At 41.7% G+C, this 144,179-nt stretch overlaps 2 protein-coding genes and 1 pseudogene across 2 annotated transcripts in view; all 3 read right to left on the reverse strand.

Moving 5' to 3' along the window:
• Positions 1-1,825: 1,825 nt before the first annotated feature.
• On the reverse strand, positions 1,826-53,520 carry Gnptab (N-acetylglucosamine-1-phosphate transferase subunits alpha and beta). The gene is made up of 17 exons (XM_080272716.1): positions 53,386-53,520; positions 52,972-53,048; positions 51,923-52,072; positions 48,727-48,920; positions 48,139-48,260; positions 47,110-47,373; positions 42,469-42,668; positions 38,815-38,917; positions 36,839-37,072; positions 36,460-36,595; positions 34,720-34,931; positions 30,495-31,660; positions 30,132-30,284; positions 19,403-19,577; positions 9,612-9,793; positions 7,846-8,104; positions 1,826-1,976 (listed from the first exon to the last, which is right to left on the reverse strand). Exons 1-17 carry the CDS (start codon positions 53,518-53,520, stop codon positions 1,905-1,907), a joined length of 3,834 nt encoding a protein of 1,277 aa, XP_080128842.1. The 3' UTR covers positions 1,826-1,904.
• A 4,598-nt stretch (positions 53,521-58,118) lies between these two features.
• Positions 58,119-66,379, reverse strand: LOC145400202 (uncharacterized; annotated as a pseudogene).
• A 23,218-nt stretch (positions 66,380-89,597) lies between these two features.
• Positions 89,598-144,179, reverse strand: part of LOC145400203 (uncharacterized) — a 115,674-nt gene continuing 61,092 nt past the window's right edge. The window contains exons 4-12 of the mRNA XM_080272718.1: positions 137,873-138,036; positions 127,676-127,800; positions 116,760-116,912; positions 114,462-114,600; positions 96,960-97,131; positions 96,021-96,164; positions 95,367-95,496; positions 92,342-92,537; positions 89,598-90,734 (exon numbers count right to left, since the gene is read on the reverse strand). Coding sequence (XP_080128844.1) covers positions 90,501-90,734; positions 92,342-92,537; positions 95,367-95,496; positions 96,021-96,164; positions 96,960-97,131; positions 114,462-114,600; positions 116,760-116,912; positions 127,676-127,800; positions 137,873-138,036 — 1,457 coding nt within the window. The 3' untranslated portion in view covers positions 89,598-90,500. The remainder of the gene's footprint in view (positions 90,735-92,341; positions 92,538-95,366; positions 95,497-96,020; positions 96,165-96,959; positions 97,132-114,461; positions 114,601-116,759; positions 116,913-127,675; positions 127,801-137,872; positions 138,037-144,179) is intronic.

The raw sequence follows: 144,179 nt of genomic DNA on the forward strand, positions 1-144,179 counted from the left end.
CTCAATAAAACTCCTCATTCAACAACTGGCTATAATGCTCTCTCCATGCATCTTTAATATCCCCACTGTTCACCACTACCCTTCCTTCATCATTCTTCACACACTGCTCACCTATAATATCCTGATTATCCCTCTTCAACTGATTTGCCACCATAAATATCATGTTCTTCCTTTCCACACAATTTAGGTTATCAAGTAAAAGTTTCTGTGAATCAGACTTCGCCCTGTATACCTCTCCTCTAACCCTACACTTGGCAGCCAAGTATCCTCTTTGTTACCACCCTTCTTCCACTCCTGGAAAAGCCTTCTTTTCTCCTTAACTGCAGCTTCTACACCCTCCTGCCACCACCAAGTTACTTTGTCTTGGTATAAAGGGGTGAATCATTACTGTACAGTAGGTCCTTAGGAAACATATGTTTGTTGCCTGAAAGTCTTCTACAGCAAGTCAACATTATCTCAATGAAAGTTTGTCTCAAAAGGTACAGCATTTTTTTAACAATAATGTCAGCAATCACTGCTTGAAGCTACAATTAACCTGCAAACTGCAGCTTGGGGGAAACCTGCCATGCACCTGTAGCAATTAGCATCTCCAATTAAATATTTTTTCACTGTCTCCTAGAGAATGTGAGGAAGTAAGTGTCACTTTGTGTCACAGGTTATCTGCTACAGTGTCCATAAGGATCTTAAAATACATACCTACCTCTTAATCAAAGACCATTTATATGTTTTGGTTGTGAGATGCAAAAGGGCATGCTGAAACTGGGGAATGTGAATTTCCAGGTCGAGAGAGAGAGAGAGACAGAGACAGAGAGACAGACAGACAGACAGACAGACAGGGAATTATTATAGTACACTCCAGGTAATATGATGTATATAATAACATATACTGGGTGTATAAACCTGGATTGGCAAATCAAGATGACCATTAAACATAGGACTTAAAGAACTTTTCAAATTTAACACTCCATTCTTCCCCCAAATTACTGTGTTTTATACAGAATCTAATGTAATAGAAAAAAGTCATCTCTGTATTGAAGGGTTTAAGGGTCTATCATGTCATACGCTTACTATGTATACCTCACATAATTCATGTATGTATTAAAGAAATGGTAACCATACAGTCACAAAGGAAGAAATACTCACATACAAAAAACTAATTAAAGCAAACAATGAGACCTTCTGTATCTGACTAGACAGCAATAAAGTGTCAAATTACAGTATTTATGCACAGGTGATGTCAGATTCCAGAACATATCATGTAGAATAAATATAAATATAATATAACAGAGACACAATATCAGAGTGTGTGTGTGTGTGTGTGTGTGTGTGTGTGTGTGTGTGTGTGTGTGTGTGTGTGTGTGTGTAGATTCCTGAATAATGAAATCATGTAGAATAAATAAATACAGTACAATATAACGGTGACACAATATCAGTGTGTGTGTGTGTGTGTGTGTGTGTGTGTGTGTGTGCACATGCACATGCACTTTAATGGTGTAATATTAAATATCAACGTAATGAGGAAACCCATGTCCACAGGATGTTGTTAAGATTCATGGAAAGAGCATTACTTTACTGTAAAGAGATAGGGAGTTGTATATATACCCCTTCAAGATCTTTTGATTTGGTGAATGTCATTTTTTAAAGCTTGGTTTTTTTTTTTTTTTGCTGAATGGATTGTTGTTGTTGTTGTTGTTGCTGTTATTGCTGTTGTTGTTATTGCAACCCTAGGCTCATCTCACTGTGAACCCAGTTGACCATTATAAAGCTGCTGAAAGGATTAGAAGCAATATATACTGTCTTCCTGAGCTTGTGGACATTTTTTTTTTTTATAGCAACAGCCAGATATTTGATTTCAGTGAACACATGACCCCTCAGACTGAAGGGGATGTAAAATAATTTCCTTCTTAGACCCCTAATCCACCATATACCTTTCTCCGTCTCCTCCTTCCACACCATCGTCTGCTCAGAGCATCAATCTGGGGAAGTAAATTATAATATGATAAATGGAAAGTATGTAAATGAAGGAGATAAGTTATAATGAAGACACGATTTACAGTTGCAAAAGTAATGACAACAATAATGCCATTACAGCAATCATTATCCTTTTTTTTTTCTTCTTTTTTTTAATGCAAGCAAGTTGGAACCAAAGGCCAGGAGCTATTAACAGTGAAATATTCCTTCATTTCATTTATAAAGGCTCCAACATGTTTGCATGCTTCGGCCTTGGTCACCTAACAGTGGCTCTCCATGCAGCTCGATCTCTGGCAGCCTCCCTATTCAGTCCTTTATCCCTTAGGTCCCACTCTATGACCCTGTACCAGGTCTTTTTCAGTCTACCTCCCACAACCCTACAACCAACTTTCACATTTCTCACCTTCTGTAACCAACTGTCATCCTCCACCCTCTCAAATTGCCCAAACCATCTCAATCTACCCCTCCTCATCACAATAATACTTTCGAATCCCATCCTTAATCTCAACCCTTCAGTCAAAATCCTAGCCCCCAGGATCATGAATTCAAAGACACATAACACATCCAACTAATCACTGTCATTTCTCTATGTCTGAGCCTGCAAATATCCTCTTCCTTCAATGCCCAGGTCCAACTACCACACAGCATTACACTTCTAACATGCTGCATACAAAGATCCCTTGACTTGGAGGGACAGCCCTCTCAATGTTAGGAGAGGCAACAGCTCCTTGAACTTCCTCCAAACGACTCCTTACCTTAGTCACTGAGCTAGCTTCAGCTCCACCTCCAGCACACAACATGTCTCCCATATAACAAAACTCCTCCACACACTCAGGACAATTACTGGTATATATATATATATATATATATATATATATATATATATATATATATAACGTTCTCCCTACGTGTCAAGTGGGGTTGGTGGAGGAGTAGTGCCCTTTCCTGTAAAACAATTAACTCTAAGCCTTGGCCACCTCGTTTGGGATACATGGCGTCTGGCAATGATGATGATGATGATATATATATATATATATATATATATATATGAGGCCTCACGTGCAAGAGTATACCCATGCGCCACCTAGTCGAAAACTGAGATAATACTATCCGTAAGTCCCTCAGAGCATGTACTTTCATGTGAACTTGGTGGATGTGATGTATGACCCCAAGACATAAGGGCGAAAACCCATAGAAATAACACTGGGTTCACATCGTCATCCATTATCAAGCGCTTTTCGCCATTATGTTGTATTTTTTATTGCAGCAACCACTGTATTCTTTAATAAGATTATTAATGTAAAACATCATTATTCCTAGTATTAATGGTGTTATTTTGTTTGTTACTGCATTTAATAGATGTAAAGTGTCTATTGTTCACATAAAAACACAGAACAACAAGGACCAGGTGAAAAAAACATACTGCATATTGATAATTTTTTTGAAAAATTTAAAAAACTTACTTTTTATGAAAATAACCAGGCAAATTCATAACCAACCACTCTACAGACATTCAACTTCATCTTACAACATAAAGGAACTCACTAGCTATTGGCCTGCAGTTCTAGTTTATGCATAAAAGTAGCAGCATTGTATGCTAATGTCGATTGTTTTTTTGGGGGGGAGTAAAAACAACAGTACCTTTACTAACAAGTTTTTAGATAAAGTAGAGACAATCAGCTTTAAAATGATATAAACACCATTATCCTAGGTATAATAGTTTTTGTGGTATTCTTCAAAGTTGTAAAAACTTTAAACACGATTCCTGCCACTTTTAACCCTTTAACCGCGGATGTCATCCCAGAATGACATTGCAAAAACTGGACCAAACCGCGGGTGTCATTCTCGAATGTTTGTGAATATTTTGAATACCCCGCGTTTTTTCCGTGCGCCAATTGTTTCAAGGGAGAGTAGCTATTAAGTTCTTTCACTCCAGCCGAACCCCACCTCCCTCCTCCCACCCCCCGTGCCCCCACCTCCCACCCCCCGGGTCCCCCACCCCACCCCTGACCAACACGCATCAGTATCTGTCCAGCAGTGAGTGACAACACCGCTGATGTGGCAGTGAAGTGCGGGCAATTACAGTGCCTTTTATCTGCCTCAGTGAACACAGAGTGGGTGTTTATCGTATGTGCAGTGTTCATATATGTTTATAGTATTATTATCAGAATGAGGTTGGCATTTGGTAATGGTGTGTGAGCGAAAAATAGTGATTACAACACCGCTGATGTGGCAGTGAAGTGCGGGCAATTACAGTGCCTTTTACCTGCCTCAGTGAACACAGAGTGGGTGTTTATTGTATGTGCAGTGTTCAGATATGTTTACAGTATTATTATCAGAATGAGGTTGGCATTTGGTAATGGTGTGTGAGCGAAGGTAATGGTGTGTGAGCGAAAAATAGTGATTTTAGATCGCTCACTTCTAACGGCACTGCCCATCCAGTGATAGTCAACGAAATCATGAAACCTACATCATTGCAAAGCCAAAGGTTAGTACTTTCTAATGGTACCTTATTTTTTGCTCTAGATTTATTCTGTGCAGAGTTATAAAGGTTTAAAGTTTGTTTACATTTTGGCAGGAACCCACGCGGGAGAGGCCAGTTGGGGCAAAACAATGCCCGCGGTTAAAGGGTTAAAAAATGGTGCATGACTATACTCTTGCACACAGGGCCTCATAAACATATACAGTAAGACCTCGCTATAACGGACTAATTGGGGCCCAAACCATTCCAAAAAATGCAAAATTCCAATTAAAGCGACATCCGGACTTCCCCCCGCTAACCCGGACTTTTTCCGATATACAGTAAAATCTCGATTTAACAGCACCCTAGGGTGCCCTGAGCATTCCGAAAAAAACGAAATTCCGTTAGATTGGGGCCTACACCTATCGATACCCCCGGAACTCACGCTAACACATTTTAACACATTTTTAAGCATATAAACATGTGCAGACATACAAAATCAATAAAAAAAAAAAATTATATTTAGAACAAAAGAAAGCAGGTAGGTGTGGTGTTGTAGTAAAGTACTGTACAGTAATCCACATAAGTACAGTACAGTAATCCAGGTAAATACAGGACAGTACAGTTGAGTCTTCATACAACACGAGATAGATTATGCAGAACCTCATGCAAAATCAATACTGCGCTAAAACGTGACATATATTTACATGCAAAATAGGGGGTTAGGTTCTAGGAGCCTCATATTTTTCGTTAAAAATATATTTAAAGATACAGTACTATAAATACATCTGCCTTAAGTCACCGAAGACAGTGTGTTTACATATGACCTCACCGACTGGACACATCAGTGTCGAACCTAACCTAACCAATTAGTTTTTCCCCCTAATACTCCCCATAAAAATTTTAATCACCAAGGATTGCCACTAAGCCTCTTGAAAGTCCTCATTAGAAATCAAGCAAAAACTTGACCTAAACAAAACGTGAATAATGGCTGGCCAGCATCATGCATATTTCGTCATGAATCACTTTCGGTATTAACAAAAACAAATAAAAAAAATGCAGTGTGAAGCTATTTGAAAGCTGTTAGTCATCAACAATAAAGGAAAAAAAAATATAATGAAGTCATCAGCATGGAGTGATTGCGTATCTCACTTCTCAGATACACACAAACGCAGAAATCGTGAAAAATGAACAAGTCAGTCAAACAGTATAATTTGTATGACAGTATAATTCACAAGAACTGAACTCACATAATTATCTTGCCTAACTGTTTATGTCAACACGTAGTGTCTTCATGTATCGTAATATCCAAATTTACTTTACCAAAGATCGTCAGTTTATAACAAAAAGATCGAGCACAAAGCCTTTTATCTTCTTTTTTTCACACTCATTGCACTAAAGGCAAATACATGAATTTTACTGCTCCATCATTAACTTTTTTTTCCAACACGGAAAACTATCCACATCGTAAACCTCCTGACTCATTTTATCTATCTGCTCATTTGCATTTCTGCTGCAACGCTACACGCCACATCATCCAACAATTTTACATTTTCATTTAGAATAAATGCTTGTGTTCATAGCACTTTCAGGGTGCTTAGGCATAACTAAAGTTAGTTTGGAACCAGATGCTCAGTTCTGAGAGGAAACGAGAAGCAAGGAAATAAGCAAATAAACTTCTCATCACAGCAACCATTCACACAACACTGAGGTAGGCAGCAGAATGTGGCTGGTGGTATGGGGGTCATGTGGGTCGGGTAGGGTCAAGGAAACCAATCAGTGACCGACAAAAGCATAACACACAAGTTGTATCTGGAAATCCAGTACCAAAACACCCATTTCCCATAGTTTCTCTCACGCAATTGAGTGGTATTACTGTGCTATTATATAATTATGGGAGAAATTAAATGCTCGTGTTATTGTAAAATCGGTTTCGTTTGGTCTTAAATCGGGACTCTACTGTAATCCCGGCAAGTATTAGTTGGCGGGTTGGAGTAGAATAGATGGCACTACGTAAATAAGTTCATTAAGTTATGAAGCCTATAACACTAGTTCTAAAAATCTAACCTTACATGCTAATTTTTTTCACTCTGGGGTCAGGCTAGGTGGGAGGAAGACTGGGTGAGAATAAACATACCCAGTTGGCAGGAAACTGCAAACAGACGATCGAGATGCATGCGGCACCCACCACGTGAATTTCTTTCTAATTTTTACCCATTTGGGAGGAATGTTTTACAATTTTTTTGCATAAATATTCCTCGTGAGATTTGTCCCGTTAGTCTGAGGTTGCCGTTAGAATGAATGCCGTTGAATCGAGGTTTTACTGTATCAGACATTAGTCTGGAGAGCATGAACGGTTTTTAAACTGTTTTGACTACCTTTGCGGTACTGTACTGTGTTGTAACTCCACTACATTAATGAAATGGTATAATATATATAATAATACTGTACTGTACACTGATAAACATGTCTTTTATTTGCCTTATTGTGGTGAGCATAGCTGAAGTCGTCAGGCAGTCCGAACTGCTTCTGGCTTTATCAGACTTTTCCAATACATAAGAATTTAGTCTGGTAGCTCCTCGAGTCCAATAAAAGCGAATTCCTGACTATTGAAGTCCGTTATATCGATGTTTCTGTGCTACACACATATATATATATATATATATATATATATGTACACATATATAGATAGATAGATAGATAAATAGAGATATAGATAGATAGATTTATATATATATACATCTATATATCTATCTATTTATCTATCTATCTATCTATATATATATATATATATATATATACATATATATATATAGACAGATAGATAGAGATATATATATATATTGTATATAGATAGACAGATAGACAGATATGGATAAAGTAGAGACAATCAGCTTTAAAATGATATAAACGCCATTATTCTAGTTATAATAGTTTTTGCACTATCGTTCTTCAAAGTTGTAAAATCTTTAAATGAGATGGAGGGATGGGGTGGAGAGGTATATGAGAGAGGGGGGTGTGAGTTGGTAGCAGGGCAGTGACATGGCGGGGGACAGGGCGACTTGGAGGCGATTTGTTTGTGGCCACCCCAGATGGGATTGAGGCATCTGGCAATAGATAAATAGATAGATAGATCCTGGTTTGATGAATGGTGAGTAAATGAATGGCTGGTCAGTTTCACTGGGCATGCTGTTTATAGTTCTCCTCCTGGCTATCTCCTTCCTTACTTTTTTAATCCAAGCCTACCCTTAGGTGGGGAAAAAAGTGGTCATTGTCATGATGAATGACAATGATAATGATCATGTTATTAAATAATAACGGGGAAAATTTTATGTTTGTATTATAATAAACCTGCTGTAACTAATCATGTTATTTCACAACTCTACCATATCTGTTGCCTATTGCATATTCACCTCTGCACTGAAGAAAGTAGCCAAGGTGAGGCAGACCAAGGCGGCAAGGCAAGCATACACTCCTGCTCTCACTCCTGCCCGCCACCTTCGCCAGGCAGCCAGTTCTCCTGTTTCCAGGAAGCGGTTGCGGTAGTTGGGGGGGAGCTCAAAAGTTGATGGGAGTGGGAAAAGGGACTCATATGTATCTTGCATCAAAGCTCGCACTAGCTCATTATTCATTCCCCCAGGATCCAGATCACTGTTTAGGCATATGAATTTTCTGTGGATAGAAAAAGATTTGGTTGACATCCTTGCAACAATAGTGGAATTATGTTAAAAGGGTGAAGGAGACAAAGTGGAATAAGCCAAACTGTGAAAGCAAATGGTTATGTGCATGCAAATTGCTACTTCTAATGAAACAAGTGCCATATATATCTCATCTCTCACTCTTAGCTGAAATGCTGTAAGCATAAAAAATGCCATCATCACAGCAATTTAATGATGAATCATGAGAAACTTAACATGAAAATAAGAATTACCTTATGTGCTACTTAGTAATGAGAAAAATTTAAGAAGAACAACTTTTAGCTAGAGAAAACATTTATAAGCAAATACATGACATCTCCAAGGTCTACTTCTTTCAGTATAAATACTGTACATATCTATGTAGTGCTGCTTTGGGTCTGCCCTTTCCTCTCTTCCTTTCTTCCTCTTCTGTCTTTCTTTCCTTCATTCTTTCCTCTTCCAACTGTCTAATGGTGACTTTGCACTCTCTCTTCTGTCTTTTCTTCCTTCATTCTTTCCTCTTCCTTCTGCCAATGGGTGACTCTACACTGAGTGACAAGCCAAATGGTTTCCTGTACACCAGGAAACCATTTACTACGCTGGATGGTAACCATATACAAATTATGGCGCCTGGTTGTTTAGTGGGTAATGAAGGCGCTCCAATCGGACTGAGCCTGTGTAGGATTATATCCAAGGGGTGGTTGGGGTTTATTGCTCACATAATGCTGGACAGGGAAGAATGAGGCTGGTCACTCTCATCTTAAATGTCAGGATCAATTTGCCTAGCACCAGGCTCTTACGCTCCTCCTGGGGCAACATAGGATTGGATGGATGGATGGATATCTGCTTGTATTTCTTACCCCCCGACTCTTCCCCCCAGTACACACACTAGGAGACATTCAGATCGAATTTCCCCCATACTGTAACCTAGTATGACACTGGAGAGAACACATGTCTTTACTGGAATGGCTGCTTTAATGTCCACATGTTCCATATCCTTCTTTTGAAGATTTTGTGCCCATCTTTTTACATTTGGGGGAGTTATAAAATCATTTGAAAGGCCTAAATAAAACAAATCTGGAATACTAAAGCCCACCATCAATCATCTGGAAGATGGACTGGGAGTTGAAGACTATCGTAAACTCGGCAGCTCCAAGCATTTCTAATGTCTTTTATAACACAGCAGGAAAACCCATATCTTACATTTTCTGTCAAATATGTGGTATTTAAATAACCACAGATATGTTATGCAGTAACTGGAAAAAAAAGTGCAAGGCTTTGTTTAGTCAAAGCTGGTGTGCAGAACAAAAACAGGAAAGGAGTGAAGTGAGTAGAGTTAAAATCATCAAGAAAGAAGATAGATATTAATCAAAATTGCACCTCAATTAAGAACTGTGATACTGTAAATAAAATCACTGCTAATGCAAACTATGAATTTACAAAGTACTAATACACACTTCTTGTATATAACATTTATTACTTTAAGTGACAAATCAACTTACTTAGGAGCTCTCCGCACCTCATCCAAGAGCTGTATGACCGTGGAGACATTAGAGCGAACCATCTTGAACTGAACTTCTGAATCGCCCACTAAAGTGTGTTTATACTTGGCCACATCTCCAAGTTTTTCTAGCAACTCTCGCAGATCTCCACACTCCTCCACCAACTCCACACTTACTGTTGGCTAGAAAAAAATTTGATAATATATAATAAACTATATTCACGGGGGTTCATTAGGATTAGGCAGAGCACTGAAATAAAGAACATATCAATATACCCCGAGTGGTTTACTGTACAGTACTTTGTTACATATTCATGAATGAGATTTCACCTTAAGCTCTTATCAGTCTATTAATTTCAGTACAATATTTGATGTCAATTCTCAATTTTTCATGTCTAAAAACTTTATTAAAATACATACTCTATTTGTTCTTACCTGCTTTAGCATGGTGTTGTGAGGATGTATCAAATATTGAAATTTTTTTGCTAAAGCCACCTCAGATGAAGAAGCGAGATTTGGCATCAGATAACTAACTGAATTAGACTAGTACATTATCAATACCAGCAGAGTGGCATCCAAACACAGGAGAATGCCATCTCATTCACTCACATTGTCACTCTGCTGTTGTATATAATGGTCTACCAATGCAGTTTTAAATCACACATTATCAGGCCTTGCTGATTAATGGCTTACCATGCCTGGAAGTTGTTTCACATTTCGCCTCTTACAGATCACTGACATCAAGTTATCCCTTCATTAACTATTTCATACCAAGATGCTCTATTCTATACCTGTTCCTCACACTCCTGGATGCTCAGACTTTAGCATTCAAAATCTCCTTGGCATCCATCCCTTAACTTTAGATCTACACTTTCTCTATCAATCTCTCATCACCCATTCTCTCCACATGACCATACCACTTTAACATGCCCTGATATGCCCATTTCATTATACCATGTCTGTTTCCACGCCTAACTCTTCCAGTCATTTCTTCTCCTGTCAAACCATCTCACCTCACATACAGGCTTAGGCACTTAATTTCCAGTACTCCCACTCTTTTTCGATCCCAAGCATCCATGGCCCATGCCTCTCATCCAGGCAGCACAATCAGTGCCATTAGCCCTTCATATGTTGTATAACCATCTTCTTAACAGACACAGAACTTACTTTCCATACACTTCTCTATCTATCTATCTATTGCTAGATGCCTTAATCTCATACGGGATGGCCACAAACAAATAGCCTCCACATCGCCCTGTCCCCCGCCATTTCACTGCCCTGCTCCCAGCTCACACCCCCCTCCCTCATATATCTCTCCACTCCATCCCTCCATCTCATCCTTGGCCTCCCCCTCCCCCTCTCCCCCTCCACCTCACTCGCATACACTCTCCTCGTCAGTCTCTCACTCTCCAGCCTCTCCACATGGCCAAACCACACTTCTCAATGCCCCTAATGATTTTTAATCCTCATCTATTTCATAACTTACTTCGGTTTCCTGAGTTCCATTTGCTGCTATGTTCATTCCTACATACCTAAAACACTTTACTTTCTCCAAATTTTCCCCAATAAGCCTCACTCTCACATTATTCTGCTCTATTTATACCACATTTCATCACTTGCTCTTTCTTGTATTAAGAACAAAACTTCTGTCCTCCACAAACTCTTCCAACCCAGATACTATGAAATAGTTTACCTACTGTGTCTGCAACCAATACTGTACTATCTAATGACAAATGGTTCACCACTCAGTCTTCCTCCCTCGCTGCATCCCTTAAACTTGCACCTCTTCCTAGTACTCTTCTACCAGTATCTACCTTGCTCACCATTCCATCCACAAACATATTGAATAGCCATGGCAACATACAAGGGCTGTTCAAAATGTGTCCGACCTTTGACCAAGAAAAACAGAATTATTCACCCGGCGGTCTGAAACACTAATCCCCCTCAAAGTAGTTTCCTTGGGACTGCACACACTTCTCCCAGCGGTCCTGCCATTGTTGGAAGCATTTCTGGAATGCATTTTTGGGCATGGAGTACAGCTGGGTTGTCGCATTCCGGATAATGTCTTCTCGTGACTCAAATCGGATCCCTTTCAGTGCCATTTTCAGCTTGGGGAACAGCCAAAAATCGCAGTGAGCCATGTCGGGAGAGTAGGGAGCCTGACGAACCACAGGAGTGTTGTGTTTGGCCAAGAAAGTTTGAATCTGATGTAAGGAATGAGCCGGTGCACTGTCAGGATGCAGCTGCCAAGTTCCCGCTGCCCACAGGTCAGGTGTGTTGTGCCACTCATTCCTTGCATCTGATTCAAACTTTCTTGCCCAAACACAACACTCCTGTGGTTCGTCGGGCTCCCTACTCTCCCGACATGGCTCACTGTGATTTTTGGCTGTCCCCCAAGCTGAAAATGCTGCTGAAAGGAACCCGATTTGAGTCACGAGAAGACATGATCTGGAATGCAACGACCCAGTTGTACTCCATTCCCAAAAATGTGTTCCAGAAATGCTTCCAACAATGGCGGGACAGCTGGGAAAAGTGTGTGCAGTCCCAGGGAGACTACTTTGAAGGGGATTAGGGTTTCAGACCACCAAGTGAATAATTCTGTTTTTCCCAGCCAAAGGTCAGATACTTTCTGAACAGCCCTTGTAACTTCCCTGATGCAACCCCACCTTTACCTCAAACCATTCACCCTCATCTCTTCCCACACTTACCCCAATCCACTGGTAAGAGCTATTCACTTCTCCAAAAGTTCCCTTCCCAACCAAACATTTATAACACCTGCCACAAGGTACCCTATCAATTCCTGTCATAAGCCTTCTTCTGATCCATTAAAACTACATATAAATCAATGCCCATCCACAAATGTCCAGTCTTTCAATTATGCCAATGCACTGTGTATATACTAGTTACTTGAATTAGTTTCCTTGCACCTAATTCCAAATTATGGCAATTTCCTTAAACGTTATTAACTCTGTCCCTTCTCATTAAAATCGTAAATATATGATGTCTTTAAAATTTGGAGGGGCTGACTGGTCAAACTGGTGATCTGAGAAACTGCAGATTAGTTTGCAGTACTGTGGACTATTGCAAATCATTAAGAAATGAAAGTAATTTATGTTGTATTTGTGAAATTGGTCTCACAGTTAAACTTATATGGACTACTGTTCCAATGACAAAAACTGCAAATTTACGTGGTGTTACATAGGCAGCAATTCATCACAAAGGTTTAGCTTGCTGGAATGCAGAAGCTAAAATATCGGTGGAAGTAGAGAGAAAGAAGAGGCTAGAATGGATGCAAGAAATGACAGAAAACATTAGCAGTAAGAAACACCTGAAGATGAGAACAGTAATAAGAAAAAAGAATGGGGTAAATTGTAGGCTTGGGAGAAATATGAACATACAGTAATTCCTTGATTATTAGATGTAACAGAACGGACGAAATCCGGATACGGAGCAATATCCTCTAGTGTACCTATACCCAACCTACAAGTACAGTATCCCTTCTATTTGTGGCAGTGTTATCCAGTCTTACAGTTGTATTTAGACATCAAAACCACACAGGAATATCCAATATAATGATAAACACTAAGAGAGCAATAGATAACCAACAAAAATCCACTAATACCTTCCTATATGTACAGTACCCCTCCCAATTGTGGCAATCTTTTTCAGTTTTTCAGCTATGTAGACATCAAAACACACATGGGAATATTCAATATAATGCTAGACACTAAGAAAACAATGCATAAACAACAAATATCCACCAAAAAATCAGTGAAGACGATGGTCGTAAAAACAATGTTAATTCTCTTGGGAACTCCAAGTTTTCAATTTGTTTTGGGGAAACACACAGAGCTGAGAACCAAACAATGGTAATCCTCTCGGGAACTCCAAGATTTCAATTTGTTTTGGGGAAACACACAGAGCTGAGAACCAAACAATGGGTGCTTCCGAGCACACAAAGAAAAACATTTCCACGGTCAAATTTGTCCTCGGAAATTGGTTATATTAGTATAAATTGTATACCATCATCTTCGCTGGTGTTTATACTATAAGATAAGCTACTAAAAACACACAAAACTGATGAGTAAAAGTACAGAAATGCAGTGAGAATACACTTGTTCAAGAGTACAAAATAGCTTCAAATAACTTCCCAATATCATGTCTAGATGCAATTTTCACAACCTTCCTCATAATGTTTTCAGAATTTCAATATGACCAGTAGTACCTGATTAAATTGACAAAAACTAAACAACTCACTGGTGGCAATGCAGGGATGGTCGGAAAGGTCAGCGCACTAGCAGGGGCAGGGGAGGGAGGGTGAGGGGAAGGGAAGAGAGATGCGCCTGGCAACGCTGAGCTTGGAGGGGGATGGAGAAGGGACAGGGGGATGCGAAGTGAGAGCGGCGGGGGAACTTTCACCATGCAGTGAGGGAGCTGGACGGCCAAATTTGCTCATCTTGTAGGTTGAGGTCTGTATTACCGAACTAGCGTGCGGCCATTAGCATCCGAGTGATCCACGCTACCGGGGCACTTTGACCGTTCACTAGGGAGCTAGACAGCCATTATACTCATCTTGTGGGTTACAGGCCTGTATACTCGAGTGCTGGCGGAACTTTCCGAGTGATCTGGACTGCCGGGGGACTTTGACCATTCAGTACGGAGCGTGACAGCCATTTTCCTCTGCTTGTGGGTTACATGCCTGTATTACTCTCTAACTGGCTGAACTTTCCAAGTGATAGGGGCTGCTAGGGAATTTTGACCGTTTGGTAGGGAACCAGACAACCATTTTTGCTCAGCTTGTGGGTTCCGTCTAGTACCCGTGTGTGGTGGGAGAGGCTGGCCTGCCACCGAACTGATTTTTTTATTTTGTAGACCAGCCAGGTGCCGATGTAGGAGCTCTTACATTCGGATATAGACAAATAACTCCAGATATGGATTTAATACAGATTTAATAGAGCCAAAGCCTAATTTCCTGATACAGAGCATCCAGATAACTGAGTGATTGCTGTATTCTCTGAAAACAAGCAACTGTTTTGGAATGAGGTGAAAAATGTAGAAATTCTATCATCATTGACATCTCCCAACCTCTTTTCCCCATCTAAAGTTGGGATGTGGCAGGATCCAGAAAGCAAGAGAAAATGAGAGCAAGAGAACTAATCACCAATATGCTCTATAAAATGGGACATACACTCAACCACTCACTATTCATGCCCCTAGAATCCAGACTCCACCTCACACACATAACCTCAGTGGGTTAGAGCGCTCCGCTCTGACCGTAGGGTCGGAGGATCGAATCCACCCAAGGGTCATTGGTAGACATCAGGAAGGGCATCCGGTCATAAAATGCTACACGCTCCAAACCAAAGTCCTCTACCCAGGGGCAATGCCTTAGCCCTTATCCAAAAAAGGGGTACCTGGCGTAAAACTCACATACACACTCCATATAACCTATTATGTTACACGGTCAATCTGACAACATCCAAGAAGCAGTGCCAAGCCCATGTCATGCACTTCTCTGCACATAATTCCTCCAATCAGCTCAGAGTCCTGATAGTTCCCTTGTCTCATCAAACTCCATACCTCACTTTCTCATACATTATCTTTGGCCTACGTACCTCTTTCCACTTTTAACTTCAATCACATTTACAGTACTCTTTTCACCACCCTGTTCACACCTGTTCTCTCCATATAGGCATACCATCTATGCATACTGGTACTCTGATTCCATTCTCACACCTATGACTCAGAGTAGGCACTACAAAACCTTCACGTAATCCTTGTGCTGCCTCAACACTCGGGTCTCTGTTTTGCATCAAGACCACATCACCAGCCACTTTCCATCCCTATATTACTCTACTTTCTATATCCTTTACAAAGTTACCTACTACTGCACCTATGTATTTAATACCCTTACTGTTTCATGTCTTTCTCTTCACCAGCAAATCATGCCAAGAGTTACATCCTCTCTCAACAACCATCAGTAATGTATTCTTTACAACATTAACTTTCACAGCACAACATTCACAGACATAACAAAATTCTACACCAATCTTCAAAGCATAAACCCTCACAGATATCAACAAAACTCTGCACCAGTCTGTAAAGCTCTTGATCACAATTAGTAGCAACACAGCATCATCTGCATACATAGATTTGAGCTACTCCACCCATTATCATTCACTACCATTTTCATCCTTCTTTCTATAACTCAAGTTTTGACTTTCTCATAATCCTATCCACATACATACTGAACATCCATGGGGGTATTACATATCTTTATTTTACTCCATCATCAACATCTGGAGGGGCAATGTAGGATTGGATGATGGATGGATGGATCATCATCTGGACCTCCTTTTCCACCCAAGGGCAGGGTGAGGAGTAGCAATGTCCAGGCAGCCCAAATTTGCCCAGTCCAATGGGCCACGCTTCCATTCACTCATCATTTAAGCCCCCAGAATCCTGGCTCTGTTGGATACATCAAAAAACATTCACCATGTTCTGTAGCTTCACATAAATGTATCTGACTGAGTCAATCTGGATGCTGCCACGTTAAAAAGGGGTGCCAAAAGCCCTGATCATGCACTTCTCCTCACAACATTCATCCACCCAGCTCGATCTCTTGTCAGTTCCCTAGCCTCACCAACTTCCAAACCTCTCTTCCTCACACACTCATCCACCATATCTCTCCACCTTCTCCTTGGCCTGCCTCACCTCCTCCCTCCTTCAAATTCGTTCAGATATACCTTTTTCACCACTCTATTGTTATCCATTCTCTCCACATGACCATACGATCTCAGTACACACTCTTCAATTCTGGTGTCCACCAACTTCCTCACTCCATACCTTTCACGAATTACATTATTTTGTATCCTATCTACCCTCTGTACTCCACAAACATTCCTCAGCAGTTCCATCTCCACTGCTCTCACTCTTGACTTTTCATTTTCATGACACACCATAGTCTCACATCCATATGTTAAAGTTGGCACAAACACTCCCTCATGTAAGCCTTGTGCAGCTGCAACACTCAAGCCTCTGTTTCTTATCAAGGCCTTCATTGCACCAGCTACTTTTCTTCCTTGTGTCACTCTACTTTCCACTTCTTTTGCACATTTTCCTCTCTTTTCTATCACTGTACCCACGTATTTGAACTATCTCACCAATTCCAGTCTCTTTCCATTCACTGTATCATCACACTGGGAGTCACCTTCTCTCTCAATAACCATCACTTTACTCTTGTCCAGCACTTGCATGCAGTACTGCATCATCAGCATACAACAAATTTGAGATATTCCATCCATTACCATTCATTACCAATGCCATCCCTCTCTCCATTAATTGTGTTTTTACTTCTCTCATCACCCCATCCATATATATATATATATATATATATATATATATATAAACTCAACAACAACGGGGACATCACACAACCTTGTCGTAGGCCCACACCGATCGTGAACCCACTCACTTAGAAGCCCATTAACTCTTTCACATGCTTCACTACCATCATAAAAACTCTTGACAGCACCTAGCAGCTTACCATCTAAACCATACATGCTCAAAATTTTCCACAATCCCTCTCTGTCTACCCTGTTATATGCTTTTTCCAGATCTACGAATGCCATAAACACCTTATGGTCCTTCTCACAAGCCTTCTCTGCTATCTGTCTCACTGCAAATATTTGATCCACACATCCTCTGCCACTCCTAAAGCCACCCTGTTCTTCACCCACTAGGACTTCTGATATCTCTCTTACTTTATAATTCTTCCATATACCTTCCCTACCACATTCAATAAACTTATGCCATGATAATTCCTGCACTCACTTCACTCACCTTTATTTTTGTACAGGGGTACAATCACAGAATTTTTCCACTTTGCAGGCACAGTTTCACTCATCCATGCCTTCTTACATATCTCCAACAAGCACTTCATTTCACTCTCTCCAATACACTTGAGCATTTCTGCATACACCTCATCAACCCCAGCTGCTTTCCCATTTTTCAGCCGCTTCACAGCACTCTTCACCTGTGTGAGTGTCATATCTCCTGGCACCGCATTCCTTCTCTGCACACCCCCAAAACCAATCATGTTTACAGCCGCTCTGCTCTCTCTATTCCCATTCATCAGGCTTTCAAAATATTCTTTCCATCTGGTCCTTACTTCATCTCCATGGGTTAATAATCTACCACCTGCATCCTTCACACCATCACATTTCTTTCCGCTTTCACTTCTACATTTCCGCACCTCTTTCCAGAATAACTTCCTATTTTCAAAGTAGTTCGCATTCATTTTTCTTCCTAGATCATCACTTACCTCCTTCTTTTTCCTCTTCACTACTCACTTTACGTGCTTCTTGCTCTCAATATACTCAGTTCTTACATCAACTGAACCTCTATCCTGTAACCACTTTAGCCACTTCTTCCTCTTTTCCTCCACCGCTCTCTTAACCTCCTCATCCCACCATGCCGTACCTTTCTTCTTTATTGTTACTCTTGCCACACCACACACCACTTTAGCATTCCTAACTAAGCAATCCCTATATGCATTCCACAGGCTGTCCAGATCCATGACATTCCAGTTCACTGATTCTAACTCCTCCTCTACTTTGGTCCTGTAATCATCTGCCATTTCTTTGATCCTCAGCTTCTCAACTTTCAGTCTTTCTCCCTGACTGCTCCTCTCTCTCCTGATCCACCTCACTCCTCTCAGCTTGATCTTGCATATCACAATCATATGATTTGACAGACTTCTACAACGTCCACTCACGGCCCTCGTATCAGCAACCATTCCCATCATCGGCCTCTCTACGAACACTTAATCAATCAGGGTTCTTTCAACACGGTCCCCGTTGCCTCTATACCATGTATATTTATGGGCATCTTTGTGTTTGAAATACGAGTTAAAAATGCACAACCTCCTCTCCTGACACATATCCTTTAGTCGCTTCCCGTTATCATTTTCTCCTGGTACTCCATAACAGCCCATTATGTCATCCTCAAGACCAGTGCCTACTCTTCCATTCATATCCCCCATTACAATCACTTTATAGCTCCTGGGAATTTCTCCCCCTACTTCATCCAGCTCATCCCAAAATCTGTCTTTCTCTCTCTCACTGCCGTCCTCACATGGTGCATATGCTACAATCACTGCCATTTTCACCTTCTCAAACTTGAACTTGACATATATACACCTTGAGCTGACACATTTGTAGTCTCTCATTCCACTCTGCCACACCTCATTCATCAACTAAGCAACTCCTTCCTTGCACCTTCCTCACCCATTCATTCCCAAGTTTACACATTCCACACCCTCCCATTCCTCCACTTCGCACCCTTTCATCTTCGTTTCACACATTGCCATCATAGCACATCTCGCACTCTTGAACACATTCACCACTTCCAACCTCTTGCTCTCCTCATTCACACCTCTCACATTCCACATGGCCATGCGAATCTGCCCATTTGGTTGGGGCCCTGGGCAGGTATTGGGCCCTCCAAGGCTCTCCGAAACGACTGCCATGATTAAGTGATTTTGGATACGGGAATCTGGGGGACACTTAACCCTGCCAGAAACCCTGGTTATATGATTACCATCCAGCATAGCAAATTGTTTCCTGGGTACAGGAAACCATTTGGCTTGTCACTCTGTGTAGAGCTCATATGGCATCATTCTACATTGAATGAGTGGATGATGGGCACCCCCATCCGCCACTCCAACACTGATTAAAACCACTCACTCAGGCACCCAGACAAAAAGGCACTATAAACATGGCAAAAACTCACAAGGTCTGAATCTGCATATCTCTCATAGGGTGGGGTAGGGCGCTGATACTCTTGGACAGGCAGAACAGAGGAACAATTGCGTACAACTCGGTGGAAGGCTTGAACCGTGGAGTAAGGTAGAGGTAGGTCATACAAGCGAGTAAGCAAAGTACGTATCTCGCGATCTGAAAGGGTCCTGTGGGGGAAGGAAAAAAAAAAAAAAAAAGGGAGGTTAAAATGAAGACAGAAGAGGAAGAGCAAGGTACCATGCATGAGGTGCAGTAAGATGTAGTGAGTGAATAAATGTGAGGTGTAATGAGGGAATGTGCTGTAAAAACAATTTCAGCAGGTCAAGGGAAGATCTGGTAGTTTACGGTACACTTACAAGTGTGAATAAGATTAATTAAACACAGTTACCACTACTCAGTAATTTCATTCCAACATTGCTAACACGTACAGACAGGCTAACTAGCATGTTAATTATCTGATGCCTTGCTCCCTCATGGGAACCTCTGACAGGGGATGGCCATGACAGAATCATCTCCAGACTACTTTTTCTTCATGTATAACCCTCAATCTCTCAAATGCTCCTCTTACTCAACAATACTGTGCTGTACAGTATATCCATTCTACTCTTTTCTTACGGCACTCTTTAAATGTGATATCAAAACTGCCACTTTACTCCGTTTTTCAATTTATAAAACCTTAAATACTGTACTCTATCACAATAATGCTAATGAATCATGTTGTGGTACGTGGGGGCACTCACCATCCACTCACTCAATGTAGTGCTGTTCTAGGGTGACTGCCCTTTCTTCTCTTCCTTCCTTCTTTCCTGCCTTCCTCTTCTGTCTTCCTCTCCTTCTTTCTTTTCTCTTCCTTCTGTCTACAGGTGACTCTACACTGGCTGACAAGCCAAATGGTTTCCTGTACACCAGGAAACCATTTACTAAGCTAGGTGGTAACCATGTAACCAGACTATGGCAACTGGTGGTTTGGTGAGTAATTAAGGCACTCCTGCTGGACTGAGCCTGTGTAGGTTTATATCCAAGGGATGGTTGGGGTTTATTGCTCATGTAAGCCACTTAGCGATGAGTGAGGATGGTCACTCTCATCTTAAATGTCATATGTGCCTATCCCCGGGCTCCTACACGCCTCATGGGGCAACACAGGATTAGATGATGATGATGATGATGATGATGATGATGATGATGATGATGATGATGACACCCCTTTTACTTTGACTAATAGAAAACAGAAAGTTATGCATGAGAATAAAGTCTGTCACCAGCCAGAAGCTGTCACAGGTTTAGCTTACAGTAGATGTAACATACAGATCTCAAGCATTTGAGACTGGTGGTTCCAAAATTTTAGAGGTTTTTGACTACAAGCAAAAAAAACAGTAGTCTACAGGTTGATGTTGCCCCCTTTTTGCAATTCACCATCCCCCTTTCACAGATTAAGGACGAAGCTGAGGGGTGTTAGCATGATTAGGCAGTGAAGCCATGCAGCCACGTCAGTGCCACGACACAAAGACACCATTCTCCAGCACTCAGTGGGTGGAATATACTGGAACTGGAGGTTGATAAAGTCAGCTGTACAGGAAAAACTTACTACTTCTGAATCAGGTCAAATCGTAAGTTTCAAAAGCATCTGCTAAAAGAAAGTACAAAATTTTAATACCTACTGAAAGAGGAAAATATGGGAGGCAGTGAACATTATACATTATCTGTTGTCTCTATCAATATCTTTATGCATTGCATCATTAATGTACAGAGGGGTAATAATTCTTCTTGAGTGGATTGTGCTGGGAAGTTGCTGCCACCCTCCAGATATCTGTGACATACCAGCTGTTTGTAAAACAATGGTTACACTTATCTGATACGTGGTACAATGTCGTGATACATTATTATCTGCATTAAAAGATGCATCACTGAATGAGACTGACACAACAAGTGCATGCACAAAGTTCCACTGTTAGCTAGGTGCTGTAAACTTAAGGGCAGAGCTAATCAATATTGTTATCAATGTTTTTATATTCATGACCTGTTTGTTCAAATACTGTATCCAACTTCCAAAGATTTTAGGTGGCCTGAGCCTATCACCATAACAACGCAACAAATATCCAAACAAACTGAAATAGGACATTTTACATCTGTTTTACCAATCCAGAGCTGGACAAATAGTCAGTTCTGTGGATTTCCATTTTTTTTTTACAAAGCTGAACATAGTGCTGTAACCAAAATGATGTCTCACTGATTTCAGCATTTTTGCCAATAATAAACCAATATCAATATTTGCCTTCTGTTTTGACATACTGTACTGGATGTGAAAGTGTTGATGTACATTATTTTTCAGGACTATTGTAATTATTTACATCAACCTGCTGATGTGTGGTAATGCTGATTACTTGCACACTGCAGTGGTAGGTGGTGGCAACCATCATCCACTCACTCAATGTAATGCTGCCTACTTCTTGCTTCACGTTATCATTCTGTTTCTATGTCTGCCCTCCTCTCCTTCTACTTTTCCTTCCTGCCACTTTTATTACTCTTCTTTCCACCTCAGGTGGCTCTACACTGAGTGGCAAAGCTAATGGTTTCCTGTAAAACAGGAAACCATTTACTGTGATGGGTGGTAACCAACCAAATCATAGGGTGAAAAGGTGCCCACTACGGTGCCCCTGTTAACTGGAAGGACAGACATAAATGCAGCATCTAACCAGGTTGTTAACCTCAAGGGATCATCAGTTTTTTTTTTTTTTTATGCAAGGAAGAAGGAACCAAAGGCCAGTTCCAAGAAAAAACAAAAACAAGATAATTGAAACCCAAATACAAGATCCGTTCATTTTGAGATGCCTGGACACACTGCATTTGAAAGACTGGAGATCATAGGCAGTAGGAAATACAGACAGGGGGAGACAGTTCCAGAGATGACCCGTTTACATATATGAAGCACTGGAAGTAATGGTTAACTCTTGCAACAGAGTTGTACTGAAAAGGGATGAGAGTTTGTTGCTAGACGGGTGCTACACGGCTGCCGTAGTGGTGAAGGGATGCAAGCAGATAGTTCAGAGGAGCAGTGACCATTGAAGTAATGAGAGAAAAGAGATAAGAATGCAACAGTGTGGCAAAGAGATACAGGTTGAGGGGAGCCAGTACAAGGAGGAGATTTAATGAGGCAAAAAGCCTTTGATTCCACCTTATTGAAATGAGCTGTTTGTGGGGAGCCTCCCCACACGTGAGAGTTGTACTCAATTGAGGGGCGAAAAAAAACTGTATAAAGTCAACAACTGTGCAGAGGTAATGAAGGCACAGAGTTGGCTTAGCAAACCTAATCTCTTAGAAGCAGATTTTACAAGATGTAATATGTTCTTTTCCAAGATAAATCCCATGAGAATGAAACCCAAAGTAAGATGATGCAAGATTCAGCTGGATATTGTTAAAAGTTAGAGGGTACTCCTGTGGAAGATTGTGTCGGGTTGACAGATGTAAGAACTGAGTTTTTGATGCCTTAAAAACAACAAGATTACTTTTACCCCAATCAGAGATATGAGCCAAGTCAGACACTGGGTGTACCATTGCCTCATCCCTTGTTTGTTGATGTAACTGCTGAAATAGACACTGTGGGAAGCGAATGGAAAGGTGAAGGGTGGAGTCATCAGCATATGAGTGGATTGGGATGGATGTACGACTTATAGGGTCACTGATGAATAAAAGAAAGAAAGTTGGTGATAAGACAGAGCCCTGAGGAACACCACTACTGATAGCTCTAAATGAAAGGTGGCTGTCTACAACAGCAGCTATACAACGACCAGAAAGGAAGCTACAGAAGAGATAAAGACACACACAGAAGGATAGAAACCATCATAGCAGAACAAGTGTTTTACGACCACACAGGACAATATCAAACACGATGTTGTAGGGTGTAGATTGTAGATTATTGAAGTGGAACAACATAATGTATGTTACAAGGGCATGCTATGAGAAAGGGAAGTACTACGTCGTGTGGCCTAGTGAGCCACTGAGACTGCAGTGAGCTGCTGTAGTGATGAGGGCTGCTGGTGGCACTGGCAAGACATCACTGGAGAAGCTGGAGCTGCTGCTGCTGACATGACTGGAGCTGATGCTGGTGAACTGAGTTGACGCTCACCCTGGTCTGTCTTCCCCAGTATGGCTGCACAGTCACCCGCTCTGCTCCTGCTGGCAAGAAAGGCACACCAGCCAGGGGTCCCCTGTGCCATTGCTGCCCAGAGCTAGCATATATTGTCTCTGAGACCGCCATGGGAGGGAAACTATTGTAGTGGATGTTGGTGGTGGTCACTACAATATTCCCCTTCCCCCCTGGGAGCTGTGGGAAGAGGGCTCCTGGGTCCAAGGCTGCTGGGGCCGGGGCTGCTGGGGGGCCGGGCAGCTGGGGCCAGGGCTGCTAGGGTTGGGGCTGCTAGAGCCAGGGCTGCTGGGGCCCGGGCTACTGGACCCAGGACTGTTGGGGTGCTGGCTGCTGGGGTTGGCACTGCTGCAGTGGGAGTTGCCGAGGCCAGGCCAGCTGTGGTGGGAGGTGCTGGGACCCGGGCCACTGGGGCCAGGCCTGCTGTGGTGGGAGGTGCTGGGACCCGGGCCGCTGGGGCCAGGCCTGCTGTGGTGGGAGGTGCTGGGACCCGGGCAGCTGGGGCCAGGCTGCTGGAGGCCAGGCTGCTGAGGCCAACACTGCTGCGGCGGATGTTGCTGGGGCCCAGAACACAGGGGTCAGGGCTGCTGGGGCCAGGGCTGGGGCTGCTGAACCATGGCTGGGCCATGGCCAGGGCTGCTGGGGCCTGGGCTGGGGCTGCTGAACCATGGCTGGGCCAGGGCTGGGGCTGCTGAACCATGGCTGGGCCACGGCTAGGGCTGCTGAGGCCAGGGCTGGGGCTGCTGAACCATGGCTGGGCCATGGCTAGGGCTGCTGGGTTGCACCTGAGGCTGCTGGGCCACACCTGAGGCTGCTAGGCCATAGCTTGGGCTGCTGGGCCATGGCTTGGGCTGTTGAGGCAGGGCTGGAGCTGTTGGGCCAGGGCTGGTACTGCTGGGCCAGGGCTGGTACTGCTGGGCCAGGGCTGGGGCTACTGGGCCAGGGCTGGGGCCACTGGGCCAGGGCTGGGGCCACTGGGCCAGGGCTGGGGCCACTGGGCCAGGGCTGGGGCCACTGGGCCAGGGCTGAGGCTGCTGGACAATGACTGGGACTGCTGGGTCATGGCTGAGACTCCTGGGCCAGGGATGTGGCTGCTAGACCAGGGCTGGGACCAATGGGCCAGGGCTAGTGCTGCTGGGCCAAGGCTGGGAATGCTGGGGGCCAGGACCACAAGGGCCTGAGCAGCTGGGGCCAGGATGGCTGGGACCTGGACAGCTCGAGCCAGGCTGGGTAGGTCTGGTCTGCTTGGTGTTGTCCACTGTGTAAGCTAGGTCCTGGCAGCCTGGTGTTCTCCACTGTGCGTTATGGTTCTGGGAGTCACCAATGTAGCGGAACGAGTGTTTTACTATCACACAGGACAATACCAAACATGATCCTGTAGGGTTTAGATTGTATATCACTGAGGCAGTACAACATACCTTAATGTATGCTACAAGGGTATGTTGTGAGAGGGGGATGTACTAGTGTACGTTGTGTGGCCTAGTGAGCCACTGAGACCATGGTGAGCTGCTGTTGTAATGAAGGCTGCTGGTGGTGCTGGCAAGACATTGCTGAAGAAGTTGTATCTCCTGCTGCTAGGAGACTGGAGCCGGAGCCGCTGCTGCTGACGAGACTGGAGCTGGTGCAGGTGAGACTGCTGGACCAGGTGCTCGTGAACTGAGTTGATGCTCACCCTGGTCTGTCTTCCCCAGCATGGCTGCAGAGTCACCAGCTCTGCTCCTGCGGGCAAGAAGGGCACACCAACCAGTGGTTCCCTGTGCCATGGTTGCCCGTAGCACATATGGTCCCCAAGATCGCCAAGGGAAGTGGCTGCAGGGGAAGCTGTTGTAGTGGATGCTGGTGGTGGCCACTACACCATAAGAGAGCAGTATGGAAATTAAAGATTTACGCTAGATGTAATTAAAAACCTTTCAGATGTCAAGTGCAACAGCACAGCTTTCACCAAAGTCGCCAAAGTCCCAAAAGGTGGATGACTAGATGTATGAAAGGATAGGAGGGGATCGCCAGTGGAGCGTCCCTGGCAGAGCCCATACTGACGATCAGAAAGAAGGTTGTGATGGGAAAGATGCTTTAAAATTTTTTTGTTATGAATAGACTTGAAAACTTTTGAAACACATGATGTTAAAGCAATTGGGTAATTGTTACAGGGATGAGAATGGTCACCCTTCTTTGGGACAGGCTCAACGAGCGCAAACTTCCAGCAAGAAGGAAAGATACAAGTTGACAGACAAAGGCGAAAGAGTTTACCTAGGCAGGATGTAAGCACAGAAGCACAAATCTTGAGGACAACAGGAAGGACCCCATCAGGCCCATATGCCTTGTTAGTATTGAGGCTGGGGAAGGCTGAAAATACATCAACTGAAATGATGAAGTCAGAGGGCAGAAGTGATGGAGGAACAGCACTGGAATAGTCTAAGGTAGAATTGGAGGAGAAAGTCTGAGCGAAGAGTTCTGCTCTATCAGTAGAAGAAATAGCTACGAAGCCATCAAAGTGGAAAAGAGGCTGGATGGATGATGAGGTAAAGTTGTCAGAAAGGTTTTTGGCAAGGCACCAGAGGGAGCAGGAAGAATTCAAGTTCAAGAGTTCAGAGCATTTAGAAAGAATGAAATCATTTTTAGCAGAGTGAAGAACAGACTTAGCACAACTCCAAGCAGAAACATACAACAGATGAGATTCAGGGGTGAGTTGGCTCTGGTACCTTTTGTAGGGCTTCTCTTCGTTATGGACAGCATTAGAACAAGCATGATCAAACCAAGTTTTTTTTTTTGCATTAGTCAAAGGATATGAGAAAGGAAAATATGCTTCTACGCCCAAGAGAATAACCTCCGTAATACGCAAGGCACACTCAGATAGCTCTTGGCCTTGGATGATATAATCATTCCATGGAAAATCAAAGAAGTACTGCCTGAGAGTCTCCCAAGCAGCAACTCCAAAGTGCACAACCGATGCTTCTTGGGAGGGTCCACAGGCTTTACTGGAGTGATGGGACAGGTTAAGATGATACTGATAAGGCTGTGATCTGAGGAGCCCAATGGAGAAGAAAGCTTAAAAGTGTAAGCAAAAGGATTAGTTGTAAGGAAGAGGTCAATTGGAAGTCTCTCCATGGTGGTCAGGGATACGGGTAGTGTGCTGTACAAGTTCCTCTAGGTCATGACGAATAGAAATGATGCAGGCTTGTTCACTAGGTGGATCAGTGAAAGGAGAGGAGAGCCAAAGGTGGTGATTTTTTTTTTTTTTTCTTTTTTGAGTTTTATGCCGAGTTCCCTTTTTCTGATAAGGGCTAAGGCGTTGCCCTTGGGTAGAGGACTTAGGATTGGATTGTGTAGCACTTTATGACCAGATGCCCTTCCTGATGTCTACCAATGATCCTTGGGTGGACTCGACCCTCTGAACCTTCGGCCAGAGCAGAGCGCTCTAACCCACTGAACCTCGGCTCCAAGAATGGAGCTTTCAGAGAAAGGAGAAATTGAAAGGATGTGTTCCATCTCAGAAGTAAGACAGCTGAAGAATTTTTCATAGTCAGTAGAATTAAGGGATAAGCAAACAGCACAGATATATAGTAATTCCTCTACTATCCAACGTAATAGAGACAAAGGCATGTCCATGTAGTGATTCCATCCAGATAATGAACTTCTTCCCTGGCCCCCATTTGTACATAACCTAACTTTGAAACCCAGTGTAAAAGGCAACTACAGTGCTGTATACAACACTTGTTCTTGTTGTTTAACACTACTCTGGTCAAGCAGACCTATAAATCACAACCAAGCAATTACCATGATCAAGTAGACTCATAAACCACAGACTGCAGGGCTATACCCTGCAGTGACATGAAAACATGAAATAAATTGCTACACAAGAAAAATGCAGTGGGTATACAAAACATAATGGTAAAATGTAATGAAATCATGGTAAAATAAAACAAAATCATGGTACAGCAGAGTAAGCTATAATAAAATCAATGTCAACACACGATTCAACAATTCCGAGTCAATCTTACCCTGGATCTCCTACTTCAAAAGAGTCAGCACTACCCTCTTCCTTTTCCCTGGTGAAAGGGCCACAATCACACAACCTAGAAAGAGGCAAGTAAGGAATAGCAAGGCCAGAAGCAGGAAGAGAACAACCGCAAAAAAAACACCACGTGTGCCGCTATAACAACTGTTTACATCACCGCACAAGAACTGAATCTGATAGAGGGGAGATCTCTGGCAGACACAGGGTAAACTAACCAGCCAAACACGGAAGCAACACCAGGCTATTTCTGCCGGTCCAGGAGGAAATTTTTCACGCGACCATAATTTCGAAACAGACACAGGCATTTTGTCTGGATAGTGGGAAAAAATCTGCGAATAATGGCTTGGAACAGCCAGATCACAGCATTCAGATAATGGATTGTCCAGGTAGTGGTTGTCCAGATAATCGAGAGATTACTGTATTTAGTCAGAGAATGAGAGGAAAGCCAAAGCCAGAGAGTACAGAATTCAGAAGATTCAAGTTCAGGAACACGAGAGCAAGATAAGTTGTTGCGTACATATACACAACAGCCACTTTGACTTTGAAATGAGTATTGAGAAAGCAGGAGGATACAGAAAAAGGTTTGATATCAGTCGTCTCAGACAGCTGTGTCTCAGTTAGGAATAGAAGATGAGGTTCAGTATTAAAGAGAGGTAGTCAACAGAGAAAAAGTTAAAGGAAAGGCTGCAAATGTTGCAGAAATGAAGAAGTGTGTCAGACAGTGGTTCCATGCATCTCCCTTGGTCGTCACCGACAGAAGGGCAGATGGTGATGGCTTTGATGGTCTCCCCCCCCCCCCCAAGATTCATGGTGATATGACACGATTTTTAGTAAAATTTTGAATAGGAAGTGTGGTGTGTAATGTGCATGCAGTTTGGTATTGACAGTTTGAGGAACTTGTATTAGAGAGCATACTGGTCTACTCTCTGTGTTGCCGAAACACTGAAAAAGTTCGGCAAAGGGGGATGGTCAGAAGCTAGTCCTGAGGGCTGATGAAACAGGAGCTCCAGTTCTCCCTGACATCAACTTACCATTCACCTTGGGAGTACCACCCTTCTTGACTGGAGCTATAGTATACTGCATAGAATGGCTCTACAGGGGCAGCTGCTTGATTGTGGTTGATGGGTTTGCTTGGGCAGACAGACTGGAGTTGATTAACAACAACTTGCACACTGTAAGGTATATGGCCAGAGTGTGTGTCTGGCTCGGGGATGATGAACTCCCCTGCCCTGCACAGTGCCGGGTCACCCATGAGCAAGATGTAACACCCATTAGCTTGCCAACAGGTAGTAAGTGGATGGTTACCATTTCCCTGGGAGGTACCGTACTACCATGGGAGTGATGTGGGGCAATGGCCTTGTTGCTGACCTTGCATAATATTCCCTGGCAGGGAACTCCCCCACATATACCAAGTAGTCAAAGTCTGGTCTGAGATTACTACTCACACATACCTCCTATGCACAACTCACCCTCATGGGGGCTATGCTTCCTCTATTTTCCCAGCAATTCACCATATAGAAGGGCCCTAGTCTGAGCCTGGCAAGGCAGTCTGCCACTAGAAGACAGCTGCTTTATTGTAGTCCATGAATCTGCTCAACCAGACAGGCCAGGGCAGGGCAACAAGAACAACAACACTCACACTGTTGTGCAGCTTAACCCCTGCCAGGCTGATTCTTTTTAAGGCAAATTACCTCCCCTGAGTCACTGTTTTACATCCATCCATCCATCTTCCAATCCCATGTTGCCCCAAGACGAGCATACGAACCCGGGGCTAAGCAAGTTGGTCCTGACATTTAAGATAAAAGTGACCAGCCTCACTCATCCCTGAGTGGCACTATGTGAGCAATAAACTCCAACTATCCCTTAGATATAAACCTTCACTGGCTCAATTCGACTGGAGCACCATAATTACCCACTAAACCACCAGCGCCAAAATTTGGTTATATGGTTACCACCCAGCAGTGTAAATGGTTTCCTGGTGTACAGGAAACCATTTGGCTTGTCATTCATTGTAAACACCCACAGACAGAAGGACAAGGAAAGAATGAAGGAAAGAAAGACAGAAGAGGGAGTGTAAAGTAATCTGTAGGCAGAAGGATGAAAAAAGAATGAAGGAAAGAAAGACAGAAGTGGATGGAAGGAAAGAAGAATGGAGGAGAGGAAAGGGCAGACACCTGAGAGCAGCACAACATCGAGTGAGTGGATGGTGACCAAACTTGTGTAAATTGTACCTCGTATGAGGCTTGCAGTTTGGCCTGTGCAGACCTTCTTTGCCTCAAATGAGATCTGCGGCTCGGCATGAGTTGATGAATGACCAGCCTTAATGATACCCTTCTTGGGAGGGATTTGTGACACCACCTTCACACTGAAGCGCAAGGCAATGACTGGAAGCACAACAAAGTCACAGAGAAAAACTATTGTTATATAAATCATCAACTGCTCAATTTCAGAAACCAATATTAATTAGCCTTTGCTTGTAGAATTACAGCATTAGCTGAATAATTATTATGTTCTTGTACAGTTTATCATTATATCTAACAAAATACAAAGCAGACATTTACTCACCAAGAGCCATCTGTATCAAACTCAGAAAAAATCTCCCTAATGGACCTCCTCCTCCTTTCACTCATTAGGAAGAAGTAATAGGAGAAGGAGTACTGCATGTCATTAGCCTGGCGTATACGGTGGGATGACGTCAACTTAAACTCCTCTTTGAACCTGGCCCAAAATTTGGATACCAATATGTCACTTTTAATAATTAATAGGCAACATTTAACATAAATAAAACATCATCACAATATGCACACACACTGAAAACTGACACAGTCTAGTTCATTCTCTTATTACAGTAATATATTTGTTCATTACAGAGCAATAAGCTGGAATTACAAGTACTGTACTGGGATGGCTAATAAATTCTGTTCTCACTTGTCTTGAAGCCGCTGCATGATAGTCTTACTGATGAGGTGTGGCATGTGTGCAGGAACACGGCGAGCCTGATGGCCATATTCCAAGTTGTAGAGCCGGTTGACGTGAAGAAGGGAATCTGCATAAATGTCCAGAAGCCGTCGCCGTCCAGGAAAGTGTACTTGATAATCAACAGGGGACAATGTTACTAGTTCACTATGCTTGTTTTTAGCATCAATGTCCTGACAGGTAGATGGGAAAATTTTCTGTCGTTCCCAGGGTAAGTTTCCTTGGTATGTTCCCAAAGTACCATCTGTCAGACTGGAGGGCATTGGCTTGTTTACTTCTGTTAACAATATTTCTTTTCGATAAGGCAATATGTCTGAACTTAGTCTTAATCTCTCCCAGGGTGGGACAGCTTTACTTAATGATTCTAAGGATTTGATTTTAAATTCTCGCACAACTTGCTGGCTGTTTGTTACTTGTGAATTTACACTTTCTTTCTCCTGTGTTGATATATTTGCCTTTTGAGTTGCAGCATTTTTTATCAGATTTGCTTTAAAATATCTTAAACTAAAAAGCTTTTTAGGGCCTCTCTGGGAGAATTTATATTGCTGGTCTTTGTTCTGATTGTCTGCAAATGATGGCTGCAGACTACCAAGCCACAAGAGTGACCTAGACTGCTCTAACTTACTTAAATTTGCTGAACTATTATGAGCAATATGGGATGAATTGGAATTATTCTTGATTACGCTTTTAACTTGAGCAACATTATGAGACGAGTCTTTTTTATCTTTTTCACTGAAAGGCAATAAGTTTTTAATCTTAAGCCACTCTGCCTCAGTCTGATAATACATTAAGTTGTGACTAGGATTAAGTTTCATGTATTTTTCTATTATTAATGATTTCTTTCTCTTCAAACCATTTAAGGTAACTTCTCCTGCTCTGAACATGGCTTCTTGTTCTCTAAGTTCAGACAACACATGTTCAGGAAATCTTGATGAGTTTATATTTACCAGAATAAACTTCCATTCTCTCTCATCGGCTTTCTCATGTATCACTTTAGGAGACACTTGTTCAAAAGTAAAATTTTTAATGGTGAATGGGGGTTGAGTCTTTATCTGCTGGGCTGGCTTAATACGGTGAGTTTCCAATGGGAAAGTGTTGCACTTCACCATAAATGCATACTGGAAAAAATTACAATACATAAGTAAGTGATTACTGGCAGAAAACAGCAACTAATGTTCTCACCCAACCCAATCATTACTGGGAACAGTGTTACGATGATAATGATAACTGTACGAGAAAAATCAAATGCTTAAAAATAAATATACAGTCAGCACTCACATAACGTGCGATCCTATAGTACGAAACTCACATAACACAGAAGGCAAAATTTTATGTCCAAATTAAGCTACAACGCAAAAATGATAGACAATATGCGGGTGGAGAAAGCTGCCCAATTTTTTAAACACCATACTACATGGTGACAATACACATAACCCAGCCAGTGGCCTCAAATTATGATTCAAACAGTTATAACACAGCCAACTAAGGTCATAATGCGGTGGGAATGGACACAATGCAGCCAGTGATAGTCACAGCACGGGTTGCATCAACCTATGACATATGGCTGTCACGTGTCTACGCGAGGTGTCGTCATGGTCAACTGAGCATTCCTGCCCCAGTTGAACCCAACCCCTCCCAGCTCTCTGGCTGCACAAGTGCTCTGTGTGATCTTTGTGACCAGTAGTAGTCCTGCTCTGGCCTCAGAACCCCACTCCATCTCCCCCCTAGCAAGCCCACAACCTCTTCCATTCAAGATGAGGATCCTCCAATGTTTGTATGTAATGAAGTCTTTATTTGGTAGGTAAATGTCCTGGAAAAAAGCCTGAAAATTGCCCAAAAAGGTAAACTTGGAGCTGGCTTAGGTACCATGAAATCCTTTATCATGTAAACATATGGCCCTATAATGTGGAATTCTCATACAGTAGGACCTTTGGGGTACAATATTCCTGTGTTACGTGAGTGCTCACTGTATATATGTCATGCATACCCGGTACGTTATTTTTACCATACTGGTAAAGTGATAGATAATAAACATGACATACATGGTGCACATTCAGTACCTGTATTTATTGTTAAAAAAAAAAAAATCTTAAGTTTCCTTAAGTATAGATGGATAAAACTTTTGGATATGACAATGAAGGTAATGAGAGACCCAGAAGGCATTACAGGTATATGGGAAAGAGTGAATACTGATGAGATGTAGTTTGGGTTTATGCCTGGCACAGGGGTCACTGATGCAATATACACTGTCCAACAGTTTCAGGATAAATACATAGGAAACAGGAGGTTTATTTTTTCTTGCTTTGAAGGCTACTAATAGATTTCCATGGGAGGTGGTGAAGTAGGCAATGAGAAAAGCTGGGATTGAGGAGTGGCTGGATTGAGAGGTTATGGCACTGTGCATGGTCACACACACCTTGGTGAAAGTGATAAGAAGGTTGAGAGATGAATTTTCCACGAAAGATGACGTGCATCAGGGGTCAGTTATCAAGATGCTTTAAGTTCTCTCACTTCAGTTCAGAACTGACCTCCACTAGGAGATGTTGTATGCTGACGACTTGTGCTGACGGCTTAGAATGAAAGGAAGGCAAAGGAAAGATTTGGGAAGTGGATATATGTTGTGGGGTACAAGGGTTTGAGAGCAAATCAGAATAAAACAAGTAATATTTTGGGCTGGTGGTGGTATTGTCAAAACAGAGGGAGTGTGACCATGTGCAATTTGCACAGTGTTTATGATAAGTGGGTGAATAAGAAATATAGCAGTATTAGAGGTAGGCTGTGAAGTAATGCTGATCTTGTGCATGCAGTGTGGGGTGGAGAGCATGCAGAGATTGGGAGGCATGAAAGGATCGATCTTGCTGGAGAGTCTCTTGTGTGCTGAGGAGGAGTTTTGTCACTTGGTGGATTATAAGCTGGAGGTGGGGCTAGACCTATCTCTGCGGCTAGGGTATGGAGTGGTTTAAGAAAGTTCAGGGAGCTATTGCCTCCCATAGCATTAAGAGGGCTGTCCCTCCATGCTAAGGGGCCCTTGTATGGAACATGTGCTACAAGTGTGATGAGACCTGGGTCATAAATGAAGAGGATATTCGTAGGTTCAAACATAAAGAAATAAAATGATTAGATGGATGTGTAGTGCACCCTTGAATGTAAGGCCTTGGGGGTAAGGATTGCAAATGAAGAGTTAAGAAGACAGATGGGACTTAAATGTATTGGTGCGCAATGAGAAGGGGTAGACTGAGATGGTCTGGGCACGATAAGAGGGTGGATGATGACAGCTGCGTGCTGAAGGTGAAAGGTGCAAACACTGAGGGTAGGGCTGCTAGTGGTAGACCAAAAAAGACCTGGGATGAGGTCAAAGAGTGTGACCTCATGGATAAGGAACTGAACAGGGAAGCTACCAGAGATACAGCAGTGTGGAGAGCAGCCATTAGGTCAGCAAGTTGATACATGCAAGCATTTTGCAGCCTTTATAAATGAAATGAAAAATAAACTCCTTATACTCTTGACCCTTATGAGCTACATCTGGTTGAAGCAAAGGCATTTATTTACTGCTTATACAATTACCATACAATATAGGTTTCCCGGAGAATCTCGAAACCATTTGGCTTTAATTATCATCCATCCATCCATCATCCAATCCTATGTTGCCCCATGAGGAGCGCAGAAGCCCGGGGCTAGGCAGTTGGTCCTGACATTTAAGATGAGAGTGACCAACCTCACTCATCCCTGAGTGGCATTACGTGAGCAATAAACCCCAATCACCCCTTGGATATAAACCTTCACCGGCTCAATCCGACTGGAGCACAATAATTACCCACTACACCACCAGACGCCAAAATTTGGTTATATGGTTACCACCCAGCGTAGTAAATGGTTTCCTGGTGTAAAGGAAACCATTTGGCTTGTCACTCAGTGTAGAGTCACCCACAGGCAGAAGGAAGAGGAACGAATGAAGGAATGAAAGACAGAAGAGGGAGTGTAAAGTCACCCACAGGCATATGGAAGAGGAAAGAATGAAGGAAAGAAAGACAGAAGAAGATGGAAGGAAAGAAGAATGGAGGAGAGGACAGGGCAGACACCCGAGAGCAGCACTACACTGAGTGAGTGGATGGTGAGTGCCCCCACCTACCACATCACTTCATTAAAACTAAATTATCATTATCATTATATCACTAACATTAGTAACATGGTCGTGCTCCTTGTTGGTGACATTGAAATGAACAGTGATGGCGGCAGAGATGTTGGTTCTAAGGACGATGAAGAGGGCAGCCTGAGCAGTGTTGAGAGCCAAAGCACGCAGACCATTGTGGCTGCTGTGCCAACCCTCAGTCAGAATATTATGCCCACCACCCACAATGCCTGAGAGATTCATCCATGCTGACACCACTCCTGAGAAGATTTTACATCAAGTTTATAGTTCAGTAAGTTAGGTTAACATAAGGCTTACAGATATTATACAATCAATTCCATTAAAAATTGCTCCATCATAGTTAAATTATTGCTAAGAACTCAGTCAATCAGTGGCTAACCTGCAAGTTAATCAAGGAGGAAAAAGTCAAGGCCTGGGAAGTCCATAAGGCCTATCATGATAGGGAAAACTAAGACATTTTAACACAGAGGGCAAGTCTCTAATCCTGCTGCCCACTGGTACGGCAGAGAGGTGCATGTGACAGTGTTTAACATTCCCCTACCCCTCTTTTTTAAAATAACGTATCCAACTTTGGGAGCATTCAAAATGTTGATTTCCTGATGACTGGTGGTCCTCCTCTGTAAAACTGCTGGTACCAGCAACCAACACCATCATATGAAACCTATGCAAAATCATCACTATCATCACCCAGTTTTCCACTAATAAGAAAGGTGTGCCTAATTCAAAAACAGAATAAGTAGAGCATAAAAGGAAAAGATTTATCAAGAGACTTCCCACTGAAATGAGCTAACATCCACTCACTCATCTCTTAAACAGCAAAATTCTTGTCTCAACCCCAAAGACATGGAACTTCAACACAACGGTGCATTATAAATAATCAAATAACCCTTGAAATGATTGTCAAGCAAAGCATTCTGTGACACAGACAGCTTGACATGATTAAGAACAATATCAGATTTTCCCAACCTTACAAATCTTGTTACATCATCATCATCATCATCTAATCCTGTGCTGCCCCATGAGGAGTGTAGGCCAGGAGCTAAACACGTTGGTCCTGACATTTAAGATGAGAGTGACCAGCCATGCTCATCCCTGAGTGGCATTACGAGAGCAATAAACACCAACCACCCCTTGGATATAAATCTGCAGTGGCTCAATCCAACTAGAGTACCTAAATTACCCACTAAACCACTGGGCGCCATAATTTGGTTATATGGTTACCATCCAGCGTAGTAAGTGGTTTCCTGGTGTACAGGAAACCATCTGGCTTGTCACTCAGTGTGGAGTCACCCAAGGGCAGAAGGAAGAGGAAAGAATGAAGGAAAAAAAGACAGAGGAGGAAGTGTAGAGTCACCCACAGGCATATGGAAGAGGAAAGAATGAAGGAAAGAAAGACAGAAGAGGAGAGAAGGAAAGGAAAGTGGAAAGAGCAGTCACCCGAGATTAGCACTATATCGAGTGAGTAGATGGTGAGCGCCCCCACCTACCACTTCATATCTTAAACAGCTTTCAGCATCTGTTGTAAAGTAATTGGCTGGTTTTGGCATTTGGATTATGTTCCTGTCCATAAAAAGACATCAGCTTGTACCATGGCAAGCTCCGATGCAAAGATTCCTAGATAGGAAGCATGACATTTTTTCTTAAATTATTAAAAGATGTAGGGAAAAAAATAATGATGATGATGATGATGCAGAGATGGAATGACAGTGGTACAGCACTCTTCTGTTAATGTACACTAAAGACAATTATCAATGACCAATAACTAACCTTGGGGCAGAATATATGTGCTGGTATTCAGTGATGATGGTGGTTGTGGTTGAGGTGGTGGAAGCTGAAGGAGAGACGTAATACTCTCCATCCCACAGTCACCTCCATCATAGCCACATACTTCAGTATTGCATGACTGAAATACAGGAAGTGTCTTGGATACTGCTATATAAAGAAACACCTGGAAGATCTTTTAGTTGTCAAGGAATGTACATGGATCATTTAATACAGTACTGCCAAAACACCATAAGTTATCTATCACAACTCCTAATATATTCTGGAATATTAATCACTATTACTGTACTTTTCATAAACTGTGCCCTGGTCTGTAAACATATAATTACTTATTCAGTAAATTACTTACATCAGAACTACTTACTATATCACAAAATTTATCAGCAATCCAGAGATCAGAACATGAGGGAGCACAAAAATCCATTAATGGGTCATCAAGGTCTCGCATGTCATCCATGTCCCCGCTACCCCCACCCCTGCAGTCTCCACCATCCCATTCACAAGCTGACGTGTTGCAAGACCCATCACAGTAGCCATCCCCAAGCCATGACCCAGGGCACCCAGATGAGCATTCAGGTAGGGACCATGACAGATACATCTGACAGAAAGAGGTATTTGGGTCTACAAAGTCATGCATAAAACACAGTAAAGCATCATCCATATATAAAAAGCACATATTTTGACTGTGGAGCTGTGTCATGCTAGCAAAACAATTTGTCAGCATAATCATCAAAAGAAGTCATAATCACATAATCTCATTCAAGTGTAAAATACCAGTTATTTCCAGGAACTTGAATTTACACAGGACATAATGCACAGACCTGAATTCCTGAACTTTAAAATCAAAGATGATTTCCAGTTCATTTCTCAGTACAAATACAGTATGTCAGTGACAGCTGTTGTTGGTGTTGTTGAGTAACCCTGGTCTGCCTTGTCCAGCAGACCCTTCAACTGCAGGTAAACAACTGTATCTACAGTGCTACCCTGTGCAGTGAAATTATATTCCCTTGTGGCATTCTGTGCCTTTCCACTGTGAGGTGTCAGGAGGAATGTGGAGGTTTGGTTCTCAGATAAATGCCACTTTTGCATCTCTCCACCCGATCAACAAAGGCACCATAGTAGGCTCCATATCATTTCAAACTGTGGACATATGGTAACCATCCAGCTTTGTACATGGTTTCATGGGTTACAGGAAACCATACGCCTGTCACTCAGTGTAGAATCATGTAAAGTGGAAAAAAGAGCAGCTAATAAAACGTGACAGGAAGGAGAGGCGAAACAGGAAGAAAGGAGGTCAAACACAAAAAAATAATGACAAAAGTGAGGGAAAAGTAGGTAGCACTACATCATGGGAGTGGATGACAGTTGCTACCACCTACCACTAATCAGCAACAGTATATACCTATACTGATGTTTTCTATACATTTTAGTATCAGCAAGACATTGTTGGAAGGACATTGGACAGCTTGGACATTGTTGGAAGGACACAAGTCAAGAGTGAGAGCAGTGGAAATGAGTTATTTAAGAGGAGCCTGTGGAGTCACGTGGAGAGACAGGCTGACGAATGAGGATATAAAGGAGCGTTGTGATGTGGATGTGATAGGAAGCGTTATGAGGAACACACTGAGGTGGTTTGGCCATGTGGAGAGGATGGAGGGTGAAAGACTGACGAAGAGAGTGTATGTGAGTGAGGTGGAGGGGGGAAGAGGGAGGGGGAGGCCGAGGATGAGATGGAGGGATGGGGTGGAGAGGTATATGAGAGAGGGGGGTGTGAGTTGGAAGCAGGGCAGTGAAATGGCGGGGGACAGGGCGACTTGGAGGCGATTTGTTTGTGGCCACCCCAAACGGGACTGAGGCGTCTGGCAATAGATAGATAGATAGAAGACTAGAATGAGCATTATGAGTTCTGGTTTGTTATATACTTGGTGCCAAGTTGTCAGCAGAGGAGAGAAATGTCACAGATGGAGATCCTGATTATGTCACAGAGGAAAAGACTGATAAGGGTGGATGATAGGACTGAGCTCTGTGAGATATCACTGGTGAGTAAAAATTTTGATCCTTGGTTATAGTTGAATATTTGGACTTTTCAACCTGACAGAAAGTTGGTTACCCACTTCTTGTTCCTGATAATGAGGTTGTCCAACAACATTAACATGACAGTGACTTCAAAGGTGTGAACAACTGAAATACAAGGCCATGATCTTAAATAAAATTATGAGTATAATATATAGTAAAATCAAAAGCATTCTGTGGTTTCACAGAAAAAGTAGAACTTAAAATTAATATTATTTATCAATGAAACACATGCAACTCATTTAAAGTATACCTAAAGTACAGTACCTTGTATCCTGAACTGGCAGTATAAAAGTCCCCTGGCCACACCTCTTTGCCCAGCAACACATCATCATTCAAGTACAAGAAATGCTCAGATAAGCCACTTATCCTGGAACAAACAAAAAACAGAAACAAGAGATATTACTTCTGCAATACTTTCTTGTATACCTTTTACCAAAAAAGGCTGGCAACACCCAATTAATTTCCTATCACTCTATACTGATTGTCAGTAGCGGCATTATCAATCCACTAAACATTACTGAGAGATCTCTGTGAAGCTCAAATGCAGTAATCCATTCGTGGAAGGACATAACAGAGCAGTATGCACTCAGTGGCAATGCTGACCATGCTCAGTAAGGGTTCCCACTGTCACCAAGTGACAAGGAGAATTGCAAAATATACTGTGACCTCCCTTGTCCTCTAGCAAGACAAAGGTCCGAGGCGAAGTATCCCATGTACAGGCACTCAATTTAAGACTGGGTTGCATTTTGGAAGAGCCAATCAATGGCTGAAACACTGTAAATCAAAAACACTGCAGCATTACAGCATGGATTCATGGAGATACTTCAGGTAGATGGGCAGGGATACTCTTATGAGATGAGACTTTACATAACTCTTCATAAATCCAAAACCAACCTACCTAGCGTGCACAACTACATAAAACACCACAGTACACTTGCCTTAAATTACAATTCACAATCTCACGTCTTTCTCTGAATCCAAACAGCCACCCAACAATAGCCCTGAAACTATAATACTTCATTCATCTAGGTTTTCAAGGACTTTCAGTTCTCCTTGAAAAGACAGACACTTTTGTTTATAGTAGAAAATCATTCACTTTCAGCAGTTCAGCGATCAGGGGTCCAAAATATTCGATACTTTAATACTACTCCAGAGTATCCAGTACTTTAATACCAGTGAATATATATATACAGTATGCATATATCATCATCATCATCATCATCCAGACCTCCTTTCCCACCCTAGAGCAGGGTGAGGAGTAGCAATGTCCAGACAGCCCAAATTTGCCCAATCTAATGGGCCATGCTTCCATTCATTCATCATTCAAGCTCCCAGAATCCTGGCACTATCGGAGACGCCAAAAACATTCACCACGTTCTGTAGCTTCACATAAATGTATCTGATAGAGTCAATCCGGACGCTGCCACGTTAAAAAGGGGTGCCAAATCCCTGATCATGCACTTCTCACAACATTCATCCAGCCAGCTCGATCTCTTGTCAGTTCCCTAGCCTCACCGACTTCCAAACCTCTTTTCCTCACACACTCATCCACCATATCTCTCCACCCTCTCCTTGGTCTACCTCGCCTCCTCCCTCTTTCAAATTTACTCAGGTATACCTTTTTCACCACTCTATCATTATCCATTTCTCTCCACATGACCATACCATCTCAGTATACTCTCTTCAATTCTGGTGTCCACAGACTTCCTCACTCCACATCTTCCACAAATCACATTATCTCATATCCTATCCACCCTCTGTACTCCACACACCTTCATCAGCAGTCCCGTCTCCACCGCTCTTAACCTTTTAACTGCTCATGGCGGATTTTAGGAGGTGTCTGTGGTGCTCAAACATAGGGGTAACACTGAAATTTCCCAAAGGCCAAATGTTGTCTTAGGAACTGAGGGAACACATGCCAAAGTATATAGTAACAAAATGTTAGCTCAATATTTACCCTGGTTAAGTCGTGGAAGAACATCGAAGTGTCTGATACCCCATTTGAATGTATGGTTTTCATTTTCATTTTCATTTTTGGTTTCGGTTTTGAAGGCTCCAACATGCTTGCATGCGTCAGCCTTGGTCACCATGGCGCTATATTCAAAATGCACGTGCGCGGCCAGGGCTGTATTGAGCAGTCGCACTGGGAACAGCCCAGGCTGTATAGAGCAGTTAATGGGTTAATCTTGATTTTTCATTTTCATGCCACACCACTGTCTCACATCCATATGTAAAGTTGGCACTAACACTCCTTCATGTAAGCCTTGTGCAGCTGCAACACTCAGGCCTCTGTTTCTTATCAGGGCCTTCAGTGCACCAGCTACTTTTCTTCCTTGTGTCACTCTACTTTCCACTTCTTTCGCACATTTTCCTCTCTTTTCTATAACTGTACCCAGGTATTTGAACTCTCACCAATTCCAGTCTCTCTCTTCTTTCATTGTAACATTACACTGGGAGTCACCTCCTCTCTTGATTACCATCACTTTATTCTCTTTTACATTTACTCTCAAGGCATGACATTCACAGACATCAGCAAAACCCTACACTATTCTACATGTTCTTGTTCGGTATTTGAAAGTAGCACTGCACCATCAGCATACAACAATTCTGAGATATTCCATTCATCACCATTCATTACCAATGCCATCCATCTTTCCATTACTCGTGTTTTTACTTCTCTCATCATCCCATCCACGTATACATTGAACAACCATGGGGACATCACAAAACTTTGTCACAAGCCCACAGTGATCATGAACCATTCACTAAGATGCCCATTTACCCTTACACATGCCTCACCACCATCATAAAAACTCTTGACGGCACCTATCTACACCGCACATGCGCAAAACCTTCCACAAATCCCCCCTGCCTACCTTGTCGTATGCTTTTTTCAGATACGTAAATGCCATAAACACCTAGTCCTTTTCACTTGCCTTCACCACTATCTGTCTCACTGCAATGATTTGATCCACACATCCTCTGCCACCCTTAAAGCCACCCTTTTCATCGCTTAACAGGACCTCTGATATCTCTCTTACTTTCTCTCTCATAATTCTTCCATATACCTTTCCTACAACACTCAATAAACTTATGCCATGATAATTCTTGCATTCACTTCGCTCACCTTTATTTCCGTAAAAGGATACAATCACAGCCTTCTTCTACTCTGCTGACACGGTTTCAGTCTTCCAAGCCTTCTTACATATCTCCAACAAGCACTTCATTCCACTCTCTCCACTACACTTAATCATCTCTGCATTTACCTCTTCAACCCCAGCTGCTTTCCCATTTTTCAGCTGCTTTACAGCATTCTTCACCTGTGCAAGTGTCATGTTTCCTGGCACTACATTACTTCCCTGCACACCCCCAAAACCAACCATGTATACAGCGGCTCTGTTCTCTCTATTTTCATTCATCAGGCTTTTGAAATATTCCTTCCATCTGGACCTTACTTCATCCCCATGGGTTAATAATCTACCACTTACATCCTTCACACTTGCATTTCTTTCCACCGTCACTTCTACATTTCCGCACATCTTTCCAGAATAACTTCCTATTTTCAGAGCAATTTGCATTCATTTTTCTTCCTTGATCATCACTTACCTCCTCCTTTTTCCTCTTCACTAGTCTCCTTATGTGCTTCTTGCTCTCAATATATTCAGCTCCTATTTCAACTGAACCCCTGTTCTGTAACCAATCTAGCCACTTCTTCCTCTTTTCCTCCACTGCTCTCTTAACCTCTTCATCCCACCATGCCATTCCATTCTTCTGTGTTGTTACTCTTGCCACACCATACACTGCTTTAGCATTCCTAAATAAGCAATCCCTATATGCATTCTACAGGCTGTCCAGTACCACTTCATTCCAATTCACTGATTCCAATTCCTCCCCTAATATTTATCAATTAATACTAACCTGTGAATATGAGTTTCAATAGCAGGAGAGGAGAAAGTTGGAAGGTGTGAATGGTCAGGGAAAATGTCCTCATGTGTTACAATAGTGAGACGGGGATGATCTAAGTTCAGCCAATGTGGGATCTGCCCATTTGTCACCAGGAAGATGCGGCGTACCCAAGGTGCAAACTTTTCAACAGAACGCAGGGAGTACCGCAACTCCTAAAAGGCAAGAGAGAGGAAAATCTTTACAAAATTATTCTAATATTTTGTAAACAGTAGCCATCCATCATCCAATCCTATGCTGCTCCATGAGGAGTGTAGGAGCCAGGGGCTAGGCAAGTTGATCCTGACATTTAAGATGAGAGTGACCAGCCTCACTCATCCCTGTGTGGTATTATGTGAGCAATAAACCTCAACCATCTCTTGGATATAAACCTGCACTGACTCAATCCAATTAGTGGACTTTAATTACCCACTAAATCATCAGGTGCCATAATTTCGTTATATGGTTATCACCCAATGTAGTAAATGGTTTCCTGGTGTACAGGAAACCATTTGGCTTGTCACTCAGTGTAGAGACACCCACAGGCAGAAGGAAGAGGAAATAGTGAAGGAAAGAAAGAGAGAAGAGGGAGTGTAACGTTACCTGTAGGCAGAAGGGAGAGGAAAGGATGAAGGAAAGAAAGGAAGAAGAGGAAGGAAGGAAGAGATGAAAGGGCAAACACCCAAAGCAGCACTACATCGAGTGAGTGGATGGTGAGCGCCCCCACCTACTGTCATGTAAATGATAGAACGGTCGATAAAATCAACATCTGATCATTAATATGATCAAACATTGCCTTCAAATGGTTAGTATCAATTGCACAGTTGTGGGTTAAACCTTTTATGAGTGTTGGAACACTGAAATACAGTACTTTGGAATTTTCTTCCTGAAGTTATCAAACAGCCTTACTCAGCTGGGTAAGGCACCCCAGCCTTAAAACATTAAAAACCTCTCATTTAATTCCATGATAAGAGTGAGAACTGTTCAGAATTATATTCTGGCTGCCATCAAACAATTTTTTTCAGCTAAGGAAGGCATTCCACCCGACAGGGACTGAAGTTATGTTTTAAACAGGCAACTACTGATACTTATAAATAATACTTTAATTTACACTGCAAATTTAAATTTCACACATCACTTATTCCCAATGGAACACTATATAGTAAATCACTATGAGGTTTGCAACTATGCAACCTTGCCTTAAATGACTGAACTATGCAAATTAGCCTCTCAGGCCTCTACTTGACTGATGGGTCAATAACAGACCGAATGGTGGATGAATGGATGGAAATGAATATGCTAAAGCTCTTAACACTTTGATTAATTATGGGTGTGGGGATGAAAGGATGCGAAGATGTGTAATGGATGCAAGAGCCTATAGAGGTTGGGGGAGTGGACACTCTGACCACTACTTGGTGGTGGCCAGAATCAAGACCCCAATAAGATGGAGTAATAGAAGAAGGGAAGGACGGGAAGAAGGAGTAGTTGCAAGGAGAGTGGAAAGGTTACAAGAGGATGAGAAAAAGGCAGAATATAAGAGAGAAGTGGAGGAACGATTGGGCAAATATGAATTGGAGCAGATGGGGGACGTGGAAGGTGTGTGCAGGATATTCACAGGAGAAATATGTGCAGCATGTGATATGGTGCATGGGATGAAGAGAAGACGGAGGGGGGGTGCAAGGAACAGCATGGTGGAATGAAGAGGTGAGACAGGCTGTGGCACAAAAGAAGAAAGCATACAATGAATGGATGAGAAATGGGCGTGGAAGAAGTTGAGAGGCAGAAGAGAGAGTTATATGTAGAAAGAAAGAGACAAGTAAAAAGATTAGTAAGAGAGAGTAAGAAGAGAGTGGATAAGGAATTTGGAAGGAATTTGAGTGTAAAGTGGAGGGACTGTAAGAAAATGTTCTGGAAAGAGGTGAAGAGAGTAAGACAGGGTGGAAGTGAAGTTAGTAGGGGAGCGAAAGATAAAAATGGTAGATTACTAGTGGAGAAGGGAGAAAAAGTGAGCAGATGGAGAGAACACTTTAAGGAATTGTTGAACATAGAGGATGGAAGTGATGCGAGTATAAGTGGCTGGGGAATGGCTGGGAGAAGGAGGGAGGTGAGAAGACAGGAAGAAATCAGTAGGATAGAAGTTGAGGAAGCAATGAAGAAAGTTAAACTGGGGAAAGCCCCAGGAATTGATGGGGTGTGTGGTGAAATGTTGAAGCATGGGGGAGAGATAGTAGCAGAATGGATGTGGAAGATGTGCAGATTGGCCTGAGAGGAAGGTAGAGTTCTGGAGGATTGGAAGTCAGGTATAATTATTCCCTTGTACAAAGGACATGTGGAGAGAATGGAGAATGAAAGACTGACTAAGAGGGTGTATGCAGGTGAGGTGGAGGGAGGGAGAGGGAGGGGTAGACTGAGGATGAGGTGGAGGGATGGAGTTGAGAGGTATATGAGGGAGGGGGGGGGTGAGTTGGGGGGAGGGTAGTCAAATGGTGGGTGACAGAGTGACTTGGAGGCGTTTTGTCTGCGGCCACCCTTTGCGGGATTAGGGCGTCGGGCTATAGATAGATAGATAGATAGATAGACAAAGGAAAAGGGGAAAAAGAAGTGTGTGGTAATCATAGGGGCATTTGTCTTCTTAGTATAATAAGAAAAGAGTATGGTAGGATACTTATTGACAGAGTTAGAGAAATAGCAGAAGAATTAGTTGGAGAAGAACAGGGAGGCTTTAGGAAGGGAAGAGGTTGTGTAGATCAGATATTCATTCTTAGATCTTTAGTGGAAATGTTTCTAGAGAAGGGAAAGAAGTTGTATGTGGCTTTCATGGATTTGGAGAGAACATATGATGGGGTGGATAGACAGGGATTGTGGAAAGTATTAAGAATATATGGAGTAAATGGGAAGTTGCTGAATGCTGTGAAGAGTATATACGATGGTGCGAAGGCTGCAGTGTGTGTGGATGGTGAACTGAATGAATTTTTCTCTTTGAAGGTTGGGTTGAAACAGGGATGTGTCATGTCTCCATGGTTGTTCAATCTGTACATGGATGGGGTAATAAAACAATTGGGAGAAATGGAGTTCCCCCGAGCTAAGCCCTGCATTGGACTATATAGCCCCGCTAGGGTTACAGGAGGGAGCTACCCCTCCCGGCACGGCAGCCCGGGCGAGGCTCGAACTTGCAATCCCCCGATCACAAGTCCAGCGCGCTACCACTGTGCTACCGCGCCCCCCGATGGGGTAATAAAAGAGGTACAAGGTAGGGTAGTGGATGTTGGAGTGGCCTTGATGAGAGAGGGTAGTGTTTGGAAACTCCCTGTACTGTTGTTTGCAGATGATACTGTGTTGTTGAGTGCAGACGAAGGAGAGCTGCAAGGCTTGGTGGATGAGTTTGGGAGAGTGTGTAAGAAACGGAATCTAAATGTGAATGTAGGGAAGAGTAAAGTGATGGTCTTTGAGAGGGGTGAAGTCAGTGAATGTACACTGAGGTTGGATGGTGAGGAATTGGAAAATGTGAGTACGTTTAAGTACTTGGGTAGTGTGATGAGTAAAGATGGAGGTTTGGAGGGTGAAGTGCTTGAAAGGGTACAGCAAGGAAGAAAGGTTGCTGGTTCCTTGAAAGCAGTGATAAGAAACAGGGAAGTGAGCATGGAAGTAAAAAAGTTACTACATGACAGTATTGTGATACCAACTCTAACGTATGGAAGTGAAGCTTGCACGTTGTTGGAAGGGCACAAGTCAAGAGTGAGAGCAGTGGAAATTAGTTATTTATGAGGAGCCTGTGGAGTCACATGGAGAGACAGGCTGACAAATGAGGATATAAAGGAGCATTGTGGTGTGGATGTGGATGTGATAGGAAGCGTTAGGAGGAATACACTGAGGTGGTTTGGCCATGTGGAGAGGATGGAGGGTGAAAAACTGACGAAGAGGGTGTATGTGAGTGAGGTGGAGGCCGAGGATGAGATGAAGGGATGGGGTGGAGAGGTATATGAGAGAGGGGGGTGTGAGTTGGGAGCAGGGCAGTGAAATGGCAGGGGACAGGGCGACATGGAGGCGATTTGTTTGTGGCCACCCCGAACAGGATTGAGGCACCTGGCAATAGATAGATAGATCTTAACACTTTGTAAAGTGCAATGGAACTTTGCATAACATTCAGGCATACATAAGTTAAGTGAAGAAGATATGGAAAACTGGTCTGATTATAGATCATCAATCCGTCCATCCATCATCCAATCCTACACTGCCTCATGAGGAGCGCAGGAGCCCGGGGCTAGGCAAGTTGGTCCTGATATTTAAGATGAGTACCATCAACCACTCAATAAATCCAAATTAACCCATCAGAACAATGATGTATTTTTTTTCTTTCCTGGTTACAACTAGGATTAACTCAAAAGAAATCTTTTCCTGGTTACAACTAGGATTAACTCAAAAGAAATCTATCTGGGTAAAGCCATTAAAACTTACCGGTATTTAAGATTAACTTCTTCAGTATGATGTCCAACCTCATCAGTAGGAAGTCATCTATTCTATTTATTTCTCACTTTCATCAGGTATGCATCAGTGAAAATCTCACAGTAAAGGTTTGGAATGTAGCTCAATGCCTGGAAATGCTCATACTGCACTTACCTCATTATCCTGAAACCTGTTCACATCAATTTCCTTCAGATTATGCTCCTCTTCTTGCACGTCCCTTTCAAACATAAGCATAGCCTGGTACAGACGGATGGAAGAGGAAGTGTTGGAAGGAAACCTGATGTGGGTGCGAGAGCGAAGTAGTGAGCCCACCAGTCCTCCTCCTCCCTCACTGTCTCCTCCTCCATCTTGTTCCCTCTCCTCATCATCATTGCACTCAACAACTCGTACACTGCCTTCCGAAGCTTGAATCTGGCACTGCAGTTTGAGATAACTATGGAAATTAATAATCTGCAACAACTTTATGCTAGCTCTATGCTGCTTTATGCTTCATGCTAGAATGCAGGCACCATGTCCTTGAGCTAGTGATAGGTGCAGTATCAAAAAGACTTTTTGGAAGCACTACAAGTCCATTCGAATCAAAGTTCGAAGAACTGAAAAAGAGTTGGTCAACAAGAGATAAGGAGAAATACATAATACTTCCGGTCAACGACGAGTGGTTAATTGACATCTGAGGTGAAGTTATCGCTTACATTCAAGAGTTGAACCAAAACAAGAAATGCTTTTTGCAGGATGATTATGGGGAAGTAGTAGAACTGACACTGACAGTACTTGCAGTGACCGACATTTCACATTTCAGAAGCCAAGTTCTGTCATCTGGGTGCCTACCATCATGCACACTGGATGTCCAAGCTGAAATATTATACCAAAAAGTATTTTTTTGGCAACCAACTGAACCCTGATCAGGAACTGAAAGCGTCTCTGAAATGGATGGTACAATTGACCAGTCTAGTGTATGTGCAGCCCTGGCTCAGAGCTCCAGTTGCTGCAGAATTACCATCCTTTTGACATTTACAATACTTGAAAAAACATTCCTCTTTTGTGGTTTGGGGGGGGTGGGGAGCGAACTGGGGACTTTACGGGTTAAGAGATGCCCTCACCTGATTTGATTTTATCTCATCAGCACACTAATATATGACTCAGTGCATAACAAAACACTTACACATTGGCTTTATAACCTACCACAGTGGTAATATTAGGATGATTTGGAAAAAGAAGATGTAGCAGTTCACCATCTGAAATGTGTTCTGCTCCTGTTATCAGCACTGCCCCTTGTTGCTTCACACTCCATCCTCCACCCACATCTGAAGACAAAAAATTAGGTTACAAAGGCTGGCACTGATTTAACTGGTGTTCCTAAATTTTCATTAATTCCATTCACTACAAGTCTTTCCAAGGCTAAATAAAATAATTAAGTATTAAAAAGATGTCATATCTAAGCAGTCAACACAAGCAAAAATCAAACCAAGTAAAATAAAATTGTGCCATTCCTCTTCAGGAATTCCCTGATATTTTCTATGGACTGGACGCTACATCAAGTGCCAAAACCACATAATTATGGTGCTTCCCAGTAGTTTTTGGAAACTGCTGAGACAAAAGAAATCCAAGATGCCCAATGTGATCTGTAACACTGAAAGTTTCTGCTTAGAATTTAAGTCTATTTACTTCTGGCTACATGACTTGCCTGTGTGATAAGTGTGTGGATATTTACCTATTTATCATGATTCAAACAAATGTTAAAAAATATATATATATAAAAAATAACCCAACCTGAAGTCCAATATGCCTGGTGGGGAACAGTGGCATTGCCAGCAAGCTGTTCCAGTCTCTGAACCACCCCCTTAGCTGCTGTCACTCGTGCCACTGTGTAGTTGTTGCGACGGTTGGCATGTGTCACCACCACAGTCTTCACTTCTGTCACACCAGGCACCAATGACACTGCTGCTTTTGATACAGTTGCATTCCTGTCAATATCATAGAGTTTTAATGCAAGAAATATACTCTGCAAATAAATGACTCACTACAGTTTCATAATCACGAACCACTACCACATTGGGTGGAAAATTATCAAGGAACAGTGTAGCATTAAAATAGAAATATCCACAGTTTCTGATGAAATGAGCCACACATCAACAGGTCAATCATTCAAAACTAAACGTGATACATGCCCCCCTAATACACTACAATAGATCCATATAACAACACAGACAATGATGCACTGCACAAAACAGGTCACACTATGCAGCAGACACATCAACAGTGTAAGGAACCTATGGGATGACTTCACAGAGGCACTAGCTTACCTCCAGTTAACAGGTCTATTCGGCCAGGCGAGCATGAGTTAAGCAACAACAACATTCTCTATTACGTATAACCTGGTGTACTATATTATATAAAAGTCTTGTTTGTGACAAGAACACAAGATCATCTATTCTAGTTATTAGATGTTTCATCAAGGCAACAATAAAACACATTTTACTGATTACATAGCGTGTTGTCCTTTGTCCAACAATGAATCCACTTACGAGCTGACTTCCTTTAGTAAAACTCATCTTCTCAGGCAGCATCTACCACACCTGTCACCTTCAAATTCACTCACATACACCCTTTTCACCAGCCTATTTAGACACATTCTCTCCATATAACCAAACATCTAGGCACTCTCTCCAATTATTTGACCATATATATGGTAAATGAGCATGAGAAAGTTGGGTATAAAAGCAGATGAGGCTAAGGAACAGAGTAGGAATTCAGCTGGTGGAAGAATTTTGTATAGAGAAGGGAACGATAAGGGTTGGCATCCTTTTTTTTTTTTTTTTTTTTTTTTTTTTTTTAAATCTGACCGTTGTCAAATTACATCCATAAGTGTGGATAGTATGCCTGTGATGTGAAGCAGAGAGTGCATGGGTGTGTGTGGTCCATTTCACTGGGAATGTTATTTAGTCCTCACACTATAATACTTTTTTTTTCCTTGTTTTCTGGGCCTTATCTCATTCCATCAGCAGGTGGGGCAAAGAAGAATGATAACAATGATGATGATTAAATTATTATTATAATTTCAAACAAAAGGTATCAATATTCAGTACAGATACTGAACATACTGTAAGCAGGCCTACAGACAATACCCCAGGCCCATGCCATAAAATTATTCACAAGTGCTTCAAGAGTTCTGAGAGATCTGAAAGAGCGATATCTCACACCAACCTATTTCAACAGGCGTGAGCAACAGGTCATCAAAAGTAATACTGCAACTTTATCTAGCATTAGTAAGGCCACATTTAGACTACGCAGTACAATATTGGTGGTACTGGATATTAACTCATTACAAAATGTACAGAGAAGAATTACAAAAATGATATACGATGTTTGGAACCTGTCGTATGAAGACAAGCTGAAAAGACTAAGTCTACACTCTCTAGAGAGGCGTAGAGTAAGGGGAGACTTAACTGAGGTGTTTAAGTGGATGAAGGGTATAAATAAGGGAGATATTAGCAAGGTACTTAAAGTGAGCATACAGGATAGAACTAGAAGTAATGTTTTTAAACTAGAAAAATTCCGTTTCAATAAGGAACTAGGTAGAAATTGGTTTGGTAATAAAGTAGCAGAAGAATGGAATAAGCTACCTAGTAAAGTAGTTGCTGCCTCTTTCACCAAGAGTTTCAAGCATATGCTAGATAAGCATATGACAAATAAGGGGTGGATATAGAAAAAAAAAAAAAAAAAAAAATCTTATAACCAATACTGATTCATACTTTTTCCTTTCCTGGTTACACTACGACAGTCTCTATTCTCCTTTCACACTTTCCTATAAAATGTCCATGCCAGTTTTTCTATACTGCGTGGTGTTCTTTCTGACTTTTTCCTGCCGGCTTTCGCTGGAGGGTTTAGAGGGTGAGGGAGAGCATTCTTTGCTGTCCTCATCTCATTCTAATAGTTCAGTTACACTTCTAGGAGCTGCCTAGCATGGGCTAACCAGCCTACTGCAGTTATCCTCTCTTCTTATGTTCTCTCACTGTGGTTACAGGCTTACAGGACAAAGGGATGCCATGAGACAGTACCGTTAGAAAAGTGGGTATAACGGTTAGAGAGGCGGCTGATGAGGTTACTTTTCAAGTGTCCCTTAGGCAATGATCAGACATGATTCACTGAAGGAACATACTGTTTACACAATAAATAAGGTAATAAATGCCTACAGCACCAACACTTCCTTCATCTAATCCTTCTCATCCCATATACATTCCCTCTCCAACACTGTTACCAAAGAAAAGAATGTACTCCCCCTTTCCATGAGTCTCTGACTGCACAATAAACATCATCAGTTAAGATCAGAGCTGAGATTCACACTACTGTAATACAGTACAAGACTTCTTTACATAAATGATTTTTCTCAACAGTTTACAGCAACTACTAGGAAGCAATAACCAGCTGCACAAAAGTCAAACTCAGTATGAAGGTTCCTTACCATGAAGCATGGCATCAGAATGATTGATTGATTAACTGCATGATGATTATGTCTTATACCCAACTAATACAAACTGCCTTCAAAATATCAAAACCTTAAAGATTAACACAGAAGTGTCCCCTTTCACAGATCTCATGACGTGAAATGTACTATGCATTTTTATTGTTTGATCAGATTAAAATATATATTAATTGCATTTTAGATCATAATGATGATCATGACCATCATCATCCTCTTCTCATGTACAAATGAAGTGGGGAGATATAAAACAAGGCTACTCTGCTCTTATGGGACATCAGCAAGTCTCTGACTACAGTATAAAGCAATGGACTGTGCATTCTTAATGGTGAAGTGGCCCATACCATGTTGATTAAGACTGTGGGCAAGTACCATACAGTTTGAACATCAGTAGCTATCATTTATCATTGTGCAGTATCTCATGCTCTGAATGTTGCTTCACCATAAGCTATACCTGACCTACAAAGAAAACACCAGGGTACATACAGGAATGTGATGTATGGTGCAAGGAGACAATGGGAAAGTGGACAGGTGAGATTGGTACTCCTGGTCACTTCTCTCAAACTCTGCAGTAACTTGGGGTCTGTACCATTCACCCAGGTGTAAACAATATCAATGGGCAGTACACCTGTCAGCCTGCAGATGCAACATACCATATTACAAAATACAGTAAACAGTCTACAGTTCTTAAAATCGTTACAGACTTTGCTACTACTGTTTTTAATATCGGTGGTAATGTATTTAACTGTTCTTTACTCTTACTGTTCAAAAGCATCCAAACAAAATGTGTAGTACACTATTTTCTACTTAGATACCAGGATCTTGCCTTCACACTTGTCAAGTTTTCAATTCCCAATCTGAATTACCAGTATAAATTGTTCCCTCAACTTCCCTACATAGCTACAGGTTTATTTACGATTATCCTGAACTCTCTTTCCAACCTATGGATAACAACTGCAGTTATGCTATAGGTTCAACATTTTGAAAATTATTGCAGAAAACTGACAACTTTACTTATGATATTTGTATGTACTGTATATCTTTTTCCACCTTATCCCCAATTCACATCATCTGCGTCACTATTCTCTACGATATTGCACCAAACTTGTCCAAGTAGCCTAGTCCCTCCTATTACTCACACTAGCTAACATTTTACTCTCACACACTTTGTTATTACATGCACTTCTAACTATGCATTTCTTTTTACCTGAGAAAAGATATTGTATGACTACAGTACCGTACTAAATACCAGTATGGTATGTATAACAATTATGCAACCTTACAAAAACAACACTGCACTAACTGTCTTTACAGATTTTTTACTTGCTTCTATACCAATATATATAATACTTTTAGAAGTCTCTTAATATTTGGTGACCTCTCATACAACTTCTGACGACTTAGACAATAACAAAACTACCGCTGAACTACATGCACTTTGCACTATACAGTATTACAATATAGAATCATATCTCATATACCATATATACAACATTACAAACTATTTAACATGTATGAGCAAATAGGAAACATACTCTTCAAACAGATTATCGCCCTTTATATTGTCAGTGAATATATTTAGAGACCGCAAGGCTGCCAGATCCACCTGATCCTGGAAAAAGTTAGATAATATAAAAATACAGCAGTTACACTTCATTATCTACAGATAACAGTAATCACTATTTGGCCTTATCAACAACCGCAAGGATGCTGAAGATATGATGCAGCTTTTTCATCTCCCTACATTAAATACAAGCATGATGCATGTGTCTGAAGCCTTCACTGGACTAAAAGCTGAAGAAATAATTTTCTGCATTAACTACACAAAGCTGCAATATGCATAACAATTACTATACATACCCCAGTATTATACAAGGTCTGACAATGAAATCATAACTTGCAACAATATCCTGACCTCCTTTATCATGATTTTTAAGTATTATACTCACCAGCCAATGAGCAAACCAAAAACCCACGATGAACACAGTGATGAAGACAACAAGAATGACTGCCAGGAGGGGTGGAGGGTGAGTGAGCACTGCATCCAACACCCACCTCTGCCACCACTTGCCCAGTCGGCGCATCCTTACACACCCTAATTCACCCCACTTCAACCATCATCTCCTCCCCTCCAGCTGCAAGAGGGTGGTGAAAATGGGCTTAATCTATATTATGTTGTATTTTGTGTTTTTTTCATGTTTGGCTAGGTCTTCAGGAAATTACTGATAAATAAATTTGATGTTCCATCACTATCTGCAAAACCTGATAGGCAGCTTCCCACAATTTGCAGCACCAATTGTCTACACAAAGTCATGATACTTTGAAACACTTCCCTTAGCTACTTATGATGAAGACTGTCTGTGAAACTACTAAATGAATAAAACAGAAAACAATGAGATGGTATGGACATATATAAAGAGCGAAGGTAGATAATATACCAAAGAAAGTCTCTGATAATTGGATCTATGGTAGGGTAATGTAGGATGGGTATTTTTCTTTTCTTTGGCTCATCATAACTCCATGTTTTTTCTGTGTCTTCTATAACAGTTCTTCATCCAGACATGGGAGTCTTCCCATTAATTATGTACCATGTGACAGTGACGCAGTATTTCCAAATTTTCTATTGGAATGAAGTATTGAAATTACAGTACTAAATGAATAAAACAGAATACAACTGTACACCAAGATAGTTTGGACATAGCCTATACAAAGAGTGCAGGTACTGTAGATAATACACCAAAGAAAGTTTCTGATAATGGGATCTATGGTAGGCTAATGTGTTTTTTTTTTTTTTTTTTCCTTTGGCTCATCATAACTCCATGTTTCTTCCAGTGTCATCTATGACATTTCTTCATCCACACATGGGAGTCTTCCCATTAATTATGTATGACAGTGATGTAGTATTTCCAAATTTTCTACTGGAATGAAGTGCTGATGATCCTTTATTGTTTTTCATAGATTAGCATATACAGTGGGCTTTTTTAAATTTTTTTTTTTTTTTAAGTTCGTAAATGGGAGCATCCATTATTGTACGGAATACTTTACCTATCTCATATTTCACAGAATATAAAGTGATCTAATTTAATCACCGAGTGCTATTTTACTAACCTGTATCATATTTTAATGGATGTCTATCCATCCATCTATTGCCAGACACCATAATCCTGTAAGGGGTGGCCATTTGACTTTGAGTCTCCTGTGTAATGTATATAAAGTTTTGCTTTATGATTGCATCTACCTCCGTCATCACATGGCCATGTGACGACTGCGCCATGATTAACAAACACTCTTAATGCATGATACTGTTTTGGCACAAGTTTTACGTAATGTACCGTACATTTTAGTTTACACTCTGTAAGGTAGGTTATAATCACTGCAGGGTCTGGGGGTAAAGTCCCCCCTGTTAGGTTTCAGTGCATCCAGTTAGGCTTCCACTGCTATTTATGCTTTTCAACTGTATACATACGAGTTTGTTTTGGTGTGGCAATGTCATGCCCAGTCGGTGGGATCGACAATAAGCATGCTATCAGGGACGTTCAAGTGGCTTTCTGTAATATAGCTAAGTTAGGTGTATTTTGTTTGTTCTCCAATATTTTTTGATCGAAAATCAAATGATAATCACCCGAGATGTATCTAGTATTAGTACGATTTTTCCTTGAGATTATAGGTCTACCAGAAAAAAACTTGAATCCCTATGTCACTGTCATTTATATTTACCATCATCCCTATAAAATTTCCTTTGGCAACGTGCTTTTATGGGGGTGTTATGTTTCCTAAAAGTACCAGTATATCCTGTAATTATGACATGAAGGTTTAAGTGGCTTTCAAGGTTAGGTCCAGTGGCAGTCTGGACAGTTAACGTCAAGGGGAGTCCGGGGAGATAGTCTCCTTCCCCCCTTCCACTATTAGGTGTCCATTTTTTCTGATGGTTTTTAATATATTTTGGGTATTTTTGCAGTTCCAGAGTTGAGCTTCTGGTTGTTAGTAAGGTTAGGTTTGATCAGACTGGGACAGATTAGTTACAGAATATTGGAGAAGGTCTGTTTGGTTACATTAAGTAGACTGAATTTGCTGGGTTAGGTTGGGTAAAAAAAAAGAAACTCTGTCCAAAACTGCAAATTTACCATTTTTTTTTTTTTTTTAGGACCTTCTTTGTCACAAAAACGTTACTCCTGTGGTGGTGATGGGGGATGGGGAGAAATTTGTAAAATGAATTATGTATTGTATTTCCAACTGAATATAAACATCAGAAAACCGAAAAAGTTAACACAAAAATCGTGGGTTGCAATACACGACTGAGGGAGAAGGACAATAAAGAGAAGGGTGGTGTGTGGTAAGAACTAAATTTACAGTACCCCTAACTAAACTTGCAGTGTCAACCTTTTGATGACTAACCCTGAAGACTGCACGGTAGACCAGCGCCCATGTGGCTAAGTATTAAAGTTAAAAGCTCACATATGACATTAAAATACCTACTAATAACCATGTATCGCGTACAACTGGTGACGTGCTGCAGGTGTCAGCGTTTAATGCCGGCCTTGGTTGTACCCACACACCTGTCGGAGTGAGAGACGCTTACAGTTTTCATTTTAAGGCGACCTCATCCTTTTACTTATTTTTTTTAAACAGTACAATTAACTGAAGCATAAACTCTACAAAAGTATTTTATGTAAATATCTCATTACATGTATGCCAATAAAACCTTCAAAACTCGTATGGTTACCGTTTCATATTGGTAAACATTACAAACGAAGTTAAAATATGGAGTGAATAAATTCATTTTTGTTGACATACTGTATATTAAAGAAAACTAATTATTAAGGGTAACTGTGTTTTTTTCTACAATAACTGCGCATACATACATGTGTATACGTGTGATCTAAAAGTATGTGTCTGTACTGTATGTATCTATATACATGTGTACGTATATGGATATATTTCAAAGAAGAGCACTTTTGCATAAGTAAGTACATCTACCAATCTATCTATAGCCAGACACCATAACCTTATAATGCGTGGCCTTTTGAGTTAGTTGTTTTGCTGGGAGGGACACTAACCCTCCCGCCAACCCACTTGTTGACATGTGAGGAACACGTATGGGATGGTTATATGGTTACCACCCAGTGCTGTAAATGATTTCCTGGCTTACATGAAGCCATTATAGGCTTGTCACTCAATGTAAAGCCACCTGAAAAGGAAAGAAGAGTTATAAATTGACAGGAAAGGGTGATGTGGAAATGAACCCGGGAACCGCTGGAACCAGCATATTTTAAAGGAGCTGAACCCGGCACCGGAAGCGGTAGATCTGTGGCGGTTCCGGTTCCGGCAATTATTATTATTTTTTTTTTTTACATTACTGAGGAGCAGCTACAAAAAGCTAAAAACTGAAAATTGCTTCGTCAACTCGAAATAGAACCCCAGTATAATATTAATTCTCTCTCTCTCTCTCTCTCTCTCTCTCTCTCTCTCTCTCTCTCTCTCTCTCTCTCTCTCTCTCTCTCCAGGGTCTTCATTCCCCGCTGTCTGCTGCAGGCCCGTTCCCCTGCCTGTGGGTTCGCTAGACAGTAGATAGGGACAGTGGGAATCACGTTAATCCATGAGCGTCACTATAGATGACGAGGCATTTGGCTGCCTTAAGAGAGTCATAAAATAATCAATCAATCTGAATACATTGCTCAACCAAATAGGAAATAAAATCATCAGAATCGATCGAAATTAATTAAAAACCTAACCGAACCTGCCCTAACCTAACCAAACCTATCCTATCCTAACTGGGGGGGCTTTGCTCCCCGACCCCCAAATGACATTAGCCACCAGACCGCCACAAAACCTAATCTTGAAAGCCTCTCAAACTTTCCATGCGTAGCTATGAATACCGCTTGCAGTAGGAAGGTGTAGTTTTGGCTTCATCAGCCTTCTCCGCACCCCCAGGAATGGGAGCTGCCACAACTTTACGACCACGTGCACCCGACTGATGGGGATACTGTACAACAGCTTGGATGGGAAGGAGTGGATTTCATGCCCTGGTGCTCCGTGATGAACAAATACCTTGCAAGATATTGCCCTGAACGCCAGGGCGCCCTACAGCACGTCGCGCCCCTAATGCTGAATTATCTTGTGTGTGCAAGTGTTTGTCTCGGGGATCCACTATGTTTTCTTGGCGATTTATCACTATGTGTATGTCCTTCACATCTAGGATTTTAGGTGGCCCCCAGCTCTCACTGTGTAATAGTTCCTGGCTGAATAAAGAGTTTTATAAGGAGGATCAGTGTCTCGCAGTTCCGTCGCTCTCCCTCGTTGTCATCTCAATGGCATGATGAATCGCGGCCTGTACGCACGCACCATCTCCAGATGTGATTTACCCCTCGTCCTGTGCGTATTCTCATCGGGTAAGGAGACTCCCTTTCACCTCTTCCTTAACGATTTATTTTCCAAATTACTCATTAATATCCCATGGTTTGCTTCTTATGTCTTTTCAGTATCGACATAGCTTACATGAATAACATACAAGAATAATTATATAAACGGACCGAATCAGAAATAAATCGGTCAAGAATAGGTGTTAGTAAGCATTCTAACCTTACCAGAAGGCTGTCCTTGGTCGGTGCTACTTTGACTTGTTATCTACAAGGAAAAAATATCTACACCGTACTTTGGCTTGTTATCTACAAGGAAAAAGTATCTACACCGTACCTACCATTTGACCACGATTCTGGACTGAAACGATCGCTGTACAGACTTCTCTGCACATGTTGAACCAATCGCAAATTGCTTCGGTACCTCTACCAGTTAAACTTTGAACCAGATCATAAGAGAGGTCTTGTATAAAATAAAAGATCAATTCTAAAATTTGGCAAAGAGCGGGCTTGCAATTTAGTTTGTTATTTATATCTGTGAAGTGGAAGAATACATTGCCTCTGCGAACGGAACGAAAAGTTTGACATCCACGGTTTCTGCAACGAAGAACGGGCATAAATTCGCCATTTCGTCCTCTTTTCCGAGCGTCCTTCATCTCTCCGCCACATCGATGACATGGTGAAACACTTTGTTCTTCATCAAAAAGTCCATGTCTTCTTAAAAATGCCAGTGCCTTAGTTTCGTCGCTGATTTCGGTGTAGAATTCTTTTGCGAGCATCTTAAGGGCTGTGTCAATGACTGAAATATAAATGAGGATTTACGGAGGTTAGGAGGAATTAAGAAAGGTAAAGGACTGGCCTATCTTTGAAATCTAGGTAACAAACTTGCTTGTAGATAACATACCAAAGCTGTCGAGACTGATGTCAATGGCGGAATGAAGTGTGCTGTTGCCACATGTACCTTGTTAAGTCGGGACCGGAGATTCGACACTCGAACTGACATTCCACTCATGTTTCAGACTCTCTAACCATCTAGATCGCATACCAAAGTAGATTCATGACACGTAGATCGCAATATAAAGTGTAGATCTCATACCGAAGTAGATTCATGACACGTAGATAACAAGCCAAAGTAGCACCCCTTGGTCTTCCGTCACTTCTTTGCAGATGCTTCTCTAGTCGACATTCGCGCGTGCGCAAGTACCAAGGTTCCTCCTGCATACTGAAGAGTGCCTCCGTGACTTGTCCAGCCATAGGTTTACAAACAACAGGATTTGCCAGGACTGTAAGACTTTTTTTTTTTTTTCTTTAAAAAGTACCTTTAAAATCACTCGTATGATAATCGCACTTTCTTGTTTTCTTCTTGAGCTCGGGAGTCATATTCATACGTTACACCGCCATGCACAATTATCCTCTCTATACAAAGCAAGTCTGACACTTCCCCGTTTGGTAATACACCATGGCGACGGAAAAAGTCAAGGCTGGCGACGTTATTTTGATATGCAAGGTGGCTAACTTCGTACGGAGCTAGATCTAATGAGATACTAATGAGTTCTCATTAGACCTTGGTATGGAGAACTCTCACGACATGAGGGCATATTGGAACTGCGCGGCACTTTTCGACTGGGCAAACCATCAAGGTAGGGTAGGAGAAGTCATTCTCGGGATGACAGTCTGAAGCCATTACCTGACAACGCTGCCATCTTACTGTAGCTAAGCTAGACCCAGGTCGAGTAGTTAGGTATGTTTTCCCCTAAACTTCTAGTTATTGTTTACAGACTTCTAATACAAATACTCCATTGATTAGTGCCTTAACTTCTTTCTTAATAAAACCATGATAACATAATTCCAGAAAAGGAATCTGATGAACTGTCAGGGGTGGAAAATGAAAACTTTGTTTCAGCCAGTGCGATATCTCCTTGTGTGTGTGTGTGTATATATATATATATATATATATATATATATATATATATATATATATATATATATATATATATACTAGCAGGGGTACCCTGCGTTGCCGGGCCAATAAGGCGACCACTATAAACCTGTGCTAGTTCAATCTTTCTACTCCATAAAGACCATGTTCCTGTTATGTTTTTGAAGAGGGATTATAAAGGGTCCAGGAACTTTCTAATTCAGTTTTCGCAGACTAACGCACAGTATTTGTTTGTACTTGTTTACTATTACCGGTGACCTCAAATGACCTCTGACCAGTGACCTCAAATGACCTCGGAGGTCAACCTCACATACCCTATGTCCGAACTGGAGGTCATGTGAGTCTCCATCCCAACAATTTGTCTGTAGGGGTACCCGGCGTTGCCCGGGCCAAAAAGCCGAACACTACCGATGACCTCAAATGACCCAGAACTGAATTTTGACTCTCCTATAACCATCCTTGGGTCACCCTGATTCAGAATATATATGGGTCTGAGAGTCTCTGACCCTTGGTCTGGGTGTGATTGAAGGACAAACAAACAACGCGGCTATTTTATATACCGTATAGATAATATGACTGTAGAAGTAAAAAAACATATATACGGTAATTGGCTACCATGTTCCCATCAAGCTGATTCGATTATTACCTCTCCCCACCCCGGAGGAGCTCGGGGACGGGTATTATTTTCATTTGTTTTGTCTGTTTGTCTGTCTGTTAAAAACTTTACTCAAAAACTACTGGTGCGATTATGACTGAAATTGCAGGGATGATAGACTATGACCTTATGATCACCTGTTCAGATTTTTGGCCAAATTAGGCCAAGGCCCAGGCTGTAGGCCAAAAAAAAAAAAAAGTCAAAAAGCGAGGACGGTAAAAAAAATCGTTTTTATTTTTTCGCCATAACTCTTTCCAAATTCGCCATATCGACATGAAACCAAAACCTAAAGGTGCATCTTTCAACTCTGCATCCTATAACATGCCTCATTACATCAGGGAGGTCATCCCCAGTTAGCGGTAGGGAGGTCAATGTCAGGTGGGTCGGGCCTAAAATTTCAAATGGGCATAAAATCGTCAATATTTACCCGATTTAGTCCAAATTTGATATGTGATATTATTAATTAGATATCTTGTTGTTTTATACGTCAGCACCAACATGACTGTTGGGGTCTGGTTTGCTGTGCCTTGGCACTGCTCCTTGTTTCTAATTACTTCTAATCTTGGTTATCGGGGGCACTGCTAGCAACTGCAGTGTACGTGCACATCTCAGTTCGCCATAAAAAGTTATTCCTGTTAGAGCTATTTAGAGAGTTCTATATGCATCCCCCTCGATTTCCACAGAGGACAGAGACAGACTGACAGATATTCTCTGATATATATATATATATATATATATATATATATATATATATATATATATATATATATATATATATATATATATATATATATATATATTTTGTTTATTTATTTATATATTTATATATGCGGATGATACGACATTCGTTGCTGGGGATGTTATCCTACCTCGCTCATTGCAACATCCGGGAAAATGAAGCCTATACCAGCATCGGCAGAATAATGACGAAGGCATGTGAACACAAGTGAAAGATATTAGTTTCCAGTGTGGTAAAATCATAAATACAACTTATATAATTATAATAATACCGAAAATTGACAACGAAAAACGTAGGGCTAGCGTAAGCCTACATAGGATTACAGTAGCCCTTCATAGGAAAGAATGCCTGTTACCCCAGTTGTAAGATATACCATCATTTATATACTTTTGATGGCTTATTTTTGCAGAAAAATAAACTAATCTTATCTATCGACGAGTTACAGCTAGGCTGTCCAAATCTGGGACCAGTTTACCTTCAACTGATTACACTGGCACATTGAATGTCGGTCACAGTTTAAAGATATATGGACGAGTTCAAGAGGGTGCCTTACCTGGTTTCACATAAAAGCCTGTGCACTTGCTGTTCCCCAGTTTCTTGTTCTGCTTAGCTCATCGCCTTCTCTCCCTTATTGCGTTATATAGACCTCTCCATTATCCGTGACTTTTTGTACATTCCGTTAATAATGTATAGAGAAAAATTGTGCAAATTATTTTTCGTCTTAATAAAACCATCCTATCCAGTCAGTTATATTATAAATTGTCATTATCATCATCATCATCATCATCATCATCATCGTCATCCCCCTTTTTTTTCCAACCCACTGTTTGGGCGAGAGGGAGTCCAGAAAGCAGGGAAAAAAGCGTGATAGCAGGTGAGTTATTCAATAACCTGCCCAATGAAATGAGCCACACATTCATTCACCTTCACTCGCCATTTAAGTCTCCTGAATCCTGAACCCCTCCCTAACAGGCACACCTTTCTGTACATACTATGCACTTCATAATTATCCATCAGCAGTCAATCCAGGGGTGCCAAACTCTTACCATGCGCCCCTCTTAACTCATTTCATATAGCCATTCACCATCTTGATCTGCCACGCCTCCTTCCACTGTCAAACTCACTCAGTGCCTTTTATCATTATCCTGTTTATAACCATTCTTTCCATATGACCATACCATCAATGCACGCTCTCTCAAGCCCTGTTGTCCATAGACTTCCTTACTCCACATTTCTCACGCATCCACTCTCTGCACTCCACACACATTTCTGAAAAACCCCACCTCCAATGGACTAACCCTTGACATTTCGTTTTTTTTTTTTTGTCACACCAATGTCTTACACTTGTATGCGAATGTGTGAACTAAAATTCCTTCATACAATCCTCATACAGCTGCCATAGTAAGATTTCTGATTCTTATCAAGGCCTTCATAGCACCAGATACTTTTCATTTCCTTTGCACACCTACGTCTCTTTATCATTGCACCCAGGTACATACACTCTCTATACCATAAGATTGAAAATGTATAACTGATGTACAAAGTTTCTAACTCGCTTGTCTTTGAAATACGAGTCTTGTGGACTGCACTGGAGGCAACACAAACAGACGGAGTTGGAAATATTTATTTTCATACACCTTTCTTACTGCTCTATTTTCCCTTACAATATCGCACCTTAAAACAGCTAATCATGTAATAACATTCCATAACCTAATCAGACATGGTATTTGTCAAGCATTTGTACTTCTATCAGGCGTATGTAAAGCCGGCCGTTAATGAACAATGCTTAAGTCATAAGGGACGAGATATGTGAGCATCGTAACTTTCCTTTTACACCCTCGAATCGTGTCATCCTCAACATTTTATTCCTACCATCCTCAGACGACTGTATTCAGCTTAGATATACGACACTTTTCGCACTGGAGGGGTTATAGATATCGCACTGGAGGGGTTATAGATATCGCCTTCAATGACCCCTTCACTGTTAGAAATCCATCCCAAATTGAACTAAAAACCGTCTGGAGGCAGCAGGAATAACTAAAACGTCCTCGTAGTTAATTGGTTAAAGTCGAAAGTCTGACAATTTTGCCTTCACAAGAGTTATTCAGCATCATGGTAGTACACACCCTTTCAATTATATGTATACAGTATATACACAGTATATATATCTATATCTATATCTATCTATCTATATCTATCTATCTATCTATCTATCTATATATATCTATCTATCTATCTATATATATCTATATCTATCTATCTATCTATCTATCTATCTATCTATATATATATATATATATATATATATATATATATATATATAAAGCTGAGTGGAGACGTTTCGTAGAAAAAGCTATTAACAAAGACAAGATCTAACCCTTTAGCTATTGAAACTTACTCAGCCCCTTCGCTTTGGTGGCGTATTATATTTATTAGTTGCTGCCCTCAGACGATTTTATTCAGCTAAGGAGAGATTTCAAACAGATATGGTTCACTACAACCTTCATTAACCCCTCCAGTACAAAAGATCCTTCCTGGGTTGTATAAAATTGTTTGGTGGTGGGTTGCCCGCAGCCTCGTTCTACAGTATACCCTTCAGTCTGATTATGCATTTAAAATTTTATTAATGCTGCCTTTGGATGATTTTATTCAGCTTAGGAAAAGAAATTAGATTTTAAGTGGTTAATGGGAACTGTATAAAATCGTTACAGCTGGCTTTTCCAAAGAAAATCGATTGCTGGTAGCAAGAATTACATTTTAAAAAATCAGACTGAAGGCCGTATCCTATAAAAAAAAAAGAGAAATGATACTGTATCCAATGGCCGTACAAATAAAACTTCTTGCTCTTCAATTGCGTACAAGATCGTATTATTATACCTACAGATACCAGTTACATTACTTCACAACCAAGTAGAGTGAACAATAACGAAAATATTACATAAAAAAATTTTTATCGTAGGTAACTGATATGGAGAACTACACATAATACGAACTGGTTAAGGCCACTTATGAATATGGGCCCTGGCCTTTTTCTCCTCTGATTCACAGAAAATCGGGATTGGGATGACGATCATCATTGTCTTAACTTACATCACAGACTAGTGTACACTTGCTCCTAAAAAGTTTCGCGCAGAAGGGCTTCGATAATATCTGAAATGGTCAGTGCATCTTGTGAAGTCCCACAGTAATTAACATTTTATCATCTGAATATTGTGCGATAACAGTACTGGCTATGAAATGTCATAACCATGCGTCATAATTTATCCTCATTAAAGCAGGCTTAGCAACGTGGAATGGAACCATCGGGCATCTTGCATTAGCCATTGCCTGTGGTGTCAGATTGTGTCGCGTGAAATATGCACTGATACTTTTTTGAGCAATTGTACAGTCAGTAACAAAAGTCTTAGCGCCTCTCCTGCCTCTTTCTCCGCAGACTTTAAAAATCAGTGTGGTTGACCCACAGCAAATTATGTTTATGACATTAATCTGAAGCCACGCTGTCATCAGTTTCGGTTACTGCGGAATCACCACGTTGAATTTCAAAGGGCATGAAGAGAAAATTAAGCATGCTAGGAGACAGAATCGTTAGTGCCGGCAGTAAACAACTAAAGATAATCTACATGGTACTATACTAGTTTTAACGTGACGACTGTTTCTTGTCAGCTCCAAATATTTAAGAACAATGATTTTCTTGTGTTTAACAAACTTCACCAGCAAAACTCTATGTTATACTAGTGACAATCAAACAACTATGGTCGCAGAGATTATGACATGAATATGATAATGTAATGAAAGACTTCCGGGTTCTGATGGAGATAACAAATAATTGGCTCAGTTATGAGACAAGGGACACTTACCTGCTACAGATACAACTACGTTAAACTAGGCTAGGCTGGGTTAAGCTGACACTGATTCAAAAGGGATAAGTTAGGTTAGCTGGGTAACAGTTAGAAGAGGTGGTCTGGATAAGATTATAGGTTACATTAGGGCAGACTGCGTTGGTTTAGGTTACCGTCTGTTAAAGCATGCTTGGCTTCGTATGCCATGCTGGGTTGAGATTAGGTTGGACTGGGATAATAAAGACTGCGTGGGAAGGGAGGACTTCTGAGAGCTAATATAAAAATGTATATTAATTCTGGTCAGTATAGGGCAGTCAACGAAAAGGGGAACAGGACATCGAGCAAGGAGCCAAACTTACTAGAAGACATTAAATGAAAAAAAATAAAAAAAATAAAAAAAACTATTTTGGACAAAGGGATAATAATAATAATGGTGGGATAGATACTGGATGAAAGAACAAGTAGTATCCGAAAGGAAGAAGTCATATTAAAAGAAAATCAGGTTAAAATACAAGACAAAGGGATAATTGAGGTCAATAATAGGAGGTAACTGAGGTCAATAAAAGGAGGGATCTTACAGGCAAGGGTAAGGTAGCACTGTTTTCGATATGATATAAATATAGGGATTCTCTCTCTCTCTCTCTCTCTCTCTCTCAGTGGTAACGTAGAAGCTGTGTGGACATGACCAGCAAGCAGCACCACAGGACGCAGGTAACCGTGAAGGGGGGAGGCAGCAGGCACCACTTCCAGCGCTGCAAACAAAAGTGTACTGTAATCAGAAAACACGTACAGTACAATACTCGTCAGAAAAGCCTACGGTATCTACACATAGAGATTCATGGCCACAAGCTCGTACAAATATGTATTTTGTTAACCCTTTCTGTGCGAATCCTCTTAATGTATATATGTTACCACGTACTGTAATTTGAATATTAATTTTATCAATCCTGAGAAGCAGAATGATTGATGACAACGACCATCATCATCACAATAGCCCTGTTTCCCACATTTATGTAAGGTAGGTGCATTGTCCTCGCTGGTGAGGATTTAGAATAGTCATAAATTGCACCTGCTATAAGTCGACTTATGGAGAAATAATCGTTGAGTCAGAACATCTTGGGTGTTTTACCGATTTGATCTTACTAATACCTGATGATTAAGGTGAATGATGTACCGGGTACTGATCTCTCTGTAAACCCTATAACCGATTCCTTCCAGCCTCTATTCTCTCCAAAATCCTACATTTCCTTCGTTATCAGCATCTCACTTCCAGCAAGACGCACTCATTATATATATATATATATATATATGGTTTAGGAGAAGTGTAGAAACAGACTGACCTTCAAACGTGGACCATCCAAAAGCTCAGCCATATTCCTTAGTTCAGATCCGGTGCGTTTCCACTTGTCTTCCATTTCTCCCCTTCCTCTCCCTCTTTCTCTCAGCCCCTCACACCTCCCTCCACACCTTTCCCAGCTCTCCCTAGCATCTGCCCCAGTCATCCAGGGTATGGCCGGTGGGACGTGGTAAAATTTGGCAGGGATCTTATCTCTTAGTGTGTTTTTCGTGTGAAGGCCAATGCGAGGGGATGAGAAAAGGAAGAAATCTTCGGTGTGTGCGCAGTTAAGAGAGGGAGGGTAAATGGGAAGATGTGCATGAGAGATCCGTTTGACAAAGGCGAGGCGCGAGGAAAGGTTGTGAGTGTGACAGGCAAAGTGTGAGGAGGGGCTATGAGTATGAGATGCGATGTGTGAGGAAGGGCCATGAGCGTGTGAGATGGATCGCAAGTCGGAGCTTGAGGAGAGGTGAAGATGTGGATCAAGGCTGGTGCGTGTGTCAAGGTGTGTGAGAACGATGTCTGGGAGGGCAAGCCTGGATAACCCTGCAAAAGAACATATATATTTATATATTTTTTTTACAAGATTAGCTGTACAGCTAAATGCTACGCAAGAAAGAAAAAAAAACTCACGTAACGTGGAACTGTCATTAACAGAGATTTTAAACTTTAACATGACAAATGTAATACACTATGTCAGAAACAATATTAAGATGATGAGAATATAATGGACTGGGATAGAGTGGTTAGCACTCATCTGCATAACTTTCAGAATATTCTCTCGTAGTGTATTTTTGACAAGGCAACAGAGATAGCACCTTACCTCTCACAGTCCCATAATTAGTTCTGGCGGTGAAGTCAGCACTGTTATCCTCACATGTGCACCTCTCATCACAACCATCCATCCCGCCGAAGAAGGGCGCTGAAGCTAGGGCACTATCATGGCGCACTGAGCTGGTAGATGGACAAAGGTGGCTCCCGAAGATGAATTAAAACGTACGAGTAAAGCGAGAGAACAATCCAGGTGAACTTCCACCGCATGCGTCACCTGCAGAACTGCCCGCGCCGCTGAGCTGTCCCGGGCAAACACACTGGGGCTGACATAAAAATACGCACGCGCAACATGAGTTGGCAGCGTGTTTATAAAGGATCCTAACCAATATACAGTATAGGTCACGATAATAGCTAATATCACATATAGTTTTATTTTCAATTCTTCCCTTTAATATTCGCCCGAATTTTATTTTTAAGTGTCTGGTAGCTGGATGAGCGAAGGCAAACGTCTATAAAAGCAACTTTACACACAATCTTATGAGGGTTTATGAGTACAACTCCAAGGAAAGCACCAATGATCCGTATTCCTGATAATTTACGTTTTGTAATGCCTCTTTCTCAACGATAAACTCCCCATGTTACACCTATAAATCCTCATGCATATTACTAAATAACCGCAGTTGGTATCAACTGTGTCAGGCCGAGGAGTCTACACAACTTTTATTATTCTGCTGTAGTCTGTTTGATTGACCTGTGCACCTGAGATGTATGGGGCAAGTAGAGTGTGTTTGTTTCGCGGCTGCTGATTGGCCGCCGATGATATCATTGAAGTAAATGAAGGCATGTATTGTAGTGAAACATGCTGACGTAGGTGTACACCGTGAGTGGGTATTATAGTGCAACATGTGGACGTGAGTGTACACTGTGGGTGGATGCAGTGCAACATGCGGACGTGGGTGTACGCCATGTGGATAATTTGCTTCAAACATCACTCATCGTTTTATAAAACTTTATAATCAACATTAAATTATCTTTGATAACAGTAAACTTTTAAAGCTAATTTTGACCTCTTCCGCTTCGGAAATTATTCCATATTTAATCTGGCTGGGCAATTTAAAAATACAAATATACAGTATATGTGTTAAAATGAGATGTACATTTACATCATCGGTGGCCAATCAGCAGCCGCGATTCAAACACACCCTGCATACATCTCAGCTGCACAGGTCAATCAAATAGTCTTTAATACCAGGCGATTTTATTCAGCTTAGGCAACACCTTTACAGTCACTGAAGGAGTTAATGAAAGCTGTATTCAAATCCTTCAGTTCATAATTCTCTCCCAACCTGAATAAAATCGTCTGAACCTACCGCTAAGAGAGAGAGAGAGAGAGAGAGAGAGAGAGAGAGAGAGAGAGCACCGCATTGACGGAATTTAGAAGGCTTGACTAACGTGCAAAGGCGCAATATGCAATATAAATCGCTATGGATGAGGTTTACGAAGTCTCATACGCCACAGAGAATATTACTGTGGGCTGAGATTCACAAAAAAATTCAGTCAGTTGCCTTTCGTAACTAGGACTTGGTTCTGCAGAGGGACAAGGTGCAGGCACGAATTTTTGGCCCCCTATTTCATGCAGTCTAATGGTGACATAATGTTATTTACTAAAATATTTGCAATAAATATCCCTTCGCACTTGCGTTTGTCTATAATACTGTAGTCTTATTAACATTCTATTTTTTTTCATTAATATGCATCAAGTACCAGTTCTGCTAGGAATCAAGAACCCTCAACCCCACCTTTTCAAAGTGCTGGATTTGGCCCTGACGGTGAACGTAGAATTGTCCTTGTCTCCTGTTCTTTCGCAAAACATGAATCTTACTAACGAAAGGAAAACTGTCGTTGCTGTACTTAATCATCATCATCATCATCATTATCATCATCATTAACAATCATCCCAACCTCTTTTTTCCAACCAAATAATGGGATGAGGTAGTTTCCAGAGAACAAGAGAAACCTGGCAGATGGAGAACTAATCAACAGTACGCCAAGCCAAACGGACCACACTGTCATTCATGCACCAGTGAAGTTCACGGAATCCTGACTCTCTCAATGACATAACTATACACACACGCGCGTCACAGTACGGTACCCATCAGCTAAATTCAGTCAAGTAAAAACAGGGGTGCCAAACTTTTGTCATACACTCCATTTATTTATTCATTTATTTATTTATTTATTTTCAGAAAGGGCGAGGAAAGAAGGGTACATAAACTTGCCATGTATCTATACTTCGTTCACCTTAACATGCAGGATATTATCCTTCTTTTGCAGCCTATTTCCTGTAGTTCAGTGACAGAAAAAGACAATTCTATGGCTCTGCGTCCTTCTCATAGCAGTTTTTTGTGCCTAGCACCGTATTCTAATGTTCATCTCTTGTTATGGCTCAACATTCAAGATGGAGAGATGGCAATTTTACTCCTAGTTAAAATGAAGAGAGTACAGTAGGCCTATAGTAGTTCCCTTAAGGTAAAGTTACGCGAAAGAACTGATCATAAGCTTGTACATAAATCTGGGTCCTGTTTCTGGCAGGGAGGGAGATGAAGAACAATGGCAGTGGGGAATGAGTGTGGCAGGTAATGCAGTGGACGTTTATATTAGGGAAGCAGAGAGGACTGTGGCAAGAAGAGAAAATCGATAGTAATGAGAAAAACGGCAGGAATGGACTGAAGAAAAAAGAAGGGAAGGCAGGAAATGATGTCTGCGGGCTGCAGAAAAAAAAATGTCAGAGAGCGGGACTATAGGAAGGAGAATAATCTGTGGTGATGGAGGAGAAAAAATGATTGTGAGGGGAGTGATGATTATGGGATTACGAGAAAAGAAAGGACGGGGAGAGTGAGCTTGACATGAAGGAAGTGGTACTTATGGCAGGAAGTGCAAATGCCAGAAGAAAGTCGGCAGGGCTGAAATGAAGAATATGACCGAGAGAGGAAAAAAAGAAAATGAAGTGCTACTGGCAGGGAGGGAGGGATGACTATGGAGAAAGATAATGATGTTTAGGAATGATGTTTGTGAGAGGGAGATGAAAAACAGGAGGGAGAAAAACAAAAGCTGTCAAGAGAGTGATAAGTATAGTAAGAGGAGAGAGACATGACAGGAAGAGAAAATATTTTACCCAGTTCTATATGAGGGAGGGAGGGAGATCAATGACAGAGTGAGAGAGGGGAGGGAAGGAAAGGAGTTTTGTGAGCAGGAGTTAGGGAGGGGAGGGTGATTTGTGAGAGGGAGGGGGGGAGGGAGGGAGGAGGATCTGTGAGAGGAAGATATGTCAGAGAGAGGGAGGGGGGGGAGATCTGTCAGAGAGGGAGGAAGGGGAGGGAGATCTGTGAGAGGGAGGGAGGTCTGTGAGAGGGAGGGAGGGAGTGAGGGGTGGAGCATATGTGAGAGGAAGTGAGGGAGCAAAGTTTTTTTCTTTTTTCTTCTTTTTGAGAAGGACGGAGGGAATGAGGGATAGAAAGGCGATAGATCTGCAAGAGAGAGAGAGAGAGAGAGAGAGAGAGAGAGAGAGAGAGTGATGGAAGAGGTGGCGACAAGGAGGGACGGAAAGGAATTTTAAGAGGGGTGAAAGGAAAGGAAGTGGTGAGGGGCTTAGAAAGAGAGCAGAGTCCATGACATGTGTTGGGAGGGAGGCCTATGCAGGGAGACTGGGAGGGAGGGAGAATTATGGATGAAGGGGGAATGGGATTGGAGGGCGGAAGAGAAGAAGGGAGGGATGGGTATGTAGGAGAGAGAGAGAGAGAGTGAGAGAGAGAGAGAGAGAGAGAGAGAGAGAGAGAGAGAGAGAGAGAGAAAGAGGAGGGGGGAGGGAGAATGGCCATAGAAGGGAGGGAGGCCTATGTAAGGGAGGGAGGGAGGGAGGGAGGAAGGAATACTAGTATGAAAGAGACTGGGCCTACAAATGGGAGGGACACCTTAGGAGGAAAGGGGAGGAAGGAGGCCTATGGAGGGAGGGAAGAGAGAAAGGAAGGCCTGTGGAGGAACTGGGAGAAAGGAAGGAAGATAGGGAGGGAGGAGTAAGGAAAAAAAAAAACAGGCCTACAGATGGGACGGAGGGGGGTTTACCGAAGAGAATGCACCAAGATCATAGAAAAGAGGTAGGCCTATGGAAATTAGAGGGATATAATGGAAGGAAGAGAGAAGTATCGAAAATAAAGCAAAATCCTGGGGGAGAGACTAAGCCACTGAAGGGAATTGATGGAAAGGTAATGAGGAAGGCGAGTGGGATGGAAGGGAAAAGGTTTGTGTGAGGATGGGAAAGGAACTTGTGGAGGGGAGTTATGTATACTAGAGAGAAAAGAATACGTGTGGAAAGGTAGGAAATCTGCGGAGGTCATGGAAGTCTGTGAAAAGGAAGAACTACAATGAAATGAGGAAGGTCTGTGGAAGGAAAGGAAGTCTAAGAAGTCTATGAAAGCGAAAAAAGTCTATGGCAAGGAAAGAAGTCTGTGGAAAGGAAAGAAGTCGATGGGAGTGAAAAAGGTCATGGAACAAAAGGAAGTCTATGGAAGGGAGAGGAATCTGTGAGAAGGGAATGAAGTCTGTGGAAGGAAGGAAGGAAGTCTGTGGAAGGGAATGAAGTCTGTGGAAGGAAGGAAGGAAGTCTGTGGAAGGGAAGGAAGTCTGTGAAAGGAAGGGAAGGTTATTTTTAAAATGAAAGAGCGCTATGGACAGAATGGAAGGTTATAAATGAGATAGAGGACTAGAGATAGGAATGGAGGAAAAGAGGAATCTGGTTTCCGTGGAGAGAGAGAGAGAGAGTAATGTAAGGAATGAAGGAATGTGGAGAGGAAAGTAAGCAATAAAGGTTAGGGAAACCTTAGAAAAGGAAGGAATTATGTGTACGAGAAACGAGAGCTCAAGAAGTTATGAAGAGCAATATAAAGGAGAAAAACACAAAGAAAACTTATGGAACTGATGGAATGAAGCAAAAAAAAAAAAAAAAAAAGCCTGCGGGAAGGCTATGTTTAGGAGAGAGAGCTATGGATGGGAAGGACGGCTAAGGAAGAAGGAGGAATAGGTCATGTACAAAAGTGAGGAAAATAGACAGTGTACTCTTATAAAAAGGAGGGAGAGGAATAAACAACGTTTAAGAGAGAGAGAGAGAGAGAGAGAGGAAAGCCTACAGCAGCGTGAAGGAAAAAGACTGCATTTCGTTCTGTAATGGAAACTGCATAATTCACCCGAGTGTCAGTTAAGCACATATTTACCGTAAGGATTTTTTGTGTTTGTGATGCATGGGGGAGCAGTGGAACCCTCCCTCGCTCGGCCTACTCTTTGAAGTCTTCCAAAACGTTCCCGATTCTGTGTCGGAAACTATTATTTACATGTTCGAGTGGATGTTTACTCTGATGGAGAAGACTCATGCTGATACTGGTTTGCATTTTAATTGGCTCTTTTCAAATTCATCCCGTTTTACTCGGTCAGATTATATAATTATTTTCCGACAGTACTTAAAATTAAGGTAAATATTTGTATATTAGAAAATGCCATCTTTTTTTTTTCTTCATACGTTACAGTTTTATTTACCAACCATTTTCGTAAAGTTCTTCTACTCAAATCATAATTTTCAAACAATTATATAATTAAAATGCAATGCTATTTTCAGTGTGTCGTAAGCATTCGTTTGGAAAACTATTGATGGTAAAATACCGTAGAACATAGATATCTATGCCGTAGAAGCACTTCGTCAGCAGCAAATACCAGGGCCATGGACCATATAGCAAGCAAAAAGTCTTAAAGGATGGGCACCTAATACATGAAATTTTGGTATGTGTTAAACATTTTCTTTTTTATTGGTTACGTTAATTTTAAATGCATGAAGTTGCTGTAGCATCTGAAATGGAAGCATCATTTGCTACGATCAGTTACAGACAGTGCAAAAGATGCATGAGGATAAGCAAATATTAACATTCGTTATTATTCCTGAAAATAAGTATGAACGATGAGTTCCCATCAACAACTTTCACCTAGTCCTACTGAGCCCTGCAGGTGTGAGTATCATTCAAGTGACCAGACACATAAACTTTCCAGTGGTGCTCAGTCTCCATTTGAAAAATTATTCCTTAACCTCGAATCAGTTCATGCATCCAATATAACACTGAAGAACTTCGGGGTTTATATCCACTAAGTATCCTATACAATAAATATATATATATATATATATATATATATATATATATATATATATATATATATATATATATATATATATATATATATATACTGTACATTCAAAATTATGCATACTTGAATGCAAGTCAGTATCTGATCTACTGTAAAAACGTGCCGAGTGGCCACTCATCCACCTGAGCTTCAGTGCATTCTCCTGCAAACCTCTGATCATCCTGGGGGAAATTACAATGAAGAATACCTTAGGCCTAAATGATGTGATCCGTCCCCCTGAGGCCGCGGAAGCTTTCCTTGTATTAATTAGCCCAGCATTGTGGCCGCTCTACAAAAGGTGGGGGCCGTGTGGGGGGGAAGGGGAGGCTGAGTGTGTGTGATCGTCGTGGAGGAAATAATGTTTTCTGTTTGTCATTGTCGATGTCGCTTTCTTTGTTCCCTTCATTATCCCTTCGTAATCCAGCGTCACAGTTATCGTAAAACGCTGTGACTTGGAAGGGAATTTGCCATTGAGTTTACATATCATGCTGAAACAGGTTAATATGTTAAGCTGTACATCTGTGCAGACAAATAATTTCATTATCACATTAACAGCAGCACAATATAGCCACTGCTAATACTAAGCTACTTTTTCTATGGGGATACTGATGACTGGAACTGGATTCCCTGATCAAATATTTGTCCGAAATGTGCAGACAGCCTTAAACACTACCTTTCGCAACTTTTGTTTTTACAGGAACAAAAGATAATTTCAGATGCCACACTTTCCTCTCGTTGTCCTTTCTACAAAAACATATAGTTCGGACAGGAATTAGATCGTAAACCTGTATGTTAATCCGATCCCTTATATCCTTTCCTGCACTTGGGCGGAGCATGGTTTGTGAATACGTTCCCAGCTGAATATCGGTGACCAGCGGCCCAAGATTGTATATAACCAGCGCTCACCGAGATTATGATTACCGTAAAGCAACTCCCTTTCATTCCTGTGTGTGTGCTACGCCGCACTGCTGGGTAAAGATCAGGCTGCCGTCCCCAGGGAGGAGACAAGCCAAGGGAACCGAGGGTTTGAGAGAGACAATCCCTATTGTTTACCTTTGCTGCGTATGAGGGCAAGGGACGAGTGAGAGAGAGAAAAAAAATGGATTACTTTTCTGTTGCTTTGTCTCTATATGCATAAGCATACAGCAGGCCTTGGCCACACATACGAGTATACACATACCATATATACCTGTACATACTTCTCTATACATAAACAAATAGGCTATCGTGCAATTGCGTAAACAAGAAACTAGGTCAGATCACAAATTACTGAGTCCATTTATTGTGCTACATGCATCTAACCCTTTTTATTGCTAACTATCGACATGACGTGTAGTTGCAAAGTATTAGTAACAGACAGATCTTAGGTCTAATACATTACCAAAACTGATATATATGTTCTGTGAAACAATAATATTTTCAATAACAACGGAATGTGGAATAATTGATCGAACCCTCCTCCTTTCCTCTACAACAGCTACTAGAACTGCCGCGCTACGGGGGCGGGGGGTTGAGAAAGATAATTATGGCGATGATGAAGTGATTAAATAATCGTATAATCGTAGGCAGCATATGCCATGGTATCTTGGTTATGATACATATCTTTAAGCTATGAAGAAAAGATCAATACTCGGAATTTACACAGTGACCATACCGGTTTGAACATCCTAATACAGTTGCAGGAAATAGCTTACTAAATAAAAATGGCACATAACGAGGATCATTACTTTTTAATATCGTAGACAACGACTTCAGGACACCGGGGAATCAGGACACAAAAGCTAAGAGACGGCAGGAACAGTTGGAGGATGGTGAATGATTACACTGAGCGATGAGAGGAGCGGGACAATAGTCATCACACCTCACGCTATTCACACCCACCCGCCGCCAACACTTTGCCTTTGTTGTGGCCTTTTTGTATTAAGATATTAATATAACACGAGTGATCAACTGGTACACAACTATGGACGACATTTATAAACTCTGATTCACAGAGGCGGAGGAAAGAGGATGTCATGTTTGAGTATGTGACATTCGTAACTACGTCATCATAACTAATAAATCACTGAGAATCTTTACCTTAAATTCGCACTTGGTTTTGAGTAAAGTTATGCAAAATAGGCCTGATCCATGGTCACATTGAGCAGCCAAAAAGTGAATATTTAGCGTGATTGTACGCTGATCCTAATGTGAAAATGAAATTCATGAACCACTAACCTTATCACTAATGATCCCTTCTTTCTGTTTTAATGGAGTTAGGTAAGTCTAATGATTTCTTGCAAATCTCAGCAAGCACATCTCGCGAGAAGCAACGTCATAATTCAAAATTTCCAAGGTGTACTGATAACAAAAACTGTTGACAACTGAAGACAACGATAATACATGGTGGGGACCCATGACATTCCAGTGATTACAACGGTCGCTCCCCATTCTGAGTCTGAATCCAGCTGTGAAGGACATACTCCGTTCTAACGATTAGAGTAGCTAATATCAAGCTATTTTATTCATTTTAAGGGGGAGTGAGAAACATTGTTCATTAATTCCCTTAACACGAGGACGTTGTTGTTGTTGTTGTGTATTTTTTTTTTTTTTTTACTAGCGTTGGCTGAGAACAGACAATTACTGAGTTTAGGGGAGACACCTAGATAAAAGACTAAAGCTAGTGCTGGCAGTGTCGTTTCAGATGCCTGATTATACACGCACCTACAGTAGTCTGTTAATGCTGATACACTCATAAACAAACATACATAACCATAATAGCACATCAACTTTCACACGTTCTGCTTTCACTACAGATATTCCTTCCAATTCGTGCTTGCCCAGCATTAGAAAAGATTAATTCTGGTTATCACTCTCCCTCTGAGGAGAACGACAAGTCCTATATTGAATCTCATACGGTCGGATACACTAATACAGAATATTCAATGTGTGCATGTATGAACTATATGTATATACTGTATATATATAGATAGATAGATAGATAGATATAATGAGAGAGAGAGAGAGAGAGAGAGAGAGAGAGAGAGAGAGAGAGAGTCAATGTCCTCTGACTCACAGAATGAATACTGTAATCACCAAGTATTAGCTTTTTTGTTTGTTTGGAAGACAATGCAAGCTTACGAATTTTCAGCTCCTCCCTTCCTAAGGCTGGATAGAAAACAGAATAATTGCCTTTCATTTATCCGAAAACGTTAACAAATAGTCTGTAATCAGCCTGAAGTAGATATGGTGTTAGAGTATGATGAAGAGTGTGTATGGTAGGCAGAAAAGCAGCGAGAGTAGAGGAGTGGCTGTCAATGAGGAGGGAAATACTGTAGATGAGTATGTGGCTGCGGGAGACGTGGAAAAAAAAAAAAAAAAAAAAAAAACGCTGTGGCCTACTTTTCCCGCTCATCTATTCCGTCTTAGGATGGCTGCTTTTTAACGATTTGCGTCGTTCTGGCACAACTATTTTTAAGTTCTTGATATTCGTTAAAAGTTCGCCATTACCTGCTTTAGGTTTTCAGATCTACTTTTATTTTCACATAACCTGACTCTTCCGCACAGCAGTCACCCATTTTGCTCCCTCTCTCTCTCTAGACTCATAACTCTAACCATCTAGCTATCTATCTATCACATTCACCTACTATATTACACTTCTCTCTCTCTCTCTCTCTCTCTCTCTTACCTTTCTCCATTACATCTCACTTCCTCACCCCAGTCCTCCCCCAATTTTGCTCCCTCCCTAAATCATCCAGGTGGGGGTACTTGGCAGCAGTGTATGTGTTGATGGAATAACACGCTTCACTAAACTCCTTTGTTTTAACTGCAGAGGAAAAATGCAGATGGCGCGCACAGCCGTCGTCAGCCTGTGGGAGCTTGAACACACTATCACTAATGAATCAGTAAGGCTGAAAATCACACGGACACCAAAAGGATTTTGTTCTTTATGGATGCGTCGACTGTTGAGCACATTTGAACAGGAAGGGAGACGGAGCAAAATGATGTGCAATTGCAATAAAATGCACGATTGCTAACCGAGGAGAGGTTGCATTGTTTTACGTATTGATCGGGCTGCTAATTATACACCCAAAATTAATTTAGTCTACTATGTCTTTACGTTTTCCGCAGTGAATGCTCGTTATGAAACTTGATCAACACTCGTCCTCGACACTCCCCACCATTATTGCAAATTTTCAATGAGGCAAAGGTTCTTGCAATAATGTTTTATCAATAATCATTATTCAATTAACTCTGTGTGTGATCCATTTATTGCATGAGTTTTACTATTACATGAGTTTTACTGTGCATCATAAAATGTCCATCCACGTCTGTTGTGATATAAAGTCTTCCTTAATAAAAAATGCATTTAATTCAGTAACCTTTGCAGAAAGACTGCGGACATTTTCAAGTTTGTCAGGTAAAACAGAAAACATACTGATTTGCCTCACGGTACAGAAAAGACACTCTCCGGCACACGCAGCCGCTACAGCTGCCATTCACAGCAAACCTTTGATAGCCCATAAAGAAATTACCTCTTCATGAGATTCAAATAGCTGCTTTATTAAAAGGTAAACTGAAACGAGCTTTCAAACGGAAACGAGTCATAATACCGGGCATTACCTTGGGCATGATGACTTCATATATTCTTGCTACCATGTGACGATTTTATTCAGCTATGGGCAAACCTCTTATGTTATCCTTGCAATTACTGGATAGTTACATTCAGCTTGGAGGACCTCTGTAGTAGTGAAGGAATTAAGTATTCTATCGCCTGACACCGCCACCCTGTTACTGAGGAGCTTTCTATTTATTAATGTCCCCTAGTCCGACAATACCATGTCGTTTCTTGAACTCCTTATCTTACCTCTCTACTCTCCCTGACCTTCATACAGTCTTCTAAAGTGTGTTTGCTATAAGCTGGTAAAAATTCTTAACCTCTTTCAGCTCTGCTAATGGCCAAATCCTGGAGATCTGATTTAACTAATAAGCATGGAGACTCATTTCTGCCTCACAATTAAACTACTTTCATTGAAGATTCCGTTCACTGTTGAGCCTGATTCTGTATGAATGTCGTTACAGTACCTTGACACTGCTTTGCAGTCTAATAAAGAAAAGTCTTACTGAAATTCATAATACATGTGGGTGAATGGGAAAGAAAAAAATAATGAGAACCGAAAGCAGTTGTCTGTCTGTCTCACCACGTAACTCCACATCCACATAAACATCACAACGCTCCTTCACTTCCTAATTTGTCTGTCTCTTCACTTAGCTCCACACTCTTCTCAAATAACTTATTTCCACACCACTTTTCACGCTAATAAATGGGATTTGGTTCGGCGGAATGAACTAGTAGCTATCAAAGAAATGATGAACAATATCCTCGCTTACTTTTGTTTATCTTGGTAAGATGGGGAAGCTGTTTAAACACTGTAAACACTAACAAAATATGCACACAGCACCAAGATCTAGGGTGACTGACGGGATTCGAAGCTTTTATGATTCACCGAGCTCTAGTTCGAGACAAAATACTCATTTTTATAATGCTGAGTAAAAATTGTCTTTAACATCACCCCAGCACTACTTTTTCACCTTAACTTGGCCTAAAATTGACTTCTCTCTCTCTCTCTCTCTCTCTCTCTCTCTCTCTCTCTCTCTCTCTCTCTCTCTCTCTTTCTTAAATATGGAGCTGTAACAATGAACTGGAACATGATGCTGGTCACGAAGAAATGCTATGGAGTGGATATGAACAATCTTTTTTTTGTTTGTTTGTTTATTTATCTTTTTGTCACTGAATTATGAAAATTAAGTTACAGAAGACGAAAATCTGGACCAAGTTAAGGTTAAATGAATAGGATTCTGCTAACCTCATCTTCATCATGGTTTACCTCCTGGATATCAGATTTTCAACTTTGGCTAGATTTCTAAAAGTCACTCATTTCCATTTCAGTTTGATTATTAAACTCCAGCCCCTTCCCTACAATGTCATATTTTCGTCATTCTTGATGCTTCCAGACGATTTTATTTAGCTTAGGACAACCCCTCCCCCACACACACACTAGTGAAAGGGTTAATGTAGACTGTAGGTACCCTTCCAGTCTCGAAAAACCTATCTATCTATCTATCTATTGCTAGACACCTTAATCCCGTAAGGGGTGGCCACAAACAAATCGCCTACATGTCTCCCTCTCCCTCGCCATTTCACTGTCCTGCTCCCAGGTCACCCCCCCCCCCTCTCTCATATACCTCTCCATGCCATCCCTCCATCTCATCATTGGCCTCCCCCTCCCTCTCCCCCCCCTCCACCTCACTCACATACACTCTCCTTATCAGTCTCTCGCTCTCCATCCGCTCCACATGGCCAATCCACCTCAGTGTGTTTCTCCTAACGCTTCCTATCACATCCACATCCACACCACATCGCTCCTTCATTTCCTTATTTGTCAGTCTGTCTCTCCATGTGACTCCACATGCTCCTCTTAAATAACCCATATCCGCTGCTCTTACTCTTGACTTGTGTCCTTCCAACAAGGTCCAAGCTTCACTTCCGTACGTTAGAGTTGGTATCACAATACTGTCATGTAGTAACTTTTTCACTTCCATGCTCACTTCCCTGTTTCTTATCACTGCTTTCAAAGAACCAGCAACCTTTCTTCCCTGCTGTACCCTTTCAAGCACTCCACCCTCCAAACCTCCATCCTTACTCATCACACTACCCAAGTACTTAAACGTACTCACATTTTCCAATTCCTCACCATCCAACCTCGCTGTACATTCACTGACTTCACCTCTCTCAAAGACCATCACTTTACTCTTCCCTACATTCACCTTTAGATTCCGTTTCTTACACACTCTCCCAAACTCATCCACCAAGCCTTGCAGCTCCCCTTCGTCTTCACTCAACAACACAGTATCATCTCCAAACTACAGTACAGGGAGTTTCCAAACACTATCCTCTCTCACCAGGCCCACTCCAACATCCACTACCCTACCTTGTACCTCTTTTATTACCTCATCCATGTACAGATTGAACAACCATGGAGACATGACACATCCCTGTTTCAACCCAACTTTCAAAGAGAAAAATTCACTTAGTTCACCATCCACACGCAATGCAGCCTTCGCACCATCGTACATACTCTTCACAGCATTCAACAACTTCCCATCTACTCCATATATTCTTAACACTTTCCACAATCCTTGTCTATCCACCCTGTCATATGCTTTCTCCAAATCCATGAAAGCCGCATACAACGTCTTTCCCTTCTCTAGAAACTTTTCCACTAAAGATCTAAGAATGAATATCTGATCTACACAACCTCTTCCCTTCCTAAAGCCTCCCTGTTCTTCTCCAACTAATTTCTCTGTTCTTTCTCTAACTCTGTCAATAAGTATCCTACCATACACTTTTCCTATTATACTAAGAAGACAGATGCCCCTATGATTACCACACACTTCTTTTTCCCCTTTTCCTTTGTACAAGGGAATAATTATACCTGACTTCCAATCCTCCGGGACTCTACCTTCCTCCCAGGCCAATCTACACATCTTCCACATCCATTCTACTACTATCTCTCCCCCATGCTTCAGCATTTCACCACACACTCCATCAATTCCTGGGGCTTTCCCCGATTTAACTTTCTTCATTGCTTCCACAACTTCTATCCTACTGATTTCTTCCTGTCTTCTCACCTCCCTCCTTCTCCCAGCCACTCCCCAGCCACTTATACTCGCATTACTTCCATCCTCTACGTTCAACAAATCCTTAAAGTGTTCTCTCCATCTGCTCACTTTTTCTCCCTTCTCCACTAGTAATCTACCATTTTTATTTTTCACTCCCCTACTAACTTCACTTCCACCCTGTCTTACTCTTTTCACCTCTTTCCAGAACATTTTCTTACAGTCCCTCCACTTTACACTCAAATTCCTTCCAAATTCCTTATCCACTCTCTTCTTACTGTCTCTTACTAATCTTTTCACCTCTCTCTTTCTTTCTACATATAACTCTCTCTTCAGCCTCTCAACTTCTTCCACGCCCCTATTTCTCATCCATTCATTGTATGCTTTCTTCTTTTGTGCCACAGCCTGTTTCACCTCTTCAGTCCACCACGCTGTTCCTTGCACCCCCCTCCGTCTTCTCTTCCTTCCACACACCACATCACATGATGCACATATTTCTTCTTTAAATATCCTACACACACCTTCCACGTCTCCCATCTGCTCCAGTTCATATTTGCCCAATCGTTCCTCCACTTCTCTCTTATACTGTGCTATTTTCTCATCCTCTTGTAACCTTTCCACTCTCCTTGCAACTACTCCTTCCTCTCGTCTTTCCCTTCTTCTATTCCTCCATCTTACTTGAATTCTAATTCTGGCCACCACCAAGTAGTGGTCAGAAAGTCCACTCCCCCAACCTCTATAAACTCTTGCATCCATTACACATCTTCGCATCCTTTCATCCACACACACATAATCAATCATTGCCTTCCTTTCATTAAGTTCACCACCCACCCTTCTCATCACTCGCCATGTATACCTGTGGATCATTTTATGCGTGAAGAGGGTATTGGCTATCACCAACCCCCTCCCAGCACAAATGTCCACTAACGCACTCCCATTCTCATCTGTCTCAGCAGGCACACCCCACTCACCAACTATTCCATCCACCTTCACATTCCCAACTTTACCATTCATATCACCAATCAAAAACACTCTCTCATTCCTTCCAAACTTATCCATGCACACTTCTACATTTGTCCAGAACTCTTCTCTCACTCTTCTAGCACTATCTTGCGTTGGCGCATACACACACACAATCGCCCACATTTGTTTTCCAACTTTCAACTTTACCCACACAATCCTTGACCCAACTGATCCATACTGTCTTATGCTCCTCTTCCATCTTTTACTCACAACTATACATACTCCTTCCTTTGCCCTCTCATTCTCACCTGTCCTACTCCTGCACATATACCCCATCCATACTCCCATTCTCTCACATTTTCTCCTCTCCATTTTGTTTCAGTTATTCCACATACATCCACTTTCGCACCCTCAAGCACCTGGACAATCTCTCTCTCTTTCACCTCATCATTCGCTCCCCTTACATTCCAGGTTCCAATAACCATGTCCTTTGTCCGGTTCTTGGTCGTCATCGTTTGGTCAATCCTTGTCCGAGGCTTATTGTTTTTTTTTTTTAGTTAGTTGTTTTCCGGGGAGGGGCACTAACCCTCCGCCAACCCTTTTGTCGCCTTTTACGACAAACAGGGATACTGGGGGAGTATTCTTGAAAAAAACCCTACCCCCAGGGGTATATATATATATATACATAATATATATATATATATATATATATATATATATATATATATATATATATATATATATATATATATATATATATATATTTTCCATATAGCTAGATACAGTACATAGCCATATATATATATATATATATAAATATATATAGATAGATAGATAGATAGATATACTGTATATCTATTTATATATCTATCTATATATATATATATATATATATATATATATCTATATATATATATATATACAGTATATACAGGGTGTCAAACAAGAAAGAAAAGGGACGCCCTGTATATTAAGCCAGAAGGGAATCACTTCCTTATACCAAGGAAGTGAAAATGTGAAGAATAAATCGCTACAGAGAATGTGTTGCGAAACTTCCCTATGTCCGAAATCTCACTGTCTGACGGCTGGAACTCTCGTAGCTGCTTCTCAGGCCTTGGCGAGAAGGGAGAAGAGGTTGGAGAGGAGGGAGCAGGAGAGGGTGCACGGGTAAGTGAATGTGGCTCTGTGCTGGTGCAGGTGGGTGTGACAGGATGTGGTTGGTTATAACTAAGTATAGGTGGATATGGGTGAGTGTAGGTGTTTGTGGATGGGTATGAGTGGATGTAGTTGGTTGTGGGTGGGTGAGTGAGTGTAGGTGGTTGTGGGTGGGTGTAGGTGTTTGTAGGTGGGTGTTGATGGTTGAGGGTGGTATGAGTGGGTGTAAGTGGTTGTGGGTGGGTAGATGTGAGGAGTGCGGTTATGTCTGGTAGGGTGTAGCTTGGTTCAGATAGCTTTAATAGGTGTGGCAGGGTGTGTGTAGGTGTAGGTTAGTGCAGTTAGGTGTGGCTGGGTATGTGATGGTTAGCATGGGCATATGTGGGTGTGGGTGTATGTAGGTGTGTAATAACAGAACTGAAACTTAACAAATTAATCACTGGTCTGACCGAAATTCAATCTCAGGCCCTTGCGCTCCACACACGTGCGGACTTTTATAGACCCCATTACAGGTGGATGTCCCTGACTGTAGGTAGGAGTAGGTGCTTATAGGTGGGTGTGGGTAGGTGTGGATGGGTGTAGTTATGAGTAGATGAATTTTGGTGGGTGTGGCTTGGTGTGGGTGGGTGTAGGTGTGTGTGTGTGTGTCATGGTATGGTATGGGTGGGTGTGGGAGGGTGTAAGTTGATGTACGTGGGAGTGAGTGTGTGCTGGTGGGTGGGAATGGGTACAGATATTTGTAGGTGGGTATAGGTGAGAAAAGATGGGTGTGGGTGTGTGAGAGGAGGTATGGGTGGATGTAGATAAGTGGGTGTGGGTGGATGCTACATAAAACTACAGTTGTTGGTATGACTAACACAGGAAGGGAATTCAATTAAAAAAAAAAAAAAAATAGACTCCTTTCTTGGTGTAGACTCAAGGTTAGTACAGATGGGTAAATGATTGGCCTACACTCCTAATGGCATTATATGATTGAAAACCCTCTAGCTGCCTTTAAGTATTTAAGTATGTATGTAATACATGATTGTAAGCCCAACTAGGGCATCAAATAATTAAATAACCAGGTCTATATTCAATGCAGTTGTGATGCATCATATAATTCAGTACTTTCGCATCTGGACTATAGAGTCTGTGCTAGGCTACTCTGTCTAGATATTTTATGGGGTAAGCTGTAGCTCCTGGCAGCAGCTTGCATACTCTCCAAAACATGCTACCCTAACTGTCCACTGTGCACTACACTACAGAACCTGTACATGTACTTTACACACTACACATCATACCTTACTGCAACACAAGGGTTGGCACCAGCAAGGGCATGTGGCCAGAAAACTTTGTCTTCACTACATAGTAGCAGACATGATGGGAGGTGTGGGTCAGGCTCCATCAGGGTTGCTTTGGGTCAGGATGGGGCTGGGACTGTTCCCCTGTATGGGCTCGTGTCCTGCTAGTGGAGCCTGTCTCCATCTTTCATTTGCTCCAGCTATGGAACAGGGAGGCTTCAAGTGAGAATAATGTGTAGAGTCACTGTTATGTGGCCAAGGCCAACACATGCAAGCATACTGAAACCTTTATATACCAAATGAAACAGCAAGTGACCACTTGCTCATCCCTCAGTAGCATTATGGGAGCAAAACACTCAAGCCTTTCCTTGGACTTAAACCCTACTGAGCCACATCTGGTTGAAGTGAATTAGATCACTAAACCACCAACCATCTAAAAACTGCATGAGGACAACAGGGATCATGTACTACATCAGGCAACAGTGTCACAGCACAAAGGCCCACCCTTGATCTCCCTGAGTGTATCAGAGAACACAAAATGGGTAAAAGTACCCAAATGTGACAGGGGAATATACAATGAAAACTCTGATATATTTATCATGCAAATGGCATGTATGATTAGTCATGGAAAGGCAAAATCCCTTCATATTGCATCAGGGATCAAAATAAACCCCTGCCAATACTGCAGTAAGTACTGGTAAATAATAAGGTGAGAATATCAAACAAACATCAAACTTTAACATTATTTACTTTATGAGTCAGGGCGAATGTAATAGTAATAAATATACAGCGGGATGATACACTACAACACAGAGTCTGGGCCCCAGGGCAGGACGAGGGGCTATGGGACTAAAGTAAAACACAGCGCTGCATATTCCACCCTCCTGGGAGGACCAAAGGAGGTCGGGGGCAAATATTTATACAATGGCACCAGATGACTGTCCACTTTGATGAACAAATCATTGCCACTACCACTCCCCCACTTCAGCTCCTCATTTTCTTTCATCACTCTCATATTTCACCAATATTTCCAGACATGAATGACATTGCCTTCTTTCTTTTCTTTTTTTTTTAATCTCTGCTATCATGCACATGATAAATGTCCAAGCACTGGTTTCAATAACAGCTTAACCTTAGTCCTAACTGCATGAAACAATTAAACAAGGTGGTGATCAACTGGTGCTAAGTTATAATCATTGGCCCCACAACACTCAATCCTCTGGTGCTGACTGGGTAACTCTCAACTCCTTGCATTAAAAATAATCAGAACATATATTTTAAAGACATTTTGCAGTTGCATACCTGTAAACCAAAATTAATATTTAGTATGCAATGAGTTTTGAAAATACTGACAGCAGTACAAACTAAGTGATAATTTAGTTACTTAAATACATAGCAAAATTAAATTATTAAAAAAACTATTGAAATATTTTTGAAGTATAAACAATCCACCATAAAAACAAATAAATGATGTAAAAAAAAAAAATCTTACATTATGACAGATTATGCATAGTATACAAAATATACAGCAACATGGTACGTATTGGCAAGACTAAGCAATGTAGTAATTGGTGCCTGAGTTGATAATATACTAAATGTAAAATCAATAAGTAGAATAATTACAATTCTAGGCTATAATCAAAACATGGTATTCTCTTGTGGGGAAAAAAAAAAAAAAAAAAGCCTAAAATACCTCATAACTATTCATTTCCACTGCATCACATATACACGGCAGGGCAGCTATAACACAATCATTACATACACATATTAATGCTGACAAAGGACTGGTCATATTATGTTTACATATATGAGGAATCCTGAATCATTCTCACATGTCATCATGGCAGTTCACCTATATGTAATTTTCCACAACCATGTACCACTATATATTAGCTCCAGCATTTCAGTATTCCTTTTCATTAATGCTAATGTGTGTACTGTAGGTTATTATTGCTTCATCTAAAACAGTTGGAACTTCACTCTTCAACAATAAAAACTTATGCAATGTATATACTGATGGTACTGACTTTCCATATTGCACTCTAAGATTCTGGAATCTCTTTTCACTGGTAACTGGTGTTTGTGATAGCTTTTGGTATATGGCCACAAGCTTTATTCTGACAGTCCTGATAACATAAAATCATTCTAACTGCCATGCAAGCACCATCACTGGTTCCCATTCAAGTTCCTTATTTTGTATCACTAAATCTCAGGGGAAAGTGAAACATTACTGAACAGGACTCATTGATGTGATTCGCCCCAACAATTGATTATAGAGATGTACTAAGAGTTTTGTTTTATACATCTGTAGCTAAAATAGACTATGTAGTAAGATAAATAAATCAATGATTGCCTGTCTAGATAGACAACAATTTGACATCAGTTACATTATTAACTCTAGTACAGTAGAACCTCATTTATTAATAAATATGTCATGACAACATCTTTGTTGAAACTATCACAGTAAAAAGGACAGAAAACACAGTATGCAGTGGCAAAAAAAATTACAGCATAAAACTATGTAAGGTACTGAAAAGAGAAGTATAAGCCAGCAGACAAAACTGACTGAGATAAATGAAGACGCATACCTAGAAATAAGCAAAGGGAAATGGCTCTCATCTGAACACCAAACATTATGTTCAAAACATCAACTTAGAATCTAAAAAAGAAATGACAGATATTTATTATGGTTGCTGACATGATGGTAACTACTGTGCTCACAAAACTCTACAGATATGGTACAAGAAGATAAATCAATCAAGGGTAAAGTTCTCCTTTGATTCTAAGTGGGTATCAGCATGATAGCCAATATATATATATTTTTACAAGTTTAAATTTTCATATTACAGTATGAACAAATGAGGTTCTACCATATATACACCTACTATATCATCCACTGGAGTTGAATTTTTAGGATACCCTTGAGCACATCTTGACTCACTGACCCTACAGTATGGACGATCACCACACAGGAGTGACTGAAGGGATGGCCGGAGCCTCGACGAATTCTGCTCATGCCTTCAAACATTGTATGCAGTTTCTTAATTTACATAAACTATAGAACAAAACTATAATTAAACAACAAAATTTCTGTCCATGACACTTGAAGCTACGTATGGAACTTTTTTTTTTTTTTTTTTACTTACCTGAAAACAGCATGAAATATAGTATAAGCTTGGAGGAAAAATGTACAAGTTTAAGGAACTAAATCCATCACATGCTCAAATAATGTAACTTTTGATTTACTGTACTTCTGGATGCCTGTGTAATTTAATCTGAAGACAGGCCACATGCTGTGCAAACATATGACAGCATCATTGATGCTAAGCAAAACTGTAAGTATAGTGGATGACAAATCATGAGCAGGATGCATGATTTCACACATACATACATTCAGTAATCATATGGGTGGATGGGATAGCCAGACAAATGGTAAATAAAAATGTTCCCTTCAATCATGACTCTCAAAAAATGGTCAGTCCTACAAAAAATGGTAAATCACTAAGGGAGTTAAGGGAGCTTTTGATAAACGGACAGAATTATACTTCATCTCAAAAATTCATTGCTAATATTTATACACTGGCCAAAATGTCAAGAACCAGTGAGAGACTCAAAACATGAATTAAACACAAAACACTCACATTTAAAATCAATGTCCACCACTGCTCCATTTCTCAAATCTCATTTTCTTATCTCTCAACCCTTGTTTTGGGATTCTATGGAGGGAGCAAGGCTACAGAAATATTGATTAACTGACTGATTGTTTTATGACTATAACTCAGATAAATATTTATGCAAAAAGTACCCAGTAGATAATACAGGTAGTAAGCTCATTTTCTCTTGCAAAAGGGCCCATGCACTTCCCTGAACATCATAAAGAAACAATTTACTTTGGCTGTTAAACTGAGTCTTAGACTACTGTGCATTTATGATTATTAATGAGAAACAAAAAATTAAATAGCTCTTGAAACAGAGATGAACATGTACATTGCTGCTTGGATAACTGAAGGGATATGCAAGATACTTTGGCCAAACCTGCTGACCAGTGCTCTCAATGCAAACTATCTGTGCACAGTGATACTATTTTAGTATCAAAGCAGATACTGTATCTTGCTGAAAATATAAAGTATATTAAAGACCAAATGTTATTAATTTTATTTTTATTTGCCCTCATATGAGGTAAGGTAGCTGCAGCTTTTTCATGACACCTACTGACTTCCATTTTTATTTTAAGTGTTACTAAAGGACATTCATGAATAAAATACAAGGTCATACTGACATTACTGACAACTTATATCATCCTCCAAAGTTAAAAATTATCCTCAGATGAATATGCCATTACACTGGTAGCTAAGAAGTTATAATCAAACAGTAAAGATACTGCACTGTATTTATTTGATTTTTTAAAAAAGTAAGACATGGCAAATCACCTACAATCTTGGACAAAGAGTATTAAAGATGATTCAGGGAGGCACATGGGGAATCCCAAACCAGCGAGTCAAATGTTATAGCTTGGGAGAGAATAGTACAAATGGCCTACACAGACATGACAATAGGATACAAAAGATACATTTCTTTGGTGAATCTTTGGTAAGGCGTATTAAGAGATATGTTAAGGCTATCACAGAGCTGCGATAAGGCCGAGTCTCACAGGAGAAAAAGTCCGTCAACGTGTTTCATTTCTCTAAACAGGTTCAATTATGTTACAGGTTTTTGTTACCAAAGAAAATGGAGCTGTGTTAACTAAAATTTATTGAAGAAGAGCATTCTTAAGGTCTTGCTGAGTTGTACTTCAGAAAAACTAGTGTCCCCGCACTTGTAAAAAATGTGAGCTGAACGAGATGATTTATATTCAACCCATTCTTATGGTATTTTCCTGATGCTTCTCTCTTCCTTTGTATGTGAGGCCAGCCGACTTGGGTGGAGGGAGAGGGAAATCACGGTTAATACTATATTGCATAGACCTCGCTGATGCAAAGAAAATAGGAGAGTAAAAGAAGATAAGACACAAGGGAAAATTATTTACAAAGTGCCTATTGCTCTGCATCCCTTCAGTTAAAAAGTGAAAATTCTGACGAGATACATGGGAGCAGAGTTTTATACATGTACTGTATACATACTGTTTATAAACAGAAGAAGAGAGGTTAGGGATATAAAAGAGAGGTTAGGGATATAAACAAATGTAATAAAGGAATACGTAAAACATACAAGGAAACCAAGGTTTAAAACTGCATGAAAACTGGCAAGGACGAACTGGACCAGAAGGCAAACTGCAATATGCCAAAATTAATGGCCTTGAAATACCAATATTTAATTAAATATGAAATCAAAACAACTATTACAAAGAGACTGCAATCAGGATAAAAGCTGTAAACAGAGGGAGAACAGGGAGTTTAAAGTAAGGCAAAAGAGGAAATAACATAAAACTCACTGCAGATATACAAAAGTATGAAAGAATAATGTATGACAGAAAACTGAGTAAAAAACTAATTATACCATGTTCACATGGTATGATGAAAAGTAACAAAATACAAGAACCAAGGAAAGGAAACAATGAAAGAAAAAGAGATAACAGGAGAGACAGAGCGAGGGCCACACCTAACGTAACTGCAGCTAAAACTATACACAGCTTAGGGCACATCGGGTTACATTTTGTTCACAGTCAGTCAGTCAGTCAGCGCACACGGGACTAGCATGTGTGTGTGTGATTTTCCTGACCAGATGCAATATTACTAAATCACCACTTGGACATATGTTTCATAAACTCCAGGACCAGATGATGAATATCTAAATCACCTGCTCATATCACCACTCAGAATTTTCCTGGCCATGTCATGACAAAATATTCATATATTCATCACTTGAACTTGTGTAGAAGAAATAATTATATACTATCATCAATATCCATCACTCCAAAGTCTTTATGGCAATATAGTCCACTTCAGTCCACACACTTAAAAATATACCACCAAGGGCCAGGTATCACACAGGGAATGGCAGGAAAGGGCATGTCTCTAACAGGGCTCACCCTAACACTGCCAATTTCATGTTTTATCAACACTCCTGCCCCAAGTTTAGTTCTCTGAGCATTACTGTCTTGCCTAGCAAAGCCCGTCTGTGTTCTGCCTAAGCACTGCAGCATTAGTCTTAGAGAATTGGTGGCAAGAACGTCCCAGAATCATTCAGGGAATTCTCAGTGGAGGTGCTACCCTCGGGATTGCCGTTGGTGGTGGTGGAGGTAGTTGTGGTGGCTGCAGTGGCGGTAGTAATGGTAGTGGTAGTGGTGATGGTGGTGTTGGAGGAGGAATTGGTGGGGTCCTGCTTTGAACCAGCTTCAGTGACAGTGGTGCTGACCTCTCGGTGACGCTTACCCTTATACACCTGTATATACAACAGTACATTAAGTGTCAAGTTGCCATACCAAAGGAATGGGGGGGGGGGGAGGCAAATCATATACAGTACAGTATATATATATTTTTTTAATATTAGCAGTATAGCACAGTACAGTAATGTGGAGTTATGTCACCATCAAATTCCTGTTTCCAACACTCATATTCATGTACAGTATATTGTAATACTGTAGTAATCTACAGAGTATTGCTTTTTGCTCTCTTTCTGGATATCCTTCGGGGAAGCATTATGCACCAAAAGGCTACATTCTATAAACCTTCTCCCCACCCTCAATATCAGTCATATGTAGGCCAGCCCATTTCATACTCCAGCAGTTTGCTGTATCCATTCTCAGTTTAATATGAACATGCCATTCACCACAAGACCTCCCTCCTCTGCCATTTAATTACTAAGGTTTCCTTACCTCACTTCATTCATAAGTATTTACATTTTTTATCCAAGGCTATCTATGCAATCCATAGCTATACACTTTGTAAAGTACAAAATCTCAAGACCTCACTCTTGACAATTCAAAGTTGTGCCATACCAGTTTCATCTATCCATCCATCATCCAACCCTACATTGCCCCATGAGGAGCATAGGAGCCCAGGGCTAGGCAAGTTGGTACCTGGCATTTAAGATGAGAGTGACCAGCCTCACTCATCCCTGAGTGGTATTACATGAGCAATAAACCCCAACCACCCCTTGGATATAAACAAACACAGGCTCAATCCAATTGGGGCAACTTAATTGCCCACTAATCCACCAGGGGCCATAATTTGGTTATATGGTTATCACTCAGTCTAGCAAATGGTTTCCTGGTGTACAGGAAACCATTTGGCTTATTACTGTGTAGTCACCCATAGGCAAAAGAAGAGGAAAGAATGAAGGAAAGGAAGACAGAAGAGGGAGTGTAAAGTCACCTGTAGGCAGAAGGAAAAGGAAAGAATGAAGCAAAGACAGAAGAGGAAGGAAGGAAGAAAGGAAAGGACAGACACCCAAAGCAGCACTACATCGAGTGAGTGGATGGTGAGTGCCCACCTTACTGCCAACCAGTCTCACTTCCATACATAATTGTGGGCCCTTAACAGTTTTTTTGTGGTTTCTCAGTCTTCTGTTATATATCAAGGCCTCTGTAACATCAAACCCTTTACTTCCTTGAGCCATTATATTCATTACTACTTTACACATTTACCAGTCTTTACCATCACTACACTGAAGAACCTAACATTTCCACATGTACTCTACCTCAGATTAGAGTACAACTTTACCAAGATTTTCATTGCATGCAACAGTATCCTGAAACACAATTCTGCTCTTTTGTGATGGATTACTGTAATGTATTTATATTGTATATATATACAGGAAATATGTTATACAGCAGTTCAGCTTCACTAATCTCCGTAAAAATGAGAGCAGATTCTTCCCTGATGATATACCATAATTTTGCTCAAAGGAGACAAGTGACACTAAGGCCATTCAACAATGCACACTACATGCTTATGCTTATATGAAGGTATACAGTACTATATATAAAGCTTAGGCCACAGCCATTTGTGAAATGATTGGAAGGCAAAACCACTGTACCATAACTGTACCTTATATAGTGTATAATTTTCGTCTTCAGTTGACTCTTGGGTGATGGGTCCTGGCCTCCTGGGTCCGCCTCCATTAACCAGCCCCCCACCTCCCCCTGCAGAGGAAGAGACGGAGGAGGAGGAAGAGAAAGAGGAGGAGCGGAGCCAGTCATGTTGCAGAGCCTCCTCAGGGGTCATCCTGGTTGATGGATCCCACCTGCAGAAAATGTGAATTAATTATGGGAGGAAACTTATTAAAGAAAATTAGTTTGAAAGTTTTGTTATCTGTATCAGTCTATCTATCTCTATCTTCAACTATCTATCCATCCATCTATCTATCTATCTATCTATCTATCTGTCTATCTACATATCCATCCATCATCCAATCCTATGTTACCCCATGAGGAGCGTAGGAGCCCGGGGCTAGGCAAGTTGGTCCTGACATTTAAGATGAGAGTGACCAGCATCACTCATCCCTGAGTGGCATTATGTGAGTAATAAACCCCAACCATCCCTTGGATATAAACCTGCACCGGCTGAATCTGATTGGAGCGTCTTAATCCCACTAAACCACCAGGCACCATAATTTGGTTATATGGTACTGATTACCACATGGCATTGTAAATGGTTTCCTGGTGTACAAGAAACCATTTGGCTTGTCACTCAGTGTAGAGTCACCCATAGACAGAAGGAAGAGGAAAGAAAGAAGGAAAGAAAGACAAAAGAGGAAGGATGGAAAGAAGGAAGGAAGAGAGGAAAGGGCTATCACCTGAGAGCAGCACTACATTGAATGAGTGGATGGTAAGCACCTCCACCTACCACTGGTATAATATATATATATATATATATATATATATATATATATATTTATAAGAAGCACATAAAACTGAAGAGGTACCATACCCTATGAAAAAAATAAATAAATAACAACAGTAGTATGCAATGTAAACTGAGTCTTCGTGTTGCTTCAGTGAAGCTAACTGATTGATGTATTACTTCAGTCTGAAACTTCTGTACACACAATGTCACCCACTCTGTATTACTTTGTAACTATATTTCTACCTACTTAACAACTACAGTTTTAACTTCTTTATGGCAAATTTCATCATACCATGCTATCCTAACTCAATAAGAAAAAAAATGTCCATATGATCCACACATCGGGACTAGAAAACAAACTAGCAGGCGATCATGGCCAGCTCTAGGCGGACCAAGCTTGTCAGCGACTGGAAGTGAGTTTTGACACAAAGTCATTTCAGTATGGAGGCACTCCCGTACAAAATTCTATCCAAGAATCATGGCCCAGGTTTAATAATCTTTGGAGCCTTAGCATTTTGTGTGAATAGGGTTGTAATTTTAGTGTTTTTCATATTTTCTGCACCTGATGACCTTTGACCCTCGACCAGGCAGATATAGGTCATGCATGTACGAAGCACACTTGTAGTACTCATTAATATCTATTAGCATGCAAAGTTTCATTCGATTCCATCCACCCGCTGCGGAGCTAGGGAACTTAATTCACGAAAAAGCCCACCAGAGGTACAACTCCTATGTGGTGCTGCCAGCAATTTTTTTTTTTTTTTTTTTAATGCGAGGAAGAAGGAACTGGAGGTGAGTTTTGACACTAAATGTCATCTTTGTATGGACATATTCCAGTACAGCATTCCAGCAAAGAATAATGGCCGTGGCTTAACAATCTTCAGTGCATTAGCATTTCGGCGAGCATGAGCGTGATTTTAGTTATTTTCTTCTGCCAGTGGGTGACTATACACTGAGTGACAAGCCAAATGGTTTCCTGTATGCCAGGAAACCATTTACAACACTCAGTGGTAACCATATACAGTAACCAAATTTTGGCGCCTGGTGGTTTAGTGGGTAATTACGGTGCTCCAATCAGATTTAGCCGGTGAAGGTTTATATCGAAGGGGAGGTTGGGGTTTCTTGCTCACGTAATGCCACTCGGGGATGAGTGAGGCTGGTCACTCTCATCTTAAATGTCAGGACCAACTTGCCTAGCCCCATACTCCTAAGCTCCTCATGGGGCGGTGTGGGATTGAATGATGATGATGATGATGATGATGATGATGATGATGATGATGATGATTCACTGTTTTTGCATTTGATTACCTTTGATCCCTGACCTGGCCAATGTAGCCATAGGTGTACAATAGAAAGTTGTAGCAATGGTCAATGTACATATGCAAGCACACTTTCATTCAGTTCTATCAAGCCACTCAGGAACTAGGGGTCATTTTTGAACACCTGTATTGGTTGCTTGGGATCCTGAGGCTAATCTTTTAGGACTGCCGCTTGAAAACTAGAGGGGAGGGGGGAAAAATGGATGGAACATTCCTGACAGGGAATGATCTCAAGATTACGCCTGAAGAAGTCAGAGTTTTCTATGCCCATTAGTAATGCTTCTACAGCTTAAAACAAAAGTATGAAAAAAGAGGGCTTTTAGCCACTGCAAGACAATGAATAATTGCCTAGCAATCAAAACCTTGCAGACACAACTAGGTCATAGACTAGTCACTGTGTCTGAGTTTGGTCAGAATCATTTAATTCTGAAGGGCAGAAGTGCCTGCCACAATTAAACTAGAAAGAAAGAAAGAAAATGCAACTAACAATTAGGGCAGCATGGAGCTGGCCAACAGGATAGAAGAAAGTCTATCAACATAGTGCCTGCTGAAACAGGTGTTACACTGCTCCAGAATTCTTTGTTCCATCTCATACGGTACACTATCCACAAGTCTTATTATAGCACTATGATGCAGACCCCTTCAATTAACACTGTAAAAAGTTGCATACCTTTTGCAATGTGCATATCCTTTAAGCTTCATCCATTCAGTTCTATCATTTGTCAGTTTTGGTGTCCTTATCTTCTACATTTCCTTTTCTCAAACACTTAGTATATTATCATATCAGTGGTAAACTGCATACATCAAAAGTGCTATCACATTCACACCCACTCTAAAGTTTTCTTATGTCATCTCCATCCAGTACAACTTACATCACATTCCAGAATATGGTGTTTTAGGTCACTTACTCGAGGCAGCGTGCAATGAAATGCACAAACTGTTGGTCAGAGCACTTGAGGACGGAGGAGAGGTCACGGGAGCCAGGCCGCCGCTTCTTGCCCTTGCTGTTAGTCACACACCGTGGGCTGCCCTTTGAATCTGCAACAGTGCAGTGAATTTAATGTCTTATCATGATAGTACTGATCATGAATCTGGCTCTCTATTATCTTTTTTTTGTTTTTTCTTGGAGGGAACAATTGCAGGCTCCTGGCCTTTGGTTCCTTCTTTCTCACACACACACACACACACACACACACACACACACACAAAATCCTACCCTTTACTGGGCAACAGATGCTCATTCAAACACTTCCAAATCATTTAATAATTGTGACATGATTAGCAGTTGGCTACTTCACTGCTAAAGATACTTCTCTGCCTGTGAAAGTGCAGAATTCTTACATGGGCATTATAGTATTTTCACAGTTAAGAAACATGTCTACACTACTTTCCTTAATTAAAAATATTCTGGACTATGGTTGCCTAGTCCTGGGCATCTACACTCCAAAGAGGACAGTATGGAACTGCCTGCTTCTTTTACATATTTCAATGCAATAATTCAGAATTACTCGACATCTGAAAACTGTTTGACTGTCTGGCAGCATGTCTGTTTCCTGCCTTACCAAAGAAGAGCCTGCGTCGCGAAGCTGCAAGGAGAAGGTGGTGTGGGGGCAGGGTGAGGACCTCCATGATGCAGGCCAGCTGCTCCACCTCGTTCTCACCCGGGAATAGAGGGTACCCTGTGTACAGCTCTGCTAGGATGCACCCTATTGAGTGAGATCCAACTTAGTAAGAATTTATAAGGGGTAACTGGTACACATAAGGACTTAAACGTCCGTTACAGCGTGTTACTTGACAAGTCTAACATTAAATCAGGCAATCTGAAGAATTCTGCACTATAACTGTAGTCTGACACACTACAGTAATTTGAAATGTATGAAGCATGAACACTGTACAGGCACACGATACAGTAGTGAAATTAAAATTGATCTGTATTAAGAAGAGTACAGTATAAATATTTAATGTGAAGACTATCTTATTAATTTCAATCTGGTGATTAGTATTATGAAAGAAAATAAATGCACTGTACACGTCTGTAACTGATGTGTTCTTTTTCCCTCTTTTTCTCACACTGGAATTAGGTAATGAAATTCTGCTATTTTTATACATCAGTGCTATAATAAGTACAGTACACTACTGTAAATGCACCAAAAGTAAAATATTGCCAGATCATATTAAAATACAATTTTAACCTTTCTGTTATATGTACTGACAAGATATAGTAATATATCTAAATAATATCTATCCAGTCTCTATTATACAGTGTTCAATGCACATCTTTTTCTGTATACTCATTAATTTGGCTCTCCTTCCTTTAATTCCCTACCATTATCCAATACACCATGATATACTGCCATCATTCAACAGTATTCCAGCCAAACACTTGGTCACTTCCACCAAAATCTCCTCTCACAAACATTCAATCTTTGTTCACTAGAGATTTCTTTATTTACCATAAAATGTCTGAAACTGAAACTGGCACACTTTCTCCTCAAACTTACCGAGGCTCCACATATCGATGGGGAGACCATAGGGAAGCCCAAGTATAACTTCTGGGGAGCGGTAGAAGCGAGACTGTATGTAAGTGTAGACCCGCTGGTGCACATAACAGGATGACCCAAAATCTATGATGCGGATGCTGCTGCTGCCTCGCTGCTTCAGTAGCACATTCTCCTGTGAAAGATACAGTACAGTAAGCATTCTAAAGAAAACTGTTATAACAGTTGCATCTTGTGGACCACCTGAATGTGAACCAGTAGACTGCAGGCTGAAGTTGCTTCCCTCTTGCAATCTACCATCCCCCTTTCAGGGAATAGGGAGGGAGATGAGGGGTGACTGCACAAAAACGGTAGAGCTGCCCAGCCATGTTGGCAGCACCAGGTGAAGGTGCCCCTCTCCAGCACCAAAGAAAACTATTTAACAGCATAAATGATACTGATACAAGTACAAGAGAGAAGGGATTAATCCCCGAGCTAGACCTCATCAGATCATATAGCCCTGCTAGGGTTACAGGAGAGCACTACCCCTCCCAGCACAGCAGCCACAGGGCAGGGTGCGAACTCGTAACCTCATGATTACGAGCCTGACACCCTACCCCCAAGCTACTGCGCTCCCCTGATACAAGTACAGTACAATGTAAAACAGTCCCTGAAGGTTACATCTAAAATACAGTGCTGTACATATACAGTGATTGCACAACCAGGCAGTGGAGCTGCTCAGCCATGCTGGCAGCACCAGGTGAAGGCACCCCTCTCCAGCACCAAAGAAAACTATTTAACAGCATAAATGATCCTGATACAAGTACAGTACAATGTAAGATAGTCCCTGAACATTACATCTAAAATACAGTGCCGTACATATACAGTATTGCAGTATCATACTGTGTAGCACTATATATGGCACGAAAATACAGCAACATTCTAATTATTGTCTTGTTGCTATCACAGCACATCATAACTTCATGGAAATGTACAGCAGACTAATACAAAGAGGTGCTGTTATTGTTGTTGCTTAACCCCAGTCTGTCAAGCTCAGTATACCTATCAATTGCAGGTAAGTAACTGCTTCTGTGGGACCACTCTACAGTATATACAATGCACAGGGAACTGATCTTCCCCATGTGGTAAGCAGTGCCTTGTCATGGTTGGAGCAGGATCCTTCCTCATGGCGAGATGTAGGGAAAAATTAAGAGATTTGGCTCCTGGGAAGATGATGCAACTACCTCATTCCTCACAAGGTACACTGTCCAACTTCATGTAGGCTCCTCATTAATGCCAGAATAAATAGTGGGTTACTGTAAATATCTATATCTTCAGCCACTCTTCCATTGCACTTACTATACCCTCTCATTATATGCATAGTAATTCTACATTAGCTTCATCTCATAACAATAAATATCAATAATAATTCAGCCGTACACTAATCAATGTAGTGTATAAAACACACACACATACACACACACACACACACACACACACACAGTGGAATGCACTACCGAATGAAATAGTGTGTGCCAAAACTTTTCATAAATTTAAGGCTTTGTATGATAAAAATGGTTTAATACAGATCAGTACGAGCTTGACTCATTCCTGTAAAGATAAATTAGGCAAGAACAATTATGAAAACACACACACACACACACACACACACACACACACACACACACACACACACACACACACACACACACACACACACACACACACACACACACACATTTACATAAGGCTAGTGATGAAACAAAATTGAGCCCATCCTCTTCTACCGAGTCACCACCGGAGGGATAGATCGTGGGATTTCACAGTTTGAAGTGTGTCGCTACCACACTGCGGTTGAAACTGGGTCACCGCAAGCAATGAAATTTCGGTGAAATTCCACCCGGATTGTGATGGTACATCTGCATGTTAATAATAAAAATGAATAACATTGTTTACCTGAGATGGAAAGGGACAGAAGAAAAGTTACCCGAAATGTTTAAATTTACTGGGCTTATCTCCAAAACTCCCAAGATTCCATGGATGTGCATACCGGTATGTAAAATAATACCAGGAAGAGAAATACAGGCAAAGAGAGAGAGAGAGAGAGAGAGAGAGAGAGAGAGAGAGAGAGAGAGAGCATCACCAAAATGAAGAAAGAGTATGAAACGGCAATGGATATAGCCTACGGTAAATATGGACACATGAATGAGTGAATGAATGACTGAATGAAGAAAGGAATGGTAGAAGGGAGGAAGGACGGAAGAAGAGAGCCGGGAGGTGGCAGGTAGGAAAGAGGAATGAAAGGGAGACGGGAGAAGGGAGGGAGGCGGAGATTGGATGAAAGAAAAGGGGAGGAGGTGATGACGGAAGGGGCAGGAGGGATACAGAAATGACAAGAGAAAAATGGAAAAATAGATGCGATGGACTAAACGATAGAAGAATGGAATAATGGAAAGAGAAATTGTTGGACGGATGAAAAGGAAGGAAGGAATGCAGGGAGGAGAAAAGGATAAGAGGAAAGGACGGGAGGAGGAGGTGAAGGGAAGGGGGAAGAAGCAACAGGTGAGGTCGATACAGAGGGGAGGTAGATGGTGTTAGCCCTGAGCATACCTCTCTCTCTCTCTCTTTCTCTCTCTCTCTCTCTCTCTCTCTCTCTCTCTCTCTCACACACACACACACACACACAAACCACCCTTTCTCTCACTCTCTTTCCGCCTCCCTTCCCTCATCTCGCACCCTCAGAAATCCGTAACCCCATTTTCCGTAACTTCTATTTCACCATGGCCGCGTCCTAACTCAATTTCCCACCTCATCCCATCCTCTCACAACATAATAACTCCCTTCCCGCCAACTGTCTCTTTGTAGTACAAGTGGTTTTCGAGATTTCGTAACACCGCTTCAACAGCAGTTTATTCAGCACATTACACCTCAATATCCTCTTGTTTGTTATTGCAGGTCGTATTTGCAAGTGGCTTTGGAGACGTTGCACTTCTTCCTTAGCCATTAATTTTGGACTCTGCGTCTTAATATCCTCCTGGTTTACTGATGGAAACTATATCGATAGTGAAACGATATAAATAACACACAGGGAAACAGTGTGATATGCAAAATAAATCGTCAAGAAAGAGGTGCTACGAAGCATCGTATGCCATTTCGAATATGGATATTTACAACTGAACAAAAACATACGCAGCCTGATCTTCAGGTATCAGGTGTAAATCATGGTTTGGCTCCCTATCATCTTTTTATATTTTCTTAGAGGGAACAATTTGCGGGATTCTAGCCTTTGGTTCCTTTTTCCTTGAATAAAAAAAAATAATAAGAATGTTAACCCCTTTGATCAAACTACGTACTTTAACGGTGTATGTTTGCTACTTCCAGGCGCTTTTATATAACATAGGAAAAGGCCTGTCTTATTACTAAGGTTCATGAGAGCTGTACCTAACCCCTTTGGTTCAGTAAATATAATGTGAGTTGAATAAAGTCGTCCAAAAGTAGTAAGAATATGAAAATACGTCGTAGTAGTGAAATGGTTAAGTGCAGTAATTCACGGATATCATTGTTTCAGTATACTATCAGTTCTAAAGTCGTATTCTCTATGTCACGGGAGACTTCTAAACATCTCTCCCGTAGCGACTGATTTTTAATAGACACCTTAATATTCTCTCTCGTCTGTTACTTTATCGCTTTAATATCATGAACGTTTACATTAATAATACATCAAAGAATATGAAGGTATAAAGAGCAAAACAAACATCTGAGGTCAAAGATATTATTACATCTAGGTTGATAAAAAGGTGTAGACAAATCGATTATTTTATCACAACGTCGATTCCCCTAGGCGCAGGATTCACTTCGCCTAATCTCGACATACCCTTCACTGTTTAACCTCTTCAATCCAGCCATGTATATTCCATTTCATTCTTGCTACCTTCAGACGATTTTTCGGTTTAAGGGAGATTTTCGAACTACAGGGTTAGATATAAGCTTTGACATGCCTTTTCACTACAAAAGGTCTTCTTTAAGGTGAATAAAATCGTCTGGAGGATGCAAAAGAAACTACCAGAATACATCACTTGATTTAACTGACATGGACGACATTTACCCTCAGCTAAATTTCTTCCCATCGCTCAAAATTCTGCCTTTTCAAATCAACAATACATAATGAACAAGCACCCAATGTACATCTGATTCCCCTCATGGTATAATTTAAAAACCAGGCGCGTTTCCTTTAACTCAGTCAATATTACCTTCATCTTCAATGCCATTAATATTTATTGCTGAATAATGAAGAGTATAAGCTTTCAAGGTCTTCATACACTATTAACTCCTTTACTGCGACGAAGATTCTCTCTCTCTCTCTCTCTCTCTCTTTGATGGTGGACTGGTTTCATGATTAAATATTTTCTTGCTATCGACAGACAACCATAAAGAGCATAGCCATGACCTCTGGTTCTGGAGGGGTTAACGCAGTCTGTATCCGACCAGTTCAGGTTGAGAACTCTCTCCTAAGCTGAATAAAGTCGTCTGATGGTAAAAAGAACGACCCCAAATAAAACGTCATTGTAATTGAAAAAAGAGGCCTCAGTAATGATTTCTCCTCACTCTAAAGCAAAATATGAAAAAAATTAAATACTGTAAATCAACTAAGGGCTTTCATCGACCTGGAATCAGTTTTAATGACCAATTCGTCAAAGCCACGAGGCAACAGTGTAATTTGGCCGCTAATGAGGTGCGGTGAGGGAGGGAGGGACGTTCAAAAGAGGGAGGTAAGACTGGGGAGGGAGGGGTAAAGGGAGGGGAGTTTGGATGGATGGAGGGAGGAAAGGAGGTTCTTGGAAAAGGGAGGGGAGCTGGGGAGAGAGAGCAGAAAGTTGTGGAGGGGGATGGGGGGTTGAGGTGAAGGAAGGGAGAGGGGGTTGGTGTGGAGGAGGGGAGCTGGGAAGGGAGTTAGGGTGGGGGAGGGGAGCTGGAAAAGGAATTAGGGTGTGGGAGGGGGGGGGGGTTGAGATGGGAAGGGGAGCTGGGAAGGGAGTCGGACAGCGGGAGGGGAGATTGAGATGGGGAGGTAAGCTGGGAAGGAAGTTGGTGAGCTGGAGAGGAGGTTGAGATGGGGAGGGAGGGGGACTGAGAAGAGGTGGGGGGGTTCTGAAGAAGGGGGAGGATTTTGCGCTGGGGAAAGGTAAGTTCATGGGGGAAAGTTCTCTCGTGGAAGTGGGGTGTCTCCGGTATTGGGGGTGGGGGTGGGGGGTAAAATCTCAGGGCAGGGTAGGTAATGAGGCCAATAAAGACGAGGGTCCCTGTGTTAGCCCACTGGAGATCGACCTAACATGGCCTACCTCAACACAGCTAGGAAATCATACTTTGCTTTACCCAGTGGCTTCCAACCTGTGGGGCGCGCCCCCCTGGGGGGGCACGAAGGGCTGCCTAGGGGGGGGCGCGAAGGTTTAATAAGGAGGGTAATTATAGTTGAAAACTATGAATTATGATGGAATTCAGTCATTTCTACATATGGAGAAAATATTTCAAATATGAATAAGAAAACTTGTTATCTGAATATATAAACAATTTCAAAGATTAAGAATCTATGATATTTATTGACATGTGCCAACAATGCCAGTAAAATACAGTATTTGAGGAACAGAGGCGCAGGGAACGTGTCATTCAGTGAGGGGGGGGTGGGGGCGTGAATTAGAAAAGGTTGGAAACCACTGGCTTAACCCCTGCACCACCATGACGTTTTAAAATCGTCTTTTTTACAGCCAGGTGATTTTATTCAACGGGCTAGAGTTCCCAAATACTGACAAGGCTGAAGGTCATCTCCATTACCGCTGAAGGAGGATGACACCTTTATTTCCTACTTGCTGTCCCCAGACGATTTTAAGCACCTTAAGAAACACTCCTCGAACATAAGAGGCTGATCCTTTCACCTATGAATAATTTCACTGACCAATTTTAACTACTTTACTTCTCACCAGGATGTTTATTTTATTTGATACTGCCAGACGATTTAATTTAGTACTTTAGTATGAAGACAGCTATACATATTTTTCTTCTTAACACCTCCCGACGATTTTATTCAGCCCTGGATGGACCCCTGACTAACAGAATTGCAAAACCCTCTTTATTTCCTTCACTTCGATGACGATTTTTCTACTTTACTTTTTGCCATCAGACGAAACGGTTCAGCTGACGAAGTTATTCTCTCCTCATTTCTCTGTCTGTCTGCCTGTGTTTTGCCTTCCTTTCATCCTTCGCTTCTGTTCTTTCTCTTTTCCTTTAACACTGACGTTGACGAATAACTCTCTCTCTCTCTCTCTCTCTCTCTCTCTCTCTCTCCAAAGGGGATAGGAGGAGAAGGAAGTGGGTAGGAGATGATAGGGTTCCTGAATGCGTGACCTTTGACCTCTGTAAGACCCTGGTTTAACATGTGGCTTACCAGTGCCAAGTGAGTGCTTGAATGTCAAAGGATCCCACACAATATAAACACAAAATGCAATCATAAACCCTGCAGTCAGTGATTAGTACTTCTCTATCACAAACACAAAATGCAATCATAAACCCTGCAGTCAGTGATTAGTACTTCTCTATCATCATCATCACCACCACCATCATCATCATCATCATCATCATCATCACCATTCCGACCTCTTTTTCCACCTAAGGATGGGACGAGGTTTATATATATATATATATATATATATATATATATATATATATATATATATATATATATATATATATATATATATATATATATATATATATATATATATATATATATATAAACGACAGAGGGAGAACTATCAAAAGTCTGTCTACTTAATGGTTCACACTTTCACTCACCATTCATGCCCCCATAATTCTGACTCCACCTCATAAAACATAAACTTTCACACTTAAGCGCTTCATATTCTATCAGTATATGCTTCATTTAAACGCAGTCTTTCTGTCTCCTGTGCATTTCCCCCTCTATACATCGTTTACACGGTCACCTACTCTTTCTTTAAGCTTTCTCTCTCTCTCTCTCTCTCTCTCTCTCTCTCTCTGCAGTTTGTTTACACGTTTTTCCCCATTTCTCTCTCGACTTCTCTATCCTTGCTTCATTTAAATCTGATAGTCCTCAGTCCTCTCTATTCCCATTTAATCTAAAAGATCTTTTTCTCCTTATTATCACTCGCCTAGAGAGGCAATAATGTAATCCCCTGCGTCTGTGTGTGTCTGGCTGTTACTACCAGTAAAGTGTGCTTTGTGGGCGCGTGACGAGCGAGCGAGTGTTTGTACATACGCCTATCATCATAATTTCATCCTGGTGTAAACTTTCAACACTTCTGGTGAGGTAGCTGAACAATAACAGAAGAATATTGTGCTAATTTTTTTTTTTTTTTAATCAATTACATAGTGCAGCTTGTCAAATGAAGCGCTCGGTAAATTCCCTTGGAAAGATGGGATTCCATGGGGTTTCTCTAGTCTTATGAGTAAGTATATAGCTAAAAACAAAATCTATTATATCTACTACCTGTTGAAGGAATCTCTTCTCTATCTCACATAGTAGAAAAGTTATTGACCTCCGAAAACCATCGCGGTAGGGCCGGGCTGGATCGTGTTGGGCCGCTCATTTCTCAGCAGAACGTAAACATCACTTCGCTACGCTTGCTCGCTTCGCTCGTTGCGCTCACTTGCTCGTACAAACATCTCAAAATCAAGTAGGAAAATTCTGTCCAAACCTTATGGGCAGTATTCCGGGATACATGGCTTGGTGGTTAATAATTCTGGCAAAGCTGCGATGATATGCCTCCGATTGTCAGAGGATTAAATTTTTCTCTCTTTTAAACAGGAATGCAAACAGTGAAACGCCGTGGGTGAAATCCCAAGACTCCTTTTTCGATTATATCATGTAATTGCTTCCGTCTGTGTGTGTGTGTGTGTGTGTGTGTGTGTGTGTGTGTGTGTGTGTGTGTGTGTGTGTGTGTGTGTGTGTGTGTGTGTGTGTGTGTGTTTTGAAATAGTAGATTTTGGCGAAGCTGCAACGATATGCCTCGGATTCACTGTGGATTACCGATCTAGTTTTTCAGTGATGGTGGGCGATACGCATTCGTCTATCTTGCTGTTTGTTCTCCTCTTGCTAGCTAATTTTTTTTATTTCTCATCTTCCTGCCCATTCTCTCTCTCTCTCTCTCTTTTCCTGTCCACGGGAGAAATCTGCCCCCAGGGTGTTACCACGGGATCAGCTATACACACGACCAGGCAACGGTATGGGACCTCTTACTCCCTCAGTGTGTCCTTCCTTCTTTCCTTCCTTCTCCCTCTATTTCTCCTTCCCTCCTTCCTTCTCGCCCTATTTCTCCTTCCCTCCTTCCTTCTTTCTTGCTCTGTTTCTCCTACCCTCCTTCTTACTTTCTCCCTCTATTTCGTCTTTCCTCCTTCCTTCTTTCTTCCTCTATTTCTCCTTTAAGCTTTCCTTCTTCTTCCATTTATTTCTCCTTCCTTCCTTCCTTCATTCTCCCTCAATTTCGCCTTCCCTTCTTTCTTCATCCCTTCCTCTTTCCCTTCCTTTTCGTTTTTTCCCTTTCCTTTTTTCCCTCTACGTTTCATTTTTCCCTTCCTTCTCCCTATATTACTCTCTCCTTCCTTCTTTCCTTCATTCTTTCTCTGTTTCTTCATTCCTTCCTTGTCCCTGTCCCTTCTCCCTTCCCTCTTTGTTACCCCAATTCTCCTTCTGTCTCTTCTTCCTGCATTACTCTTTCTTCTCCCTTCGTCTGTTTTCTTCTTCTTTCTCTCCCGATTTCTTCTCCCTTCTTTCAGTACCTTCGTTCTTTATATCTCCCTCCCCTCCTCTTCTTCTCTCTCTCTCCTTCCTATCTCGTCTTCCTTCCTTCCTTCTTTATTCCTACCACATTCTGCAACCTCTGATCTCGCCATTCCTTCCTTCCTTCTTTATCCCTACCACATTCTGCAACCTCTGATCTCGCCATTCCTTCCTTCCTTATTCCTCAAATTTCTTTCCTTCCCTTCCTTGCTTCCTCCCTCATACTTCAACCTTTCTTCCATTCTTTCCTCCTTCTTCAGTTTTCCTTCCTTTTTTCCTGTACCTCTTCCTTCTTTATTTTCTTCTACATCATTCTTCCATCTTCTCTCCTTTCTTTCCTTTATTCACTCCTTTATCATTCTTTCACTGTCCTTTCCTTCTTCCCATATATTTCATTCTTCTTTCAAGCTTCCATACTTTTGTTGTTAATCTTCGCCGGATAAATGGAGAAGCTTCTTGTTTTCGTCAGTATTCTTCTTCTCTGCACATTTTTTCCTTCGATCTTGATGATATTATACATGAAACAATCCTAGGGTAACCCAAGTCCTTGTACCGAATATAAATGACCTTGATCTATTCTAGAAGGTGATAAAATCATTTTTTGTATAAAAATTGCATATTTGAAATTGAAATATCTCAGAAACTAAGTGAGATACAGCTATTTGGTAGAAAATGTAATAAAAATGTTTACTGAATAATTCTGGCTTAATATTTTGCCATTTAGCCTAGCGGAAAGTACCGAATTCAAATCTGCTCAGTTTTTTCTCTGCAACAAGTTTTAGAGTTAAAAAAAAATAAATAAATAAAAAAAGGGTTAAAACTGTAACTTTCTAGATAAAGAGCTGTGGTCCCTCCTATGATCTGAAAGGAATATGGGTACATACAGTTAGCCAGTTATTGAGACACACGTAAAATTTACACAAGCGTTCTTCGATACCTTTGTCTTCAGATCTTGCATTTGTGCACAGTAAGAAGAGGTAACTACTGTAGTTATATTTCGGATTCTGTGTTTGTCTCCCCTTCATGAAAATACGACGACGAAGAGAAGGAAGGGTATAAATGCCTGAAGGCAAAATTGAAGATGGAAGGAAAAATGGAAGTCAAATTGGAAATGGTAGAAGAATGAAGAGAAAAGGAGGGAAGAATGGAAAGTAAATGAGGGAAAGAGGAAGAAGGAGAAGGGATGAATGAAGGGAAGAGAAATGGTAAAGGACATGAGTTAAACGAAGAAACAAAGGAATAAGAAGAGAGAAGGAAGGAAGGAAGAAAGGAGGGAGGTGGGGGAAATAGAAAAGTTGGGGGGAGAAAGGAGCGAAAATGGAGACAGGAGGAAAAGAAAGAAGAAAGAAGAAGGCAGGGAGAGAAGGGATAGAGAATGAAGTGTGGCGTAGCTTGTTAGACATGCAGAAGACAGAAGGAGGAGGGGGAAAGGAGAGTAAAGTGAGATGCAAGGGATGGAGGAGTATAATAAAGAGACAGGAGACGAAAAGAGAGAAGAGACGAGACGAGTGGAGAAAAGAGGAAAGTAGGAAAGGAAGGTGGGAATAAGATGAAAAGAACAAAAAAATTAAAAAGAGTAAAAAGGGAGCAAAGAAGATATGGTGGGGAGACGAAAAGATTGCATACGAATTTGTAGATGACGACAGTAATTGAAGGAGGAAAATGAGGGTGGGAAAATGAGAGGATACAGAGAGGATTGAAGGATGAAGAAGGAGGGATCAAGGTAGGGATGGAGAGAGCGAGGCCGGGAAATTGCATGAGGTGAAGGGAAAGGGAGAAAAAGAGACAGAATGAGGAGAAGCTGAGAGAAGATAAGGGAGGAAGAAAGGACTGATAGAGAAAGGAAAAGTAAAAAAGGGGAAGGGAGAGAGAGAGAGAGAGAGAGAGAGAATGTGTGTGTGTGTGTGTGTGTGTGTGTGTGTGTGTGTGTGTGTGTGTGTGTGTGTGTGTGTGTGTGTAAAGGTGGGCAGAGACATAACGGCAGGGGGTGGGGGAAGACAGGAACAAATGTAGGAAACAGGAAAAAGGGAAGAGAGAAAAGAGGTCAAGAGAAGAATAATAGACAGATGAAGAAAGAAGAGACAGGGATAAATGGGAGGTAGGAGAAAGACTGGAGGGAGGAGACAGATGGAAGAGAGGGAAAGGGACTGGGGAGAAGAAAGGAAAGAAGAGGCGGATGGTGAAGGGGGTGGGAGAAAGGATGGAAGAGGAGAGAAGAGGGGAACGGAAAATAAAAGGGGGAAGGACGGGAGAATGGAAGAGAGAGGGGTGCTCGAGAGAGAGGAGTGGAAAGGAGGGAAAAAGGAAAGACAGAGGGATGGTGAGAGATGGAAGAAGGGAAGAAAGGGAATGGTGAGAGAGGAGAGGAAAGAGAAAGGGATGGCGAGAGAGGGAGAGAGGATAGAGGGAGGAATGTCGAGAGAAGGGGACAGGAAAGAGAGAGGGATGGCATGAGAGAGGAATGGAAAGAGAGGGGAGTAGAAAAAAAGAGCAGGATGGCAAAACAAGGGAGAACGAGAAGAGAGAGGGATGTTGGAGATGAGATGATTAAAAGAAAGAACTGAGAGAGGGGAGGAGGGAAGAGATGCGAGGACAGGGGAGAAGGATGGGCGATGACGGGAAAAGGATGGAAGAGAAGGAGAGAGGAGGGAGGGGAGATGAGTGGGAGAAAGGAATGAAAGAAGAAACGCAGAGAATGGAGAATGATGGAGGAAGGGGGGAGGGGAAGAGAGGGAAAAGTGAAAAAAAGAAAGACTAGAAAAGGATGGAAGAAAACGGGAGGGAAGGGGAGAAGGATGGTCGAATGAGAGGGGGGAGGGATGACGAACAGGGGAGAGAGATGAAGAGGAGGGGAGAGATGGAGGAGAGGGGGGGGGACGGGGATGGTAAGAGGTAGCAAAATCAATAAGGGGTCAGGTATAGGTAGGGTAGCACAGGTGAGGTGGCTGAGAGGCTGGATGAATGGGTAAATGGATGGGAGGATGTAGAAAGAGAAAGTGGCTGACTGACTGACTGACTGACTGACTGACTGACTGACTGACTGAATAAATGATTGAATGAATGAATAAATGAATAGGTGGTTGAATGACTCGTGGAATGAATGGGAAGGTGGATGAAGAAGAAATGAATGAATGAATGAAATGGATGTCAGAGTGGCTGGGTGGATGAACGGATGAAGAAAGAGAATGAATGAATGAACTGATGAATAGATGGATCAAAGAATAATGAATGAATGGAAGGCTAAACAACCTGACGCATGACTGACTGACTGAATGAATGAATGAATGACTTGAATGGAAAAACGAGACAGTGTATGAATGAACCAATGAATCAATGACGAATGGATAAATGAGACGGTGGATGAATAATTGAATGGATAGATGGCTAACAGTGTTGATGCATGAATGACTGAATGAATGAATGACTGTAGGTGTGAATAATTCAATGAACACTTGGTAGCATTAACGACTGATAGAATGGCTGAGTGTATGGATGGATGAATAAATGAATGAATGAACGGACTGCTGAGGTAATGGGTGTCTACAGAGATGATGAATGGATGAAAGTAAGATCTGGTGGGGATTTGACCAGCTGGATGGATGATCAAATGAATGAACTAAGGATGATTTTGGTGCAGTGAATGAATGAGGATGGATGGATGAATGGATGGGAAGTAGATGGTTTGACAGAGGATGGATGGATGAATGGATGGACAGTGGATGGACAGAGGATGAGGATGGATGGATGAATGGATGGACAGTGGATGGATTGACAGAGGATGGAATGATGGATGACTTTCTTGGTGGTTGATTAGTTGGATGGAAGAATGGTCTAATGGTGGCACACACACACACACACACACACACACACACACACACACACACACACAGAATGTGTGTGTGTGTGTGTGTGTGTGTGTGTGTGTGTGTGTGTGTGTGTGTGTGTGTGTGTGTGTGTGTGTGTGTGTGTGTGTGTGCGTGCGTGCGCGGACAAGGGAGGGGCGGAGATGGGATGCTGTCGGGAGAAAAGAAAAAAGAAAGAAGAGGAAGGAAGGAGGGGAGATAAGATAATTAAAAAAAAAAAATGAAGAGAGGTAGGGAGGGAGGAAAAGATAAGGGGGTAGGGCCACTTAAGATTTCTGGGAAGAAGAGACTGGCATATTTATTCTCAGTTCTAGGAAACCGGAGGACAGATTATTTATGCTAAATTTTACGAAGTTGGGAGATTTATTCTGGGGAGTTTATTCTTAACTTTATCACTGTTATATTCTTAACTGTGACTACGTATTCTCAGCTCTGTGACCTTATTTTCAACTATGATTATTATTCTGAACGCTGAGAAATTGGGACTGACTATTCTCAGCTGTAGGAGACTATTATAGGAAGTTGGCTAGGTGTGTGTATTTGAGGGAGGAGAGGAAGACACGGGAGACGGAGGATAAGGTGGAGGAAAGGGGGTGGAGATATATGAGTGAACGTGATGTGAGCTGGAGGGAGGGATGCCTGATGGAGAGGGATAAGGTAACATGGAGGCGATTTGTCTGTAACCACCCCCCTCCGGGATGAAGGCGTCTGGCGATAGATGGACAGACGGATAGACAGGTAGACGGATAAAAACAGATATACAGACAGATAAGACACAAACTCTAGGAAATTGGAAAACTACTTTTTTTTTTTTTTCAACTTTAGGAAGACGAACAACTTAATCTCAAAGTACCTTACGTAATATTTATTTTCAACTCACCTTACGTAATATTATGCCACAAGTCGATTCTATTTTTATGGTTTAAAGGGTGATGGAGGAGAGAAGGGGGAGGGAAAAAGGAGGAGAGAAAAAAAATAGTAAAGGAGGAGGAGGAGGAGGAGGAGGAGGAGAAAGAGGAAGGATTGGGGGAAAAGGTATACAGTGCGAGGGGAAGGAAAAATAAGGAGGAAGAAGGAAATGAATGGAAGCGTGGAGAGAGAGAGAGAGAGAGAGAGAGAGAGAGAGAGAGAGAGAGAGAGAGAGAGAGAGAGAGAGAGGAAACGGAAAATTAACGCGAGACGAATGAAGAGGTGAACTGATATGGAAAAAAAGAGAAAGAGAGGAAGGTGAAGCGAGGAGTTAGAAGAGAGACGGATGAGAATAAAAGGGAAAGGAATAAAAAAGACTGAGAATAAAGTAAGGAGAAAGTAATAGAGACAGGAATACTGAGACAGAGAGAGAAATAGAAAAAAAAAAAGGAAGAGGAAAGAGGGAAGAGGAAGGGATGATAAGAGGAGAAGGAAGGAAAAAAAGAAAAAAAATGATGATGATGATGATGATGATGATAAGGAGGAGGAGGAGGAGAATCAAAGGACACCCGTCAGAGAAAGAGACGAGGGGAGGGAGAGAGAGCGCAAGGGAAAGAAAGGCTGAGGGGTAGGAAAGTAGAGGAAAGGGGAGAGAGGAAGGTAGAGGGAAGGGGGTGAGGGGAACAGAAAAGAAAATGGGGCGGGAGGGAGAGGAGGATTTTTTTCGTGTGTGTGTGTGTGTGTGTGTGTGTGTGTGTGTGTGTGAGAGAGAGAGAGAGAGAGAGAGAGAGAGAGAGAGAGAGAGAGAGAGAGAGAGAGAGAGAGGGTGAATGGTATGGACACAGAAAAACAAGAGACAGATGGCATGCCAAGAAAAAAAGAGAGTGAAAATGGAAAAGACAATAGAGAGAGGGAGAGAGTGAGCCAGAAAGGGACAGTGATTTGTTAAGGGAGTGACAGTGATTGAGGGAGGGGGAGGGGAGAGGGAGTGAGGGAGAGAGAGAGAGAGAGGAGAAAGAGAGAGAGGAGAGAGGAAAGGAAAGAGGAGAAAAGGAGACAGTGCATGAGATTGAGGGAGGGGTAAAAACAGACGAAGAATGGGAGAGGAGAGATGGAATACTGTATGCACTGGAAACTGAAGGAACGTGTGTGTGTGTGTGTGTGTGTGTGTGTGTGTGTGTGTGTGTGTGTGTGAGAGAGAGAGAGAGAGAGAGAGAGAGAGAGAGAGAGAGAGAGAGAGAGAGCAAAGCAGCACCATCACTTTAAGACTGGCGACGTGAGTTAGGGACGCGAGCTAGCTACACGCTAACACATTTACAATCTTACACACACACACACATACATTTACATTCTTACATAAACACATTTGGAATTTAACACGCACAGTTATACATAGCAGGAACACACTGTCATTTGCACACCTACATCCACCTATATACACATTCCAACAAGCTTACACAGTCAATTTTACAAACCCACATTTACACACTACACCAACACGTAGCCTACTGACAGTTATTAAAGCACATATACATACTGACATCACACTTAGAAGCTTACAGACCAGCATAAGTACTCTTTCATTTTAGTTTTCAGCCTTACACACACACACACACACACACACACACACACACACACTGAAACACACTAATAACACAAACTTCGCTAACACATCACAAGGCAACACACTACAGTAAGTTCACGTTATAAAGCCTCCTTTCTAATGTTCATTTTTGCCATGAACTCCACAGCAAACACCAGAAAACTTGACTAATAAAGTTCTACTGCTGCCTATAAAGCTGAGTTACGAGTTTTACACAGTTTGCAGAATCAGCCGTATGAAAGAAAGATGATAATGTGCGTTTGTTTCTCTCTCGGCAAAGATTCACATCCCCCTTTCAGAGTATTTGATGGCCGAGGGTAGTCAGACTGGAGGGAATATTTGACTTTACTCTTTGTACTCTAACTTAGGGTAAAACTGACATCACTTAATATTGAAAGCTAAGTTTTAACAATAGACTAACACTAAAATATGATGCTAGTCACGATGAAGCGCCATGGAGAGGATGTAGAACCACCATATCGTTCTTTTCTGCCACTAAGTCAGGGGAAATAAGCTGCAAAAGGAAGACAATCTGAGCCAGGGTACAGTGAAAGAACTATTGTAAACAAGGAGGCTCATTTCTACCTCATAACTAACGCACGTCGATTTTCATGCTTAGTATTTGAGTTGTGGGAGTGGACCAGTTCTGTCAGATGAAAACAAACCTACTATAGTTTTTTAAATCTTCCATTAACTTATAACGAGAACTGCCTGTATTTAACCACTTCACTACGATTACTTTTTTTTGCTATTCTTGCTGTCACTAAAATACCTTATTCTGTTTATGACTTTCAAACTACAGGATTTTCATATCGACTTCGCTAACCCCTTCAGTACGAGAGGCCTTTCCTAAATGCATAAAACCGTCTGGATGTGACTAAAAATAAAATATATAAATACATCAATGGATTCATGTAGGAAATATTTTACGCCGAGTAATCGCCAACTCGGGAGAACGTCAAGCTGGAGTAAATTGGAAAACTTGAGACCGCCACTGTTTTCACCTGACGAGCTTATTTTACCAGGACGCGAGAGAGAGAGAGAGAGAGAGAGAATGACCCAAACGAACATGAAAGACAGAGGGACAGGGGTATAACAATAATAATAATGATGATGATGATGATCATGATGATAATAATAATAATAATAATAATAATAATAATAATAATAATAATAATAATAATAATAATAATAATAATAATAATATAATAATAATAATGATAATAATAATAATAATAATAATAATAACAATAATAAGACAAAGAAAAAAACAAATTAACGACAAAATCCAGGGAATTACAATCGAGCCTAACCAAACATCGACATTTCTCGTGCTTAGCCAAAACGTCCCTCTTGTGGGGTCGCGCCATGACAAAGGGAAATTGGAGGGGAGCTAGTCTGAATCTGGAATGGATATAGGGCGGCAAAGGGACTGCTGGAAGGGGCTGGACTGAATCTAGAATGGACCTAGTGGGATCATGGAAGGGGGCTGGACCGAATCTGGAATGAGGAAGGGGTGGCTATAAGGCTGGTGGAAGCTGCTGGAATGAACTTGAAATTAACCTATTTAATTATCTGGAGGCTTAGGACTGAATCTGGAATGGACCTATATGGTTACTGGATGGGAGCTAGACTGAATCCATAGTGTGCGGCTAGAGAGCTACCGGATGGGGACTGCTGGGCCTTGATGGGAAGTGCATGTAGAAAATATGGTGAAATCAAAGGGACACTGATGCTCTGGGGAACATGATAGGAACTGAAAGGTATTTGTGAACGCTGAGAGGAATTGGAGAAAAACCAAACTGAATCTGCAGTAACTTAGAGGGATAACAGAGCGTGGAAAAGTTTCCTGCCACTGGCTGTTGCCATTCGCAGAGCGGTGGATAGTTATTCACTCATTTCCTAACTACTTCAAGGAGCTGCACTTCGATTACTACAAGTAGTGGATCTTGCGTACCGTAAATGTGGTTCAAAGGCATCTGGTGAGTAGCTTCTTCAGCATATACAGTAAAGAATATAGAGATGCTTGGTAAAGAATACTGATTCTCCTCAGTAAAGCGACAGCACTTTCACGTGATTGCACCGATATAACTGGTTGACTGCGTTGCCCGGTTATACAAACCTGTACCCTTTCCTTATCATGCGAGAGGATGATGGTGGACTGTAGCACGGCAAGTTTAGCCTGCAATCCACCAGTTTTACGTTCAGAGGAGCCTGGGGCCACAACTACAACAACAACACTAGTAACAAAACAACAAGGTGGCAGCGTAAACCCGTGACAACATTGGCAGCGTAATATAATAAAAATGTAAATTCGATAAATGAGTGCATGCATAACTCACCGGCTTGAGGTCGCAGTGTATGATGTTCTCGCGGTGGAGCAGCTTGAGGCACTGCACCAGGGAGAAGGCGAACCTCTTGATGAGACTCAGGCTGAACCCTTGGTAGTTGTTCTTCTTGATCAGCTCGTACAGATTCAGGCTGCAGAGGATAGAGGGAGACATGAATGGGTTAGAATTGGTTATGGGGTATTCGAAGATGAGGAGGGATATGAAGAGAAAATGATAATGTGGTTAAAAAAAAATGTGTGATAGGTTTAGAAAAGAAGTGAGAGAAAAATAGAGAAAAAAGGAGGGAAAAGAGAGATGAAAGGGGGAATGAAAGACTAGTACATGCAGGAGGAGAGATTACAAAAGATGAAGAAAATTGTAAAAGTGGTGAGAGAAATTCCGAGGAGGGAGGAAAGGATCGGATAAGCGGGGTAGAGGAGTACAGAAAAAGTAGAAGTTTCTGATATACATGGGAGATAATGAAATAGGAAGAAGGGGAAGTATATATATATATATATATATATATATATATATATATATATATATAAATTAGTAAAGAAGTATGAGAAGTTCACACACACACACACACACACACACACACACACACAAAGTGATGTTTACAAGGGGATGGGGGTGACTCTAAAAGGTAAGTGTGAATTAAAGTGGGGTTCAAAGATGAAATAAGAGAAAAAGAGAGGGACGAGAGGGAACTTCTTTGTGTGACTTGGGCTAAGCCTATGGACCGGGAACAGACTGGGCGAATATCAAAGAGAGAAGTGGGAGAGAAGTGGAGGAGAGGTGGAAAGGTGGGCAGGAGAGGAGGAGGACAGGGCAGGAGACAGGGAGAAGGGAAGAAAGTGAAGTGAGTGAGGATATGAACGGATGAAAGGAAGATGGCAAGCGTGTGACAGATACGAGGTGGGAAGGGTGAATAAAGGACTCAGGGAGGAGAAACAAGTAGAATGGGCAGGACGAAGGATGAAGGGTGAAAGAAACATAAAGGAGAGTAAAGGAAAGAAACTGGAAACAAGGACTGAGAAGGAAATATGTGTGAAATGGATGAATGAAAGAGAGAAGCTTGACAATAAGGTGAGGTAGGAAGGGTAAATTTAATTGAGGAAGACAAAGAAGATATAAGAGGAATGAAGAGGGACGATGGGGGAGAGATGAAAGAAATACGAGGAGCAGAAGCAAGAGGGTACAAAAGACGTGGGAAAGAGAGAGGAAAGGGAAGAGAAATAAAAGATGGATGAAGAAAAGGAAATTAAAGGAGAGAAAATATAACGGCTGAAAGGGAACATGAAATGAGATGAAAGAAGAACGAATGAAAGGGAGAGGTGGAAAAAGAAGCTGAAACGGAATAGGAAATGAGAAAGATGAAAAATGGAATAAGGCTGAAAGAGAGAGAGAGAGAGAGAGAGAGAGAGAGAGAGAGAGAGAGAGAGAGAGAGAATTACACTGCGTTATTTTGTGGGCATTAGGCTTAGTGATGGAGGGCTGGCTGAATTGACAGATAAGAGTATTACTGTTTGGGATTCGCTGTTTCGTTGATTTAAATGTATAAATTTAATCCGCTCAGTCCAATGTTTTTCTTTTTTGCTGAATAAAGTCGTTTGGTGGTAGCAAGAAAATAGAAGAGGGTTATCGATATTTGCATAGATTTTATTGGGTGATGATGATGATGATGGTTGTGGTGGTGATGAGGGTGATGATGGTTCTGGCGATGATGATGATGATGATGGTTGTGGTGGTGATGGGGATGATGATGATGGTTGTGGTGGTGATGAGGGTGATGATGGTTCTGGCGATGATGATGATGATGGTTGTGGTGGTGATGGGGATGATGATGGTTCTGGGGATGTTGATAATGATGATGATGATTATAAAAATAATAATGGTGATGATGATGGTGATGATGATGATGATGATAGTGTTGGCAGTGAGCAAGATGAGTGGGAATATCATCCTACACGTCTGCCATGAAGCACAGGCGTGATGGCATGATGGTGAGGCGTGGCGAGTAATCAAGGTAGTGAGATGAGTTTAATAGGGAAAGTTATGACCTTACCTGCCTCTCACAAACTGTACTGAATTGGTGTAGTAATGAGCTGTAACTTCAGGGTCTCTCTCTCTCTCTCTCTCTCTCTCTTACACCCAACCATGAGCTTGAAAATGAGACACACAAATGATTCCCGATGTAGCAGAGTACGCGTATGACTAAGTGGTGCTCTTCGGGCCTCCTTGCATTTATCTACCTACCTATCTATCCATTCATTCATCTGTCTATCTATCCATCCATCTATCTCTTACCCCATGAGCTCGAAAGTGATACACAGATGGTTCCTGAAGTAGAAGTAGTCCAGCATGTGTATGACGGAGTGGTGCTGGTCGGGGTCCCTGCGTCTGAGGTGGTCCAAGATCTTCACCTCCACTAACGCCTGGTGGTGGAACCGTTTCTTGTTCCTGCAGGAGAGAAAAAATGGGTAAGAAATGAGTAAAACTGCGTGGGAAATGGGTAAATCTGGGTGGGAAATGGGTGAATCTTTGTAGAAGGAAGTGGGTAAAAAATGGGTAAATCTGGGTAGGAAATGGGAAAGTGGGCAAATTTGGGTGGGAAATGGGTAAATTTGGGTGGGAAATGGGTGACAAATTAGTAAATCTGGGTGGGAAATGGGTGAGAAATTGGGTGGGAAATGGGTGAGAAATTGGGTGGGAAATGGGTGAGAAATTGGGTGGGAAAGGAGTAAAAATAGGCGAATCTGTTTGAGAAATTGGTTGGAAATAAATGTATATGAGTACGCAAAAAAGGCGAGTTTGGGTGGAAAAGGACCAAAAAAATGGGTAAGTTTGGTTGGAAAATGGGCAGAGTTGGGTCAGAAATGGGTGAACATATTAGTAGAAATTGACGAGTGTGGTTGAAATGAATGAGTCTGACAGAAAAATTTGTAGGAAATGGGTGAAGTGCAAGTGAGAATTTGGTAGGAAATGGGTGAAATAAGGGTGAGAAATTGGTAGGAAATGAGTGAAATACGTGTGAGAAACTGGTAGGAAATGGGAGAAATACGGATGAGAAATCGGTAGGAAATGGGTGAAATATGGGTTAGAAATTGGCAGGAAATGGGTGAAATACGGTTGTGAAAATGGTAGGAAATGGGTGAAATACGGGTGAGAAACTGGTAGGAAATGAGTGAAATACGTATAACTTGTAGCAAATAGGAGATACGTAAAAGAAACTGGTAGGAAATAGGTGAAATACGTATGAAAAACTGGTACGAAATAGGTGAAATACGTACGAGAAATTGGTAGGAAATGGGTGAAATGCGGGTGAGAAATTGGTAGGAAATGGGTGAAATTGGTAGGAAATCGGTGAAAGGCATATCTGACTGATGATGGTAAGGAGTAAGGCCGGTTCACACGAGCAAAATCGCGGCCGTTTTTTGCCGGAATTTGCTTCCCGGTAGAAATTCCGGCCGCTTTTTTCGCCGGTATGGAAAGACCGACATGTCGGTCTTTTTTTGCCGGAATCGGGAGAAAGAAGCCGGGCCGATTTAAATGGAAGCACCGAATGAGGCAAAGCTCTGGGAACGAAGACGAATAAGACATCTTGTTTACACTACTACCACAACTAATTTCACTTTAGCGTTCATTCCAGTGTGGGTGTATCTGATATGAGCATGAGTATAAAAGTATGATTATTTAAATATGAGTTAAAGGTAAAGGAATCTTGTACATGATTTATGCTTAAGAAAATTTATGCATACGGCTCCTGAAGCCCCCGGAAAGCTGAGTGGCAGTAAAGGCCTATTAACAGGAGCTAAATCGCGGCCGTGAGAGCTCATCTTGAAGTTGGAAAAGTGCAAGAGCTGCACACCTACTACGAGTACGGTGGTCCATCTTTGTAAACACTGTTGTCGCGTTCCTGCCTCTGCAGTCCCCGTACGTGTGAACACCTTTCCGGGAGAAATGCCGAAAATTGGCATTTTTTTCCCGCAAATCGGCGAAAAAAACGGCCGCGATTCAGCTCGTGTGAACCGGCCTTAACTGGTGAACTGGAGTGGAATACACCGAAGTGGAAGAAAACTGGGGCCAACAGTGAGAGAGTGAGCAAAATAAGTGAGCTGGAGAGGACAGCGCGAAATGCAAGGGGAATGGGCATGGAAAATAGGCTAACTAGATAGTATGAGAGGCAGTGTTGGTGAGGATTGGGTGATCTGGATAAGAAATAGGCAAGCTGGGGTAAGGCATGTTAAGCTGTGGGGAAATGGATGAAATAAATAGGAAAGCTGCAAACTGGGGTAGGATAAGGATAAGCTAAGGAAAAATGGGTGAACTGGACAAGATATGTGTGCTTAAACTGTGGTAAAAATGGGTGAACTCGACACGAAATATGTGAGATGGGTTACAGCATGGTTAAGCTGGGAGAAAATAGGTGAATTTCTTAAGGACAATGCTGGGACTAGGGAAAACAAGGGTAAGTTACGAAAGCAAAATAGAGATGGAAAAAATAAAGATGCTCTGCTGCTCCTGAAGTAAATGGTGGAAAAAAAAAAAATCTTATAATCAAGGATGAAACTAGGTAAACATAGCAAATTTTTCTGCATAATGAAGAAGCAAAACGAGAGGGTAGTAAGGAGCGAAAATAAGACTGCCGGGAGTGAGGATAATTGGGGAAGTCACCTGGATCTCTGAGAAGAAGCGAAAATAACGAGCAACTTGTGTGTGTGTGTGTGTGTGTGTGTGTGTGTGTGTGTGTGTGTGTGTGTGTGTGTGTGTGTGTGTGTGTGTGTGTGTGTGTGTGTGTGTGTGTGTGTGAGAGAGAAAGAGAGAGAGAGAGAGAGAGAGAGAGAGAGAGAGAGAGAGAGAGAGAGAGAGAGAGAGAGAGAGAGAGAGAGAGAGAGAACATGAAAGGAAAGAAAATATATGACAGAAAAGAATATGGAGAGAAACGAATGAGAGGGCGAAATGAAGTATCTGAATGAGAAAGAGAGGAGTGAAAACTAAGTCGCTATGAACGTCCCATCTCCGCGGCAACCAGTAAGGTCAGAGGACGAGAGAGAGAGAGAGAGAGAGAGAATTACCTTGGCTGCTAAATACAGACTTGACATCTGTTTGGATATACTGAACACACGGAGGATGAAAGGGAAACAAAGACTATGAATACCGGTGACTCTGAAGGGAGAGTGATAGGAGAGTGATGGGAGGGAAGGTAAAGGGAGGGATAGTGATGGGAGGGAAGGTAAAGGGAGGGATAGTGATGGGAGGGAGAGTGATGGGAGAATGGGTGTTGGGAGGGAGAGTGATGGGAGGGATAGTGATGAGAGGAAAAGTGATCGGAGGCAGTGTAACATGAGGTGGAGGCTTTAAATATAGAGGAGAGACGGAGTCCATGAAGGTGAGCAACTTGGAGTGGGGGAGCGGAGAGGCAGACCGAAACTGAGGGGGGTGGGGGTGGATAAAGTGGGAGACCAGCCAGCATGTTAAAAGGAGGCTTGGCGTGGGGGGAAGGAAGAAGAAAAAGGACCGAATGATAATTGGAGCAAGGTGTGAGAGCAGTAAATGAGGGAGGGAGGGTTAATGATGAGTTGTGATAGAAATTAGGCTTTGAGAGATTTTCCTAATAAGTACTAACGATGACCTCTGGGATTAGGTGTCTGGCAACTTATATAAACACTGCAACAAAAAGAAAAATATGTACAAAGCTAAGTAGCACAATAGGAGGCTGGGTGTTGAAATTATCACAAATCGTCTAATGGTGGTAAGGACTCTAGCATTTTATTCCAACCAATTTCAGACACCTGTATTTAGCCAAAAGTGAGCTACTGGTGCCTGAGAGCGATAATTGACACTATAACTCTAATACTTTACATCTGGGCACAAAATACTCGTACTGTGCCAAGCCAGAGAGATCCTTACCAGCTTCTGTGTGAATCTTTGAGTGGATAAAATAACATATATTAAGAAAACTGAGAAAGCTAATAAAGAAATAACATGATCTTGAGAGAGAGAGAGAGAGAGAGAGAGAGAGAGAGAGAGAGAGAGAGAGAGAGAGAGAGAGAATTAACTTGCACCCACGGGTCGCAATAACCCTCGCGCGAGTGGCCTTTATATGCAGTGTCTGCGGGCATGTGTTGTGTTTTGATTTGGCGGGGTGCAATATGAGCAGAGAGGGGTGGGAGGGGATGACCGAGGACGAGTGGGAAGGATATAAGTAGAAGAGTACATGAGAAAGGGTTGTTTGGAGTGGGGGAATGAAGAAATGCAGAAGAGAAGAACAAAGTGGGAGGGCTGTCTATCACGGGTGGAGGGAGCTGGTTGGAGTGGTGGTGAACAGTGGATCACTTGGAGGTATATTTTCTCTAACTACTGTGGATGAACTCTGAATTTAGGCATATGGCGTTATTCTATGTAAAGAATATATGAATTATCCAAGCATGGAAAATGAAGCATTATTTACTACTGTAAATAGAAACACTGACATGTAGATAGAGAGAAACTTTTCAGAGAACAACAAAGAAAGGGTGCTAAACGGTAAGTAAAATAAAAAGTAAGGAACAAGAGCATTTAAAGAGACACTGCAAACAGAAATATAAATCATCAACGAGATTAAACCAAGATAAATATTTTGAAGAATGCAGAGAAAAGACGGGATAAACTCGCAAGAAAAAGTCTGGTAATATATGCAAACAGAATATTCGATAAAAACAAAAGAAAGATCATAAGAAAATTACGATAGACGGCAGGCAACACAGGCAAAAAATTAATCCCTTCACTACGATGGCGTCTCTATCATCAGCAGACGATTACATTCAGTCAGCTGAGGGATTGATTAAGGCAAGATCTAATCCCTCCATCTCGAAACGGCTCTCCTACAAGGAGATAGTGAGAATAAAATACAACGTCCTCGGGTTGAAGGGTAAAGAGAAAACGTACACAATTAGGTAACCAAGAAAGAGGAAAGAGAAGGATAATAAAACGCAAAGAATGAAGGCAAACAGAAGACACCTGGAGAAAACCTGAGATGCAAGAGAACCAACTGAGAAAGAGGCGAAGGAATAAAGGACTGAGCAGAAAAATCAGAGAATTAAAGTGAAAACAATTAGTCAGACATTAGAGAGAACCGAAACACACACACACACACACACACACACACACACACACACACACACACACAACAAAACCCGTCACACAGCAAAAAAAAGAAAAAAAAGAAAAAAGAAAAGAAAAAAAAAAAGGCAAAGCAAGGAAGAAAGGTGAGGCAAAGAAGATCAAGCGAGCAGGGAAAAGGGAAGAAACGAACAAGGATAAAAGGACAAAGAAGGAAGAAGAAATAAGGATAAAAGGGAACGAATGAAAGCAAACAGAGGACGCTTAGAGACAGAGCCAGGGATGCGAGAGAACAGCTGAGGCACAAAAGATCGTAGGGGATAATCCGAGATGGTCACTATAATTGGAAAACAAGAAGAGAAGGGAAAATAGGGAAGAAATACGAGAACTGAAAGCAAGATGGTACAAATTGAGCGAGAGAGAGAGAGAGAGAGAGAGAGAGAGAGAGAGCAGAATACAATTAGTTTCCAACATTAGGTTATGACTGGGTTGTTTTGTGTCAGTTCCCGTACCCGGTATTTGATCGTCATCTAGCTAAGTGCTGCCCTCCCACGTAACACATATTTTTTTCTTTCTTTTGTATCTCCATCTCAATGCCTCTATAACAAAAGCAATTTATTTTTTTCTTTCTCAAAATCCTCACAACCAACTCTCTCTCTCTCTCTCTCTCTCTCAAAATTCTCACAACAATCCCAGTTTTCTCCACCTTTTTATCTTCCTCGTAAACATACAAACAAAATTCCACGTTTTCTCGAAACCTAAATATTTTCTTTTCTGGCTATTAACCTCACAAGTATGGTTTTATTACCGTTTTGTTTTTCACTGCAATTTCACAATAAAAGCCGTCTCTACAATCTTATATTTCCTCCTGGATTCCCAATAAAGTTTTGTTTTTAGGTCCAAACAAATATTTTCTCTTATACTTCATGTTATTAATAATCTGGCAACAAACATAAATCTAGGAATACGTTGCTTTTTCTAAACAGGCCACTTTTCTGATAATTTGCTTTCCCTATATCTCTTTCTCTGTAGGCTTTGAATGAAACCAAATGCTCTCGTTTTCTTTTCCTTTCTCAGTACCCTCACAAAGAACATTTTCAGTGCTTTCTTGTTTTGTATTTTATACTCGCATATAAACAATTTCACTGTGTTCGCTTTCTTCGTTAATTATCGTGGCATACGCAAAATTCTCTCTCTCTCTCTCTCTCTCTCTCTCTCTCTCTCTCTCTCTCTCTCTCTCTCTCTCTCTCTCTCTCTCTCTCTCTCCTTACAAAACACTACTAACTCTCTCACCACAAACAATTTCACCTTTTTTTTCTTTTTCTTTATTATTAACAGTTTCAGGACCTTTTTGAAAATCATCACAGCAAATTATTTCATTCTCTTATCTTTCTCAACGCAATTTGAACATTATTATATTTTTCCACAATATTCTCAAAACAAACACCATTTTCATTATTCAATAAACATCTCCCTCTCTCTCTCTCTCCTTTGATAGTCTCTTTTGCCATTCTTTTCTTTTTTTTTTTCTTAACCTCACTGCGTTTGTATACCAGTGTGATTCTCTCTCTCTCTCTCTCTCTCTCTCTCTCTCTCAATATCCTGACAGCAAACACAATTCCCGCATGTGTATATAAACCACCCATTTCAATATTTATAGCACTGTGGAACTGAACTCGCTTTTTTTCCACAATAGTTTTTCCTATCTTGTAAAGGTTTTCTTAGTTCTCTCTCTCTCTCTCTCTCTCTTTCTCACACACACACACACACACACACACACACACACACACACACACACCTGCGTCCTCTTGTCCCTCTTTCGTTTTTATTCCCATTGACAATACTGTTCCTTTCTTCTTAACCCCACCGCTTTCATGACCTCCCCCCTCTCTCTCTCTCTCTCTCTTCCGAACTGAGTAATGGAAAACAAAACGTAAACTCATGAACTTTTTTCCGATAGCGAATTTGGGAAAAAAAAGAAAAAAGAAAAAAGAAAAAAAAGTGTTTTCCGGGATGCCCTGCTCTCAACATCAACAACCATATCAAAACTTTATTAAGTCAGTAATGTGGCGTCTATTTCCAATTATTTTCCCTGTCTCCTGGTAATTTAATTCGGCTTTGGACAGTTTTCCCGACGCGCAGAAGTTCGATCCAGCCTTCCTTAACCCCTCCACTATTGGGGTGCTATCGTATGTTAAGAAAATCGTTCGGTGGTAGCAATAATACAAGAGAAATGACGCTCTTGGGCTGAAAGGGTTTGGTGGTTTTAATATGTGCTGCGCTATTCATCATCATCATCATCATCATCATCATCATCATTCATTTTTCCTATATTCTTCCTCCCGTCATGCTCTGATAATTAAGGTGTTCAGATGGGGTGGTAATAGTAGTTTTGGTTAAGGAGTTGAGGGAAAGAGGGGGAAACAGGTAAGGGGGGAAAAGATGAGAAGAGGAGGAAGAGGGGAATGGAGGGGGCTTAAGAGGGGGGATACAGGGAAGGGGTGAAGATAGAAAAGGAGAAATGAGTGTGTATGGAGGGGGAACAAGAGGGAGGAAGAAGAGGAGAAGAGGGCTAGGGAAAGGAAGAGCTGGGAAGAGGAGAAAAGGAAGGGGTGGGAGACAGGGGGAAGACAGAGAGAGAGGGGAATGAGGTAATGAATTAGGAAGGACTAACAGGGAGGAAGAAATGATGGAGGGATGTTGGGAAGGAGGGTGAAAGGAGAAACGGGGGAAGAGACGAAATTGTAAGAGATGGAGGGAAGAAAGGGAGAGAAGGAATAGGTCTAACAGTGAAGGAGGGGATAGCGGTGAAAGGGAGATAACGGAGAAGAGGGAGAGGAAATGGATAAGAAGGGAAGAAAACGGAAAAAGGGGAATAACGGATAAGCTGGGGAACGAAAATGTGAGGGAACGGAAAAGAGGAGGGGGAACGGATAAGAAGGGGAACGGGGAAGAGAGATGGAACGGAGAAGAAGGGGAAGCGGTTAACAAAGGAGGAACGGAGAAGAGTGAGAGATAACGGTGTAGATGGGGGAACAAAGAAGAGAGAGAACGATGAAAAGGAGGAGGGAACGGTGAAGGGTGCTGGGGAACGGAAAAGAAGGAAAGGAAACGAAGACTGGATGTGGGGAACGGGAAAAAGAGGGAGGGAACGGGAAAGAGGGGGGAGGGAACGGAGAAGAGGGGGGGGCGGAGAAGAGGAGGGACGGAGACGAAAGGAAAGAGAAAGAGGAGGGGGAGGAGGAGAGGGAGGGGGAGAAGGAGAGAGAGGGAGGGGGAGAAGGAGAGAGAGGGAGGGGGAGAAGGAGAGAGAGGGAGGAGGAAAGGGAAGGGGAGGAGGAGAGAGGGAGGGAAGAGCAAGAGACCTGGAATAGAGAAGGGAGGGAGGAGGAAGGGGAGAGGAGTACAGGGGGACGGGGGAGGGATGTTGACAAAAGCAGGCTGGCTCTCTGTCCATTGGGATGCCGTGATGCGTAATGCTGTCAGGAAAGCCAGCACAAACATTTCAACAGACAGATAGGCGGACAGACAGACAGGAAGGTTGGTGGACAGAGGCAGAGATGAAGTGAATGTGGACAGAAAAACTCATTAAGGAATATATGAAGTATTGTGGAGCCACAGACAGAGACAGATAGCTAGAGAGACATATACTGTAGCCACTGGACGGGTAAGATGATTAACTGATAAGCTCTTAAATGGACATAAGGTGGAAGATGGAGCTATAGACAGACATAGATAGATAGTTAGCGTGAAATATAGCCAAATGGGTAGACAAAATGTTAACCTGATACAGACTAATGGTTGACAGACAAGTTAGTAGTTGGATACAAGTGCTTTGCCCAGCCCAGGCGACCCGTCACTGCACGAGGACGAGTGGCCAGAACACCCCCGTTGAGGATATCATTCTCTTCTCTCCCTCACACACACACACACACAAACCAAAAATAATAATAATGAAGCAGATTGTTTTCTTGTTACCTCTACACAACCTACCACCTGGATTTCATCCCACGTACCCAAATGTAGTCCAGATACCTTCTTGTGGACAATAGTCTGAACCAAACTGGCAATGCCAATCATATGACCCTCGATAGTCCTCTCTTCCTCTCTTAATTATCCTTGTTTTAACTTCTTCCCTTTTCCTTCTCTGTTTTCTCTTTTACTCTTTCTCTTCTCAGACCGCCACCCTCCCCTCTCTATATTTCGCTTCATCCCCTTTCTTTCTCTTCTCTTACACAGCCAGACCTCTCCTTTTCCTCCTTCTCCATCTTTTTTTTCTTTCCTCCCTTTTCCCTTCTCTTCCTAGACCCTACCTCTTCCCCGCCCTCCATCTTTTGTTTTAAGTCCTCTTCTCTCCTCTCTCTTCTTCAGCCTTCAGCTACATCTGTCCACTCCCTCTTTCTGCCTATTTATCCTTTTTTTCCTCTTTCTGTCCCTCTTTTCTTCTTCCTCAACGTCTCATACTGCCTCCTCTCCTTTCTCTGCCTCTCTCCCAAATCCCTTTTCTTTGCCTCTCTTTTCTCTTCCTCAGCCTTTATCTCGCCTCCTTCAACTCATCTGTTTCATCCCTCTCCTTCCCCTTTCCTCTTTCCCATCCTCTCCTCTCCTCTCCCTATCATATACAATGTCAGCAAAGCATTCTTCAATCTCGCCATGCTTTTCCTTTCACACATTTCCCGAACAAAATCTTCGCCGCTGCGGTATATGACGAGATCATTTTTTTTTTTTACCTTTCCCGAGGATGTAAATAAATTGTGAGGTCTACGTGGCTTGTGTCCGTCTTTGTACCTCTGCATTTTCCTGTTTTCGTTTTCCCTGAGCAGATAAATGACTTGCGAGGTCTGCGTGGTCTGCGCCATTTTTGCATTTCTGTGCGACTCTGCGCAGCAGAATTTAACAGGATGCATCACTAGATAATCCCATATAACTCAGCAATTCATTGTAAAGACATAATTAGTCTTGAAACTCAATATAACACTTGCAGCTGCACAACACTGCAGAACTATGCAGCTGCTCAACACTGTATAATCACATATCACTGTCCATCGCGGAACAACCCCTAATTTCTTTAGCAATGTGTAATTATATGAACACTGAAGCCCGATGTAACTCCATGTAACACACTATAAGCGTGTAGCCGGTGTTGGAAAGGGATGCCTGCACGTGGTGGTACCAACATGACCTTGTAGTGGAGCAGCCCGCATATAGAAATGTCTCTTAATTCCCTTCCAGTCCTCCAAAACACGGATGGTGGACTACGGAAGAAGGGCATTTTCGGTCTGCACTTCGCCAGGTTCACGTTGAGAGGACCCTGGGGCTGCAACTACCTCTAAGCATGTAAAGCCTTGTAACCCTATGCAACTGTACGTAGCTCCCAGTAACTCACGTAACCCAAACAGTGGCATTATTGAAACAGAGTTCGTGAACATGTAAAGGAATCTATTCTCTGTGGTCTATTTCAGAACGTGTGCAAGGATCGGAAATGGTTAGGTTGTATTCCACTTTAAATAACAGTCAGATATAAAGTAGAAATGTCAAACTCTCTCTCTCTCTCTCTCTCTCTCTCTCTCTCTCTCTCTCTCTCTCTCCCTCCCTCCCTCTCTCTCTCTCTCTCACGTACTTCATTACTGATGCAAATAATCACGGGTTTACTTTTCCCCTGTCGATATAAGATATAACTCTAATGGTCGACACAGCTCTAAGTACTCCATACCAACTATCGACGGACGATCAGAGTCAGCTAAAAGTGTTAATATCATTACCACTTATAGTTGCCATTAATTTAGCCATGGATGCGACAATTCTAGTTTTTACAGCAGCTAACGCCACACTGTTTTATTTAGCTGAGAATGAGAGTCAATGAATGTGCAGTCTTTTATAGTTCACGACAAAACTCGACCTCTCCTTTACCTTCCCAAGATGAATAACGTCGACTTGGAAAGGGATGTGTAAGGTGGAAATGGATTGCATGTGAGATAGTTGGTGTTGCATGATTGTTTGTGTGCAAAAGGAGTCTATAATTTCTTTCCCTCAGAATGGGATCCGTTTAGTCGATTTCCACCCACTACAACTGTGAATCTAAGAGTGAGTTACAGGCCCTAGAGTTAATGTTAAAGCCTCACCTGATGATCTTGATGGCTACGTGCTCGCCGGTCTTGTGGTCGATGGCGCGGATGACCTGACCGAAGGAGCCTTTGCCGATCACTTCCAGGATCTCGTACCGGTAGCTGATGTGGTCATGCATCACCTGCAGGAGGAGAGGAAGAGGTGTTAGTGAGGGAGGGGGCAGGGAGGAGAGTATGGGGGCTGTGAGGGAGGAAGTAGGGAGGGAGGCAGGGAGGGAGAGGGTTTAGTGAGGGACATGGTAGGGAGGCAATGAGACGAGGTTGAGTGGGGAAGGGAGGAAGGAGAAGAGTTGCGAAAGAAAAACACAGACTTAGGAAAGTGGGATGGAGGGAGAAAGAGCGAGAGAGAAATAAGAAGTGTGGGGGTAGAAGGGAAAGGAAGAATAGCAAATGGAAAGATGGGAAAAGGGATGAAAGGAGAAAGGGAAGGAGAAAGAAACGAGGATGAGAGGAAGGGAGGTCAGTGATCAACCCCCAGGATCTGATACGGGTAGGTGATGTGATCGTGCATTACCTGAGAGAGAGAGAGAGAGAGAGAGAGAGAGAGAGAGAGAGAGAGAGAGAGAGAGAGAGAGAGAGAGAGAGAGAGAGAGAGAGAGAGAGAGAGAGAGAGGATGGATAAAGCACGACTGGGAAAAAATTAAAGACAAAGAAAGGGAGGAACGTAGCTTAATCTTAAAAGCGAAGAAGAGCAAGATATGGAAATGTTGCAGAAAGTGCGAGTTAGGGAAGAAGGAAAGAGAAAGGCAGGGAAGTAGGGAAGAGAGGCGGAGCGGAGAGAGACAGGAAGAGAAACAATGACAGGAGGGATGGGATGTAGTGGGCAAAATATGTTAAAGGCATCATTATCCAAGGGATTTATGGATTAGCAGTGACCGATAATACTGTATCATTTCATATGAATACAAATTTTGAAACTGTGATGAACTCAATATGGAGTCCCTTACATGTGATTTATTCATATACACTACTGGCATACACTCAGAATATTATATTAGTTGCTCTGAATATATATTAGCTGAGAGTATTGTTTATTGTTCCATTAAATAAAAAAAAAAAGGTGGAAAAATCATCACCATCATAATTATCATCCAAACCCTCAATTCCACCTAAAAGATGAGGTGAAGTAACATCCAGAATCAAGAAAACAGAAGGGAAGGGGAATAACTATACTATGTATCTGTATAAATTTTGAGAACAACATATGTGAGCATATGGGCCTCTTCCACAGCTAATGTGTTTGCAGCTCAGCATATCTTGAACTAGATAAGCTTCAATGGGGAGGAATGAAGGTCACTTAAGATTCCACGGTATTTGTTCTATTAATGCTCTTGGTAATGGGTAATACACCTCCCAGCATTATCTTCAGAGAGTTTTTAGAAGCAGAGAGAATAATATTGAAGGTTTCATTGGCTAGCTATGTTACGAAAAGCTGCGACTGTGGAAGTGGCCTTAAGAGACAGACAGGAAGGGAGGAATGTAATTAATGTAAAAAGGGAAAGAGGATATTAGAGATGATTACTAATTAAGGAAAAAGCAAGTACTTGACGAAGGAAGGGGAAGTAAAAAGTAGACAGAGGAAGCAGAAGAGAGGGGAGGGAGAGTAGATAGGGTAGAGGGAGGAGAGTGGGGGAGAGTGATGGAGAGAACAGGGGAGAAAGTGTGTGAGATATGGAGACAGGAAAGGAGAGTGGGAAGGGATAAGGAGGTGAAAGGACGATAGGATTGGAAGAATGATGGGAAAGAAGGAAGGAGGAGGCAGGGATAAAAAAAATAAAGTAAAGATAGAGCGACTTAACAACTGAAGGAAGGAGGAGGAGGGTGGGGACATAAACCTGAAGTAACAGATGGAGGAAACTAGGAACAGAAGAGGAGTGAGAACGAAAAACAGAAGAAATAATGCAGACAGGGACGAAATAAAAATGTAGGCATGAAGAAAAAAAAAAAAGGAGAAAATTTGGAAGATAATTATCAAAGGACGGAGGGAAGGAGGTATGAAGATAAATGTTGTGACAGAGAGAAGGAAATAAGCAGACAAGGACTGGCATACAGAAGAGAAAGAGGAGATGAATAGAAAAAAAACGAAAACTGGGAGATATATATGAAGGTCAGGAAGGAACGAGGGAGACGGGATGACAAACAATGAGAGAGACAAGAAAAGCAGCTGGGAAATGAGAAAAAGATGACAGGAAAGAAGGAAAAACAATCAAGGGACCAAGAACAAACAGAGGATGAGGGTGGGGAGAAAGGAGAAGAGTCGGAACAGAAGAAACCTAAATAAGGAGGAGGAAGAAGCGAGAGATCAGAAAAAAAAATTAAAAACCATTAATGGATGTTTGGGCAAATCATCTCCAGGGAGGTAATGGAGTACAGGAAGAAGGAAGAAAATGGAAGAATCGATGGGGAAAAAAAAAAAAAAGGAAACGAAAAATGAAGAATGGTGATGGCTGCTGTCGTGAAATACCTGTAGGGATGTAATGGACGAGGGAGGGGGGGAGAAAAACAGGAATAGATACTGTTACAGGAAAGTGGGGAGTAGATAAAAACAAAAAAGTGATAAAGGGAAGATAAAAGAGTAATGAACGGGATGGGGGATGAAAAACAGGAATAGACACTGTGACAGGAAAGTGGGTAGTAGATAAAAACATAAAAATGATAAAAGGAAGATGAAAAAGTTAGATGAAAACACTGAAGACAGGTGTTGGATGCGGTCGTAAAATATTTGTGGGGAAGTAATGGAGTGAGAAGGGTTAACAGGCGGCAGGAAAAGGCACAGAAAAAAAAAAAAAAAGACAGACAATCGACACACCGATAAAGAAAAGAATGGCATAGACAAAGATGGGAGAAAGGGAAGCAGACAGACACAGGCAGGAGAAAGGAGAGCAAGTAATAGGAAAAGATGAAATTCCAATAATATAATGATGAGAAGGAAGGTAGAAGAGGAAACATAAAATAAAATTAGGAGTAGGTAAAGGTAATGGATGCTGTGATGAATTAATTGTATGGAGATAATGGAGGGACGCGGGAAAGTAGGTCGTGAAAGGTAGACAAAGAGGGGCACCGTAAGTAGGGTACGAACTGGAGGAGAGAGGGAGGAGGGGAAGAAGGATGGAGGGGGTGGTCGTAGGAGGGAAGAGGAGGGTGAGGAAGAGGAAAGGATGGAGGGGAGGGGGATGGAGGGACGAGGGGAAAGGGAAGAGAAGGAAGGGGACAGGGAAAGGGAAGGAATGACGGGGAAAGAAAGATCAAGCAGGGGAGAGGAAGGAGGATGAAAGGGGTTGAGGGGAGAGGGGAAGAAGAAGAAGGAGGAACAGAGGTAGATGGGTGGAAGGCGGGAGGAGGGGTCACAGGGGATGAAGGCAGGGGAGGAGAGGGTGGAAATAAATCGAGAGGGAGGGAAGATTAAACAGGATGAAGGGAAAAGGAGAGGAAAAAGAAGGGAATAAGAGGGGAGAAGGGAGAAATAGAGGAAACAGGAATGGAGGGAAAGGAGGGGGGGGGGAGTAAAAATGGATAGACCAGGATAGAGAGAAACTGTAAAGGAGAAGAAGGCAAGTGAAAATTTACAAAGCATGAATGGAAGGAAGAGAATGGGGGAAGAATAGCAGAGGTTTCGTAGTAAGGATGAAGGGAGAGAGAAAGGGAGAAGAGTACAAAGGAAAACAGCCATCAACAGATCTAACGATACTTAAGAATTACGAAAGGGGAAGGGAATATAACTGGTGGGAGATAGACAGGGGGTGGGAGAAAGACGGGGGGGGGGAGAAAGACAGGAAGAGACCGAGGAATGGGGAGATGGGAGCAATAGAGCATCGTGTGTGGGGCGGTGGAGTGTGAAATTGAGAGATGAAAGGACAGCACAGGAGAGACAAAGAGACTGTGTGTGCGAGTAGTGAAAAGATACGAGGGAACTGGGAAGAAAAATATGAGAGAGAGAGAGAGAGAGAGAGAGAGAGAGAGAGAGACAGACAGACAGACAGACAGACAGAGAGAACAATGAACATAGAATAAAGAAAAATATGAAGGCTTAAATAACAAGCGCAGAAGAAGGGAAGAAAGAGATAAATAAGCATGCACAAAAATGAACGATTGAAGAAAGACGAAGAAAACTGGATATACACGAAGACGGTGGGAAGGAAAGAGGAAGCGATTGAGAAAGGTCGAACTGAATAATGGAAACCAGGAAATTGCATCAGCAGAGAAAGCAACAGTTTACCATGAAAAAAGAAAACGGTGTGAGAGAGAGAGAGAGAGAGAGAGAGAGAGAGAGAGAGAGAGAGAGAGAGAGAGAGAGAACGTGCTTCAGATTCACAGCGCCCACAAGGGCTCGACCATCAAAGCAGTTTTCAAAGGACACAAACTGTGCTCTAAATCAAATGCAAGTCCATTGAAAAAGAGAAACACACACACACACGCACACACACACACACACACACACACACACACACACACACACACACACACACACACACACACACTGAACTTAAAAATTCTCTCTCTCCCTCCCTCTCTCTCTCTCTCTCTCAATTGGTCATGCGTTACGTTTTACTATTCCCCCTCTCCCTCCTCCCTCTCTCCATTCACCCCGCTCTGAATTTGTCATATTTTACACTTTACTATTCCCCCCTCTTCTCGCTCGCTCTCTCTCTCTCTCTCTCTCTCTCTCATTAAGACAGACCGCGGGCCATTAGGGATCAGTAACTAAGCTCATTATATTTCTCCTCTTAGAAGTTCCCAATTGATCCAAAAGAATCTGAGACGAGTTTTTAATTACGAAGTTGAGAAGGGGGATTGGTTGGATAGAGTACTTAAAATGTGGGCCAGTCGGCAGTCTTGAAGCCAGGGAAAAATTGGATGGATTATATGTGGATCAGGAGTAGGTTTTGGATGTACGGGTATGTTTAGGGATGGCTCTGTCCGTCTGTCTCACTTTAATGACTTTCGGAAGCCACACAACATTGCTTAACACTCTATATCATCACTCACACCACACCAAGAGCATTAACTAAAGGACCCTGAAGCTTCCGCATCCAGCGTTTGTGTATTTGCTTAATTATTGCCCTTTTTCATTATTATTTCTTCTCATTCTCGTTGTTTTTATTGTTATCCTTCTTTCCTGAGGTTTTGTTAGACTTTTCGCGCGACTTTATATGGGTTACATTTCCTTTTGAGTTTTTTCTTTTCATTTTTAATTTTCCGAATATGGCTTTTCATACATGCTTGTTTCACCGTCTTGTTTAATCCCATTTGACGCACGAGAATTTGAGAGCAGTTTTTAATTACAGAGTGTTATTTATAGAGCCGAGCTTTGTCGACTGGATTACGTGGACCTGCTGACCTTTTTATTGCAACTTCATTATTATTATTATTATTATTATTATGACTGACTTTTCACGGCCTCATCATTCCTGCGGTCTTTACTGTTTTCTTTCAGTCTGTTATTCCTATCTTCCTCATTTTTCCTCAGGACTTGGGGTTTTGCAGCTTGAGCTGTTCGTTTGCTTTTCCGAGCGTTGTTTTTCATTATTACTGTTTTAATTAATCCACAGAAATTTCGAAAATATTTTCACAATGGAGGTTCTTTCTGTTTCCGTTTTATTATTATTATTATTATTATTATTATTATTATTATTATTATCTAACATGGTTTATTCCATGACAATCTTAATGGACTTTTTTCCTTGTTCCACTAAATTCAACCCTTTCTTTCTTTCTTTTTTTTATGCGAGGAAGAAGGAAACAAAGGCCGCGAGCCCGTAATTATTGTTCCTTCCAAGAGAAAAAACAAAATTCAAGAGAGAGCCAAATTCAAGATCCGATCATTTCGAGATGCCTGGACACACTGCGTTTGAAAGACTGGAGATCATAGGAAGCAGGAAGTACAGACAGAGGGAGACAGTTCCAGAGTTGACCTGTTGCATAACTGAAGGACTGGGAGTAACGGTTAACTCTTGCATTAGAAAGCTGGACAGAAAAGGGATGAGAGTTTGCTGCTAGACGGGTGCTACGCGTCCGTCGTAGAGGTGAAGGAATGCATGCAGACAGTTCAAAGGAGCAGTGACCATTGAAGTAGCGATAGAAAAGAGATAAATATGCAACAGTGCGGCGAAGAGACAGAGGTTGAAGGGAGTCAGTAAGAGGAGGAGAGTTAATAAGACGAAAAGACTATGACTCAACCCTATTGAGAAGAGCTTTATGTGGGGAGCCTCCCCACACATGAGAGTTGTACTCCACACAGGGGCGGATAAAACCCCTGTATAGAGTCAACAACTGTTCAAGGGTAAAGAAGGAACGGAGTCGGCTCAGCACACCTAATCTCTTGGAACTTGTTAAGATGTTTTATTCCTGATACCATCCAACGATTTTATTGATTTCTTAACATTCTCTGATGAGGTGAGTTTTTCTTTACTTTTTTTTTTTTTTTCATGGTTTGATATTCGTAGCATTTTCTGGTAAGGTCAGTATTCTCCACTCTTTCCTAAAAACAATGGCAAAATATTTTACCCTCTTCTTAAACCACTGCCAAAATCAATATCCACGTTCTCCTGTGCGTCACGCTTTTCACATGACGTCACAATCGACTTTTGCGGATTTTCTTTTCGCGGTCTATCCTTTCCGAGTAGCGACCGCATTTCACATGTTTCTCGTTATTCTTGCATCGTTCTTTGAAAAACTGGATCTTCAGTATTAGTTAATATTTCTTACTCTTCCTCACAATTCACAGTTTTCGAATCAGCTTAACTTTACATATTTCCGTCATTCCTTTCATAATTGCAGCATCAATATTTAACATAACTTTCTTTTTTTCATTTTTTGCTTTTTCTCTTTTTTCGTAATAAACTTTTAGGATCTGTCAAGTTTTCCTCCATTTACTTTAACTTCGTCTTCCCTATCTTCTAATACTCAAAATTTACCATAATTCTATTTTCTTTTCTTTCTGCCAAACTATAACCTTTTTTTTTTTTTTTATCTTTCCTTTTACATTACCAGTATAAAAATAAAGACCGCGTACCATAATCTATTTTTCTCTTTTGCTTCCCCCTCCAAACCCTCTATGAATTAGTTTTTTCCTGCAATAAATAAATTTTCCTTTTTACTATGGCCCTTCGTTTTCTACTAATATCGCCAATATTTTACAGATTTCGTATTTTCCCTTTCATAACCACATTTCATATGAGGGCACTAGCTTTTAATAGTCATTATTATTCTCATTTCATAATTAATTTTTCACTACAAATAATTTTTACAGCACTATGAAACAGGTCATCGGACTTAAATGGTTAAAATCTTTGTAGACTCGATGAGAAGTTTAACTACGCTATTAAATACTTGAAACGTCACTTGCTTTTAGTGCCATAACATCACTTTGTAACGTAATCTGTTTCCCGCCCTCTTTCAACCCACCTTTTCACATTATCGGGTCAGAGCATTTTACAAACCCGATTTTGTCCCACTTAATAGATTCGGCGAACTTCAAACGATTCTGAGACAGGTTAATAACAGATTCTCGAAATTCTTAATGGTTATCTGAAGATCTAAAAGCCCCGAAATTAACTTTTTGAATCTGATGACGCATTTTTCGTTTCGTTTTTGCTTAAGTCTAGGAAACTATATTAAGCTTGAGGGACTTCTCGAGCAAAAGGGGTTTAGATCAAGCTGTATCTTCCTCCTTCACCACAAAAGATCTCCAGTAAGATAAATAAAATCGTCCTGAATTAGAAAGAGTAAAGTAACGGAGTAAGACACCTGATTCAAGGGATTAAGATGCAAGTGAGGAAGAACAAGAGTAATTTCATGATGCCGAACTGTTCCTTTTAATTTTTTCCCCACGTCCAATGGTCGCAATTCCTCATTAGCCGTTTCCAGTCCTTGCAGTCATTTTATGTTCTCATCAATTTTTCTCTCTCCCTCTCTCTCTCTCTCTCTCTCTCTCTCCAATCTTTAATCTTCTCCTCGGTCTACTTCTCCATCTCCTTTCGAATACCATTTCCATCATTCTCCTACACACACGACACACACTGTTGTTGTCTGGATATCAATAGACGAGCTGGCCTAAAATATCGCTAGCAAAATTATCCTTCCTCTCCCACTTTACACCAGCTCTGTTGTTGTATTTTTCATTCTACTAAATTCTCTTTCCTTCTTTCGTTCAATAATTCGAGCGTATTACTCTCCTTCTACTCTACCAACCAATTACTTTCTTTCTATTACTCTGCATCCCATCCATAATTTTCTTCGTTATTCTGTAGCGGTTGGTTGAATGATTCTTCGGTGCGTAGAGCTGCGGACATAAATACTGAACCACTCTATAACGATAAATAACGTAACAAAGCCCGATGACTTTCGAAATTTAGTGATACGATCTTCGGAACCCAGCACACTTTTCAGAATATCACGCCAGAATCTTAAAACTGTTTGACCAAAAAAATGAATGATATTTTTGTCTGCCACTGTATTTGTTATACATCTAGTTCTGGCGGGATGTAGAAATCACCTGGGCTACAGATAATGGTCCGCATTCTCGTGGGGTTTGGAAGATCACTACTACTTTTTCCTTAGCATATTACTTTGCATATTACATCTTCACTGTTTTCTTGAACGATATGTCTTTGTAATATCGTAACAACCTAGAACTTACTTGCAACCCTTTCTTAACTACTTATTTTGCATCACGCTTTAACTAGTCTCTTGTATAATATTCATGGCGATGCAATAGCTATGCCTTTGTTATTTCGACACAGATGGAGGGTTGCAACAGCGTAGCGTTGCCTATATTTACTTGTTTTAACCTCCTTACCCCAAATTATTTCTTTTATCATTTTATTCTCGCTGTCTCCAGACAATTTAATTTGAATCAGGAGGGTCTCTGCCTAGTGACGGGGTTAGTAACGTCTATACTGTATCTAATCTTTCCAGTCCAAAAGGCCACATCTAACCTGAATAAAATAGTTTGGTACCAGCAAGACTCTAATGTGTATTGGAGAGGGACGCCTTGACGTTGTAGCACCTATATAGCTCGGAGGTTCCACTTCCTGGTTATACAAGTTTCTATCAGCCTCCTCCCTATTCCCCCCACTAAAGAGGATGGTGAGCTAAAGGGAAACGACAACTTCAGCATGCAGTCTACCAGGATCACGTTCAAATGAGCCTGGGGTAGCAACATCAACAACACTACAACTACAACAGCAATACAACACCAATAGCAACAATACAACACAACAACTATCCAATAACAATACAACACCAATACAACAACAAGAGCAACAACATTACTACCAACAACAACAATTTAATATGAGAGACATTCATGGCTGACGAGGTTAATTTTGAGCAAGAGTGAATGATGGGCGCCTGTAAAAGCCCTGGAGTTCATCGTCTTTCACAGCACTGCACTGAGCCTCTGAAATCAGCACGCGTCTTGTTACTGATGTTGTGCAAGAGTTATAATTACCTGGCTCTGACGTTCACATCATCGCAGACGCCGTTCAGTTTGGTTTTATATCCTAAATTTACTTTCCATTTCACTTTCCCATTTATCTGTATATCTTAACCTCCATTATTCACTTTATTATAGCAGCCGTTCTCATCATCGTGTTGCACTTTCTTTCTATCCTCAGCATACTTCATGTTTATTCCTCAGTTTATACACCAATTTACAACATTTAATCTTCACCTTATTACTGCAGCCGTTCTTATTATCGTCTTGCAATTCAGTTAGTTTGCAAGTCATAAACTACTGTACGTCCTTCACTTTATTATACACTCAATCTACATTCATCTAAACCTTCTCAATGTTCCTTTCTTCCTTTTTCACCTTGTCGTAGCGAACATTGTCATCACAGGCGTCGTTCAATATTTTTCAGGCATAACTTTTCGTTGTTTTATTATAAAGTATTTCACTCTCTATGTATTTCTTAACACTCCTTCTGTAGTTAATCCTTCTTTTATTCCTCAAATACATACCTGCACATCCTCCCTTCTGTTCATCAATCCACCCATCTATTCCATTCGTGACTGATAGTCCTTCTATTCCTCTACTATATACCTTCACATCTTTCCTTCTATGCATCAATCCACCCATCTATTTCTTCCGTGATTAACCACTCATCTATTCCTCTATAATATATCTAAACACATCTTCCCTTCTGTGCATCACTCCACTTATCAATTCCTTCCCAACCATCCATTTCTCACCTTATTATAGCTGCCGTTCTCGTCGTCGTAACCGCCGTTCAGCTGCGCCCCCTCCTCGCCGTGAATCTTGCGAGCGTCCACCCCGAGATAGTAGACTTCTGGGTAGGCCTCGATCTCGCGTCTCTCGTACTCCGTCAGAAGGTCCCCATAGGTCTTGAGGGCGTCTGGGGGAGGGAAGAGAGGAGGGGTTAATGTGGAAGAGAGAGAGAGAGAGAGAGAGAGAGAGAGAGAGAGAGAGAGAGAGAGAGAGAGAGAGAGAGAGAGAGAGAGAGAGAGAGAGAGAGAGAGAGTGTGTGTGTGCGCGAATGCATGAAAGCAAGTCTGTCAGTATGCGAGAAAAATATATGGACGGCTGCAACTATATGGCTAGATGGACAGACAAACGAATACGTATGTCACGGGATATATAAACTAACCGATCAATGGCTGCATGGATAGATGAATAACACACAGACAGAATGACAAGTAAACTGAAGGATGAACGGATGAATGAATGAATGAACGACAGGGAGGAGAGAGAAACAAACAGACGGGTGGACTGGGGCATGAAAAGGCGAAGGAAGGGAGGGCGGAGGAGTCAATACATTGGAAGGAATCAGGGTACAGTGGCTTGGCTGGAGTCCGGGCTCCTGTGTCACCGAGTCTGGGGACCTAAAAGGGCTTTGTTAGTGCCGCAGTGATTTAGAAGGGGAGGGAGAGGAAGGAAAAAAAAAATACATACAGACAAGCACACACACGTGAGCACATACTAGCGCGCGCATACACGCACACGCCCCCCCCCCACACACACAGAGGAGAACTCCAGAACTGTGTGTGTGTGTGTGTGTGTGTGTGTGTGTGTGTGTGTGTGTGTGTGTGTGTGTGTGTGTGTGTGTGTGTGTGTGTGTGTGTGTGTGTGTGTGTGTGTGTGTTCATGCGTAAGCATGTGTGTGTTCATGCGTACGCATATGCGTGCGCATGCATGTGTGTGCGTGTGAGTGTGGGTGCGTGACGGAAAAGAAGGAACTAAAGGGACGATGGAAAGAGAGAAATAAAGAGGGAGAAAAAACGAAAAGAGGTATCAGAGGGTATAATGAGAGATGAAGTGCGCCGCGAAGAAGGCGGGGAGAAAATGAGAGAACGAGCCACAATGAGGGAGAAAAAAGCGGGAAAGGCAGAGAAAATCTGATTTTGGAGACTGGGAAGAGTTATACAGTATATTATATATATATATATATATATATCTATATATATATATATATATATATATATATATATATATATATATATATATATAATGGAGAGAGAGAGAGAGAGAGAGAGAGAGAGAAAGGGTGCGTGATAATGAACAGGCAAAGATACAGAACAAAAAGGAAAAAAATGTAAAAGTAAGGCAGAGAGACACAAAAAATAGAGAGACGTGAGGATGGGTGGCGGTGAGAAGACCCTTTATAGGATTTCCAAGATTCTGAAGACGTGCCAGGGAGATGAAGAGAGAGAGAGAGAGAGAGAGAGAGAGAGAGAGAGAGAGAGAGAGAGAGAGAGAGAGAGAGAGAGAGAGAGAATTGTGAATCATTTACTTGAGAAGCTAGGTTAAGGGTGAAGGATGGAAGGAGGGAAGGAAGGAAAGATGGCTGCAAGGAAGGAATGATGGAAGGAAGAAAGAATGGAAAGGAGAAAGGGTGGAAGGAGGAATACAAGGAAGGACGGAAGAATGGAAGGAAGGAAGGAAGAATGAATGAATGAATGAAGAAAGAAAGGAAGAAAGGATGGATGGGTGTCTTCAAACATTTTTCACGAAGCGAGAAAGAGACAAATTATGGAAATATATAGGATGAGCTGAGGGCAAGAAAATAATAAGGCAACGAAAACGAAAATAATGAAAAGACTGGAATTCGGAGAGATAGAGAAAGAAAGAAAGCGACAGGAAGGAAGGAAGACCGGTGGAAGAATGAAAAATGAATGGGTAAGGGAGAAGAAAGTGAGTGTTATGAACAGATAGACAGATAAACTGACACATAAACAGAATGATAGGTTGATAAATAGATACACAGATAGATAGAGGGAGATAGAGAGTCTAATATAGAGATCGAAAGGGAAGGGCGAGGAAAGAAGAGCTAGACTGATGGAGGGGGGGGGGGTGAACAGAAGCAGGGAGAGTGAGGAAGGTGAGGGAATAGAGAAATAGGCAGAGAAAGAGAGAGAGTGAGAGAATAAATACGTAGAGCAAGGGGGTCTGAGAGAGAGATAGGGAGAGTAAGGGAGGGTGAGGGAGAGGCAAGCTAAGTTACGGCATCAAACATTAACCTACCATAAAGGGGATGAAACATTCGACCTTCCTCCTTCACACATACACACATAAATACACATACATACATACATTCATACATACACAGGCACACATACATACATACATATATATAAGAGCAAACATACATACTGTACACTGGCACATACATATAAATACAAACGCATCCACACACAAAACAAAATCAATACATGAGTACAACAACAAACAGAACTCGACATTCGTGGACTTGAGCAGAGATGACAAAACACACACACACACACACACACACACACACACACACACACACACATAAATACACACACCTTCCTGCACGTACACACACGCACACACAATGCTCCGTAAGTGGTCAGGAAGCATAAGATTGGCAGGGTGTTCCGAGTGAGCGAGCGAGTAAGTGAGAGAGAGAGAGAGAGAGAGAGAGAGAGAGAGAGAGAGAGAGAGAGAGAGAGAGAGAGACAGACAGACAGACAGACAGAAGGCATACCTTATTAGTATGTCTATTTGTACATTGTGTGTGTGTGTGTGTGTGTGTGTGTGTGTGTGTGTGTGTACATGTACCATGATTAATTCTGTCATGCCATTTGCGCCCGTGAGTGTTTGTGTTTAAAGAGCCTTTGTGTGTGCGTGAGTGTGGTATCTTTGTGAGTGCACATGCCATAGTGTGTGTGTGTGTGTGTGTGTGTGTGTGTGTGTGTGTGTGTGTGTGTGTGTGTGTGTGTGTTGAAGAGTGTGTGCGTCTGTATGAATGTTTTGTGTGTGTATATGTGCGTGTGGTCGGGTGTTTGTATGGGTTTATGTATGATTTAATCGAGCACGTTCGGATTCTCCTGTAAATGCATGTTTAAATATAAAGTGTGTGTGTGTGTGTGTGTGTGTGTGTGTGTGTGTGTGTGTGTGTGTGTGTGTGTGTGTGTGTGTGTGTGTGTGTGTGTGTGTGTGTGTGTGTGTGTGTGTGTGTGTGTGTGTGTGTGGAATGTCTGCGTGTGCGTGTGTGCGTGTGGCAAGGTAACTAGGTCAGTGAGTGAGGGTGACGGGGTGACTGAGTATTGATCTTCCTCTCACTGCTCATAACCTCCCTCGTGCTCAGGCCGCCAGCTCGGGAGGCAAGTAGGGAGCTGAATAGGGAGACTGTGGATAGGGTGACAGTTAGGGAGGTAGATAGTAGTTAAAGGGAAATGTAAAGAGATTGGGAGTAAAGCGAAGATAGAGAGGGGCGTAGGTAGGGAGCTAAATAGGGAGAAAGTCGGTAGGGAGACGGTTAGGGAGGTAGGAAGATGGTTAGGGAAGTATGGCTGACAAGGACACTGTCAGCAGGGAGACAGAGTGGGAGGTAAATAGGGAGGCTGTAGACATAAGAAGGTAAACAGGGAGGTTGAAACACAGGTAGGGAGGCTGGAAGGTAGGTAGGAAGACTAACCTGAGGAAAGAGGGATACGGGTAGTCAGTGAAGTAGAAGGTAGGGACAGAGGTGTGGTGGCATAAAGGGCGGCTGAAAGGCAGGGAGGGAGAGAAGAGACGAGGCAGGTAGGTAGTGATCAGGGAGGTACATAGGGAGGCTGTAGGTAGGGGGTCAGCTGGGGAGGTAAATAGCAAGTTTGTGTGACTGAAAGAAAGACACAGCATAGGGAAGACAGGTGGAGATAGAGCTAAGCAAGAGTAATGGGGAAAACAAGCAAGAAATAGGGAGGCAGGTTGGCAAGGTAGTCAGGGAGATATACTGGAAGGCAAGGAGACAATAAGGGAGGTTGAGAGGTAGGTAGGGAGATTTTAAAAGAGGCAAGATATTCAGGGATGCAACTAGGCTAGAGTTAGGAAGGTAGGTTAGCATTAGGCAGGAGGCAGTTAGGAAGATGCATAGGGAGTTGGGAGACAGACAGGGAGACACAAGGTAAGGGTAAGACAGGTAGGGAGGTACGAAAATAGGGAGAAGGCAGGGAGTAATCTGATAGGTATGGAGGAAGACGGGAAGGCAATTAACGAGTAATTAGGAAACCTGGAACGCGATGGGTAGGAAGGTAAACAGGGAGCGTCAGAGAGGTAGGGAGGCACTGTACAGGTAGGGGGATAAGGTAGGGAGGCAGGTAGGTAGGTTGGTAGATAGGTAGGTAGAAAGATACACAGATAGACAGATTGATAGACAGACAGATTGGTAAGTAGGTGAGCAGGTAGGTAGGTAGGTAGGTAGACAAGTAGGAAGGCAGGCAGGTAGATTGGTAAGTAGGTAAGTAAGAAGGTAAGCTGGATGGTAAGTAGGCAAATGGTAGGCAGATTGTGGGTAGGCAGGATGTAGACAGTGAGTTAAAAAAGGACGAATACTACACAGGGAGGTTTTTATGAGGTAGGGAGTTAAAAGGGATGCAGGGAAGCAGTAAATGGATTGAATAGGAAGGTGAGCTAAATGGGAAGGTTGTAAAAAGCTGGTAAAAAGACAGGCTATGAAGCGTACGGTACTGACAGAGTGGGGAAGCAGCTGGAAGGAAGGTAGGTAGGTAGGTAAATACAGTGACAGGTAGACGGGCGGTAGGTTAACAAATAGCAGGCTGACAAGCAGGTAAAGGCAGGCAGAAGAGGAAAAGATGAGGTGAAGTGTATTAAGAGAGGAAGGTGAGATAGGAAGACATGGAGAGTTAGGAGAGATAAGGAAACAACAGGTAAGGTGCCTGTAAAGATGAAGGAATAGGGACAAAAACAAAGGAGAGGGAGAGGGGGAGGAGGGTAAATATACAGGTAGGTGGTATATAAGCGGCAGAACATAGTGGGAGAGAGGATGGCGTGTTGAATGGATGAATGGATAAGAGGCAGTGAAGTAGGTAGGGAGGCTGCAAGGAGACAGGTAGAGAGGCAGAGAAGTAGGAGGAAGAAAGGGAGGACGGAGGGAGGGGAAGACTGCGAAGCAAGTAGAGATACGGAAAGAGGAGGAGGGAGAGAAAGACTGTGACGGCGAGAAAGGTAGGGAGGGAGACATGAACTTGAGAGAGAGAGGGGGGGGGGAGGGAGACGATGCAGAAATATAAAGAGGTCAGATGACAAAGAAAACAGGGAGAAAAAAAGAGATGGGCGGAACGGATTCTGAAAAAGCACGAGAAACTGGGAGAAAGAAAGGGTGTCAAATACACAGAAAGGCAGGTAGACAGGGAAGAATGAAGACAAGGAGATAGAGAACACAAGGGAAGCATGGACACAGGAGGGAAGGAGACAAAGGAACAGAGAAACCAAAGGAAACAGAGAGATAGTGATGGGAGTAACGATACAGAGAAAGCAGCAGAAACAGAGACACACACACACGGAGACAGGGAGAGAAGGAGGGAGGGAAACAAATGAGGGAGGGAAAACAGAGAGACAGGGAAAGCTAGACTGGAAGACAGAGGAGACGGGGAAACAGATATGAAGGAAGGCAAGGAGGCAAGGATGTGAATAGAGAGGGAGATAAAGGGAAGGAGGGAGGTAAGGAAAAGGTAGGGAGGATGAAGTGAGGTAGAAGGATAGTGAGCCAACGGGGTACGGAAGATGTGAGGAGGGGAGGAATGAGGGATGTAAAGGAAGGCTGTTAGGAAGGTAGCAGAGAGAGAGAGAGAGAGAGAGTTATCAGAGCGAATGCCGGGATGATGGGGATGGAGATGAGGAGGGGGGAGGGGGACGTGGAGAGGAAATGAGGTCGGAGAGAGGAAAATAACCTTAAATTGGCGGATGAATGCATGAAGGAATGAAAGCAGGACAAAATTAAGGACGATTGGGTGAAAGCATGAAGAGAAAGGAGATTAGATGGGTGGATGGATGGATGGATGGATGGGTGGATTGATGGATGGATGGATGGGTAGATGAATGAATGATGGATAGATAACGGATAAATGAAATGTGTGATGAATAATGAATGGAAACAGATGGACAGAGAGGACATATGGATGGACGGAAGGATGGACAGGCAGAAGAATGAACAAGAGGAAGGAAGGAAGGATGGGAGGAAAGAAGAAAGGAACGATGGAAGGAACGAAGGATGGACGGATGGATGGATGGACT

The sequence above is a fragment of the Coenobita brevimanus genome, chromosome 51 (genome assembly GCF_032717465.1).
Source record: "Coenobita brevimanus isolate Jiangsu-jjx chromosome 51, ASM3271746v2, whole genome shotgun sequence".
NCBI lineage: Eukaryota > Metazoa > Arthropoda > Malacostraca > Decapoda > Coenobitidae > Coenobita > Coenobita brevimanus.

Excerpts from the sequence above, each read along its gene's own strand:
- Gnptab (XM_080272716.1), bottom strand. The coding sequence starts at position 53,520 with ATGCGCCGACTGGGCAAGTGGTGGCAGAGGTGGGTGTTGGATGCAGTG. Across the intron at positions 38,918-42,468 it reads ATTGAAACTCATATTCACAG|GATAAGTGGCTTATCTGAGC; the intron begins GTTAGTATTAAT and ends TGTTTGTTCCAG. Across the intron at positions 36,596-36,838 it reads CTGATAAATTTTGTGATATA|TCATGCAATACTGAAGTATG; the intron begins GTAAGTAGTTCT and ends CCTGTATTTCAG.